Source organism: Apodemus sylvaticus, chromosome 1 (genome assembly GCF_947179515.1).
Source record: "Apodemus sylvaticus chromosome 1, mApoSyl1.1, whole genome shotgun sequence".
In the NCBI taxonomy this organism is placed as follows: Eukaryota; Metazoa; Chordata; class Mammalia; order Rodentia; family Muridae; genus Apodemus; species Apodemus sylvaticus.
In genome coordinates, this window is record NC_067472.1 from 188959456 (window position 1) to 189096495 (window position 137040).

At 55.2% G+C, this 137040-nt stretch overlaps 7 protein-coding genes across 20 annotated transcripts; 3 read left to right on the plus strand and 4 right to left on the minus strand.

Moving 5' to 3' along the window:
* The first annotated feature begins 9834 nt into the window (after positions 1-9834).
* Cnfn (cornifelin) lies at positions 9835-11011 on the plus strand. Its single transcript, XM_052179974.1, has 4 exons — positions 9835-9871; positions 10308-10418; positions 10679-10815; positions 10922-11011. Exons 1-4 carry the CDS (start codon positions 9835-9837, stop codon positions 11009-11011), a joined length of 375 nt encoding a protein of 124 aa, XP_052035934.1.
* A 1827-nt stretch (positions 11012-12838) lies between these two features.
* On the minus strand, positions 12839-63116 carry Megf8 (multiple EGF like domains 8). The gene is made up of 41 exons (XM_052168841.1): positions 62235-63116; positions 54005-54168; positions 53025-53231; positions 51936-52116; positions 51760-51848; positions 50434-50849; positions 49861-50006; positions 49567-49689; positions 46696-46850; positions 46351-46470; positions 45917-46061; positions 45672-45835; positions 42835-43035; positions 42288-42488; positions 41257-41493; positions 40525-40643; positions 40314-40445; positions 40115-40228; positions 39653-39901; positions 38977-39176; positions 38428-38638; positions 38084-38333; positions 37293-37425; positions 34280-34527; positions 34091-34201; positions 33858-33976; positions 32868-33075; positions 31529-31709; positions 30906-31069; positions 30253-30397; positions 26192-26423; positions 24804-24927; positions 24463-24676; positions 24070-24284; positions 19610-19817; positions 19288-19447; positions 18777-18969; positions 18137-18307; positions 17615-17745; positions 17094-17226; positions 12839-15489 (listed from the first exon to the last, which is right to left on the minus strand). The coding sequence occupies exons 1-41, from the start codon at positions 62419-62421 to the stop codon at positions 14221-14223; spliced, it is 8370 nt and encodes a 2789-aa protein (XP_052024801.1). The 5' UTR covers positions 62422-63116; the 3' UTR covers positions 12839-14220.
* Positions 63117-64004: 888 nt separating this feature from the next.
* Tmem145 (transmembrane protein 145) lies at positions 64005-74515 on the minus strand. Of its 3 annotated transcripts, none has more exons than XM_052180008.1 (15): positions 74396-74515; positions 73459-73533; positions 73281-73358; positions 73107-73193; positions 72961-73020; positions 72734-72818; positions 72567-72638; positions 72397-72465; positions 71985-72065; positions 71815-71893; positions 71590-71683; positions 70875-71047; positions 69396-69516; positions 65041-65247; positions 64005-64085 (listed from the first exon to the last, which is right to left on the minus strand). In XM_052180008.1, the coding sequence occupies exons 1-15, from the start codon at positions 74513-74515 to the stop codon at positions 64005-64007; spliced, it is 1482 nt and encodes a 493-aa protein (XP_052035968.1). The 3 variants fall into 3 exon arrangements, with proteins under 3 accessions (XP_052035968.1, XP_052035959.1, XP_052035949.1); XM_052179999.1 differs by lacking the exon at positions 64005-64085 and adding an exon at positions 64301-64549 and having other exon boundaries at positions 72919-73020; XM_052179989.1 differs by lacking the exon at positions 64005-64085 and having other exon boundaries at positions 64669-65247; positions 72919-73020.
* Positions 74516-76581: 2066 nt separating this feature from the next.
* On the minus strand, positions 76582-77757 carry Prr19 (proline rich 19). The gene is made up of 2 exons (XM_052180019.1): positions 77139-77757; positions 76582-77057 (listed from the first exon to the last, which is right to left on the minus strand). Exons 1-2 carry the CDS (start codon positions 77755-77757, stop codon positions 76582-76584), a joined length of 1095 nt encoding a protein of 364 aa, XP_052035979.1.
* Positions 77758-83620: 5863 nt separating this feature from the next.
* Pafah1b3 (platelet activating factor acetylhydrolase 1b catalytic subunit 3) lies at positions 83621-86570 on the plus strand. Its single transcript, XM_052168845.1, has 6 exons — positions 83621-83746; positions 84134-84231; positions 84434-84523; positions 85160-85276; positions 85355-85477; positions 86239-86570. The coding sequence occupies exons 2-6, from the start codon at positions 84151-84153 to the stop codon at positions 86524-86526; spliced, it is 699 nt and encodes a 232-aa protein (XP_052024805.1). The 5' UTR covers positions 83621-83746; positions 84134-84150; the 3' UTR covers positions 86527-86570.
* Positions 86571-87289: 719 nt separating this feature from the next.
* Positions 87290-113924, minus strand: Cic (capicua transcriptional repressor). 11 transcript variants are annotated; one of them, XM_052168882.1, is made up of 21 exons: positions 113815-113924; positions 107953-110751; positions 96534-96683; positions 96218-96452; positions 95995-96124; positions 95716-95898; positions 95469-95634; positions 94532-94734; positions 94215-94440; positions 93677-93780; positions 92205-93429; positions 91928-92115; positions 90887-91008; positions 90620-90786; positions 90268-90534; positions 89843-90165; positions 89126-89382; positions 88873-89027; positions 88660-88791; positions 88341-88472; positions 87290-88264 (listed from the first exon to the last, which is right to left on the minus strand). In XM_052168882.1, exons 2-21 carry the CDS (start codon positions 110738-110740, stop codon positions 87897-87899), a joined length of 7521 nt encoding a protein of 2506 aa, XP_052024842.1. In that variant the 5' UTR covers positions 110741-110751; positions 113815-113924; the 3' UTR covers positions 87290-87896. The 11 variants fall into 11 exon arrangements, with proteins under 11 accessions (XP_052024842.1, XP_052024832.1, XP_052024824.1 ...); XM_052168872.1 differs by lacking the exon at positions 113815-113924 and adding an exon at positions 113026-113173; XM_052168864.1 differs by lacking the exon at positions 113815-113924 and adding an exon at positions 112255-112633 and having other exon boundaries at positions 88873-89024; positions 89843-90162.
* Positions 113925-127417: 13493 nt separating this feature from the next.
* Positions 127418-134205, plus strand: Erf (ETS2 repressor factor). 2 transcript variants are annotated; one of them, XM_052168943.1, is made up of 4 exons: positions 127418-127581; positions 131864-132098; positions 132452-132567; positions 132667-134205. In XM_052168943.1, exons 1-4 carry the CDS (start codon positions 127560-127562, stop codon positions 133950-133952), a joined length of 1659 nt encoding a protein of 552 aa, XP_052024903.1. In that variant the 5' UTR covers positions 127418-127559; the 3' UTR covers positions 133953-134205. The 2 variants fall into 2 exon arrangements, with proteins under 2 accessions (XP_052024903.1, XP_052024892.1); XM_052168932.1 differs by lacking the exon at positions 127418-127581 and adding an exon at positions 128611-128697.
* Positions 134206-137040: the final 2835 nt, after the last annotated feature.

Here is a 137040-nt window from a genome sequence, read left to right on the forward strand (position 1 = left end):
GTCAGGAGAGGCCAGTGCTGGGATGCTCTGAGGATCCACTGGACAGGAAGTGAGGCAGGAGAGAAGAGGCTGGGGAGGAAGTTTCCAGAAGGCGGGAGTGGTCCATGACAGATTGAAATGCTATCCTAGGGCCTCACCCATGAACATGTATGTGATGTCGTCACAGACCACGCCCAGAGCACGGGAGGTTGGCATCCAAAGGCGGTGGGCTGAGGGAGTGGGCACCACGGCTGCAGAAGGCAAAAGGACAAGGCGTGATTCACAAGATCTTGATAGGCTGGGGAGATGGGATACATTGTAATTGTGTCAGACAGGGAGAGACAGACGGAGAAGCACAACTGGTTTCCTAAAGGAGAGGGTAGCAGGGGAGCCCCTCCCTCACGGGGGCTTGCCCAGGAAACTTCTGAATCAGAACCTGACAGAGGCAGGCTCGGTGGCCCCTACCTATAGCTGGGGAGCTCAAGCAGGACTTCCATCACCTAGGCCACTCTGGGCTTCATGGTGAATAGTACGGTCTTTATGTAGTCCAGGCTGGCCCCAAACAATGGTCCAAAGTGAGACCCTGAAAAAAACACTTAACCTAGAATTCCCAAAAGGGGGCTGGAGAGATGGCTCAGCAATTGAGAGCACTAAGTGCTCTTCTGAAGGTCCTGAGTTCAAATCCCAGCAACCACGTGGTGGCTCACAACCATCTGTAATGAGATCTGATGCCCTCTTCTGTGATGTCTGAAGACAGCTACAGTGTACTTACAATAAATAAATAAATCTTAAAAAAAAATAAACAAGAATTCCCAAAAGGATTTATATCCAGGCCCTAAATACACCTCTATTCTGCTCCTAGCTCATCAAGTGTGGACGGCCCCTAGGATCAACAGCAGTCCCGAGTCTTTGTCCCCCTGGCCCGTCCACCACTCACCCTGCCTCTACCTCTTGTCTCAGCTTCTGTGGGGGTCCGGGCTCCACCCTATTCTACCTAGGCTCTGGAGAGAGCCCCCTGTTGGTCTAAGGACATCTCCAGCTCTGGTTCCTGTTGTGACCTAGACCCTGAGCTAACCAGCATCCCTGGCACTAACAGCCAATGGTTTTACACACACATGAGAGAGAGAGAGAGAGAGAGAGAGAGAGAGAGAGAGAGAGAGAGAGAGAGAGAGAAAGAGGAGGGGGTTCCGTTCCTAGCTCTGGCTGCTGCCCACCATCCTCCTCCAGCCTCGCAGCCCCCTGATGGTTATGGGGACAGGGAGAGTCTTCTGTCTGGGTTCCTAAGCATGGTCATTAATGACCCTCCAGGCCTCCCTGCCTTTGCACAGGCTGAAACCTTCTCAACCTCTGCGCCACCAGTGCTCTTCCAAGAGCCAGCTCCAGAGGCTCCTCCTCTGGAAATTCTTTCCTACCATGGCAACCCCCCCCCCAAAAAAAAGAGTCCTGTGCGCCCCACCCCTTCACACCCTAGACCACCAACGCCTGTCGTCCCCTCTGACCTGAGATCCCCGGAGGGCAGGGCCCAGGTCTGACTCATGGATCACCACGGTCCCCAGCAGCAGGCCTGGCACGCCAGAAAGCCCAGGAGATGTTTGTTTAAGTAATGAGTGGGTGAGTGAGTGAGTGAGCGAGCGAGCGCTGAATGCGTAGAAGGCTTTACGAGGGAGCCGTGCGCGAATTCATGACAGCAGGAAGTGAACGGAGGGATGCGCAGGACTGGCAGAGAAGATAGAATCAATGGGTACGGTTTTGAGGTTGCACATCCCTGAACTCAGTTTCTCCAATGGCGCCCTGACTAAGCTCCCTCACCCCTCGACTGCAAGGCCGGCTGTTCCCCAACAGGCTGTACGCAAAATCCCAATACTGGTCATCCTGGAAAGCACTTACCTGGACCAACCAGGAGAGCTGGTTTCCTCGTTAGTACCTCGGCTTTTAGCAGAACTGAACCCTATGGGGCAGGTTCCTTGTCTACTGGCAGATTGGCCGAAACTAACGGAATGACGTCTGTGGGAGCCTATCGCTGTCCTACACGGACTGCAACCCCGCCCATTCAGGAACGCACCCATAAGAACCGTCAGGTCCTCCTCCCGAGAGAGCCAGGGCGGCTGAAGGCGTGGTCGGAATGGCCAAGAATAGAGCTTTGGGCCTCTGGTACCTGAGGTGTTTGCAAGCGTTCCACTTTCTTTCCTCTCCTCCCTCTTCTTTTTTTCCAGTACCGAGGATAGAATCCAGGGCTTTTCGTATGCCAGGCAAGGTCTCTACTACCGAGCACTGAACCTCGACCCTTTTAGTTGCACAGACTGGCCTCGAACTCACTGTGTTACTCAGAGTCATCTCTGATGTGCCTTAGCCTCTGGAGTGCTTAGGATCCCAGGTCTGAGCCATGCGTGCCCAACACCCTTGGGTCTTGGGGGGAAAGACGCACTACTCAATCCCAAAGGATCGGGGCATTTAGGACCTGAGAAAGGAGAAATTAGCTGTGAGGGCTTTTTGTGTCTGAGAATAAGAAACCTAATTGTGTCCAAAGAATTAGAAATCTAAAAGATTGGGGTCTAGGAATTTGACCGCCAGGAACCTGTGAGTCACTCTGATTTACCTCCTCTGGATGACAGATCTGGGTTTCAGGATTTTATGAGGCTATTTGTGGAGTTGGTGCCATACCTTGCCCCTAGGCAAGTTTTCTGAGTCTGAGGTGGATCCCGGACTAGAAGGGAGGTGGGAGGGGAACTCTTCGTCTGGATGTCATTTCCACCTGTGTCCCTGCCAAGGAAGCAAAAGGAAACGGGATGGGGAGGAGACCTGAGAATAAATAACATGGAGACAAGGAAGAAGAAAAACAAAGACACCAAAGAGGAGATTAAAAATAATAAAACAATAATAACAGCTCTCTTGCCCTGAATTTACTGCGGCCTTGGTTCTGTTCTAAAGCATTCCACATAATTACTCCGTGTTTTCCTCATGGTTCGAAGCGACTGGAGCATCATTAGTGTCGGCATTATTGTGATTATCATCCCCATTTTACAAGTGAGAAAACTGAGATCCCGCGCAGGACAATCAAGATAGAGATGTAAGTGGGAAGAAAAGGTTACAGGTGTAAGGAGAACACAAAAGAAGACAAGATTAACAAGGCGCGGTGTGTGTGTGGGGGGGGGGGACAGGAAAAGATGGGGTGCAAACAAAGAGAGGGGGGTCTGAGAGCCAGACTCTGGAAGGTGGTAAGCAGTTGCTGGAGACTAGGACTCCCCCTCAGGGGATGAAGACTTGGGGTCTCCCCCCTGGTTTCAGCCTCCTTACTATGGGTGTTGGGCAAGTTGGGGTCAAAAACAGTGATTAGGGAGAGGCAGCTCTGCCATTAGAGCAGTAAGGGACGATAAGAAAATGATTCATGGGGGTGTCCCAGGCTGGGAGGGGCGCTTCGGCAGCCTCTGAACTTTAATCTGCTTAGATCGAGCCTCGGGGAGGACTGGGCACAGTCGTGTCCCCCTCCCCCCCTCCCCGCCCTCCCCGCTCTGTTTCTCCATCACTTAGAACTGCGGCTGCCGCACCTTCTGGACACTGGGGGGTAAGAACTTTCTGGTAGATTTCACTCCAGGACGAGACTTGGGACACTCGTCCATCTGTCCAGGAAGCTCTTCCCACCCTGCCATTACCCTCGTGCTGCCATCATGCTTAAGCCCCTCCCACCTGCCCTTTCACCCTGTCTCTCCACAAACCACCGGGCCAACCAGCTTCCCAGAGTCCTCCGGGACTGAAAGAGGTGTTCTCATGAGATGAGTCTCCAGCCTCAGACATACTCCTGCTGCCTTAGTCAGAGACGCAAGCGAGATCACACCAAAACTCGAGCCCTCAACAAGTTAGGCGTGATCTTACTAAGCTGACACCCGCAGAGCACCTGTGAACAAGCACAAACAAAAACAGCCCTACAATCACAGAATCGCCTGCACTGACAGAAATCTCCTCCCAACGCAGGGCAAACGTACAACCCGGCCGTGCAATTACGTGACCAGCCACTGATAAGCTGGAGGCAGCATGAGCAAGAGACTGGGTTTGGTGCTGTCTGGTACCCACAGCAACAAGCCGGACACATAAAGCTGTGCCATCATTACCATAAATACAGTGTGTGGGGGGGTTGTTTTGTTTTTTTGCGTGTTTCCCTGTGGAGCTCCAAACCTGGCACCCCAAACATCCTGTTTAAACCTCTTGGCAACGCTGTTTGAAACATTCTTCCAGATTGGGAAAACTGAGGCAAAGAGACACCGGGCCCAAGTTTTCATAGCCCGAGGCAATGGTGGGGTAGGGGAACCTGACAACCTGTGTTTGATCACTAGGAGCCACGGGGCAAAAGGAAAGAAGTAACTGCCCCAGGTTGTCCTCTGACCTCTGTACGTGGGCACACAAACAAACAAGAATTTAAAAAAAAAAAGTGATAAAAGAAGCAATTAGGATTAAAACCCAAGTTCCTTGCTCAAGAGTCTGTTACCTAAGGTTATCTCTCAGTAAATACAGATGGATCCTAGCTGGACACATCGGTACGCGTCGGTGCCCCAGCACCAAAGAAGACTGTCTGTTCAAGATGAACACGGACAGCCCAGCGGAATCCAGACCTCCTTTGAGCTCTCTGGCTCTGGCTGTTTGCTGTATAACTTTTCTAGGGCCAGGCAAGAAAAATATCTATTTACTCCCCCATAGAGATTGTTCACGTGGACCAAAGAAAGATTCTATCGGAACAACTTGGAAAATAATAGATTTATTGAGGTTACCTACGAGTGCACGTGCATCTGACTCATAAGCAGCTGTGCCGTGGAAGGTCCCCCTCCCTCAGTGCCTGCCTTTCCAAGGCATTCGTGTTTATAGGGTTATGTGTAGCCAGGGCAAGACAGACTGGTGGTTGGACTCTCAGGGGAGGGTCTTGGGATGATCTTGTGAAGGTTTTGTGACCTCTCTTCCAAAGGGGAAGGGAACATTAACAGCCCCTTTCCCTCAGGCCTAGCTATCTATCGTCCCTGTGTGACATCAAGGCCAAGGTTACAGGTCACCACAGCTCCTGTGCTCCACTGTGGCAGTGGACAGATCAGTGCTCAAAGAAGGGTCTGTGAGGTCGCTTGGCCCACAAAGAGCCTGGCTGAGTGACCCTGGCGACCTGAGTTGACCTCAGTTGACCCTGGTTCCATCCCCCGAAACTGACTCCATAAAGGTGCCCTGTGGTTTCTGAATGTAGTGTGTGCGTGCGTGCATGCATGTGTGTGTGCATGTGTGTGTGTGGATGTGTGTGTGCATGTGTGCGTGCGTGTATATGTGTGTATGCTTGTGTGCATATGTGTGTGCATGTGTGTGCATGCATGTATGTGTATGTGTGTGTGCACGCATGCCTGTGCATGTGTGTGTGAGTGCATGTGTGTGTGGATGTGTGTGTGCATGTGTGTGTATATGTATGTATGTGTGTGTGCATGTGTACGTGTGTGTGTGTGTGTGTGTACACATGCACATGCCATAACAAGCATGTGAGGTCAGAGAATGACTTAAGGAGTTTCTTTCCACCATGTATGTTCTGTGAATTAGGCTTGGCAGCAAACAGCCTTAAGCACCGAGCCAGTGAAATCACTGGCCCAATAATAATAATAATAATAATAATAGTTTAAAAAAGAGTTAAAAAGCTTACACTAAAGTAGTGACACTTTGTCCTAAAAACTTCAAATAAACAAGCAAACAAGCAGATAAACAGATACATAAATAAGAAAGCAGAGAGTCCTGGTATAGGTTCACAGTTCCAGCATTCAGGAGGCTGAGGCAGGAAGACAAGCTCAGGTGACCTGATGGGTTCAGGAGATGCCTGGGATGCGCAATGAAATCCTTTATAAAGGACCTCTTTATTAATGTCACATACAGTCACATAATGTCATATAACCGCACAAAGAGACACAACACACCCAAACCAGGCAGCAAGTAACACGCCCAAAGTCGCCGAGTCCCTCCTGTTCTGCTGGGTTGGCCCTTAAGGAAGCAGTAGGCTTAGGATAGAAAGGGGGGCCCCCCTTGTCCTCTCAGCCAGACTGGTTCCACCAGCGCCGTGGATGGCATAACCCGTCTTGGTTGTGAAACCCATGTTGGGCAACTGGGCTCAAATGTGGATGCCTGAATTCCGGACAGAGATGAGAAGTCCAGACTGGGGTGCACCGAGGGAGCAGGGGGCTGGGTGCCAGGCACATTCTCAGGGTGAGGAGGAGGAACCTGGGGCCTGGACACCCAGGTTCTGGGAATGCAGCACCACAACCCCACTGGTTGTTGTTGTTGAAGGAGGAGCTCTAGTTATGCTGAATAAAATACAAGAATCCCAATACGATCTGACATTCCAATAAATAATTAGATTTTGTTTTAGTAGAAGGGCATTCTCATGTAAGGATATTGACTCCGAAATTCCAGCTGGTCCCGGTGTGGTGGGACACACACAATCCCAACCCTCACGCCAGGGCAGGAAGATTCTGAGTTCAACAGCAACCTAGGCTACATTTTAATGTGTGGGTACATTTTCTGTATGCGCATGTGTACGTGCAAGTGTATTTGAGGATCCAAACTTGGGATATTCTAACACCCTCTTCTGGCCTATGTGGGCGCCAGGCACAGACATGGTGCACGGACATACATGTAGGCAAAAAAAAAAAAAAAGAAAAAATCTGTACACAGAAAAAAATTTAAATATTCAAAAGTTGAACCGGTGCATACACTGTAGGTATGCGTCTACCACTTAAGGGGGACGCGGTCAAGCACCTACTGGCTGGGTCATGAGTTCTCCCCAGCTCCGCAGACCTCATCTCTTCTGTTCTTAGATCTCTTTCCCCTCCCCCACTTCACGCCACCTCACAACTGCCCAGCCTCAGTTTCTTCATCCACACCAGTGTCTGTATCTCATCTGGAAGTCCCCCAGGCTACATCAATAAACCTAAGGACACCTCAGAGAGTCATCCGAGGAGCCCATGGTCCTCAGATGTGACTGATCCTGAGTCATTTGTGGTCTATTTTCTGGAGTGGTATGGGGAAGGAGCCGAGTCTTAGAGAACAGGCCTGGGAAAGGGCAGAGAGAGGGAGAGGACCGGTGGCGTGAGGCAGAGGCCTCAGGATGAGGGCACTCAGACCCAGGGTCTGGGAGGAGAGAGACCACGAGATGAGACCACAAACCCACACTTGTCAAAATGGGCTTGCAGTGACGAGGAAAGGAAGCGAGGGGTGTGACGGCTCGTGCTTGCAATCCAAGAACTCAGGTGGCTGAGGCAGGAGGATCACCCTAAGTTTGAGGCCAGCCTAGCTACATATAGAGTAAAACCCAGCCTCAAAATCAAAAATAAAAAGATGGGAGGAAGGAAGCTAGCTGGGGCTGCAGCTCCGTTGGCCGAGCGCTTGCCTAGCACAGACGAGGCCCCGGGCTGGATCCCCAGTGCCAGACTCTGTAGCTCTGTCTGTATGATCTCAGTCCTTGGAGATGAAGGCAAGATGTTCAGGGTTACCCTCGGCTACATGGTGAATCGGAGACCAGCCTTGGAGCCGTGAGAGCCTGTCTCAAAAACAAAACAAAAAAGGTGGTGGGGAGGAAAGATGGAGGGCTGGAGGAAGAAAAGACAGAACTAATTAATTTACAGCCAGGGAGATAAAGATGCAAAGATGGGTACAAGGGAAGTCAAAACCAAAGTGGGCAATGCCACCCATGTATGTAGACCACACCCCAAAAGACAGACACGCGCAAGCAAAATGATGCTCTCTGCCGTAAGTCTGGGGCCAAAGCCAGGCAGCCATTTGGGTGGTGCCAGGAGACAGAGGTTCCGGCCTTGAGTCTTGGTACATGGAGAAAGCTGTGGTCACAGGTCGTCAGGATCCCAGGCTGGTGGGTGATCCATTTGTCGTCCCCTCATACCCACACACTGTAGCACGGTGACACAACTTCTTCCAGCGGTGACACCCCGATTTTCTGGTGCCTCCTATATTTTGGGGGTGACACCCATGGTAGGAACCCCACCCAACCCTAATGCCGCTTCCTTACTGAGTCACCTACAACCCTGTCAGGCCTGTTGAGGGGAAACTTTGGTGAATCAAGTACCCAAGACCCAGTCCCTTGATCCCCGAGGCCCGGTCCATTGGGAATTTGGAGCTAGCTCTCTAGGAACGCACAGCTTAGACTAGGGTCACCGGAGTCTAGACCCTCTTTTATATTAGGAGGCCCAGGCCCAGCCCTCCTCCCTCAGATCCAGAAGGAGTTCAGACCCCAGCCCTCCTCCCTCAGACTCCCGTCTCAGCTTTTCCCCTTCAGACCTAGAAGTCTAGGCCCCATGCCTCCTCCCTCAGAGTGTCATTCCAGACCACCCCCTCTCTGTTCCCATGGCACTCAGGTGTTAACTTGGACCAGACACACCCCCAGGTTTCTGTCCCCAGGCCAGTCCTCTGGCCCCTCTCTTCCCATTTGAAATGGAGATGAGGTGCAATTATTTACTTTGGTCCTCACACAAATCACTCCCTAAAACACACGGCTGTCCCCCACTGACCCCATGCCTCCAGGCCTTGAACAGAACAGTGTCTCTCCTTCCCCCTCAATATAACAAAAATCCCTCAGCAAGGTGAGAAGGAACTTCAAAGGAGAAACCTGCTCCCCACTCTGTATAACACACCAGGCACTCCCCACTAACCTCCCCCCCCCTCTCTCTCCCTGCCTGTCCAGATCTTGCAGGTCTGTCTCTGGACATCTGGGTCTGCCTGTCTTCATCCTCTCAATCTCCGCTCTCCCATCATCCACCTCCCCCGCCCTGGGTCCCCACGCCCTCCTCCCCAGTGTCCTTCTCCCTGTACATTCTCCATCTCTGACTCCGTTTCTAGATCTTCTTCCCACTCCTGTTTCTGCCTCTGCCCCAGGTCTTCAGTCCTGAGGGATGAGACAAGAGGGGCAGTGGGGTGTGGGGAACAGTGAGGAGAGGGAGGATGGAAAATCCAGGCGGAAGGGAAGAGGGTCGGGCAGACCGGCTTGGCTCCCCAGTACCTGTCAGAGCTCCGCCCAGGGCTGTGTGGCCTGGCCCATATAAGCCGCTCCTGGCCTCGCACTGAGAACTTAGTGTCTGCTGGCACCAAGAGCCTCTTCTCCATCCCTCACGTGGATCTGCAGGTAGGAGCACCTTCTCTTGCCTAAGTCCCTGCTCTGCAGGCGGCAGGCGCCTCGCTCAGTTCTCTGCCTTCCTGGCTACAGCTCTGCCTCCTTCTGCCTCTGACTGACATCTGTCAGTGACTAGGGTCATCTTACTTTCTCAACACCTCATCTCCCCAGTCTCGCCTTTCCAACCTGACTGCTACAGAGTTGGATTTAGAAATTCTGGGGCCCAACACCCAGTCTCCGAGCCTATTTGGACTGGTCCATCGGGCATTTCTCTTTTGCCTCTGAGCCTATAGCCCTCTGTAAAATCAGCTCGTAGAGGTAAATACGTGCTCCACGCTTGTGGACGTCTCTAGCAGTGTCTCTGTGGGCACCTGGCTCGGAGTTCTTTCCTGACTGTCTCTGCCACACCCGGCTGGCTTTGCTAGGGCTATCCTTGTCTCTCCAACTCTGCCGCCGCTCTGAGAAGGGTCCGCTGGGGTCTGTCGGGCAGCTGTCGAAACGATGGGCGACTAGTTCGCCCACCTACCCATCCTGGCCAAAAGGCTAACCTGGCCTCTTTCTCTTCAGCTCCCTTGCCCTTCCCCCCTAGAGTCCATCTCCCCCCAGTGCCCTAGTCCCTTGCCCTCCCCTGCCCAGTATCCAGCATCCCTTGGACAGACTGCGTTGCTGTGACCGTAGCCATCCCCTGCAGCCGTTCACACAGCAGCCACCTCCTCAGGGCCAGCGAGATGCAGTTTGAGATGCACGACCACGTGAAAGGCAAAGGTGGGGGTCTCTGAATGCACCAGGAACCTTCCTGATGCCAGGAAGCTGGCTGCCTCCCTCCCCTGGGCACCCCGGCTTCGAAAACGAATGGCACCTGCTTCTACCCCGGAGGCCCCAGGAAATGTTGGAGCCCAGTCGTAGAGAAGGAGGCGGTGGTGGTGTGTGTAGCCACGTCCAGGCTCTGCCCAGCTGTGGGGCCCAGGTTTCCACCCAACTGTGGCTCAACCAGATGTGTAGACAAGAGCAGCAGAGACAGACTAGGGGTGTTGATGACAGAATGTGACAGATAGGAATGGGGAGGTGCGGTGATGTTTCCTCCAGTGGGCGGCCAGGTGGCCTGCCCAGACTGCCCGGCAGAAGGGTGGGCGGCAGGGGTGGCGCGGCTCAGAAGGCCCTGCCAGGATGCCTGTTGATGCCCCTTCTCTTCCCTCCGCAGCCATGTCCTACCCAGTGACTAGTCAGCCTCAGTGCGCCAACACCTGCTACCAGACACAGCTCAGCGACTGGCACACGGGCCTCACCGACTGTTGCAACGACATGCCCGTCTGTGAGTGTCCGGAAAGATGAGGAGGGAGGGAAACTCACTCCACACTCCTGCAGTCTTCACTCAGCCTGGGATCCCACCATCCAACTCTCACTCGGACCCGAGCCCGACTGCTTTGGGTCTTCGTTCCCTTCTCTATGATTGTCCTCCCGGAGCCCTCATTCCCCGCCCTGTGCAACCGCGCGGCCCCGTGCCACCGCGCGTGCCCTTCTCGGGGGACAAGCACAGCGGGGCCCGGGACCTGACCATTCTGCCCTGTGTAGGTCTGTGCGGCACTTTCGCTCCGCTGTGTCTCGCCTGCCGCATCTCTGACGACTTTGGGGAGTGCTGCTGTGCGCCCTACCTGCCCGGAGGACTGCACTCTCTGCGCACCGGCATGCGGGAGCGCTACCACATCCAGGTGCGCGCCAACCCCGGACCACAGGGATTGAGACTGGGACCTGCCACCTGGGACCCCAGAGCCAAGCTCCTGACCTGTCTCGATTTCTCTCTTTCCCACCCTCCAGGGCTCCGTCGGGCACGACTGGGCTGCCCTTACCTTTTGCCTGCCCTGCGCCCTCTGTCAGATGGCGCGGGAACTGAAGATCCGAGAGTAAGGCTCCTTGGTCCTGCCTGGCCTCCCTGGGAGGCCACTCCTTGGAAAGCCCGTCCCACTGCCCCTGTCCCACCGCCAAAAAAATACACCCACAATAAAAACCTGAAAACCAACCCCACCTACATGCTTTTATTGTCGCAGGGAAGGACTCTGGGTGCAGTGGGAGGTTTGCTGAGGGGGTGGGATGTGTGCAAGGCGTCTAGGTGTATCAGAGAGGACTGGGGTTTACTAGGACTGGCCGTGCAGATGGCCTCCTGGAAGCACCTCACAAAGTAGAACCATCTGCTACTTATCTGAAGTCCTGTCCACATCCTGAAAATAAGCCAAACCAGGCAGTCTCAGGATAGATGCCCGCGCCTGCTGCAACCCTGCTCTCCGGACGCTGAGGAAAGGAGTTTAAGAGGAGCCCAGGCGCAGCTGCGCGGAGCGAGGGCAGCCTGGGCCGCACACTGAGACTCCGTCTCAAGTAAAAGAAAACATTTTAAATTAAGAAAAATTAAATTAAGAAAAAATTAAACTCTTCAAGCAATGCTTTCCCCTGCTCACTCAGAATCTATAGACACTGTACAAAGAAAACTGTGCCTGAACATACCACATATGTGGAGTGCCCAAAGGGAGTTGGATTCCCTGTAACCTGTTCTCCCATCAGCCTCCAGACAGGATGGGCCTTTGGCAAAAGGCCCCCAAGGGTAGCCCCTCATCAGCCAGATCATCGCACTGAAGTTCATCACCACCTCCTCAACTCAACTCATGGCCTTCGCCTGGTGACACGGACTGCACAGGAACTAACAGGAACAGGCTCGGGTCTCCGAACTCCTGGAATCCGGTCTTTACCTTGCCATGTCTGTGTTATCGCAGTGAATTTATAAGCCTTTTCGAGCCTGTTTTCACCTCTTCTTAATATTTAATACAAACTATGATGAGCGATGGCTCAGTGGTCGGGGGCTCTGGCAACTCTTGGGAGGGGCAGTTTGGTTCTCAGAATCCACACGGCAGCTCTCTGCTTGTAACTCCAGTTCGGGAGGACCTGACGCCCCCTCCTGGACTCCAAGGGCAACTCCACCCGCATGCATGCATACATACATACATATATACACGTAATTTTTTAAAAGCCAAGTTTATGCTCACATCTCATAAGGCAGGGGCCACTGTCAGCTCATAAAAGCCAAACTCACGTGGGGCCAGAGTGCCGCCCGAAAGTGCCCTGTCACTCCCGAGCCACATGGCCGTGCGCAGAAGCAAGTGGCTTGTGCTGGGGCCAGGCACGCAGAGAACGTGCACTGCTGGGCATCTGCAGCAGAGGATCCGTGTGGCGATGAGGCCGAGGCCAGACGTCCCAGGCTGGCATCCGCCCTTGCACCCAGGCTTCGGCATCCCCGGGCTGAGGGCTAAGACCGCTAAGCATGATGCTCTTTAGGCTTTGATGCTGAGTTTACTCCGGAGAATGCGCATCCACACCCAGCTGCCTCGTCCTGCTGCTGCTGCCCTCACCAGCGCCACCAGTTCTCCATGCTCGATCCCTCAGGTTGAAACAATGGTTTCTGTGTTCTGTACCCCCGGGGCTTTCTTGTCTAGTGACAATCCCTGGGACACAGACTGTCTGATTCTCCCTGAGCCAAACTGTGGCAGGGACAAAGAAAGGGTCAAAGATGTCCTGCCCATTGCTCCCACCATCTGTGTTCTGGGGAACAGGAGACCCTGCCATTGCCAAGAAGGGGCAGAGCCAGGCTCGAGATACATGGCTTGGAGGTGGGACAAGGGCAGAGCCACGTGGTCCACTCACCCAGAGCCCCTCCCTCATTCCCTCCCCTGCACACGGACGAAGCCCAAGTCTTCCCACGCTTTATTCTTTGCCTCAGTTTCTCTCCTGTCATAGAGATGCGACCCCTGATGACATGCACACATTAGCAGGATCACATCAGACTGGGGCAGCCGCAGTAAGGGGACGAGGCTGGGTCCAACCCCCACCCCAGGGCCAAAAGAGCAGCTAGAGGTTGGGGAGTCTTGGGAAAGCACGAGTCCCAAGCTCAGGCAGCTGCCTGGACTGGGGGAAGAGAGAGCTCCTAAGTCCAAAAGGAGATCCAGGCGGGGGGATCTCTGAGGAGTCCCAAAAACTCGAGAAAAAAGAGCCAACTGATGTCCCCTCCGGGGTCTCCCACCCCACACCCTGCCCTGGTAGGTGTGGCATCTCAGGCGAAGGATTTGCCTCTGGGGCTCCCTTGAAATCGGCCTGCATCTCCAGGCCCAGCTGGTGACTCTGGTCCAGGCCAGCAGTGGCTCAGCGCTCCTGCCGGGCGGCTGCAGTGTCCCGTCCTCCCAGCAGCTGCCTGCCTTTGCCAGCGCTAGGCTAAACTCACCGCAGGGCAGTGGATCCCCCCTGCTGACACACCCAGAGTGCTCGCTCGCCCACTGTGTGGACCCGCAGTCACGCCTGGATCAAGCCCACAAGGCACAGCCTGTCCCCACTCAGTACCACCTCACTGTCCACCCATGGCCGAGGACATAGAGTGGCCTTTCTGGATGTGTCCTCTTGCCTACCCTAACGTCTGCACCACTCCACATCCTGTCACTCACCCTCCTCCTGCCCAGTCACCCCCTGCAGCCTCTCCTGTGCCCACCAGCTCACCTTTCCCCCACAGAGCCTGGGCTCCTCACTTACCGCCATAGAACTGTCCAACTGCTCCCCACTGCCCTGAGAACAAACCCAGCTCACCCCACACTTGATCTGGGTTGCTGTGGCAACCCAGTGATTCTTGTAATAAAACAATCCGCTTCCAGCCTCAGGCCCCAGCCTTATAGCTTCCTCGACTCTGGAATTGGTTTCCCAAAGGTCCTCCCTCGGTCTGTCACCTTTCTCAGCCCAGTCTCTCCAAATGCTTCATCGACTTTCCCTCAGAGCCACTGTGTGTGTGTGTGTGTGTGTGTGCACACGCGCGCATGTGTTAGTGTATGTGCGCGCATGTGTCTCCTTCCACAAGAACTCAAGTCCCGCCAGATGAGGGAACCTCCTCTCGCCTCCTGCTTTGCTCTGTACCAACAACTGTGCTAGGCACAAAGTAGCAGCTCAATAAATAGTTGCTAAATGCAGGCCAAAGGGGGAGCCCTGGGAAAAGGGAGCCAGTGGCTTCTGTGGACTGTCCGGGGATCTCTAGTCCAGAGCAGCCCCATCAGGCAACATGGAAGGCAGCTGTGGAAGAGGGCCTGGGCAGGTCAAAGGGACATGCTAGTGAGATTGTCCTGACTCAACAGTCCCTTCCTGCCCCCAGCACCCCCGTGCCCGCTGCCTCCAGCACCCCCACTGCCCCCGCAGTACTCATGCAGCCTGTGACGCAGAGTGACAAGGGCTGACCCGAGGCAGGCCCCATTGGGAGCATGAGGCCCCCCGGGCAGCTGGAGCAGAAGAGTGGCCACGCCCGCCATGCCGTCCTCTGTGGGCTCAAGGGTGATGGGCCCAGCTCGCAGGCCAGCTGTGGTGGCAGGGAGGGCAGGTGGGCAGCACCCGCCTCCCATGGGTCCCCAGGGGCCCCCAGCTCCTGTCAGCAACAGGGGTGCTAGGAAAGGCTCGGAGCGGCGGAAGGCGGGCGGCGGGAGGCCAGCCGGCTTCCACGCGGGCGCTGGGCCCGCAGGATCTGGAGGGAAGCAGACGGTGACCTTGGCAAAGGGGCGGCTGGCCATCTTGGTCATCTCCTGCAGGTGCCGGCGCTGCTCTTGCCGCTGGTCCAGAGCCTGCTTGGCCTTCCAGAGGAGCACACAGAGTGAGAGGAAGAGGAAGAAGCAGGAAAAGAAGACAGAGAAGAAGACGAACAAGTCAATGTGGGCCTGGTCCTGCCGGAAGAACAGCAGGCCCTGAGAGTCGGCCGAGCCGTTGGCGCCGGGCCCGTTGGGATCGCCCACACCCAGCAGCAGCAGGTAGAAGCGGCTCGATTTGAGGGCGTGGTGCTCGTGGGGATAGGTGATCACCAGCCTGTCCCGCACACTGCGGACCACCAGCACGGCCGAGGGTTCCGTCACTGTCACGTAGGTGATCAGGCCCCGCGGCCACACCTCCCGGACTCGTGGCTCCACGGGAGAACCTGGTCCACTTCCAGTCCCCAATCCTCCTAGGTCAGCGGCCACCCGAGGTACGCCATCAGCAGGAGGCGGGGGAGGGGGCGGGGGCGGGGGCGGCTGGATGTGCACAGTGTGGACGCCCGTGTCAGGGGCCACTCGGACCACGAAAGTGTCATAGGAGGTGGAGACATAGAGGTCCACGGCCCCGAAGGTCACGTCCAGTGTCAGGCGAATGTCCACGTTGGTGAACTTGGGTTGGACGCCGAACAGCACGGTGCGGCCAGGACCCAGGGCCCGGCGCTTGGGCTCATGGAAGCAGTTGGTCTGGGAGGTGGGGTCCAGGCAGCACTCCTGTTCCACAGAGATGAGTCGGTAACACTGCTGGCCACCCAGAGGGCTCCCGTGGAACGACTCCCGGCACTTAGCACACTGTGACAGGGCGGGAATAGAGTTGGGCATCAGGGCTGCGCTCAGCCCTGGGACCCGCAATGCCCCCGCGAGGGCTCTCAGCCATCAGACGTCCATGGGCTTCTGGCTGTACGGCCTTACTAGCGACGTGTGGCCCCTGCCAGTGACCTGGCCCCGCTGCGCAGCAGCCGTACTGACAGCAACCCGGGCTTGCTCGGGAGAACAGCCTGCGGCTCAGAGCCTGGCCAGCATTTGCTGCCCACCTGGCTTCTTCCTGGGGCCTCTAGGCAGCTGATCCTCTCTGCCTAGACGGCGCCCACAGGTCCACTTGCCTGACACCGTCACTTCCACCCGAAGTGTCGCCTTTTTACAGGGGCCCTCCTCAGTCACGGTCACCATTGCTACCACGTAGTCATGGTGGTTATTACACAGCTCGCCATTAAAGTGACGATTATTAGAACCAAATAAACACCACTCGGGGCAGCCGACAGCGTGGCTAGCGGAGGCCTGCACTGACCTCAGCCCACACTAGCAAAGGCAGTGGCTGTGTCTGACAGTATTGAGGGTGTTTCGTTTTGTTTCATTTTCTGCTGGGCACAGTGACACCCATCAGTAATCCTAATATAGGGGGGTTTATGGCTCTACCACTGAGCCACGCCCCCCAGACCCTCACTGGGGGATTTGGGGCAGGTACCATAGAGGCAGGCTTTCAGACCCTCAACGAGCTTTGTATGTATGCATGCATGTGTATCTGTGAGCTGGGTAGGAGGAGTGAGGCAGAGCAGTCAGCCAGCCTCTCTGCTTCAGAAACGAGAAATGGGCCTAAGGGGGGTTGGGTTTAGGTTAGGTTTCATTAGATTAAGTCTTGCACCATGTAGGCCTAGTACTGACTGAATCCTCCTGCCTCAGCCTCCTAAGAACTAGGATCACAGGCTGGAGCCACAGACCTGGCTCCTAAGGGGATTTAAATCTAACTTTAGAATTGATGAAAACCCTCATCAGCCAGATTTCACCTGGTGGGGACAGGCCCTCCTCAGTAGCAAAGCTGGCTGGGAGGAGGGGCAGAGTCGAGTCACAGTGACATTGGTACTGAGATAGGATCTCATTCAGCACAGGCTGGGATCACCATCTCCATGTAGCCTCTGGTCCTCCTGCTTCTGCCTCCCAAGGGCTGGGTCGCATAACTGCCACCCCACTCGGCTTCTGCAGTGTAGGAGAGAAAGCCAGGGCCGCACACGCACACCAGGTAAACGCTCCAGCGGCTGAGCCACACCCTCAGACTACTGTTTTTGAAACCGTATCCCGCTATTGTCCAGGCTGGCCTTGAACTCGGGGTCCTCCTCCGCCCCTGGTTCAGCTGGCGCGTGCCACTGCATCCACGCAGACCTGTTTTCAGAGTCAAATCATTGGCTTTTCCCCTAAGCTACTCTGAGGTGGGTGACCAGCACGGAGCCCCTGAGGTCCTGCATCTGGACTCTGGGCCACTGCCCGGGGCTCAGCAAGTACACAAGATGATGTCCATCCCAAACCAGGTTCACAGCCCCGACCCTGGACCCACACCCCTCATCCCAGCTCTGCCCTTGCTCCCGGGGCACCAAGTCCAGGAGCTGGCTTTGCAGACACACCTGGTACTTGTAGCAGTCCCTGCGGTCACTGGGAGAGCTGCCCTGGCAGGTGCCAGTCTCTGTGTTGTTCTGACATGGGCATCCTGTGCCGTCCTGCTCGTTACAGGTGTCCGCGTGGCCATTGCACTGGCACCTGAGGGGGAGGGTGGGGTGAGTGCCCTGGCTGGGACTCTCAGAGGTCAAACCCCGCCCCAGGGCCCCTGAGTAACAATCTGCTCGGACTGTCTCCAGTTTGCTGAAGTTTCAGAAGGGCAGGCACAAAATGGGGGTGATCTTGAGGCCCCCCTCCTCAGCAGCCTTCTGTGGACTCAGGAGCCCCGTCGCCCTCAGGTCTTTCTGCAGACCTCTGAGGTGGGGACCTCTCTCAGCTGGGTTCCGCCCACGGTCCTCACCCACGGATGGCCTCCAGCTCTCTTAAACATCATCCACCCGCTTCTGGTTGACAATAGAGGGCTAGGCAAGGGAGGTCTAGTTCTGGGTGACTCTGGTGAGAAGGGTGGGGCCAGGCTCCGTCCTCTTACTTGGTGCATTTCCCGTCCAGGAGGAAGTAGCCGTGAAGGCAGCTCTCACATCTGTCCCCGTAGCTGTTGTTCTGACAGTTCACACACACGGCCTCCTCTTCATTAGGACCTTCTGCCACCCAGCTTTCGATCTGGCAGACAAGGGCGTACAAAGACATGGACCAGCCCTCCTCCCTCAGACACAGGGTCTAGGCCTAGCCTCCTCCCTCAGACACAAGGATCCAGGCCCAGCCTCCTCCCTCAGACATAGGGATCCAGGGCCCAGCCTCCTCCCTCAGACTTAGGGATCCAGGGCCCAGCCTCTTCTATCAGGCCCAGCCTTTTTCACAGACACAGGGTCAAGGCCTCACTCTTCTCCCTCAGACCCAGGGGTCTGGACCTAGCGTCTTCCCTCAGACACAGAGGTCCAGCCTCAGCCTCCTCCCTCAGACACAGGAGTCGAAGACCCACCCTCTTCCCTCAGACACAAGGGAAGGCTCAGCCTCCTCCTCAGACTCATGAGTGCAGACTTCATTCCCTCACCTCCTCTGGATCCAGTGAGTACTTCTCTGGCTCCTTTCTGGCCATTTCCAGCTCTTTCCTGGAGACGCACACATGGCTGTTTCCTCGACAGAAGGCATGGCAGGGCCGGCAGGTCCCACCACCCAAAGCTGAGCCGACAAACAGTGGGAGACACTGCTCACAGTGGCTACCCTGGTAACAAAGGACAGCACCGTCAAAAGAGCTGGGGAACACGGGGCCGGGCACCCGCTCTGGCCCTCCCGGCTGGGCTACGATTTAGTCCCTTCCTTCACACGCCCGTCCCTAGCCCTTCAGGCCTGAGTAACGAAGTCTTCCACACACCCAGGCTCCCCGGCCATTCTGTCCACCACTACGCAGCCCCAAGGTCTTTTCACATCTCCCCAGAATATGGTCCTCCAAACCCTTCCCTGTTCACGGCTTCTCGGGACTGCGAATTAACCTTAAGATGCCTCAGCATGAGGGCTGGCAACCTGGGATCCACCACTTAGGGCTGGGGTGTGACTCAGTGGCACAGCGCTTGCCTAGCATGTCAAACACCTGGGTTCCATCCCCAGTACCACCAAAATATACTTTAAAACAAACAAAACCAATAAAAAGGCACTTCTGAGCAGCCTGAGGGCCTGGGTGGCAGGTCCCGTACCTTGGTGTGGTTCCGGCACAGCAGGCAGTGATCCCGCGCTCCAACGCCAGCACACTCGCTGTGGCGGTTGCAGCGACACTCTGTGGAGCAGTTGCGGCCAACAAAGCCAAAGTGACAGCGGCAGTGATCTGGCTCCACACAGGAGCCATTCACACAGCCCTGGGCACACACGGGGCGGCAGACTCCAGTCACACTGCAGGGACACGCAGTGATGAGGGCGGGGCCCAGCCTTCGCCACAGCCCCACCCTCTTCCAGGAGGCCTGCTCGTCTGGAGTCTGCCCGGCCCTGCCCCCACTCTGCTCTTCTAGAACCTCATTCTTTCCTGGCTTCTCTAGCTATCTCGTCCCCTGCACACTGGGTCAGCCAGCTGTCCTCCTGTCTCACAGATTGGCTCCCTGAGCCGTGAGCCTGGGCTGCTTCCGTCCACACGATGTGTGTCACCCCGTCCTCGCTGCCCTGTCTGTCTGTCTGTCTGCCCAGCCCGCTCCTGTCACCCCGCCTGAGCCTCACTTGTCCATGGTGTAGCCTGTCTTGCAGCTGCACTCATAGCCGTGGGGCTGGTCATGGCAGTTCTGGGTCTCATTGCAGTCATGGTGGCCGTTTGCACACTCGTCCTCAGGGGGGCAAGACAGGAAGGCCCAGGATGCCCCAGGACGTCCACACGTTAGCCCTGACCCCAGAGGACACAGGGCTTTACCTGGGAGATCTCTTTACCACTCTCCCAGGCACCCGAGCCCTTCCCACCACCTCTGAATCCCACCTCAGAACAGCCCCCCATTTTGCTCTCTGTGCCCCTGACCAACCACCTGCCCAGCCCTGGAACCTCTCTCACCGTCTCGGGGACCACTGAGACCACCTTCCATGCAGTGACCACCGCCATCCTGGCCCCCCAAGGCACACCAACCACAGTGCGGTCGTCGCAGGCACAGGGCACACTGCGTAGCCTGAGCGCAGCCCAGGGAGCAGCTCTCTGGCCCCCTAAGCAGCCGCCCGCAGCCTCCAGCCATGCAGCGCAAGGGCAGGTAGGAGGGGCTCAGACACTGTCCAGGGAGATGAGGAGAGAGAGACAGGGAAAGACAGTTACATACATGTCTCAGACCGCACCCTTTTCTCCCAGGCCCCACCCTCCCTGGTTCTAGCTAACTCAGGGCACAAGCGGGGCTGTCACAAGCCTTTGCAACCAGACATCAAGACTAGAAGTGGATGAACCCAGCACGGTAGCCCATGCTTGCACTCACACAAGACGGGGGTGGAGGTACAAGGATCAAGAGTTCAGGTTACCCTTAGCTACAAAGGGCAACCTGGGCTACATGAGCCCTGGTATTTAAGAACAATGGACTAGGGTCAGGGACCTGTGGAGCCCTGGGCTGAGAGGACATTGGAATGAGATGATGAACAGATGAAGATCCAGGGAGTGTGGGAGGAGAACAGGCAGGCCGCAGCCATCAAGAGTCCCAAGGAAGGTCAGACGCAGACATGGCAGCCAGGGCTCAGTGGTCAGCCCCTAGGAAGCCTGTTCAACTTTCTACCTGTGACCCAAAGGGAACTGAGCAATCCCAGTACTTTGGAGGCAGAAACAGAAGAAACAAGAGGTTCCAGACTAGGGCAGGTAAGAAAGCTCGAAGGGGAAATGCTAAGTTGCTAAACTTTGATGACATGAGTTTGATCCCTGGGACCAGATGGGGAGAAATTGAACTCACTCCTACAAGTTTCTTCTAACCTCTAAACACACGCATCCCTCCTAAGAGGAATAAATGAGCATATGTAATGGAGGAGAAGGAGGAGGAGGAGGAGGGAGAACAGGAAGGAGGAAGAGGAGGAAGGAGGAGGAGGAGGAGGAGGGAGGACAGGAAGAAGGAGGAAGAGGAGGAAGGAGGAGGAGGAGGAGGAGGAGGAGGGAGGACAGGAAGGAGGAGGAAGAAGGAAGAGGAGGAAGGAGGAGGAGGAGGGAGGAGGGGAAGGAGGAGGAAAGGGAGGAGGAGAAGCAGAAAAGTCATCAAGAGCAGCCTAGGTTATATTAGATGCAGGCTAGCTTGAGCTACAGAGGAAGAACATATTTTTAAAAGTGCTGGGCAGTGCTGCCGCACACCGCTAATCCCAGCACCTGGGAGACAGAGGCAGGAGGATCTCTGTGAGTTCGAGGACAGCCAGGGCTACACAGACAGAGAAACTGTCTTGAAAAAATAATTCGTGTGTGTGTGTGTGTGTGTGTAATAAAAATAAATATACTTTAAAGAATAAAAGACACCCCCATGCCCCATAAGTCCCAATTACATGGACACGAAGTCTCCCTTCCCTGCCCAGTTCCTGCACCTGAGAGAAGGCGGTGGAGACAGAGTGAGGGTCACAAGCCACAGCTTGCTCTTCTTTTTAAAAATTATGTATTTATCTTTATTTTATGGCTTCGGATTTTACCTACATACATGTCTATATGAGGGTATTGAACCCCCGATTTACAGACAGCTGTGGGCCATCCCTCCAGCCCACAAGCCACAACTTCTTACAACAAACTTAGGCCTGGTTTTGGGGCAAACAGGCTACTTCCAACCCAGCCAAGTGATGGAGGCGTCCTGGATGGGAAGCCGGCCTACAGCTGTCACCGGCGGGTTGGGACTCAGACTGCTTACAGTATGAGGTCAGGACCCTTGGGAACACGCCACGGGGCGTAAGAGCATTCTATCTAGTGTTTGGCCTTGTGTGAAATATAAGAGGGGCACAGTTAATCTGGGCTGGCTGCCCAAGGGTGGTTAGGAAGAATAAAGCAATTATTCGGCCCTGAAATAGAAACCCTCCTGGCTGCGGCCAGGCCAGCATCTGAGCCTGCAGAGCGCTGGGCAGGAGTTCCGAGCGTGGCTGTGGGCGGAGCCCAGGGAGCAGAGCCCCAGCCATGGGAACAAGTTCTCACAATTCTGCTCTTCCCCCCTGCCCGCCCACATCCCAACAGGGACTCAATGCTTCCAGGCTGCCCTCCTGCCTCAGCCACCTAGAGTTACAAGGCAGGCCACAGCTGTCTGCGGTATCTTCTTCCTGCACTGCACGACTGCAGGGCTGGAGAGCCAGCTTAGAGATGAGCTGCCCACTGCTCTCCGCAGGGCTCAGGTGTGGATACCAGCACCCGTCTAGATCCAAACCCAGCTGGGTTTTTGAGTGTATGTGCACACGTGGAGGTCAGTGAACCATCTGAGGTGCTGGCCACCTTGTCTTTGAATCAGTCCCTCATTGGTCTGGAGGTCACTGAGTAGGCTAGACCGGCCATTGAGTTCCAGGGCCCTGCCTATGTCTACCTCCTTAGCACTGGGGTTATAAGTGAGTCCCACATGCCTGACTTTTTGATCATGGGCTGTGAGGATAAAATTCAGGTCTTCCTGCTTCTCGGGCAGCTGCTTCACTGAGTGAGCTATCTTCTCAGGCCCGGGGCCTGAGAGTTTGATTACAAGGTGCATAAGCTAACACGCCACTCCGAGGTAAGGCTTCCAGCTGTAGAAGCTGGCAGCCCTCGATGCTGGGGCGTGCAGGAAGCACTGCTGTGTTCTCTCTAATGTCACCTTTAGAATGAAAGTCCCAAAGGCAAGGGCCCCCACCCTGCCCTGCAGTCCACTGGGTGAAGGGTGAGGGGGTGGCTGGCCCAGTCAGTTCCCAGTGGTTTGGGGGGCTGGCACGCTGCCACTGGGTCCTGGCTATCAGCCTAAGCATGAGGAATAGGTTTCAGTGGCAATTAGAAATCCCTTGCTAGATATGACAGTGGAGGATGGATCTGACTTGCTTCCACAGGGGCAGGCCAAGGCAAATGCAGCTGGGACAACTAAATTACGCTAGATGAACAGATGACAGGCAGTTAAGTCCTAGCCACCTTGCCGGTCAAGCACATCCACCGCCACCAGTCACATCTCCAGTCCACGGGTAAGCAAGGGCCTGGCCCACCCTGTGTGAACTGGGCCTTCCCAGCCCTCCCTGGCAGTGTCTCACTGGGCCCTGGAAAGGCCCTGATATCCAGCTAGGGGTACAAAGCCGTGATCCTAATGGCAGGAGGCATGGAAGACGCGGAAAGGAAGAGAGGACAAGGGGGAGGGACAAGGATGACGGGCGGGGAAGGACGGCAGCAGAGGATGCTGGCTGGGCAGCAGGACGGGGCATTGCTGCCACACCGACCCCAGTAGCATCCTTGTGACAAGTCCCACAGCCTGAGGCGTTAGACTTCAAAAGGAGGAGGTCTCCTGGAATGGGTTGTGGAACTCTCGGCCAGAAAACATATTGAGCCATAGTTCTCATGGCAATTTTTCTGTTTTGTTTTCTTTTCTTAGTTACAGGTCCCTAGCAGCCTAGACAATGATCTTAAACAAGAATAATGGGTATGAAACCATCCCTTGAGATAGATCACTAGCCGGGCGGTGGTGGCACACACCTTTAGTCCCAGCACTTGGGAGGCAGAGGCAGGCGGATTTCTAAGTTCGAGGCCAACCTGGTCTACAGAGTGAGTTCCAGGATAGCCAGGGCTACACAGAGAAACCCTGTCTCCACAAACCAGAGAGAGAGAGAGAGAGAGAGAGAGAGAGAGAGAGAGAGAGAGAGAGAGAGAGAGAGAGAGAGAGAGAGAGAAACAGGTCACTAACATGACCTTATCTCTGAAGAAACCAACACTTTACTTTTAAAATCATTTACAAAATTATTATGATAGATAAAAATTTCCCAACAATAAAATTTCATATGGCTTACACGTGTGTCATTGGAGGTGGGTTTCGGTATATGGTAAAGAAAGCCTTAATTAGAAAGAATTAAAATAGTTTAAATTTATGCCTTTAAGATGTATAAAAAAAACAGGCATTAGATATTTAACAATAACTGACCGTATGGGACTGGAGAGTTAGCTCAGCGGTTAAGAGCACTGGCCAGAAAGATTTATTAATCTGCTCTTGGATATACACCACTAGCCTTGGATGACTAGAATTGTTATATTTTTGATGATTTATATTAATAATAATGAGGTTGCCTGTTCTGTTTGTGATTCACTAATTACATAGTTTCAAAGTTGTAATGCTTGGATGATTTTTGTACTTTACTGTGTCAAATGATTTTTGTTAGTATTTATGATTGTTTTGCTAGATAGAGTTTGTAAGAGTTACAATGTTTGGTTTTATGTATAAAATCCCCTGCTTGAGAGCTGCAAAATACACTCAGATTCAAACCGCCTCTGTGCTTGTTTCTGTCTGTCACCACCAAATCCTCACCCACCTGGACTTCGAGGGCCCTCATCCCAGGGACCCCGTACCCGACTGGGGTGCTCTGTGACATTACCTGCTGAAGGCTGCTGCTCCACACGCAGTGCTGCCAGCCCCCGTCGGCGCCCTTGGAGGCCAGGCAGGATGTGCAGTTGGGCAGGAGGTGACAGGGCGTGGGGCAGGGCAGTGGGGGCGAGGACTCCACCGGCATAGGTGACACGTTCAGCAGAGAGTGGCTGAAGCAAGTCCAGTCGTAGGTGGGCTGCACGGACAGGATGCGCCGAGTCTCCCCTGTGGGGCACAGGGTCAGGAGCCAGTCGGCCTCCCAGACGAGCCTGGATGCCAGCCTCTTCTCCACACCCAGTTTAAGCCTAGCGCTGCCAGCTCAGACTCAGCGTCCAGCCCCGAGCTTCCCTCTGGCACGCAGGCACCCAGGCCTCTAACTCCCAGCCCCGAGGGCGAGGCTCACCGGTCCTCTTGAACTGCCGTGTCCACATGCACTTGCCCTCCCGTGTGCACTGCTCACAGTCAGCAGCTCCACACGCGGCCTCCGAGCAGTTCCCAGCCCAGAAGACCTCTCTCTGGTTGATGCGACAGTCGTTCTCCGAGGTGCAGGACCCATTGCGCCCAATGCAGGCACCCTCTGGGCAGTTGGTGCACCACTTACAACGGGGAATGGATGCCTGGGGCGGGGGAGATGGACGTGGTGGGCTCTGTGGGGCTCAGTGTCCCGTGGTTCCCGAGATGCAGGGATGGGTGGGGCAGTAAAGCTGAGTGGAGACCATCCCCGCCCCTCTACCCACCCCTCACCTCTCCATCTCCGGGCTGCAGGGTCCGAGGATGGCGGGCCAGGCACTCACTACAGGTCCGCAGCCTCCGACATTCCTCAGGCGAACGAGGCATTGGGGAGCAAGGGGGTACCCCACAACCCAGCCTAGAGAACATGACGTTAGGTCACTCCTTGCATCTAGCTTTGTCTCTTGTACATGGTCCTATAGAAGGCTACACCATGTCCCTAGCTGTGCCCCAGGATCCTGGGTAGCCCCACCCCTCTGTGACACATGTCCTCCGGCCACTGAACCTGAGGCATCACCAACTGTCTCCTCCTCCCTTCCCTTACCCAGAACAGCATTCTTCCTCTCACACAGCCAGAGGTCAAGGTCTCTCTGTGCGGCTTCCTCCTGCCATTCTGCCCCCCACAAGCACTCCAGGAATCTCTCTGCTCAGACCCCCAACTTCCATTCCTCCCTGCCCCCGAGCTCCCCAATGCACGGCATAGGTCCATAATTCCTTGGAAATGCGCGAGCTTTTAGCATTTTCCAGATTTTAGAAAAACAGTGAGTATTTCTGCTATGACACACAGGCGTTGTGTGTGTGTGTGTGTGTGTGTGTGTGTATGTGTGTGTGCGTGTGTGGTGTGTGTGTAGTGTGTGTGTGTGTGTGTGGTATGTGTGTGTGTGTGGTGTGTGTGTGTGGTGTGTGTGTGTGTAGTGTGTGTGTGTATGTGTATGCGTGTGTGCGTGTGAGTGTGTGGTATGTGTGTGTGTAGTATGTGTGTGTGTATGTGTGTGTGGTGTGTGTGTGTGTGTATGTGTGTGTATGTGGGGGGTCAGCATCCCATAATGAAATCCGTTAACAATGCATGCAGGATGCAGGATGACATGCTCCGCTGCTTGTCTCGGGACAGACAAACCCTAAGCAGGCTTGCTTCACAGCACCCACCGGGGCAGGCAGACGGATGGGCTAACCAAGGGTCGAGCTGGTCCCCAGAGCCTCGGTGCTCCTGCAGTTGAGGAGGCTGCAGGCTGGGTCTGACCTAGGCCCAGCCAGGTTCTGGAAGCCTTTGCTGAGCCGACCCCACCTGCCCTTCTGCTCTCAGTGTCTCCCGGTGCAGCCAGCACTGCAAACATCCTGGGTGCAGCACTGCTTTCCATCTTGGCTGGTCTAACCCAGACTATACATGGAGAAGCAAGTTCTAATCCCATTCCTCCAAAAGGGGAGATGTCGAGGTACAAGCAGGGTCCAGACTGGAGCACCCCAACCAACCCACTTCTGGTGATCATTCGCTTCCCCGTGTGCAAAGCGGAACTTGACAGCTGAACTTCAAGACCCGCCCCCCCCCAATCCAGCTCACTCCCTAACGCCCTCAGAGGACACCAGTGTGTGCTGGGCCACAGACTCTCAGTCGCTATGGTTACCTGTGGGCCTGGTCCCCAGACAGGCAAGCACCACGGCACCAGGTGCAGGCCCCAGACTGGTTGCAAGCTTCAGTTGAAGGCAGCAGACGGCAGGGGTCAGGGGGCAGAGTCAATGCCAGCAGGCGGCCCAAGGCTACTCCCCCGAATCCTCCAGAAATGTACAGGCGGCTACCCACAGCTGCCACCGCATGGGCCACAGACTCCTCCATCGGGGACCCCACAAAGGCTGGACCTGAAGAGAGATGGGGTGTTCTGAGAGGCAGAAAGCAGGAAGCACAAAGAAGAGACCCACTCAAAGATTGGTTGGGAGGGACATCCAGAGAGGACAGTGTGAAAGGGAGCAGATAAAGACAAAGAGACAGACAGACGGACAGGCAGACAGACAGACAGACAGACAGGAGAATCAGACAGCAAAGACAGGGACAGAAATGCAGACAAACAGAAAAGAAAAACAGGAAGAGAGATGGGGGCTGGAGAGATGACTCAGTGGTTAAGAACATTTCTTGCTCTTGGAGAGGAGCGGGATTTGGTTTTCTAGCACCCACAGCTATCTGTAACTCCGAGTCTAGGGGATGTGATGCCTCCTTCTGACCCCGGAGGGCACATGTGCACATACACAGACACAAACACTCATACATGGAAAACAGAATACGCATGTCTAAAAAGGTTAGGAGGAGGAGGAAGAGGAGGAGGAAGAGGAGGAGAGGGGGACTGGGCATGTGGCTGACTGACAGAGCGCTGCCCTAACACGCACAGGCTGCACCTTGGGCTCCACCCCTAACATCCTGAATAACAAATAAGCCACAAAGAAATGAAAAAGCAGAGACAAAGATTCTGGAACTGGATGGAGGTGGTGGTCACACAGCACCAAAAGCCACGTGACAGTAAAAGCTCTAAATGCCACCAGAATAATCATTTACTTGTATGTGTGTGAAGTGGAAACTTAAGGGTTCTTTGGAGTCAATTGTGTTGGAAGGTGCTTTGCTGGGCAAACACGTGAAGGAACATTTTCCTGAAGTGCACACAGGTCAAAGGCTAAGGCAGACTTGCGAAGGGACGTTTCGCTGAAGCAGACACAGGAGAGAGGATGTTCTGCTAAAGCAAGCAGGGGAAAGGACGTGAGAAGAAGGATTCTTTGTTGATGACTTGCATTGGTCCACTGTACACTGTGTCATTGAGCTCCATTTGCTGGGACTCCATAGAGAGAAACAAACCAAAAAACTTCTGCTGGTGTGCTGCTGTTTCTCGCCAAATGTGCAGACTCAGGCTGATTGGCAGTGATGTCAGCTGAGACAGATGCACATGCTGAGGCGAGCCGTGGAGGGCACGTGGTGCTCGCAGGGCGTGAAAAAGGGCGAGCGAGCTTGGCTTGCTTATGTGGTGCGCTCTCTCTCTCTCTCTCTCTCTCTCTCTCTCTCTCTCGTCTTCACTGATCTTCGCTTCCCTGAGAGAGGCACACCCGAGAGCTTCTCCTGATCCCTTCTGCTGACTCGAGCGGAGGCTGGGGCCTGGCTGTCTCTGCTCGGTCGTGCCACCACTGCTGACTTGTGTTTGCTATCCCACCTCTACAGAACTGGCCTGCTGGTGTATCTGTGAGGTGTTTGCCAGTGGACCGAGCTGCTGCTGCTGCTGACCCGGGAACTGAGCAGCTGATTTCCAGACAACACAGATGGGAGTTGCTCCAAACAACCTTCCTAAACAGGTCCACTTCCTTACCCCACCCAACTCCCGTATCCTTTCTTTCCCACCACCTCTGGTGGGTGGCAGGCTACAGGGAGGTTAAGGTGTTTAAGAACCATCATTAAGAATAGGACTTGAGGGCTGGAGAGATGGCTCAGCAGTTAAGAGCACTGACTGCTCTTCCAAAGGTCCCGAGTTCAGTTCCCAGCAACCACACACGGTGGCTCGAGATCCAGTGCCCTCTTCTGGTGTGTCTGAAGACAGCTACAGTGTATGCATATACATAAATAAATAAATCTTTCAAAAAATATGATTTGAAAACATTAGAGTTGCATGTGCATGCGTGTGTGGGGGCTGCTAGGCGCTGAAGCCAGGGCGTGGCACACGCCAAGCACAGGTGCTGCCACCTGGCTGCCCACACTTGGCTTTTAATTTTTAAAAAACTAACTTCATATGGCATAAGTTAATGTTTATTTTTAATCCACAACAGAATGAATATTAAAAAGGTTGAGTCAGAGTAGAGGGGAATTAGGAAGGGTGAGAGAGAAAGGGGAAGGGGAAGAGAAAACACAGAACACAGGTCCTGGACACTCAGTGCTCGATGAAATGAAAAGGCTAGACAGGGCCTGAGGTCATGGCTTAGTGTTACAGCTCACATCGGGGGCCACCAGGGAGGGCTGGGGCCCTGCTCAGCAGTTGAACCCCTATTGCAAATCTACCAGTGAGGGACCAATAGATCCCCTGCCTAGAATCCCCATGAGGTGATTCTAGGCAGGAGCTCTACCACTGAGCCACGCCCCCAGCCCCTCACTGGGGGATTCTAGGCAGGAGCTCTACCACTGAGCCACGCCCCCAGCCCCTCACTGGGGGATTCTAGGCAGGGGCGGGGGAGGGCTCTACCACCCTTGGGGCTGTTTAAAATCATCACCACCAATTCCACTAGCTGGTGTCTGTTAGCTCCCTCCATCTTGACCTTGAATACGTGCTCATCCTTCAGGCTCCTCCCCGGTCCCTCGCTGGGGGCATGTCTCAGTGATAGAGCCCCTGCCTAGAATGCCCCAGTGAGGGGCTGGGGGCGTGGCTCAGTGGTAGAGCCCCTGCCTAGAATGCCCCAGTGAGAGGCTGGGGGCGTGGCTCAGTGGTAGAGCCCCGCCTAGAATCCCCCAGTGAGGGGCTGGGGGCGTGGCTCAGTGGTAGAGCCCCTGCCTAGAATCCCCCAGTGAGGGACTGGGGGCGTGGCTCAGTGGTAGAGCCCCTGCCTAGGATCCCCCAGGGAGGGGCTGGGGGCGTGGCTCAGTGGTAGAGCCCCCATAAGGTGTCATCTATCCTTTAAGCCTCTCTAACTATTCGTTTGAGGCAAGGTCTCTCCTGAAATTGGAACTTGAGTTTTCTTAGCCGTGCGAGCTCCAATGGCTCCCATCTCTGCCGGCCTCAGAGCAGGGGTTCCACACACATGGGACACTCGACTTGTTACGTGTGTGCTGGGATTAAACTCTAGTCTTCACGAATGCACAGACAGCATTCTGAAGTGCTGAGCTATCTCTCCAACTCTCTAAGCCTATCCCTAACCTGGCAGAGAACCTGGACTCTTCCCACTTTCTTCTTTTTTTTTTTTTTTTCTTTTTTTGGTTTTTTTGGATTTGTTTTTTTCGAGACAGGGTTTCTCTGTGTAGCCCTGGCTGCCCTGGAACTCACTCTGTAGAGCAGGCTGGCCTCGAACTCTGAGATCCGCCTGCCTCTGCCTCCCAGAGTGCTGGGATTACAGGCGTGCGCCACCACCGCCTGGCTCTTCCCACTTTCAAAGTGGTTTTTGCCTCAGATATTTTGGGGTTTTTTTTTTTTTCCTATTTTATAAACTATGTACGATGATTACTTTTACTTTTATAACTAGAATAAAAAGATATTTCTGTAGTGGCACGGGCCTTTAATCCCAGCACTCAGGATTCAGATGCAGGTGGATCTCTCTGAGTTCAAGGCCAGCCTGGTCTACAGAGTGAGTTTGAAGCAAGCCAAGCTGACATAATGATACTATGTCTCAAAATAACAAAGCAATAAGTAAATAAAAACAGACGCTTCTAAGAAAAGAGGAAAGCGGCTATGAGACAGCTCAGAGAGCCGCCATCTGCCACTGAGTCTGAGAAGCTAAGTGAATCCTCAACCCACGCGTGGAAGGACAGACCCGACTCCTTCAAGTTGACCTTCAAGAGAAACTGTCTTGAAAAACCAAAGAAAAAGAAACTCCGTGGTCTATAGTTATGAAGAGAGGAAAGAATTTTGCTGATGGGTCCTAAGAGACCCAAGTGACTTTCAGTGAGGGTCAGGGTCCCCAGACAGAGCCAGGGCTGCAGATGGACGTCAGCCTCCTGGGGAGAGGGACTCACGGGTCAGGTCAGGCAGGAGCCACGTGTTGCAGTTGACCTGGTAGAGCAGAACATCACTGCTGAATTCATCAGGGTCCGATCGCCCCCCAAGGACCACCATGGTATCTCCGAGCAGAGCTGAGGCATGGAAAAGCCGGGGCCGGGGCTGTTGGGAGACACGTAGGGAGAGCCTAGTCAGACCCCAGCCTCGGTTCCACATACTTCTTCCCAACTCGCCTGCCACCCGCAAACTCCCCTCCCAGCCTTTCCCAGCCTCGCCCAGCCCAGCCCCTCCTCAGCCGGTCCCGCAGGGCAGCCCACAGAACCGTCCACTTCCGGGAAGCCTGCTCTCTTCTGCCCCTCCCTCAGAGGGGCTTGGGGATGTGCGTGGACATCCCACACAACTGTCCCTACCAGATCCCTGCTCTCCCACACCTATGTCCTTGGCCCTAAAAGGCCAGAGTTACAGGAAAGCATAGATGGGGGTCCAGGAAGGGGAGGGGTCTGTCAAGGTGCCTCTGATTTTCTTGCCAAGAATTCTTTTCTCCAAACCAGCAATGGAAAAAGAAACAATTGGTATTTTTCATGGTTCATTTACAGGGACTGAAAGGAGGGGACAGGGGACAGGAATCTGGGTGGGTGGACCCCCTCCGGGGCCAGCCAACTGTCCTAACCTTTGCCCCCTGAGAAGGCGCCAGCAAGCTCCAGGTGCGGTCAGGGCAGTGCAGGGAATAGAGCTCTGGAGAAGGCGCCGCCAGCTCCACGTGGAAGCGGAAACCCCCAAACACATAGAGGGAGTCGGTGGCCTCATGGTAGACCGCAGAATGACCGTAGAGACCTAGAGGGGCAGAAGGACCACAGAGGTGGCAGCAAAGGGCTGGCGGCCAGCTGTCCCCTCACATCCTGGGCTCCTCTTCTTAATGACCACAGCCCTTGCCCAAAAGGCTCTGTGGCCGGAGGCATGAGGAGCCCTTCAGTCCTCCCCTCTCCTCAGGGTCTACAAGACAACCACAGAGAGGGCAGCCACTGGTTGGGAAGGTGTGACAGCAGCCAGGAAAGGGACAGGCATGTAGGGGAGACACAGAGGAGAGGACAGAAGAGGACGAAGAGCCCCCGGGAGGCGGGATCTTAGAAGCTGGGGACGGGGAGGGGCTACACCAAGGGAGGGAATCAGCAGAGCTTCTCTGCAAAGCTAGCTGCAGCCTGTGACAACAAGGAGACTGTTTGAAAGGACAGCGGGCAGTGGGAGAACACGGGAGGCTTAGGACAGCCCAGACAGCTCCCGCTGAGGCCTCACCGGTTGGGGGTGTCCCGCTCTGGGCTCCAGACACCCAGGTGCCCGTTGCCAGCTGGTACTCCAACAGCTGCTGGTTGAAGCCATTTTCAGGGGAGTAGCCACCCACCAAGAGCAGAGATAGGCCGCGACGGGCAGTAAGGGTGTGACCAGCAACGGCCGGTAGTTCCATGTTCTGGGGGGCCTGTAAGATGGGGAGCTACTGTTACCCAAGGCGGCAGAGGAAGACTCAGTCCATAGCTGCTTAGACCCTGCCTGCCAGGCCCAGTCAGGCTCTTGCACACCTGCTTACTCAGGAATATCAGAAGTCTTTATTCCTCTGTTCGCTCTGTGCTGGGTGGGACTGCATCCCATCCAGACCAATGACTGTCACAGGCCCTTGTACAGGGGTCAGCTTACAGATACAAATGTATAATCCATGGCTGGTCAAATTCAACTTTGCAATTCCCTGTCCTACTGTGGTGCTGAGTATTGACCCCAGGACATGGTATAAGCTAGGCAGGGCTCTACCACTGAGCCACGCCCCCAGCCCCTCACTGGGGGATTCTAGGCAGGGGCTCTACCACTGAGCCACGCCCCCAGCCCCTCACTGGGGGATTCTAGGCAGGGGTTCTACCACTGAGCCACGCCCCCAGCCCCTCACTGGGGGATTCTAGTCAGGGGCTCTACCACTGAGCCACGCCCCCAGCCCCTCACTGGGGGATTCTAGGCAGGGGCTCTACCACTGAGCCACGCCCCCAGCCTCTCACTGGAGGATTCTAGGCAGGGCTCTACCACTGAGCCACGCCCCCAGCCCCTCACTGGGGGACTCTAGGCAGGGGCTCTACCACTGAGCCACGCCCCCAGCCCCTCCCTGGGGATTCTAGGCAGGGGCTCTACCACTGAGCCACGCCCCCAGCCCCTCACTGGGGGATTCTAGGCAGGGGCTCTACCACTGAGCCACGCCCCCAGCCCTTCACTGGGGGATTCTAGGCAGGGGCTCTACCACTGAGCCACGCCCCCAGCCCCTCACTGGGGATTCTAGGCAGGGGCTCTACCACTGAGCCACACCCCCAGCCCCTCACTGGGGGATTCTAGGCAGGGGATCTACCACTGAGCCACGCCCCCAGCCTCTCACTGGGGGATTCTAGGCAGAGGCTCTACCACTGAATCATGCCCCAGCCCCTCACTGGGGGAGTCTAGGCAAGCTTTCTATAGCTAAAATACACCAACAGGTCATATTCCTGAGCTTCTGTTGGCGCCCTGAGGATAGATTCCTCTAGTGGTGGAACTCAAAGGAATTGCGATGGCCATCTCTTGGCGCTGCTGTGAGGAACAGGGCTAGGACGGAGACAGAGCTCACCTTCTCCTGTCTCCACTGCAGGGTAGTGAGGTTAAGGACCCAGAAGTCACGGGTGACGCCCCCAGCTGTGAGGCCCCCCAGCAGGTACATGGCACCGCGGCCAGCGGGCACATAGGCAGCTGCATGGAAGGAGCGGGGTGATGGGCCTGGGCCCCCATCCTCAGCACCTGCCAACATCTGTGTCCACCTGCGCTCACTGACTGAGTACCTGCAGTCAAAACACAAGTTACCAGCCTCATTAAGCAGTCACCCCGCATCTTCAGAGATGTCCTAGAAGCCCTCAGGTATTTTCCTAGGAAAATCCTCTTAACATGTCCTTCACCTGAGTGGCTTTCTGCGATACCTGGTATAAGAGGTAACTCAGCAGTCCCTAAAATACGCTTCTCTTACAGAAGTATCTCATCTCCCTAGAGTAGCCTGCATAGAGAATCTCTTATAAGCATCATCTGTCAATAAAAAAGCCAATGGCCAGCTGGGCAGTGGTGGCACACGCCTGTAATCCCAGCACTTGGGAGGCAGAGGAAGGCGGATTTCTGAGCTCGAGGCCAGCCTGGTCTACAGAGTGAGTTCCAGGACAGCCAGGGTTACACAGAGAAACCCTGTCTCGGAAAAAATAATAACAAAAACAAAAAAACAAACAACAATAACAACAACAAAGCCAATGGCCAATAAGCTGAGGCAGGAAATAGGAGGTGGGACACTGGCAGGAAGAGAGGATTCTGGGAAGTAGTGAGAGAATCAAAGGAGATGCGGGAGAGACGCTGGGGGGACGCTGAGGAAGAAGCAGGTAGACTGGAGGAGAGGTAACTAACCACATGGAAGAAAGACACAGAACAGTTGGAATGGATTAAATAAGTTACGAGCTAGTCAGGAAATGAGCAAAAGCTTGCGGCCAAGGCATTTATTCATAAATAATTCGTCTCAGAGTCATCACTGACAGGGGAACAGAAGCAAACAAAAGGTAAAATAATTTTTAATAGTAGCTCTTACCTGTACAGGTTTCCCAGCAGGCCTTGTGGCAGACCCAGGCCCCCAAACATCCACAAAGTGGCATCAGGCCCCTCCACCATGGTATGTCCCAGGCGGTGAAGGAAGCGACTCGCCGTGTCCTGGAGTGGAAACGAGGGGTCAGAGGTCAGGCCGAGGTCAGAGGTCACGGCAAAGCGCCAGGCCCGGGTGGAGTTTTACGGTAGTCCCATGGACAAGCTGCTGCCCGAACTCACGGCAGAGAGGCGACTGTCCATGAGCGTTTCCCAGACCAGCTGTCCACCATCCAGCTTCGTGGCGCAGTCCGGGCCGCCAAAGCCTTCAGTACAGATGCACACACCAAGGCTCTGAGGACATCGGAAGCAGCTCAGAGGAGCCCTGAACACCACTCCCACCCTACCTGGCAGTGCCTGCCCCACCTGTACCTGGTTACAGATCCCTGCCCCGGTGTGGGCGTTGCAGTTGTCGGGACACAGAGCCATGCGACAGTGAGGGCCAGCCCAGCCCTGAGGACATCGGCAGAGGCCAGCCCCCGCAGCCCCGTCCTGGGGCACACATTCCTGAGGGACAGGGCAACTGCCAGGGCCTCCGGATCCACATCGGGCAGAGCCCACAGAAGCATTGAATCCCCAGGAGGAGGAGCCGTTGGCTTCCCAGTGCAGCACAAGTAACCCTAAGGAGAAAGAGCAGGGAGGTGGGCAGAGTCCTCTCCTACGCTTGTGGAGAAAAGCCATGAAAACCAGTCACTCACAACGCACCCTCCCCTTACCCAGCCCATCAGGCGCCACACATTTTAGTTTTGAGTGGGGAGGTTGTTTTGTTTTTTAGACAGTCGCTCAGGCTGGCCTCGAACTCACTATATAACTGAGGAAGACCTTGAACCCCTATCCTCCTGTTTCTTCCCAAGTGCTAGGATCACAGGAGCATACCACCACAGCTGGTTCTAAAATTCCAGCAGTTTTCTAACTAAATCTTAGTTAGGCTAGGGCCCTAGATCTATGGTAGGATGTGCGCCTACCACAGTTAAGGCCGTGGGTTCCAGCCCTGCGTTGCGAAGGACGTCAAACAGCACCGTGCCCTGCTACCTTTCTTTTTTTTTTTCTTTTTCTTTCTTTCTTTCTTTCTTTTTTTTTTTTTTTTTTTTTGAGACAGGGTTTCTCTGTGTAGCCCTGGCTTCCTGGAACTCACTCTATAGACCAGGCTGGCCTCGAACTCAGAAATCTGCCTGCCTCTGCCTCCCAAGTGCTGGGATCAAAGGCGTGCGCCACCACTGCCCGGCCGCCCGCTACCTTTCAGACTGCTGTGCAAAACAGTCTCATCCTGGGCACTAGCACCATCCCCCTGCCCCGTCTCCTGGCTGCCCTCCAGCAGCCTCTGTGATCGGGTCAGGAGCGACTCTGACCCGACTGTGGGCAACCGCAGACCTTTCACAGCTCCACGCACTCCCGTGTGAGAGCAGTGTGCCCGAGAAAGAGTCCACGCTAGCTCTCGGGAGAGATGGCCACAGAATCAGGAGTGTGAGGACAGTTCGGACAAGCGCAGACAGCGCCAGTTGCTAGGATACGGTTCAATCAGCAGAGGGCATGCCTAGCACAGGCAAAGCCACACTTCGGTCCCCAATGTGACATAAAACTTAGGACCCCAACGCTGGGGAGTTGATAGCACAAGGATCGGGGTTTCAAGGTCGTCCTCACTACACTGTCCAAGGCTGGACTGGGCCGTGAGAGCCTGGCTCAAGATGGAAGGGATGGAAGGAGGGAGGGAGGGAGGGAGGGAGGGAGGGAGAGAGGGAGGGAGGGAGGGTGGGCAGAGCAGACACGAGGCTCAGCCCTGTCATAATTCCATCACTAGGGAGAAGGAGGAAGCAGGACTGTGTGAGGTCAGGGGAATCCTGGGCCTCCCAGGGAGGCCGGCTTTCAAAGAAAAACAACCTCTCTTTCTGGTTCCCACAGAGCCCTACAGACTCCTCTGAACTCAAGATCTCCCACTTTTGCCATCTGTGCACCACAGTGCTGACCCTTCCAGCCTGCTCTCAGGGCCTGGTACCTGCTCCTCTTCTGCCTGGAGAAGCTGCCCTCCCGTCCCCTGACCTAGCTGTTTTTAGCTGATTCCCCTCCGTAAGGAAGGCTTGCCTGGCTGCAGCTCCCAAGGCAAGGGCGGACCATTCCTTCCCGCTGCCTCAGTACAGAGGCAGTCTGTCTCTCCCCAGCCCGGGAGGGCACCACACGCATCCCGGCTCGGTGCTGTGCCCATGTCTGACTCTCTGAGCCCCTCGGCTTTGGTGGCTGCCTCACAACCGGCTTTGGTGGCTGCCTCACAACCGGCTTTGGTGGCTGCCTCACAACCTGGGCTTCCCCACAAGCGAACACTTTGCCTCTAGCGTCAGAACTGCTCTGGGTCACATGCACAGAAGCACCACGCGCAGCCAGTCCTTCCTTGGTATTCCGTGCCACGCCACCATGTCCTAAGTGTGTCCCCCCACCCCAGCCAGGTGGATGCTGCCGGGTGGACAACTCTGGTGTGAACACTCCTGTGTACACTACAGACAGCCCCGTCTCCAACTCTGGTGTGAACACTCCTGTGTACACTACAGACAGCCCTGTCTCCAACTCTGGTGTGAACACTCCTGTGTACACTACAGACAGCCCCATCTCTCTGTCTACCTGCCAGAGGACAGAGGAATCTCTACTTGTCGTTCAAAATGTCTTTAGACATTGGCCAAGGTCCCCATGGAACAAAACTCCCTGGTTGAGAAGTGTAAAGATAAGGAAATGGCTCAGGGTCCCCACGCCAGTGCCTCAGACACTGGTTTCTCCAAAACCAACCCATGCAGCCCAAATCCTGTTTCTCTCAACTCAAGTCCAGAGGTGGAGAGAAGCCGTGTCACCCAGGAAAAGCACTGGCTCACCTGAAACCCGTGTCACTCCCTGAGCTGGAACCTGGGTCCTAAATCCCGTCAATGTCAGGCGCAGAAGCTCGGCATACAAAGCCCAGGGGATTTTTTGTTTGTTTGTTTGTTTGGTTTTTGGTTTGGGTTTTTTTTTTTTTTTTTTTTTTTTTTTTGAGACAGGGTTTCTCTGTGTAGCCCTGGCTGTCCTGGAACTCACTCTGTAGACCAGGCTGGCCTCGAACTCAGAAATCCGCCTGCCTCTGCCTCCCAGAGTGCTGGGATTACAGGCGTGCGCCACCACCGCCCGGCCAAAGCCCAGTTTTAAAAACATATTTTTTAAGTTTAAAAAAGCTCAGAACAGGGCTGGAATGCAGCTTGAGGGGGGAGGGTGCTTGTCTGGAATCGAGCAGTGAGGGCTAGAGGTGTGGATCAGCAGGGAGAACCTGCCTAGCACCCACCCACGGGAGCCTGGACCGGATTCCACCCCAACCCCGAAGGATGAGGGGAAGTCGGAGACTGACCAGTCTCACCCCCTCAAGCTCCCATACCGGACAAAGCCTGCACAGTGAGAGGTCTGTCCCGCCGCTGGCCACAGAAGGCCGCTATGAGGCTCCGGTCCGACTGGACGACACCCGTATCCAGGAAGCGTGGGAACCCATCAAAGGCCAGGACGTAGCTCAGCTGAAACGGAGCAGAGTTAAGAGTGTGGGAACTGCTTGGGGTCCGGGAGACCAGGGCTTCAAAGGGAGAGAACAGAGTGTGGGGGATGTCCCTCAGATCTCAACAACATGGGACGGTGAGGCAGGACTGTGATCACTGTGAGTCCAGGCTACATGGTAGGAGTCTATACCAAAGAGAGACAGAGACAGACAGACGGACACACGATGGGGAGGGGGGGTGGACAACCGAGCCCAGAGCAGGCTTTCTCAACACCATGTGCACCATTAAGTTCCAAGCACGGAGGCTTCCTCCTGCCCTGCATCCAAAGCAGACACAGATGAAGACCAGGCACTCTGGCACCAAAGCTCTTTCTAAATGCACAGTAGTAATTTAGTAGTGAGACCCACTACTAATGAATCAGAGCGTGCACACGAGGACTAAGAAGCGGCCATGCCTGGTCTGGGAGGAGGCGCCTGAGGATCAGAAGAATGAGGAGCTCAGGACACAGGAAAAGCGCCCAGAACAAAGGCCTGGATGACTGACCGAGGTTTTAGAAACAAACAAACAAACAAATAAACAAACCAGTGGCATGCGGGTCGGGACCTATTTAGGAGACCCAGGTTGGGAAGGGGACATGGTTCTGGCTTATACACCGAGTCCTAGACCCCTGGGTACTCACTGTGCACGGAGTGCTGCTGTCTGGAGAGAAGGTGAGGGTGAGTGGGGGACAGAGGGTCCCAGGAGCACAGGGCTGCAGCGCTTCTGTGGCCGAGACAACCCACACACAGTAGGACAGGCCGGGCCCAGCTCTTGCTGCCCCACCACCTGGAGGGAGAAGTCCCCCAAAGCGGCGGGAGCCCAGAGCCACCGAGGACACGTTGGTGAGGAGGGCACGACCCCCACACTCCCGGAAGCAGGAGCCCCCGGCTCTGCAGAAAGAAATGAAAGTCAGCGTCAAACCCCTGTCCTACCCATGGGGCCCCGAAACCCCTCTCTGCCAAGCCCCACATGGTCTTTACTTACCGGGGGTCCCCATAGTATCCTGGGGAGCAGATCTGACAGTGGGCACCCTCGGTATGGTCCTGGCAGAAGCAGAGCCCACTGAGGTTGTCACAGTGGCCACGGCGTGGGTCTCCATGCCCGTTACACTGGCAGGGTCGGCAGCCACCAGAGCCGGTTGCATTGCCAAAGCTGCCAGGCCGGCACCGTTCACAGTGTTCCCCCCACGTCCAGTCTGTGGAGGTCCCAGCAGGCAGGAAACAAAGAAAGTCAGGAGCGAGGACAGACAGGGTCCCAGACCACCTGACTCAGGTGATCGCAGACCCCCTCCCAAGCTGCTTCAAAGAGTCAAACAAGCCCTAGGCCAGGAAAGAGAGAGCGAGCCCCGACAGAGCGGCCAAGGGGGCGTGAGGTCAAGATAGAGAGAAGGGACAGGAGCGGGGACTGGGGCACGGGGTCGCGGGCACAGGGTCGCAGCACGACCGAGGGGAGCCTCAGAGAGGAAGAAGCTGGCGTCCTGGGAAAGCAAGGGGTCCCTACAAGGCTGGCCGTGAGGCTCAGCACGCGGCTTACCCTGGCACTCGTCGCAGTAGCCGGGTCCCCGCCTGCGGCAATGGCTATGAAAGCTGCAGCCACAGTCCCGGGAGCAACGAGGGGCAGGGGGCCCTGGAGCAGGCGTGGGCGGGGGCAGATCTGAGGTCCAGCCCAGGTCACACACACACGTGAAGTCCGGGGGACCGCTACACACCCCGTGGCCACAGTCTTCCAGGCACCTGAGGAACCATGTGGAGGCAGGGGGAAAGGGCTGGGTGGACCCAGAGTTGTCAGAGAACCCCAGCCTCTCCACCCGCTGCAACGCTCTCACAACTGCCTGCCTCTCTCAATGGTCCTGTGCTGTGCAAGTAAACGCGTTTCCAAGGCAACCCTCTCACACGTGGTGATACCTGTCTCCATAGAAACCACACAACAGCACTATGAAAACCCCCTTCCAACTAGGTCCTCTTCCATCTGTCTCCATGGTAATTCTGAAGGCTACGGCCCACCACCCAGGAGTATCCTGCTTCTATGGTTACTAGAGTTTCCTCAGGTACCCTGCCCTTCCACTGAGGTCCTCGTCTGCAAGGTGGGAACCCCACGCTAACTGGGGACATTGGTTCAGGTGAGAGCCCACTACCAGGGTCACGTCCTCCCTCTGGCTTGAGCTCCAGGCCGGAGGCAACGTTTCCATGGCAACCTGCGCGTCACTCACGTGCGGTTACAGTGTGTGATGCCATCGCCCTGGTAGCCGCGCTGGCAGTGACACTCGTAGCTGAGAGGCGTGTTCAGGCAGGTTGCCCGCGGGTGACACCTCGCCAGGCCCAGGCGACATTCATCCACATCGGGACAGCGGGCGTAAGCCCAGCGGGCAGGGAGAGCCACAGGCAGCCCCAGGCCCTCTCCCACCCAGAGGGAGCAGTTCCCCCCACCCAGGGGTCCAGAGAAGTCCCCCTGCAGGCACCTGTGGAGTAAGAGATCAAAGCATATCTCAGGACATAGGAAAAAAGAGAGAGACAGAGCTGGAGACCGGCAGAAGAAGACAGCCAGGGAAGCTAGATGGCTGACAGGAGACAGCAGTGTGGACGCAGAAGGCAGTCACAGAGGGAGGACAGGGCAGCAGGGCAGAGAAACAGCGGGAGAGCCAGGAGGCCCACCCAACCAGCCAAGTCCTCACCGGCCCAGAGTGGGGTTGTCTTCGTTGCCACACCAACCACACTCGTGGCTCTGTAGACACTCGTGACAAGTCGAAAAGCCACCGCAGCTCCTGCACCGCGGCTCTGAGTGCACACTGTAGAGTGATAAGCGCTGGGGTCAGCGCCCAGGCCACGCCCCTAGCCGGGGACCCCCTGTCGCCACCCAGCACTGGAGGGTACCTGTCGTCCCAACCACGGCAGCCCCCGTGTGGGTACCGGGCCAGGTAGGCGGCGAACAGAAAACAGGTGTGTGTTGACTGACACCAGGCACACTGGCTGGAGTTGGCCAGGCAGTCCTCACAGGTCAGGCGTCTGGGGGGTGAGAGCAGGGCCAGGTCACGCCAGCCCACCCCACGCATACCCACCCCACCCTGGACCTAGCCGGGCTCACTGGCTGCAGAGTGGGGGGCATTCCTCTGGGTTCTTCAGAGCGCCCCGGCCACGGCCTCGCCGGCTGCATGCGGCGTCCCCTTTGCGGTTGGTGCTCTGATGCCACTCACAGAAGGGGTCCTGGGGTAGAGGGACGCGGTGAGAACTCAGCCCGTCACCCACCCAAACCCAGCTGCCTCTCCCTCCTGCCCCTGAGCTACCGCAACCAGCGCTGGCTGCCCTGCAGCCACCTCCAGTCACAGCCGCTGCCTGTCTACCTAGCTCCCGCCCTGTGGACAACAGTACTTCTGTCAGGAGGGAGGGGCAGGTAGATGGAAAATCCTTTGGATCCAGAGAAGGGCAAACAGGCATTTAATTTCCCAGCCTCAGGCACCAGACCAGGAGCTTACGCAAAGCCCGCCGGAAGCCCGACCTCGTGCCACGTGGCGTTGGTCCCAGCATCGGGAGGCTGAGGCAGAAGTAGCCCACGAGTTGGAGGCCAGCCCAGTCTATGCAGCAAGCAAGACTGAGCATCAGAGAGAAGAGGGATGTATCGGACGCCAGTGAAACTCGGCTGTGCGTGGGCTGAAGGACGGCGGGTCGGGGCCATGGCTCCCTGAGGCCACTGGAATTAACTCTACCCCAAAACAGGCATCGAGCAGAGGAAGAGGGGTGGCACCAGGGGGAGCTGGCAGGCCTGACCATCTGCCTCCTTTACGAAATACCCCACTCCCTCCAGTGGCCCAGTAGACACCTGGGTGCAGGCGTGGCAGTCACGATGCTCCTCACAGAGTGGACAGAGGGCAGGCACCAGCACCAGCAGGGACTCGCCGCTCCCGTCATCCTCACAGTGGGCCCCGCCCTGACGCAGGTGACAGGTGGCGCTGTTGAGGCACCAGCCACAGCCCTGATCGGCCAGGCATCCCAGACAGGAGGAGTAGGAGGTGCAGGCGGACGAGCGGTAGGGTTCCAGGAAGAAGAAGGAGATCTCCTAGGGCGGGCATGTGGGCAGGGTTAGGTCTCGGGCAGAGTCCACAGGAAATGAGGACTGCAGTTAAAGGTTCGGAGACAGCATGAAGCTACAGCAGGGACTCAGGAAACCAGCAGAGGAAAGGGGCCACAGTCCGAAGGACTCAGAGACTAGAGACCAAAGCATGCAGAACAGGAGCCAAGGGCAGAGAAGTAAGATAGGGACAGAAGACAGAATAAGGGTAGGGGTTAGGTATAGCTCAGGGTAAAGCACTTGCCTAGGATCCACAAGTGAGGGGCTGGGGGCGTGGCTCAGTGGTAGAGCCCCTGCCTAGCATCCCCCAGTGAGGGGCTGGGGGCGTGGCTCAGGGGTAGAGCCCCTGCCTAGCATCCCCCAGTGAGGGGCTGGGGGCGTGGCTCAGGGGTAGAGCCCCTGCCTAGGATCCCCCAGGGAGGGGCTGGGGGCGTGGCTCAGGGATAGAGCCCCTGCCTAGAATCCCCCAATGAGGGGCTGGGGCGTGGCTCAGGGATAGAGCCCCTGCCTAGAATCCCCCAGTGAGGGGCTGGGGGCGTGGCTCAGGGATAGAGCTCCTGCTAGCACATACAAGGCCCTGGGTTCCATCCTAGCATGTTCCAGAAAAGAACATGGAAATCCTATGAGGGCCTGGCGTCGAATGTTAGAGTTTGGTGGGCTCAAGGTGAGGTTGGAAGCAGAAGTCAGAATCAAGTGACTTGAAATCCTGTCGCGCTTGGAACTTGGGAAGCCTAGAGGATGTTCTGCTAAAGCCTAGGAATAGAGCTAGAGGCGAGACTCACGCTGCCGCCCGGCACTCCGGTGCGATCCCACAGGAGGGTGAGCTCGCTGTGCCCGGGGCCTGCCGAGCCGTTGAGCTGGCCTCGGATCTCCACGGCGTACTTGTTGCCTCGCCCCGGCAGTGGGAAGAGGCGATCGGAGCCGGGGCGCTGCAGTCGCCGCGTCTCCTTCTCCTGCTGAGCCACCCAGCGTCCCACCTCCTCCTGCCGCGGGGTGAGAAAGAAACAAGACCTCACAACTCTCTGCGGTCCTTCTTTAGACACCCAATCCCTCCGAGAACCCCAGTTCCTCCCCGGAGGAAGAGGACTTCAGGGGTCCTTGGACTTTGGGAAGCTGCCACCCACCCCTCCCCATGACCCGTCTCCTCAGGGAAATCTCGCTTGTCACTCAAACCTTTCTCACCCTACCCACAATTCCTCCAACGTCTGCTCATAGGTGAAACCCCACAGCCCCTTCTTAAGGATAGAGTCTACCGAACCCTGACGTCACCACAGAGTCACACTCACTTCCATATTTACCAAAAATCACCCCAGAACGCTCTAGCCTCACCATGTTCTCAGTGTCGGGGCCTCTGGCCATCCGGGCCAGAACGTGGAGGCGCTGGGCCCGAGCCCACACTGCCACATCTTCAGCCCCAGGGCCACCTGGCCCTCCCGGCAGCAGGGGGTGGATGAAGCCTCGGTAGACTAGGGACACATCTGTCTCTGGGCTGGGTGTCAGGGTGATAGTTGTACTGCGGACAATGGAGACCTGTACCATGCGGAGATGGGATAGATGTGTCAGTCCCTCTCTGCCGTGGATGGACTGTCCCCGAGAACACACCCCTCAGGCCACGCCAGAACCAGAGGAGACAGGACGGCCAAACCACCTTTGCCGACTGAGACAGAGACAGGACTGAATTAGAGCGACTTGCCCATCGTCCCTCTAGGGGCCAAATTCAGAGAATATGAACAGGTTCCACCTTGGGCCCAACCCAGCCTCATCTTCAGGTCATAGTAAAACTCAAAAGACTGAGGGGCTGGCAAGATGCCTCAGGGGCAGAGAGATCTGAGCGCAGGCCCAGAGCCTCCACAAACCAGGAGAAGACAGTCAGCTCCATGTGCTGTCCTCTGACCTACATGTACACACTCACTAGTCATACATGTCAATCTTCAAAACTAGCCAGGTAAGGTAGCACACACCCTTAATACTGGTATGTGAGAGGCAGAAGGAGGCTGTGAGTTCAAGGCCAGACTGGTCTACAGAGTGAGTTCCAGGACAGCCAGGGCTACACAGAGAAACCGTCTCGAAAAAAAAGCAAACAAAACAAAACATGTCTTTTAGGCTTAAAGACTGGCGCCTTTGGCACCTTTGTCCTCAGATTCCTTCTTTCCCAGCATGCCCATGCCCTTCCAAATGATCACACAGCACAAGATTTATTTGCTTGCTAGAGTGTGCCTCTGTAATAACAAACAGAACAACCCAAGGATTCATCACTGGACCCCATTTATGTAACTTACAGGACCTAGACTTGTTGACCCTTAGGAGGCCAGCCTGGGCTACACAGCCAAACCTTATCTCCAAAAACAAGTAACTAAATAAATGCACATCGGCATACCATTGAAATGTAAAGTATTATAATATTATAATATTATATAACTTTATACATATTTATATATAATATTATATATGGAAGTATTATATAACTGTCCAAAATAAGAAGGGCAGGACGGCACAGTGGCTGAGGCTTGTAACTTGGGTACTTAGGAGATAGCAGAAGGCACGTCAGGAATCTAAGGCCAGTCTCAGCTGCATAGCAAATTTGAGGCCCGCCTCGACTCCAAGAGAGCCTGTTTCAGAGAGGGAGGGGGGCACAGAGGAATGTGTGCTTTACAGTGTCAGCCACCCAGGAGGCAGACAAGGGAGGTCACTTGAGCCTAGGCTATGGGCACCAGCCTGGATATTACGTCTCAAAAACAAGACCAACTAACAAAAAGAGTGAAAGCATTTCCTACATTCTGTCACTCAACAGCATGCCTGGATATACTGAGAAAAGGCAGGCTGAGTGTGGTACACATGCCTTTAATACAGTACTGGCGGGGGGGGGGGGAGAGTGCGCAGAGGCAGGAGGATTGCCACGTTTACTGTGCGGGGTTAACTCGACTGTCAACCTGAAGAGACTCCGAGTCACTAGGAGGGAAACCTATGAGCATGGATGTGAGGGAATCGCTCAACTGAGTGAACTGAGGTGGAAAACCCCTGCAAAATGTGAGCGGTACCAGAATTAGCCAGGTAAGCAGGCTCAGCACCAGGGCCGCCTCTCTGCCTCCGGGCTGCCTGGCACGCTGGCCACCACGCCTTCTCCGCCATGGGGCAATGAAGCTCTTTGGATTTTTCGTTTTGTCTCTGAGATGGAGTCTCACTACAGTACAGGGTGACTTGAATTTCAAGATTCTCCTCTCTTGCCTTAGCCAGCCTCCCGAGCGCTGGGACCACAGCGATGTCCTAGCACATCCAGCCGGAAATCCATTTCCAAGTGTCCTTACAGCACAGAGAAGCCCTGAAGACCCTGTGCTCAGTGAAAGAACCTGCACAGAGCAGGCATGTTACGTGCACGGAGTAGGCACTTTACCTGTACAGAGTAGGCACGTTACGTGCACGGAGTAGGCACTTTACCTGCACAGAGTAGGCACACTGCCTGACTCCATTGGATGCCCACAGGTGGTAAATCTATGGCCAAGGGTTCAGGGAAGAGGAAGACAGGGGGCAATTGGTAAATAAATCTAGACTTGAGTTAGGAATGGCAAAAAATAAATTGTCCTACAATCTTTTTTGTTTTGTTTTGTTTTGCTTGTTTTGAGAAAAAGGTTTGTCTATATAGCTCTGGGTGTCTTGGAAGTCACTGTGTAGACCAGGCTGGTCTCGAACCCACAGAGATCCACCTGCCCTGACTGCCAAGGGCTGTGAGTAAAGGCGTGTGCCACAGTGCCCAGCTTGTTCTACAATCTTTTGCTTTTATTTGCTATTTCTCCCAGATTTTTTTTTTAAATGTAGGCCCTCAAGGCACGGGATTACTATTTTGCCTTTGGGGAGGCTAAGAAGAAAGGTGAATGTGAGGTCTGTTTGGAACAGACTGGGTTCTAGACAAACTTGGGCAACCTTAGAAGGCCCTGCCTCAAAATAAGAAGTAAAAGAACCCTGTTACTCTAGCTCAGCAGTTGGGCGCCTTCCTGCAGATTCCCAGTGAGGGCTAGGGTGGGGCTCGGCCTGAGGGTGGGGAGCATGGACACTTACTATGTGCAAAGCCCCAAGCTCCATCCCAGTATTGTCCCCAAGAAGGACTCATTTGAACAGAAGCGACCCTAGGTCTGTAAGCCCCACCCCACCCCAGGCCCACCGGCCCCCACCTTGTCAGGCTGAGAGGCGTTGGGGGGCTGCTGGAAGGTGAGCAGGTGCAGGCCAGGGAGGAAGCTCTGGGTGACACACGCCTCCAGGGACGTGACGAAGACGGGTGCCGGCCCCCACCAGCCCACGGTGCCTGAGATCTGCTCCCCTCGGCAGCGGGCCTGCTCTGAGAGGACAGGGGTACGGGAGGCTGCAGGGTCAGTATGAGGTGTTCCCAGCCCCTCCCCCACAGCCGCTGGCCACTCACCCGGCCGAGGGAGGCAGCTCTCGTTGTGCACACACCAACCTAGGGCGCCAGGCCCCCGGGGAGGGGCTGTGGTGCTGCTGAAGGCCAGGCAGGCTTGGCAGTCACTCAGCAGGCGGCCCAGGCCCAGGCAGCTGGCCGCTGGACACTGCAAGGAAGAGTCAATCTACACTGTCCTCTGGGTCTCAGGAGATCTGACAAGAGCTGTGGATTCGGTCTGGGGAGGGGCGGCCTGGCGGCCATCAGGAAATAGCAGGGTTGGTCTACAGGAACTCAAGAGCCAGGGACAGGGTCTTAAACTCAGAGAGAGGTGCAGGCTCTGGGTGGGCGGCAGTCAGGAGGCAGGGATGAGGGCCTTGGATGGCTGACCACTTAGGCAGGGGGAGTTAAAGGCAGGTCTCGTGCCAGTGGCCGGCCAGCTTGGGGTAGTCACTCACAGCTCCTGAGGGAGTCCCAGGAGGAGGCGCGGCTTGGCAAGCGCCCTGACACCAGCTACATTCCGGGTCCCGGGAGCAGACGCTGTGGTCGGTGTACATGGAGCAATAGTCCAGGTGGTACTGCAGACACGGAACGCAGGAAGGGACACTGCTCAAGACCGGGAGCATCTGCCAAGGCTCGCTCCCTGGGACTGCCCCAGTTAACCCAAAATGCTCAGAACCTTGAGGGTCCCACCCCACTCCTCCCTCAGCCCTCAGAAACCCCGTACTCTGCCCACGTCTCTCCAATCACTCCTCATTGCAGAGACCCACAGCCACCCCCTTCCCCGTCACCCCAGTGCTCACATCCAGGGCAGGTGCCTGAAACACGAAGGGGGGCACCTTGTAGGCCATCAAGTCCCCACGAGGCCGGCCACTATAGCCCCCGGCCACCAGCAGGACGCTGCCACCAAGAACAGCCGCCACATGTGAGTAACGACCACTAGGTGGCGCTGCTCGGCCTAGAACACAGTCACAGCATCAGACCTTCCCGGCTCCTGCCCTCCCAGCTCGCGCCCCTCACCCAGTCCAGCCCGCTTACTGCAGCTTTAGCCTCTACCTAGGCACGGAAATCCTCCCAGCCTGCCTGGCTCTGCATTGCTTATTTTCTTCAGAGGCCCAGTACGCCTGCTTAAACCACCTCAAACAATGTATGATCTTTGTTACAGACATGGATTCAAGTCATACATCAGTCATGAGCTGTATGGCTCTGGGCAGGAGACTCAACTTTTGCCAAGTCTTGGTTTCTTTGCCTTCAACTGAACCACCCCAGAGGGAGGTGGGGGGGGGGGGGAAGGGAGGGAGGGGGTAAGGAAGAGAGAGGATCTCAATCTGCAGGCACAGGGTGGTCTCAGATTCAGCCGCTCTGAGAATGTGAAGTGAGTAGATACAGTTCAACGGTAGTTGGTGACATCTACAAAAGGCCAGCAAGAGGCCAGCGCGCTGGTCCATCATGTAAAAGTGCCTGCCACCAAGTGTGACAACGGAGTTCAATCCCTGGGACCCACATGGGGGACAGAGAACTGACCCCTGCAGGCTATCGGGCTCTCCACGCACTCTGGCTTGGGAACATGTGCTTGGACACACACACTCCGGCTTGGGAACATGTGCACGGGCACACACACTCTGGCTTGACATGTGCACGGCACACACACTCTCACGGGCACATGCACTCTGGCTTGGGAACATGTGCGCGGGCACACACACACACACACACACACAAAAGACAAACAAGCAGTAGGAGGGGCCTAGCTGGGACCTGGGAGCCAAGTGGCCAAGGCCATCCACACCGAGCACTTAGATCCAGAGCAGCCTGGTGCTTTCACCAAAAGCAAACCAAGAAAACCCCTTTCTGCTCATAGAAAGTGAATCACGGCTTCCCTGATGTCCTACTGACCTATCCTTTGTAAGCGCCTGGGTCTAAGTCCGAGAAATAGGAAATTTGTACATGTGTATGTACACATGCATTTTTTTTTCAAGGCTAAAGATCTTATCCAAGGCCTTGCACAGGCCAGGCAAGCGCCACCAGTGAGCCACACCCAGCCCCTCTCTGGCAGTCTAAGCCAGGGCTGTACCACTAAGCCACGCTCCTCCCTCGGGCTGGACTTTGAGAGAGAGCCACTGCATAGAGCCCTGTCTAGATGCAGACTCCATATCCTGCTTCCTTCCGCCTACCAAGCCTCGGGAATAGAGTGTGTATACCGTGCCTGCCAAGATATTGCAGCCTTCTCTAATTTACTATTTTATGTGTGTGGTGTGTGGTGTGTGGTGTGCGTTGTACACAGTCGTGTGTGCACATGCAGAGGCAAGGAGAAGGCTCTCCTCCCTCCCTAAGCCGGAAGCTCCCTGCTCAGAGAGCACAGCCAGCCAGCAAGCCCCACACATGTCTGTCTGTCCCCCCGCCACACACACACACACACACACACTGGAGTTACATACATGTGTGGCTATGTCCGGCATTTACATGGGTACTTGGGATCTGAGCTTAAGTCCTCATGTTACATAGCAAGTACTTAACCACTGAGCAATCTTTGCAGCCTATGGTGGGGAAATCACTTTTTTTGGGGGGGGGGGTTGTTTTTTGTTTTTCAAGCCGGAGTTTCTCTGTATAACCCTAGCTGTTCTGAAACTCACTCTAGATAAAGCTAGTCTAAGACTCAGAAATCTGCCTGCCTCTGCCTCCCGAGGACCAGGATTAAAGGTGTGTGCCACCACCTCCCAGAAAAAAAAATTTTTTAAAAATTTAAAAGAACAATCCTGAAGGAAGACTGTGTTGAAGTAAAGTCTCCACTGTACTATTTACCCATCATGTATCCATTCAACTTCTTTCACAACAGCCCAGGCGACAGCCACATCTGAACCCAGCCCCATGGATGCGAAGGTGCGGCTCTGAGTAGACGCCTGTTTGAAGGTAGCCATCTTGTGTCTACCACTTTTTTTTCCAATAATTGTATTTGTATGAGCACACTATAGACGCACCAGAAGAGGGCGTCAGATCCCATTACAGATGGTTGTGAGCCACCGTGCAGTGGCTGGAAATTGATCTCAGGACCCTGGAGAGCAGTCAGTGCTCTTCACCTCCAGCCCTTGGCTCTACCTCTTGTCCACTACTACCATTAAGTCCCTGCTTCTCAGGGCAGCTGCAAACCAGCAAACTTCCAAGGAGAACCAAAGTTCGTTCTGGGGCCGGGAAGGCGGCTCAGTTGGTGAACTGCTTACCTCACAGCATCAGGGCTGGCGCTAGACACCCAGTAGGGCCACAGAAAGGCCAGGCATGGCGGCACATCTGTAAACCCAGCACTGCAGAGGCCTAGGATCACTGGGCAGCCAGACTAGCCTAGCGGGTGACAGACCCTGACTCAAAGAAGGTGGACAGTGTTCCTGAGGCGAATACCTGAGGTTGTCTTCTGGCTTCCACATGTGCACACTGCACACGTGCGCACGTGTACACACACACACACACATTTAAAAATAAAAAGTAGAACCCAGGTTCAGTGCCGCACATCTGCTTCCTGGTCCCCACCCTGTCCCCTGTCCTTGCCCAGGCTCGGCTCGCCTCCAGAAGCTATTCCATTCCCACAGGATGCCTCACCCGCCAAGGTAATGACTGAGGCGTCTCCTCCTAGAACTCAGAGATCTTCAAAAGCCCTTAGGAAAACAGTGGAGACAGAGACTCACCCTCAGGGGTTCCTGGCGGAGCCAGCTCGGCCCCTGACACCCACTGGTGGCAGCCAAGGTGGTAGAAGAAGATGCCGTCTTCATAACACTTTTCCTCCTGGTAATGGGTATGCACGTTGCCCCCTGGGAAGAGAAGAAAGGGCACCGCTGGCAAGCCTCGGGAGAGGGAGGGGGCCCAGGCTGAGTGGCATCTGCAGGTGGGCTCGGGCAAGCCTTGGGGGAGGGAGGGAGGTTTCAGCTCAGGGTGGGCTCAGGCCCCTGGAAGGCAGACAGGATCTAGGGAAATCACCTCACCATAGACCACCATGTAGTTTCCTAGAACACTGGCAGTGTGGAAGGCTCTCTCCCGTGGACCCTGGAGCCCATCCCGGCCCTTCAGCGTGGTCCACACACGCCGATCCACATGGAAGAGGTCAGTGGAATTCACCCGCACAGAAAACCTACAGGGAAGAGACAGGCCGGGGCCCGGGACAAGGAGGGCTTCCTTCTCTCCTCTAGCGTCACCCAGCACTGAGGCTGGCCATGACCATGTCTGTATCCCATCCTCCCATCCTGACTAGACATCCACTGTGGGCAGGACCCAGGTCTGAGCAGGGTCTGGCATCTTGCATAATCTGATAGGAGCTGGAGGAGGAGCGGAAGCGTGGGGAGAGTGACTAGTCAGCCTGAGGAAAGGATCAGAGCGCCATCCCAGGGCGAGCGAGGGAACAGACGCAAATCAGATAAAGAGAAGAGACAGACAAATGGTCCACGACAGAGGTAACGCCTGAATCCAGGAGTCTGTCAATGAGCAGACTTCTAAAGATTAAGGTCATGGAGTCCTGGGCTGCTGTGGCCAACGAACAGGGTATAGGACACGTTACTCACCGGGCAGTGGAAGGCCGGTGTCCACCATGGACCAGCAGAGTACGGGATGGGGCATGGAACACCATAGAGTGGCCAGTGGCAGCAGGGGGCCGCCCACCTGCCGGGATCACCTGCTCCCAAAAGCCCCTGCCGCTGTGGTCCAGGCGGAAACGGAAGAGGCCGGAAGAAAAGAGGTCATGCTGAGTGCGGCCACCAGACACATACAGCCAGTTGTCATCTACCAGAGCAGCTGCGTGGCCGGCCAGCCCCGGGGGCGCAGAGGGACCGGAAGCAGGTGGTGCCAGGAGCTCCCAGTGGCCTCCGCCCAGGGGGCTAAAGGCCCACACATCATTGGTTAGCAAGCCATTGGCCAGCTCACCACCCATCAGCACCAGGAAGCCAGCCCAGGCCACGGCCACATGGGAATGACGGGCAGCCTGTGGGGAAGAGACAAGGGGACAGAGGGTGACACACCGGAGAGGGCCAGATCAGAGAGATGCAGACAGGGAACAGCAGACAAGCCAACTGGGGGGGTGCTGACTGGAGGTCCAGGACTTGAGAGGCAGAGACAGAGACAGAGGCAGGAGGAGAGGGAGCTCAAGGCCAGCCTGGGCCATGTAGTGAACTTGAGACCAGATCAGGCTATGGCCTGCCGTTCTAATCTCAACACTCGGGAGGCTGAGGCAGGAGGACTGCCATGAATTCAAGCCAGCCTGGGCTACAGACTGAGATTCATATCAGCCTAAGTCCTTAATTCAAAATAAAGGAAGGGAGGGAAGGAGGGAGGGAGGGAGAGAGAGGGAGGAAAGGAGGGAGAGAGACAGAGGGAGGGAGGAAAGGAGGGAGAGAGAGAAGGAGGGAGGGAGGAGGGAGGGAGAGAGAGAGGGAGGGAGGGAAGGAGGGAGAGAGAGAAGAAGGGAGGGAAGGAGGGAGAGAGACAGAGGGAGGGAGGAAAGGAGGGAGAGAGAGAGGGAGGGAAGGAAGGAGGGAGAGAGGGGGAGGGAGGGAAGGAAGGAGGGGGAGAGAGGGAGGGAGGGAAGGAAGGAGGGGGAGAGAGGGAGGGAGGGAAGGAGGGAGAGAGAGAAGGAGGGAGGGAGGAGGGAGAGAGAGAGGGAGGGAGTCTGGCTGAGGAAAGGCAGAGGCGAAGGAAAGAGAACAGGGGACAGATGGGGAGAGGGAGGGAGGACGAGAGCACCCAGAAAGATGGGGGGCAAGAAAAAAAATCTCAGAATGTGCAGTGACAGAGACAGAGAGAAGCAGGCATCCAGATGCAGTGTCCAGTCCGCGGTGGCAGAGTGATGGGTCATGAGTGGGCAGGCCCCAGCCAGGGCAGAGGATGGTCCATACCGGGGCAGGCGCCAGATCCCAGGACTCCCAGGTGTTCGTGGAGAAGTTGTACAAGACAAGATCACCCAGGGCCTTGTTGAGGTCCTGGCCTGCGGAGGAGGTGGGCGCTCTCAAAGCCTGGCCACAGGCTGACAGGCTCCAGACCCTCCAATCTCACCCTCTCCCCATCTGCTCACCTCCAAAGACAGCCAGCAGCCCTGGTGGGGACAGGAAGGCACCAGCTGCCCCAATTCGGGCAGAGAAGGCGGGGTCCCCGGCACTCACACTGTGCCACCAACCAGCCCCCTGGTTCTCCCACAAGTGCAGGTCACAGGCTCGTCCCAGGAAGCCAGGCTCACAGCGGCATGGTCCCAGGGTCTGGGAGGAACGGGACAAAAGGGCAGAGAGAGAAAAAGACAGAGATATGGGCCACAGGACACACAGAAAGAAACAGCCAAGACAGACAGGGTAGAAAAAGAAAGACAGGAAGGGAATGGTCAAAGAAACAGAGAAAAAACAGGGGACACGGGAGAGGGACAGGAGACACAAAGGGACAACTCAAAGGAGAAAGAAGTGGGGCAGAGCAGACAGACCCACAGAAAAGGCAAGGACAGACAGAAGGGGACATGTTAGTGAGGCCCATGGTCCACCTGGGCTGGGTGAGCTCCGACTGGGGAGACTGAGGAAAAGGGGGTTCCAAATATAATACAGATCCCAAGTTGGGGGTGCAGAGCTGAGGAATCAGGTGAGAGGTGAAAGGACAGAAGTCGTGGCAGGGATCCAGGCGTGGTGACATGTCAGTAACCCCAGCACTCAGGAGGCTGAGGGAGGAGGAGGCCGCCATGGTTACAAAATGAGACCCTGCCTCAAAAACCACCACGGCAGGGACCAAAGGCCAAACAAACTGCCAGGGGGGAGTATCCTGAAGGAGGTGGGACCCCAGCCTGAAGGAGGTGGGACCCCAGCCTGAGGGAGGTGGGACCCCAGCCTGAGGGAGGTGGGACCCCAGCCTGAAGGAGCACGGGGCCATTACCCCCGGGGGGAAATTGGCTGGACGTGAGGACAGAGCTAGAAGTGAGGTCCAAAGGGACAGGAGCAGGTGGAGGTGGGGTTGGGATGAAGTCACGGGCTTTGGCGTGGGGGGACCTGGAAGGAGAGGGCACTGGCTCCCACAGCTGCAGGGAGGGGAGGGAGGGTCAGGATGGAACAAGGCTCTGTTTAAGCCAGATTTGGCAGGTCTGGTCACAGAGTAGGATCCCAGGGAGACTCGGTGGGAGGCAGCTCACCGAGGCACAGGTGCCGTGGCTGCCACAGTAGGCTGAGCACTCCTGTAGGCCACAGTCCGGACCGCCCCAGCCCGGCTCGCAGACGCACACTCCGGGGGCCTTGCACTGCCCGTGGTTCTGGCAGCCTCCAGGGCACAGGGAGAAGCGGAAGGAGGCGTTAAAGCCCAACAGGTTGTAGTTGGCATCGCTGAAGAGGTGGAGTAGCATCTGCGCGACAAGAGGCTGGGTAAACCCGGCAGGCTGCATCTGGCTGGGGCGGACGCACCGCCCCTGGACAACTCACTGCCTTCCTTCTGTTGTTTAAGAAAAGATGCCATGGGGGCCGGAGAGATGGCTCAGCAGTCAAGAGCGCTGGCTGATCTTCCAGAGGTCCCGAGTTCAAGTCCCAGCAACCACATGGTGGCTCATAACCATTTACATTTGGCTCTGATGCCCTCTTCTGGCACGCACGCGTACATGCAGATGGACCACTCATAAATCTCTTTTTAAAAAAGGATCTCATCTAGCCCAGGCTGGCCTCAAACCCACTAGCTGAAAATGACACCAAATTGCTGAGGTGTGTAGAACCACCCTTATTTTATAGGGTGCCGGTAACTGAACCCCCGGGAAGGGGGTTGTGAATGCTAGGCAGACACTCTGCCATCCGAGGGGCATCCCCAGCCCCGCCCTGCCTTCCATTGCCTGTTTTCTGTGTGTTTCTGGAACTGGCTGTTGCTGCTGCTGGGGACAGGGTTTCCGTATGGGGCCCAGGCTGGTCTCAAATCAACCCTTACAGTCTCCTAAGGGCAGGGATCACAGCTATTGGCAGCCAGGCCCAGCACTCTGCCTCTCCTCCGCCTTCCACTGCCTTCTCTGATCCCCTCAGACCGGCTTTTTCCGTCCCTTCCAATCTTTTTCATTTCTTCCTAGGCGTGTGCTCCTAGGACCCCCTCACTCCCAAGAGACTCGGAGACCATGGTCCCACACCCGTCACCACGAACCTTGCCTGAGGAGGCCTCGATGGGTGGGGGCCGGGTGCTCCCACTCAGACTAGCGAGCAGCGGGCCTTGGGGCGAATCACCATCATACACAAAGAGGTAGTCGTAAGTGCACTCCGTGTCCAGGAAAAGGAAGTCCAGCAGGATCCGGTGCCGAGGGCTCGGGGCTGGGAAGTGAGCACAGGGGCCGGGTTCTCACACGCACCTTCTCGGAGGATCCACAAAGCCCTCCCTCAGAAATCACCACACCTTGAGGGAGCCTCCGCACTGCAGGGCCCCCAGAGCACTGCGGGGGGTGGGGGGTGTGCCTGGAGCACTGCGTGGCCCCTGGAGCACTGTGGGGGGTGCCTGGAGCACTGTGCGGCCCTGTCCCGCACAGAGTCTCCTGTGGCCGCTGACTTTGCTGCTACATTCACACATGAAAACTATGTGATCAGTCTCAGCTCCGCTCCTGAACTACCACTGGCTGGAGGACAAGCTACTGTCCTCTCAGGCGGTCTTCCCAGCTGTGGGATACTGACCTACTGAAACTGTGACGGAGCTCAGCCAACAGCCTTTTCCTTTTCCTTTTGTTTTTTTCTGTTTTGTTTTGTTTGTTTGTTTTTGTTTGTCTCACTTTGTATCCCTGGCTGTCATGGAACTCACTCTGTAGACCAGACTGGCCTCAAACTCAGAGATCTGCTGCCTCTGCCTCCAGAGTACTGGGGTTAAATGAGCAAAATCTTTAGGCCAGGGGCTGGGGGCGTGGCTCAGTGGTAGAGCCCCTGCCTAGAATCCCCCAGTGAGGGGCTGGGGGCGTGGCTCAGTGGGAGAGCCCCTGCCTAGAATCCCCCAGTGAGGGGCTGGGGGCGTGGCTCAGTGGTAGAACCCCTGCCTAGAATCCCCCAGTGAGGGGCTGGGGGCGTGGCTCAGTGGTAGAGCCCCCGCCTAGAATCCCCCAGTGAGGGGCTGGGGGCGTGGCTCAGTGGGAGAGCCCCTGCCTAGAATCCCCCAGTGAGGGGCTGGGGGCGTGGCTCAGTGGGAGAGCCCCTGCCTAGAATCCCCCAGTGAGGGGCTGGGGGCGTGGCTCAGTGGTAAAGTGATTGCCTAGCAAGCCCAAAGTCCTGGGTTTTATCTCAAACCCAAGGGCCTCAAATGCAGCAGAGAGAGAAGAAAGACTGATTCCCACCTGGGCATTAATAATGAAATGGGCTAACCATTTGCATGTATGTAATTTGAAAGTAAATTTTATATATGTAATTTTTAAACATTTTTTTATTCACTTATGAGTGCACACCAGAAGAGGCACCAGATCCCATTACAGACGATTGTGAGCCACCATGTGATTGCTGGGAATTGAACTCATGACTCCTGGAAGAACATCCAGTGCTCTTAACCACTGAGCCATCTCTCCAGTCCCGCTGAATTATTTTTTATTTGTGAGAGGTTGATCTCTCTCTCTCTCTCTCTCTCTCTCTCTCTCTGTGTGTGTGTGTGTGTGTGTGTGTTTCTGGTCATTTGTGTTGAAGTTTATAGGAATCAAGCAGCAAAACATAGAAATCAGAAGCAGAAGTAGGGCCAAGCATGGCTGATTGCACCTCTAGTTCAGTTTTGAGGAAGGGCAGGCGGGAGGACCTGCATGTTCACCACCAGCCTAGGCACCCTGGTGAGGTCAACGAGATCAGAAAAAGAAAAAAAAATTTTGGTCACTTCTCCCCCACCCCCCAGACAGGGTTTCTCCGTGTAGCCCTGGCTGTCCTGGAACTCAATCTGTAGACCAGGTTGGCTGCGAATCCACAGAAATGCGCCTGCCTCTGCCTCTGGAGCACTTGGAAGAAGGGCCTCGAATGTAGCGTCACGCACAGGGTGTTCTACCAGAAACAGCATCACCAGGGACCAGGCGGCCCGAAAGCTCCCACTCTTAGGGGAGCTGAGGTCGGGAGCTGGAGATGTGACTCAGTGGGCAGAGAGCCTGTCTGGTGTGCACAGAGCCCTGGGCTCCCAGCTACACAGAACCAGGCTTAGCTGCCCACACCTGCAGCTCCGGACTGAGGAGGTGCGGGCGGGCAGGAGGATCTCGAGTTTAGGGGTCGTCTTTTAGAATATCCCAGCACTCTGGAGCCTGAGGTAAGAGAATCGAAGGTCCAGGCCGGCTGAGCTGCACAACCAGATATCTCAAAAGCAACAGCGAACCCGGGGGGGGGGGGGGGGCTGGTGAGGGGGAATGGCGGGGTGCTCTCTTTTCTCAGTTCCTCTCTTTCTTATCTACCTACCCTGCCTTGGTTGTGTGGTCTTGTAAGCCTTAGCAAGGGAATAATTCTCCTTACCCACCAAGGCTGGTGTAAATGGTCAACAAGGTGACTATAATTCGCTAGCCCAGAGGCAGGGTGCTCAGTGCTAAGACTGGCCCAGCCATTGTCCCTGTGACTGTTCTTCTAACAGGGCCACTGACACAGACTCCTTCCACGCGTGACAAGAGGTCTCTCTAGTGCTTCATCCCAATCTGACAGGGGCCCCGGTGTTCCTCCTCTAAAAGGCCTTCTCGCGGGCTGGAGAGATGGCTTAGTGGTTCAGAGCACTGACTGCTCTTCCAAAGGTCCTGAGTTCAAACCCCAGCAACCACATGGTGGCTCACAACCATCCATAATGAAATCTGATATAAGGAAGTCTTCTGGTGTGTCTGAAGACAGCTACAGTGTACTTATTTATAATAAGTCTTTGGGCTGCAGCAAGCAAGAACTGAGCAAGGAAGATTGACCGGAGCCAGCGGGGTTGACCAGAGTGAGCAGAGGTCCTAAATTCAATTCCCAGCAACCACCTGAAGGCTCACAACCCTCAGTACAGCTACAATGTACTCATATACATAAAATAAACAAATCAAAAAAAAAAAAAAAAGGCCTTCTCGGCTCTCTCAGCCTAGGAGAAACGCTTGCCCCCTGACCTGGCATGTGGAACGTGATCCCATCTCTTACTGCCCTTAGAGCAGTGGATCAAGCCTGGAATCCTGGCTCCGTGGGGAGCCAGGCCTCTGCACAGCTGCTCTATGTGTGGGGGCCTCCTCCAGGAAGCCCACCCCCATGGATCAGGGCTGAGTTAGGAGCCTCTCTTTGGGATTCGCACGTCCCAGCATAACTTTAAATCTCTGTGCCAGGACTGTGTGGCCAGGGTTACCCTCCTGCAGTCTAGGAGGATCACAGGACCCAGGACCTGGGCATAATTTCTTCTCAAACACCGCCTTGGCACAAGGCCTAGGGTTATGCAAGACCTGAGCAGTTGCTGGATGACAGGATGAAGACACTCCCAAAAAGCATGATGACACATGTAATTAAATCACAGGTGTGGCAGGACCAGTAAGACTGTGTTCAGGGCCATCCTGGGCAACAGAGCACGAGCTTGCTCATAAGCAAAAACAAAACAAGAAACTGTACTGAGCAATATAGATTTATATACATATATATATATATGCATACACACACACACACATCAGCAATTAATTTTTAAATGGGGCCATAGATTTGGAAGACAGACAGGAGGGATATATCGAAGGAGGAAAGGAAGCAGGGAGATGATGTAATTATACTATAATCTCAAAAAACATAAGAATTTTGTTTTTAAAAAGGTCTGGGCTAGCTGGGCGGTGGTGGCGCACGCCTGTAATCCCAGCACTCTGGGAGGCAGAGGCAGGCGGATTTCTGAGTTTGAGGCCAGCCTGGTCTACAGAGTGAGTTCCAGGACAGCCAGGGCTACACAGAGAAACCCTGTCTCAAAAAAACCAAATCCAAAAAACAAAAAAAAAAAAAATTAAAAAATTAAAAAAGGTCTGGGCTAGAGAGATGGCTCACCATCTTAGACAGCATGTTGCTCCTGCAGATGACCCAAGTTCAATACCCAGGACCCACACAGGAGCTCATGACCATCAGCTTCAGAGATCTGACACCCTCTTCTGACCTCAGGCACCAGGCACACACACTTCCAGGCAAAACACTCACATGCATACAATAAGTCTAAAAACAAACAAACAAACAAATAAAATGACACCACAAAGCCTGGCATAGTGAGGCACTCCTATAATCCCGATATTTTGGAAACAGTCAGAAGAGTCATCTTTGGTATGTTCCAGACCAGCCTGGGCTATGTGAGATTCTATCTCAAAAAACAAAAGAACAAAAGCAAAGAGGAGGAGGAGGAGGAAGAGGAGGAGGAGGAGGAAGAGGAGGAGGAGGAGGAGGAGGAGGAGGAGGAAGAGGAGGAGGAGGAGGCTGCAGCACAGACAGACAGACAGAGCAGCTGACTACTTTGCCTTTGATTCCACTGACCAGAACCCAGGGATATAACATACAGACCCCGACCCACAGTTGATCACACAAGAACCATTCAGCAGAACCAGAATCCAGATCTTCCAGAATCTCACCAGCCTTCACCAAACACCCAGGTCTGATCAAGGACTTAAAACAAGGGCAAAAGCCGGTCGGCAGCCTCCCTCCCAAAGCTCAAGGTTTCTGCTTTCTTCTATGCCACACCATTCCAGAAAGAAATCTGACCCTAAGCCCCGCCTCCTGCCCTGCCCCTGGAGGAAGCCGGGGTACTCTTACTCCCGGAGGAGTCTGGGAAGTCTGATACCAGAAGAAACACAATCATCTATAAGAAGTGGGTCCCCAGGCAGGCACAGTGCGCAGTCCTGCAATCCCGGCCCCAAGGAGGCTGAGGTAGGAGAAGTATGAGTTCACGGCCAGCCAGGGCTATAAACAGTAACAAAAGCATACAACCCACTTAGACTTTTGGGTACTTTTGAAACAGGGTTCACTATAGCGCAGGGTAACCTCTAAATCAGGATCCCCTGGCCTCAGCCTCTCAAGTACTCAGATTACAAGCCTGGACCAACACTCAAGCTAAGATGCTAGTTCTTGGGGTAACAGATGCCACACCCCACCATTAATCAGTTTGCTCCCATCCTACAGAGAGAAATCCACCATCATCTCCCCGCAGGGCTCACACCTCCACCCCTTTGACCTCTGCCCCTATCAGAACTCAGTTTCCACATGCCACGCCTCTAGCCTGTCACCCTCCCCCCAGGCTCAAGCAAACAACAATACCCACTCTTAAACCATTGGGTAGCTTCCTGGCACCCCCAAGGAAATGACATTCGAGGGCCAGCTCTGGCTCCTCACCTCCCAGTCTACTGAATGGACTTCCTAGATAAACAGACACAGATCCTAAGGCATGCTAACCTCCCTAGTGTCTTCATAGAGGCTGGCCACTTTTATACCCCAGGAAACTCCCACACCACACGAGCTTGAAAGTCTGTCCCTCTGAACCTTCCAGCTGATTTCTGTCCTTCCCCTAGGCGAGCCACAGAACTCCCATTTCCAGCCTCTACTTCAGCCCTGAACACTGCACACTGGGGACTGGCAGGCCACCATCCAACTACACCCTGGCCTGAGCTATCCAGGAAGGGCCTGTCAAAAACAAACCAAAATAAAACCTTCAAGGCTAAGGAGATAGCTCAGGGGATAAAGAAGCAAAGTTCAGATCCCCCTGAATCTACATAGATAGGGTGGTGGAAGGCAGCAACACCAGCTTACTTACATTGAAACGGGGAGCAGAAACAAGGGAATACACGGACGCCCCTGGGCCAGGCAGGCGACGACGGTGAACAAGAAACTCTGCCTCAGACAAGGTGGGAGGTAAGGACTGATGCGAGACGTTGCCCTCTGACCCCTACATGTTGTTATTTGTGTGTGCACGCGTGTGCGCGCGCGCGTGCACACACACACACACAAATCCTACAAGGAGGAGAAACAGGAAAAGGGGGGAATGACAGGGCCTTGCGCTGGTGGAGTACCTCAGTTGGTAAAGAGCTGACTTGAATGCACGAAGCCCTGGGTTCAAGGCCCAAGTAACACAAGAAGCATGGTAGTTAACACCTATAATCCCAGAATTAGAGAGATAGAGGCAGGAGGATGCATATCCATCCAGTTCAAGCCACCAGGGATACATAAGATTCTGTCAGAAAGACAGACAGACAGACAGACAAAGCAAGCAAGCAAAAACCAAACAAACAAAGAAAAAAAATCTACAAGCAGAAGAGATGACTCAGAGGTTAAGAGCAGTTACAGCTCTTTCAAAGGATAAGGGTTCAATTCCCAGCACCAACCCAGCAGCTTACAACCATCCACACCTCCGGTACCAGAGGTTTGATGCCCTCTTCTGGCCTCCTTTAGCACCAGGCACACACCGTGCACACATGTACGTGCAGGCAAAACACTCAACCACAGAAAAATAAAAGTAAATAAATCTTTTAAAAAAAAAAAATTGTAGCCCAGGCTACAAATTCACAAACCTCCCGCTCCTGCGTCTGGCTTCTCCCCGTAACTGTTCTAGCATACTAAATTTTAGCCCATGTGCTTGCTCAAAAGCATCTCACATTTCCTGTTCCCTCCCATCGATGCCTCGTGTTAATCAGACTCCTGAGACGAGTCTTCCCTGGGCTTCACCGATCTCTCTAGGCCCATAAGAAAAGGGCACAGGTTGTTCCTTATTTCTAGAATGTCCTTCCTCTCGCTTCCTGGCTGACAGACATAGCTCCCCGGGGTCTCAGTTCTGACATCTCTTCCAGAATGTTTCTCTGCTCTCCTCTCTCCCAGATCGTGCGCTTCCTCTGGGCTCTCCCAGGGGACCACTTTGGTATGTGACTGTTAGTATGTCGGTCTCCCCCACAAGCACTGCTGGGAAGAAGGTCCCTGGTCTTCTGCTATGTCATGGTGGCATATATAATTTCTGGCACATGAATGACTAAAAACGATGGTTTTATTGAAGTATTTAAGTAGAACAATAGCCCTAAGGGCACTTCATGGGCACTTACTGTATGTGATGGGTCTTCTCAGGTGACTACATCTGGAACTAACTAAAAGCTAAATGGCTGGGGACACTCGTAAGGGTTTTGTTTGTTTGCTTGCTTGCTTGCTTGCTTGTTTTTTCGAGACAGGGTTTCTCTCAGTAGCCCTGGCTGTCCTAGAACTCACTCTGTAGACCAGGCTGGCCTCACAAACCTGCCTGCCTCTGCCTCCCAAGCGCTGGGATTGAAGGTGTGCGCCACCACTGCCTAGCGACTATTTTTCTTCTTAATTAAATCACTTAAAGTGGGAAGACCCCACTTCTAATCCAGATCATTTGAAGTGAGAGGCTCCACCTTTAATCTGGACCACACCTTCTACTGACAGCCTGAATTTTATACATGCTTGCTCTCACTCTAACTAGCAAGTCCAGTTCTTCACTTTAAGGTAGCCTAGGCTGGCCTCAAACTCGCAAGCCTCCCCCTTCCTGCCTCTGGTACCAGTCCTGGCTTCTTCTATTATCTGTTCTAGCATACTAGATCTTTGCACACAGGCGTGCTCAAAAGCGTCCTCTAACTCCTGTCTGCCTTAGAGGTGACTTCTCCAGCATTCTGGCACATACTGAAGACCAGATGAGACACACAGTGTGTGGACTGGACAACTACTACTGGACTGTTTTGGTCAACAGTCATTATTGGACTTGCTGGACCACAGCCTAAAAGCCATTCTTTTTACTTGGGGGGAGGGGGAGGGATGAGGTGTCAAAACAGGGTTTCCCTGGCTGTCTTGGAACTCACTATGTAGACCAGGCTGGCCTCAAACTCAGAAATCTGCCTGCCTCTGCCTTGGGAGTGCTGGGATAAAAGGCCTGCACCACCACTGTACAGTGACTAGAAGCCCTTCTGATCTCATTTCTATAAAGACTCATTCTATAAGTTATGTTTCCCTAGGGAACCCGGACTAATAGACTATAGCAGACATCAAGTGTGTTAAACTTCTGACTCCTTTCCTTTTAACTAAGCACTACTGTTATGACCATTTGGAGTAAAAGAAACTGTGCCTTCGAAATTAATCCCTCCAAAGCCACGAAACTCGTGAACTAGAGACTAGATCCTAAGCCAAGTAAGTGGTAAGCAAGAGGGAAGGAGCGGCGGAAAGCTGTGCTAGGTTATTTTCTGTATGCTACATTCAGGATCAAGTGAGGAAAAACACCCCTCACGACTACTCCTAGTTTGTTGCTGTGACTCTCGGCACAGTCCCTCACATCAGAGTTAGGACCCAGGCTGGCTGCAACACTGGGTGTTCAACATTTTACAGAAAAAGTCCTGGAATGGAGCCGGGCTCTGGGAACGTGCTGCGTGAATGAACGCACAAATGAATGGACTAGCAACCGAGTGGGTGACCCACGCGGCCCCACTCACCCTCGATAAGCCACTCGCAGTTGCCATTGACGCTGTAGTTGCCCGCACCATCGGTCACGAAGCCTGGCGCCTCCCGGAGCACCTGCCGCTGCCCCTTGCAGTCACCAGCCAGAACCCTGAGGGACAGCGGCCCCAGCACTGCCGAAGCCAGGGCAAGGGCCGCGGCCAGAGCTCTGCCCAAGGCCATCGCTGCCTTCGGCACTGGCCCTAAGAGACAGAAGGGGCCGTGAAGACCTGGAGGGTACCTCCGGGAGTGAGGCCCTGCAGATGCAACCTTTACAGGCGTAGCATGGCCTTGTAGTCCAAGGATGTACCAGCGACGCAGTCCGAGCCACGGAAAGGGCCGCTGTTGATGTGCTCTTGAAACCGAGAGGCCGGCCCTACAGACCCATGGAAGGCCCTGGACGAGAAGTCGTCATGGATAGGGCTGACCCCTAGGGACCGTAAGGGTCCCCTATAGACACGAGCCCCCATAGGGGCGCCGACTCCATAAACGCTGTCCAATGATTACATTCAGGCTGCTGCAAGGCCAAAACAGACCCAGACAGTCTTCCAGGGGCGCTGTGCTCTACAGCCCAGCCGGGCGGTGCATGGAGCGTGCGGGCTGGAATCCGCCTGGCCGGGAGACTCCTGGGGAGACCCCCCCAGACGGGGGCGGCGCCTGCCTTCAGGGTCCCGGCCGGGATCCCCAGGGCTCACTCTAATGCTTACCCACCCGCTCCTCCCACTGGAGGCCGATGGGCTAGATCAGAGAGACCCGGGGACTCCCGGGCCAGAGCGGCCCGAGGAAGACCCGCTGAGAGAGCGAGGGGGCGGGAGCCGCGCAGCCTCTAAGGGGAGGACGGGCTGGGAGGAGGCGAGAGGTGGGCGAGCGGCGGGTTAGAGAGGCCCTGGGAGGACTTAGGAGCGCCTGGCTCCACCCCTTCTCGAGGAAGACTTCCGGAAACTTTCCCTCCCATCTGTTCCCAGCCTCTTGCGCTGCGTGAATACGAATCCAGCTCAGAGAATTACGCATGCGTATTGCTAAGATTGTAACCCAAAATCGCTTTAAAAGAAAGTATGCGCCAGTCATTGACTGAGCAAAGCTTTTGCCACTGGAGGGCGCCTCTATCTCTGCTAGCGAAAGGAAAGGGAAAAATAGATGAGCGATTAAAAAAAAAAAGCTGTGCTAGATGGTTATTTTCTGTGCTCTACATTCGGGAACAACATGAATATCAAGTTATGAAGACACGGGACTCCAGACCCAAAATAGTATTTCCTAGATGGACATAGTGAGACCCGTGTGACTTAAAGCATCATCAGTACATAAAAGAAGCTGGAGAGGCGACTTAGTGGTTCAGAACATGTTGCTCTTGCAGAAGACCCTGGTTCGAGTCGCAGAACCCATATAGTGGGAATCCAACGCCTTCTTCTTGCCTTCTTCTACACGATGTACGCGCACAGTACGCTGACATACATTCAGGAAACATATTCATATGTCTTTTCTTTTTTTCAATTAAGGTGGAAAAGAAACCATGTTATAGATAAAAACCCAACGAATCCTCTTTATTTTGGCAAGAAGAGAAAACGTCTTTCTGCCAGAGACCATTTGAAGGTCCTTGGCATGCAGATGGACGGACAAAGCACAGGTCCGAGGTCACAAACCCCAGGGAGGGTTTCAAAGTAGAGACCGACTTCACACTATCCGTCCCTGAACGGGGGTCGCAGGGTCCTGGAGGGTCACGGGCAGGGTCCAGGCGGTCGTCACGGGTGTTCCGGAGTCCAGCAGGGTCAGAGGTCTCGGAGGGGGTCAGGGGGGCGGAGATCACGGAACAGCGGGAGTCCAGATTCCGGAGCCATTCGGGGCAGGGGCTGAGGGAGGGGACGCGGAGAACGGCTCCCGCGGGACCGTTTGGCACAAGAGGGAAGGGGGCAGGACGCAGCGCACCCAGCCAGCGTGGGCGCGGGGTGTGGGGGGGCGGGGATGCCTGGCGTGGCCGAGCCCTTGGGCCGGGAGAGAAACGGGGTTCCGGAGCCCAGCCGGGGCCCGGTGCGCCGCCCGTGGGGCAGAGGCGGGGAAGGGATGCTCAGACCGGGGGTGCAGGGCCCCCGGCTGTGTGCATGCTGAAGTATTCGGTGAAGCCGGTGTGCGGCGCCGCCGTCTGGGGCACAAGCGGCTGGTAGGACGGCGTCGGGCCATCCCAGCCCGAGTCGACCGCCTTGGAGAACCGAGCGGGTGGGGGCGGGGAGGCTGCGCCCGGCTCGGCCATGGTCACCACACGGCCCCTCGGGGCCACCGCCGCCGCCACCGCTGTCTCCTCCACCTGCTTCCCGGCCTGGGATGGGGGGTCAGGGTCAGAAGCTTCCCAGAACCCTCGGGGGAGCAAATGCGGCCCCGAAGGCCCGTCCCCCTCCCCCTAGAGGACTCCCACCACCCCAAATATGGACGCACGTGTCAGTCAGGGAAGGAGTGGGTGACAGGGCGCCTGGGCAGCGGGGCCAGGTACTCAAGGGGTGGCGTCGGGGTGCGCCGGGCAAACTCTGGAGGCGGTGGGGGAGATGGGGACCAGCCTCGGAAGGCAGGCGGCGGGGGCACAGCGCGGGGTGTCCTCGGGGGCGTGCGCAACAGCGCCAGGACCCAGTCTGGCAGGGTGGGCGCGGGCGCCGGGGGACGGTCGAGGCGGGGCGTTGGGGCACGGGGAGTACGGAAGGCCAGGGGTGGGCTCAGACGCCAGGGAGCAGGGGGTGGCGGCGGGGCGGGGAGCGGGGTCAGGTACTCCAGGGGCGGCGCCAGCAGCTCCTCGGGCGCCGGGGCTGCGGAGCTTACAGAGGAGGTAGGCGGGGGGATGGAGAAGAGCTCCGTGAAGTTGGGCACCGAGTCGCTGATGAACGTCACGTTTCCATAGACGTGCTGCGGGAAGGCCTTATCTGCTGATTGGCTCCCTCCGGGTCCAGGGACCCCAGCGGAGGCGATCTGCGAAGTTCGCACGTGGTACGGGAAGTTCTTGTTGGCCGCCGATGGGCGGGTCATGATCTGAGAAAAGTCAAGGCACAGGTTAGAGAAGCAGTGTCCACGCTGCAGACTGTCCCTATAAAGTGTAGAGACAGACCTAGATGATTGCCCGCCACTTGACGTCTCTACGTTGCCTTTGAACCATTCAGACTGCCTTAGACACCGGGAGTAGACACGGTGTCTCCCAGCATTCTGACCTTTTCCCTCAACATGCTTCTTCTAATTACTGTGCTTAGTGGTGTTTCCAATATCACAATCCTGACTACTGGGTGTCATAACTGGTTGGTTATGGGCAGTGTCCTGGGCTGCCCAGTATGAGAACCACTAGTGTGGAGAGCCTTATTGGGGTGCTGTGCCTCCAGGAAGGAGTCTGACATTGGCCCACTGACCAATGACAAGGGCTTCCGGCAGCAATCTGACATTAGGGCACAATAGGAAAGTAGATTACTGCAGGAATTTTAATCTTAGGGTGGAAGGAGAGAAGCAGGCTTCAGGCAAGAGTTTGGGCTAGGACAAGGAAGTAGGCTCCGGTATTTTGGTCATTCTTACAAGCCCTTGGAAAACCATCACAGGACTTTGCTTATTGCCTAGACAATTTTGTGTTTACTGTCTTGCTGATTCCTCTTTGTACTACTGTTGATCTTAATACGACATGTAATTAAGTTGGTATAAAAGAGGGTTGGAAATTATTAAACCCGCCTTCAGTCTCAGAATTGACTGGGGTCATGCTACAGTGTTGTCTAATCATCTTTTCTCTTTTTAATCCTTGCTCCTGTGCTGGAGAAGCAGCTGACTGACTGATCGGGCTTGGTCACACTAGCCACATATGGCTTAAATTGAATCAAAATTAAATGTAAAATTGTTTCTCAGTTACACACTGCCTTACCAAAGGTCACTGGGCACTTTCTTAGCACAGATTAAAGATTAAAATTGTTTTACTGCTCTTTCCTTTTTTTGCGTTGTTTTCTTTTTGAGAGGGTCTGTGCAGTCCAAGCTGCCTTCAGTCTTGCTATGTAGCTAGGAGTGACCTTGAACTCCCGACTGCTCCCAAACTCCAGACTTCCCACTTCCGCTTCCTAGAGCTGGATTGAAGGTGTTCAGCACCTTGCCCAACCTTAGAACCGGTCCATAAACACACAGAGTTCAGCTAAACATCAGTTAACAGGCTCTTTAGAATGTCAACTCCTTAAAGGCAGGAACTCAGCTTTGTTTCCTTTTCTGAGTCTGTCAGTGCCGCATCCTCCTGCCTCAGGCACCAAGTGCTTGGATTATAAACTTTTACCAACAGAGTTAGAACTTGACTATTGGTTTGGTTTGTTTTTCATTTTTCAAGACAGTGTTTCCCTCTGTAACAGCCCTATCTGTCTTGGAACCCACTCTGTAACCCAGGCTGGCCTCAAACTCAGAGATCCACCTGCCTCTCCCTCCTGAGTACCGGGATTAAAGACATTCGCCACCACTGCCCAGCAGAACTTGACTTTTCTATTCCCCGTTAAGTCCCAAGCCGAGGGCTGGAGTGGCTCAGAGATTAAGAGCACTGACTACTCTTCCGAAGGTCCTGAGTTCAAATCCCAGCAATCAAATGGTGGCTCACAACCATCTGTAACAAGATCTGACCTCCTCTTCTGGTATGTTTAAAGACAGCTACAGTATACTTATATATAATAAATAAATAAATCTTAAAAAAAAAAAAACACACAAGCTGTTTTTTTTTTTTTTTGCACTGCCTGGCTGTCAATAAATACATGTTGAACATTTCCAGAATGCAGGAGATGTTTTTAGAGCCCACTCTGCTGCCGTACTCCACGCTCAGTGTAACCTCACTAAGGTTGTGCTGGATGCAGTGAGCCTGGTATGTCTCCGAGAGAAGCTGGCTGAAGGAAAGCAGCAAGGACACTTGTCTCGCAGTCTGAGCCGGCCTCACCGCTCTTGGCTCCATCCCTCGCTAAGTGCTGCATCTGGGGCAAGTTGATTAAACAACCTGAGCCTCGCCAGCCAAAAAGGATTACAGTGCCTATCTGGAAAGATGAGAGGGTGGAAATGAAAGCCAGGGGCAGAGCCTCATGCATGGTGGGTTCTCAGGGTTTCTTCTCTGTCTGCCCCTTCTGACTCCTTGCTGAGCTTCTGATCTACCACCCCAGGTCTATACTTAAGCTAGGTCCTGAGGTGGTGGACAGAAGACCTGGACCCTTCCCTGGGGGCTGGCTAGGTTGCAGATCGTAGGTCCCCAGGGTTGAAAAGCTAAAACCTCCAATGGTACTTATTTTTGTTTTCTTTTCTGAGACAAGGGCTCATGTTGCCCAAACTGACCTCAAAAATTATATTTTCCTGTATAATTTTTCCTGCAATATTTCTGTGGGAGCATGACTTGGACTGCTGATCTTCTTGTCTCTACCTGTGAAGTAAAGAGATTACAGGCATTCGGGCCAAATTTACCAAGGCCTGTTTCCTTGGCGTGCCATCCCCCGTGTGGGCCCTGACTATCTGCCAGAGAACAGCAGGATTCAGAGTGCATGGGCTGCCACGGAAGGCCATGGATCCCTGGAGACTCCGCATCTACTCTCTGTATAGCATGTACATCGACTCCTGGGCAGGCTGGCAACTGAGCGAGGAACCCAGGGGGGGAAATGTGTCTGGATATTTCTAGCAAGAGTCAGGCTAAAGCCTGGAGTACTGGTGAATCCCAGAACTTGGAAGGCTGAGACGGGAAGATTGTTGTGATATCAAGGGCAGTCAGGGCTGTATAACAAGATTCTTTCTCAAGAAGGGGATGGGGTGGGGTGGGTGCTGGAGAGATGACTCAGTGGTTAAGAGCTCTGACTGCTCATCCAGAGGTCCTGAGTTCAATTCCCAGCAACCACATGGTGGCTCACAGCCATTTATTACAGGATCTGATGCCCTCTTCTGGTGTGTCTGAAGACAGCAACAGTGTACTCATATGAATAAAATAAATCTTAAAAAATAAAAAAAAAATTAAAACTTTTTTTAAAAGGGGGGGATGGGGATTGGAGGAGTGGGAGAAGGGAGGAAGCAAGGAAAGAAAGAAGGAAGGAAGGAAAAAGAAGCAGGAGGCTGGTAGGAGACAGGTGTTAAGGGGATAGCTGATGGATGGATGGTAACATTGTAAGCCAGGTACAATGATGCACATCTTTAACCCCAAATACAGCACTCAAAAAAGGCCAGGCAGGGTGGGTGGGAGAACAGGGGGAGAGAAGGGGGCTTACAGGACTTTCGGGGAGTGGGGGTCTAGAAAAGGGGAAATCATTTGGAATGTAAATAAAAAATATATCAAATAAAAAAATACTAAAAAAAAAATACTAAAAAAAAAAAAAAAAAAGGCCAGGCAGGGGAAACATGGTAAATTTGAGGCCAGCCTGATCGACATAGTGAGACTGTCTTAAAAAACAAACCTCCAAGTGGGTGTAGTGGCACAAACCTTTGATTCTAGCACTCAGTAGTCAGAAGGAGGTAAATCTCTGATCTATAGAGTTCCAGGTAAGCCAGGGCAACCTAGAGGGTACTTATGTTAAAAAAAAAAAAAAAAAAAGAATTCCCCTCCACACACACACATATACACACAAACTGCTAAGTAAGTGTATATGAGAACTGTCACCAGGACAAAAGGACAGGATGTGAGCCAGGACAAATAATAACAACTAAACTAAAAAATAACAGGAAAGAGCTAAGCTCTTCCTCAAGTCTGCCTAGGTCTGGTGTGAACTGCACTCAGAGCTCGGCTCCCAAGAGCCCCACTCTGTCCCATTTACCTGATGCTTAGACAATAGTTCTCAGTGGGAGAATGGGGACACAGGGTGAGCAAGGCTCTGGGTGGGTAGTGATGGTGCCAACAAATGTGAGGGGGGGGGCGTGGTAGAGTACCCAGCAGGCTTTCAGGCAATGCCTTCCAGTGACCACAGAGTAGATGCAGGGAAGATGGGGACCATGATGAGTGTGGTGTCATGGGCCCCAGCATTTGAGAAACTGAGGCAGCATGTCACAAACTGCAAGTCAGACTGAACTGCACAGCAAGCCCATCTCAAAAACATAACTAAAAACAAAGGAGTGGTAGGTCAGGCGCTCTAGAGAGGACAGCACACTCAGACACAGAACAGCAGGGCCCACCCTCCCACCACCATCTCTTCGCTCCCCCCACCCCCTGCCATTCTCACCAGAAACACGCCATGGGCGTACAGGTGGATGCCCAGCTGGATGCCGTTCACGATCTTCTCTCGGGCCCACTTGGGGATCCCAAAATTGGCGATCAGAGCCATGACAGGAACGGCGAAGAACCTGCGGGGAGGTTCAGAGTGGGTCTCCACCTCCGCTCTCCACCCTGTCTTGTGTCCCCACGCCCCTGATGACACTCACAGGCCCCAAGCAGGTCCCAAACTGCAGAATGGCCACAGTAGCCTTTGAAAGCCAGATGTTGACAGAGCACCCGAACCCCACTGGCCTGGGCGCTTCCAGTGGACAAAGACTCGGCCGGATTTCACTCTGCTCCACACCAGCCCAACCCTGGCGACTTATCAGCTACCCGGACCTCGGTGGAGACCCCATGGTCAGAGCAACGAGTAACAAGGACTTGGCTGGGTGTGTCCAAACCATCTCACATCTATGCGCTCACTCAACTCTCACAGAGTCCAGGAAATGAATTCGGTTTCCATTCCTTTAATAGGTGACAAAGCATCAGGTGGGTCTGAGACTGGACAGTTTGGAAGCTTCAGAACTGGCATCTACACCCCAGCAGTCTGGCTCGGAGTCTGCCCACTTTACCCAAACATTGTTGAACAATAATGACTGAGGCTTTTCTGACTGGTTGGTTGGTTGTTTGTTTGGTTGGTTGGTTGGTTGGTAGGTTTTGGAGTTTTATTTGAAAAATTTATTTTATGACTATGAATGTGTATGCCTCTACTTCCAAACCCTGACAATACAGACATTCAGTAGCATGCCTAGCTATTAACTGAGTTTTTATTAAACATTTATTGTGTGACAGACACTAAACCTTCCTATCATTTTGTTTTGTTTTTTTTTATCAAGACAGGGTCCGCGTAGTCCTGACCGTCCTGGAACTCACTATAAACCAGACTGACCGCAAACTTAGAGAGTCGCCTGCCTCTGCCTCCCAAGTGCTGGGATTAGAAGCCTGCGACATCACCGTCTGCCCTTCCTGTCTCACGCATGCTCAAGGTAATCTCTGAAGGAGAACCTTAATGAACCTATCCTGTGAAGCAATATGACTGTAAATACTTCTGCTTTGCTTTAGTTTGGTTTGGTTTTCGAGACGGTTCTCATGTAGCTCAGGCTGGCCTTGAACTCCTGGTCTTCCTGTCTCCACCTCCAGAACAGTATGATGACAGGCATGAGCCACCGTGCCGAGCTCCGAGAAAGACGCTGTTTCTTTGGACCTTGCTCCTGTTGCTGCTGCAGTTTTTGTTTTGAGATGAGATGCCTGGCAGTCCTCACTACTTAACCTCCCACATTCGGGGACTTCTTCCCACCATTTTACTTTGAGAGGGTAATTTTTTTTTCTAGATCATAAAACTAGACAGTGGCAGATTTCAGGTAACAACCACTTGTCTTGAAAGCTCACTCCCTATGAATGATCCAGTTTGTGGGGTAAGGCAGGCTGGGACCACACCATGTCTCACCAGAGGGTATAGGCAGCAAAGAACGGCACGTAAAAGGGCTGCTTCTCCGGATAGTGCCGCAGGGAGACCAGCACGGCATAGCAGAACCACACGTAGGCCGCCACCTGCAGCCCGATGAGCCCGTAGCCAGCCGGAGACTCGTACGTGTAGAGTACCTGGCCTGGGTCAAAGAACTGGACCACAAGACAAAGGTGGTCACAGCTCTGGCCTCCGACCCTGGATCCCACCCTTGGGCACCCGGGCTGGAACAGAGGAAAGGGTCGGGCCAGAAGTAGTGGGGCCGCTAGGAATGGGGCTAGAATTGCATGTGGGTATGCAAGGAGCTTACGACAACTACCGTGTGCCCACCGTGGGACTAAATGCCATCACTCACGCCTTGTGTGACTCATCCGTCCACACTGGCACAGTGAGAGGCCCGACTGTCACCCCATACAAGCGATGGAACAAGGCCGGGGTCCTCCTAACTTCTCACAGGCAGAAACAAGCCCGGAGTAAGGGTGGGGATGGCCCTCTAGGAAGGGGGCGGGGCTTAAACAGAACTAGGTCTCCGACTCTGGGACATGGGGAGAGTGAGAGACAAGGAGGAATAAGGAAGCTACTCAGAAATCCTGAAGAGAGAGGAGTCATTGAGAGACAGATGGGAAGAGGATGCTCTGTGGGGAGGGGCAGCAGGCGGGGCAGGAAGGAGAGGGGCTGGCAGGAGCAGGACACTCACTTCTGCCTCGTAGATGAGCAACACCACGTGGGTGAGGGTGTACAGGGTCATGTACACAGACAACTTCACGGAGCCTGAGTGGCTGATGCGGCCTCTGGCAAGCAGGCCGTGGGGGAGACAGCAGGGTGGATGCTGTCAGGGAGGAGGGAGCTGCCACACCCCCACCCCACCTCCCTGCCCTATTCCCCAGCCCAGCCACCCCGATGCGCAACCCTGCCCGGGCACCGTGTCACCGTGAATCCCTTCCCGAGGAGGATGAGCGTGAGCAGGAAGATGAGGGAGCTGGAGGAGAAGAGCAGCTTGGCTGGGAAGGGACGAGAAGATGGCTCAGGCACAGGCTGCGGCCACCAGGCCCCTGGGGAGGCCAGGACCCTCTGTGTTTCATCTGTTCTCACCCAGGATCTTTATGCTGCCATTACCGATGCCGTCCGTGGCATACTGGCCCCAGTAGATGCAGAAAAACAGGAGGCTCAGCACTGGGGGGACGAGAGACCGGAAAAAGACAGAAACCTGCTTTGGGACACCACTGTCACCTAGCAAACCCTCTGCCACCCCCATCAGAAGCCCAGAGTATCTGCTAGGGTCACCCGCTAGGAAAACTCTAGAGGTCATATCCCCAGCCCTTCTCCCTCAGACCCATCGGGCCAGATCACAGCCTTACTTTCCTCAGACCTGGGAGTGTAGATGGAAGTCCTCCTCCCTCAGATCCAGGAGTCCATGCCCAGCCCTCCTCCCTCAGACCCTGGGGTCAGAACCACAAGGCCCTCTTCTGAGAGAACTCAGAGTCTGGGAGATTCTAAACTTTACCCTCCACTCCTGCTGCAGCCATGAACATTTTATACGTCGTGTGGAGTAACTGACGGCCTTTCAGCAGATCTGAGGAGGAGACGGGGACGCTTTACACGGGTGGGGGAGGGGCATTCCCTATCTCCGCTCTCCCACTTGTCCCAACCCTCTCCCACATGTGCAGTACTCACATCCAAAGTAACAAGAGAGGACAAAGATGAGGGTGAAGATGAGGAGAAAGGTCACATCTGTCTCCAGGATCCCTAGGATTCAATGGAAGGGGTGGGTGGGAGAAGGCTTTTGGAGCGGGCATCTCTACCTGCTGGGGCTTCTGTCCTACACTCCAATATCTGCTCACCAAATTCATCAGCTGAGAAGTGCCGGGTCCAGAAAGACTTGCCGTTGGTAAGGACCATCTCATACTCCAACTGCAGCCCATCTCCCTGTGGGGGGTGAGGAGGCCTAAGGGGGCCTGGGCAGGTAGGGGGAAGTCGACAGGAAGGGAGAGAGGAGAAAAGCCAGGCAGCCGCCCCAGGCCCTTACCCCACACTTGCTGAGCGCGATATACCACCATCTCTCACGCACAGAGCGGAAGCTGCGGCCGCTGGAGCAGCTCAGGTAGCGGGTTCCCCCCTCTGACACCACCTGGGGAGAAGCCAAAAGGCTGAGGCCCCATCCGCAATGCCACCAGGCCCTAGACCGTTAGCCCCCACACACTGCCTCGCTCGCACCTGACAGCCCGACCAGGCGTACTGGGTGGTGAGATTGATGACCTGGTTGTTCTCTGGCCTGATCACCGACTCCTTGGCCAAACAGTCCTAGGACAAGGCAGAGGCATGGTCGCCCTCTGAATGGCTGTGGCTTCCTTCCGCCCCTGGACACCCCTCACTCTTCACAGCCCTTACCTTGTCCCTGGCCTTGTACACCGCTGGCCACTGGGACGGGTCGTCAAAGTACAGGAGGATGTTCTGACAGCACTTCGCCTGAAGAGATTTGGTGGCCGGGATGTTTACAGAAGTTGGACAGCTTCCCGTGGACCAGCAAGGGAGCTCTCAGCTGAGGAGAGCGGCTAGGGAGACTCACCTCAGGGTACCGGAATCGGAAGTCCAGTCGGCCATAATCCGAAAGGAAACAAAATCTTGTCAGGAACACCCAGTCCTGGTAAAAGAATCCAGTGAGATCTGAGTCCTTCAAGAGCTCAGCTTGACCCTCAACTTTTCTTCTCTACCCAAAGCCACTTGGCTTCCCGCACACCACAAAGCAGCTAAGTCACCTCCAGAATTCTTTCCGGATCCTTTTGCTGTGTGTCCAATTTTCTACTGCCCTGGTTTTCTCCCTCAGATGTCCCTCAAGTTTCTTTCCCTCCTCCTTCTCCTCCCCATCTTCCAGACACACTGAAAAGACCGTGGATGGCCAGGTGCACATCCCCACCACCATCTGTCCTGGACTCTCTCAGCTGCATTCCCCCAGTTACACACACATGCACACACACACACACACACACACACACACACACACACACACAGACACAGACAGAGACACACACAGACACACACACATAGACACACACAGACACACACACTCTCACAGACACACACAGACACACACACATACACACTCACACAGACACAGACACAGACACACACACACACACACACACACACACAGCAGCCCCAAGGTGGTCCCACAAACCATGGCCATCCTGGGGAATCTTCCAAACCTTCCTTGCTGGTCCTGAGCAGGCCAGGCGACCTCCACTTGGTGGAGTGAGGGGTGCTGTCCCTTCAGCACCACCATGGTGCCGCTCTAGTCTTTGTAACTCCGACTCTGCCTACCGACCCTCCCCACCCAGGCTGGCCTCGACAGCCACCAGGCAACCCCCAACCCACAGCCTCCTCCCTGGTTCGGGCCCCCATTCCCTCACGCCCCGTCCCGGGAGGGGCGCAGGGGGCGGAGCGGCATCATCCCCTCTCGGGTCCCGAGGACCAGAGAACGCTAGGAGATGGCTCGGTGTGCTCACCTCTTTGGAGCTGAGGTTGCCCCGAACGTACTTGGCCCGGGCGCGGGGGGACAGTGGCAGCAGCAGGAGCAGCAGCGGCAGCAGCAGGCGGCGCAGCACGGGCGCGCGCGAGGGCTCCATTCCTCCCGCTCTGGCCTCGGCTCGGCTCGGCTCCGGCTCCCGCTCCGGCCCGGTGACGGAGGCGAGAGCGCGCGGGCTGGCCAGCGCGCGCCCCCGATTAAAGGGGCCGCTGGACGCAGAGGTCTCCGCCCCCTCCTCCGGGATGGACTAAACGGTCTCCTACCCTTGCCACCTGAGAGAGGGCCTTCTCTTGTCACCTCACCCCAGCTGTGATCCTCTTCTACAGGAGTCTCAAAGATACCTCAGGAAGCGTGTGTCCTAAACTGAACTCATTCCGGCAAGCAGGGCCTCCTTTGGACTGCAGACTCCGGGATGCCTATAACCAAGAAAACTGAACTCTCTCCTGACCACTGGCCCCCAGTTTTGACCCCAAATTATTCTATTATTACTCATCTCTAGATTTGGAAAACCCTGTGCCCACAGACACACAGAGGATGAGACATTGATCTGGGACACACACAGTAAAACCTTCTAACAAAACAATCCTGATTGCCTGCCCCACCCCGAGGGTATGCACCCGAGCTGCTTGAGACAAAGGTGAGGTAGGCAGGAGCCAGTGCTCCAGCTGCCGGGACTGGCTTTGCCACGTCCCCACAGAAGACCTAGGACAAGTCATTGGGCCCCCTATGCCCTAGTGTAGTTTCACGTCCCCCACCCATGAGGCTGTTAATTCTATCATTTCTCATAGGGCAACAGAGTCCTGGGAGGGTCTTCCAGCATCAGCCTCCAACAAACATTCCTAGCTTCACCCTTTACCCTCCACTGCAGAAAATTCACTGCTGCTCAAAATGCCATTTCAAAAGCTTTCTGGCCAGACACTCTCCTGCAGTTGGGGGGTGGGGGGGGGGGGAAGGGAGGAGGGAGCAGGCGGTTCTTTGTGAATTCAAGGCCAGACTGGTCTCTGCATTAAATTCCAGAACAGCCAGGACCACATAAGTGAGAATCTGTTTTAAAAAATGAAAAAAAAAAAAAAAAAGAACAAAAGGCTTTCTGGCTGGGGTTGTATCTCAGTGGTAGTATGTTTGCCTAGCATGGGCAAGGTCCTGAATTACATTCCCAAAATAGCAAATAAAGAAAATTCCTGGAGTGAGACATGGTACAAGCAATCAATCCCAGGACTTGGGAGACAGAGACTGGTGGATTGCCCCAAATGCCAAGCCAGTCTGGTCTACATAGCAAGTTTCAGGTCAGCCAGGACTGAAATAGGGGGGACTGTCTTAAGAAAGAGAGAGAGAGAGAGAGAGAGAGAGAGAGAGAGAGAGAGAGAGAGAGAGAGATGGGGGGAAGGGAGAGGGAAGAAGGATGAAAAGAAAGAAAAATCCAAAACAAATTAAACCATGCAAACTGAGAAGAAAAAAAACAAATGCATGGACTTTGAGCATGAACTCTTTACCATGTGACCAGTTGTTACCAAGAGGGATGATGAAATTTTTACTCTATATGTGTGTGTAGGGGAAGTACTACAGAGTTGTTATACTCTGTATTGTTGGGGTTTATTGGGCTCATATAGTCCAGGACTATAAGTTTTTTTTTTGTTTGTTTGTTTTTGTTTTTTGGTTTTTCGAGACAGGGTTTCTCTGTGTAGCCCTGTCTGTCCTAGAACTCACTCTGTAGACCAGGCTGGCCTCAAACTCAGAAATCCACCTGCCTCTGCCTCCCAAGTGCTGGGATTACAGGCGTGCGCCACCACTGCCGGCAACTATAAACTCTTACTCCTGTCTCCAGCACCGCACACAGACACTGTGAAGCATGTACCCGATGCTATTGGCTCCTGGGGCTCCAACAAGGACACAGGTGATATATCCATCGTGGCCTTAGAGTTTAGAGCTAAAGAAAGCCCTCCCACTCGGGAGGGTCTCTGAGTTCAAGCTCAGCCTGGTCTACAGAGCAAGTCCTAGGACAGCCAAGGCTACACTGAGAAACATCTCCAACAAACAACAAAAACAAAAGAAAGGAAGCTGCTCTCCTGAGACAGCCGCTCACTGAAAACCAAGAGGACCAAGAAGGTGTTTTATTGAGGTGACTGGGAGTGTGGGATACCTGCCCCCCAGCCCTACCTAGTCTCCTCAGTATAGTCTCATTGGGGGGAAGGACCAAGCCTCTGGACTGCTCTGAGTCACTACCCAGGAGAGACTGGGCAGTGGGGCAGGAGGGTTGGGGCTCCAGTCCAAGGCAGATGCTCTGGGTAACAAGGGTGATGGTGGCTGAGGTAGGGGCTGAGGTGGGCAGACATCCCAGGGCTGGGGAGGGGGTGGTGTGGCTATGAGCCAGATGCTTTTCAGCATATCAAAAGCTGTTGGGGGACCCCAAGCTGCTCCAGATGGTGATGATGTGGACGACAGGAATGGCAGTTGGCGATCTGGAGGGTGCACCTGGCCGGCCCTGTGTGCAGCGGCGGTGCTGCTGCAAGGGTGAGGCATGGCGGAGCTGCACCCCTTTGCTGCCGGCTGAGTCCTTGGCCTTCCCTCCCGTGCAGCATGGTCAGGAACGCTGAGACAAGAAGGTGCCATCCTCTGTCTCTCAGGGACCCTCGGCTTGGCCTCTGGGGCAGAAGAAAGAATGAGGAGATCATTTGAACTGCAACACAGTGGTGGAAGGGGAGGAGGGGAGGAGGGGGACTCACCAGGCAAGGGTTGCTGGCACCCTCGGAGCACCAGGGCAAGATCAGGCACACAGCCATGGCAGCCCTGTAAGGTTCTTATGATGGTGTCTCTGGCCTCCTGCACTAGGTTCCTCCTGGGAAAGGCTTGTGGCACGATCAGCTGACACTGTAGCTCCTCCAGCAGTTCCCCCAACACAGGCGGATCTGGGGAATTTGGTGGACCTGGGCCTGAGCCTCCTGGAACCTTGTTCTCTTTGCCTTTTGACTGAAGGTCTGGTTCTTGGACTCTGGCTGGGCTGCAGGAGGACTTGGTTGGTAGCAGAGGGGTACATGATTCCAAGGAGCCTCTGTTAAGCAGCCGGGTCACATCCAGGGATTTCACCTCGTGGTTGAAAAGACCCCGGTGCTCCCGACTCAATCTGCCTTGAGTTATCACAACAAGCTTGGGGGCAACAGAAGCCACAGGATCCTGGAGGATTACGCAAGGATCCCGACTGGATATGGGGGGATCCTGGCGGGCCAAGGGCCTGTGGCTGCTCACTAGGGCCTTATTTCGCTCCCTCCTGGTCTTGCGACGGCGAATTCGGCCAGGTTTCTCAAGCTGCTGGAAAGACTGAGGGACTGGTCCCCGAGGGTCCATGATATCCTAGAAGACAGAGTGGTCATCAGATGCAAATAAACCAAGGACAGTAGCTGAGAGGGAAAAGATGGTCAGGGAAAAGGCAGCCACTGGAAAAGGCCTGGCGACACAAGAGATACAAAATGAAGTTCAGGTAGTTAATTGGAAAAAAAAAATGTCAGGAAATGGAGGACAAGGTGACAGAGAATAAGAACATAGAAAAATAGTTAAAAGACAATAGCCAGGCCTTGTGGTACAGGCCTCTTCCTCTAACCCCCTCTGCTCAACAAGGTTGAAGCAGACAAAAGTTTAAAGCGGGGGGGGGGGGGGGGGGGGGCGCGGCGGCGTGCACGCCTTTAATTCCAGCACTTGGGAGGCAGAGGCAGGTGGATTTCTGAGTTCGAGGCCAGCCTGGTCTACAGAGTGAGTTCCAGGACAGCCAAGGCTACACTGAGAAACCCTGTATCGAAACAAAACAAAACAAAACAAAACAAAAAATGTAAAGAGGCCTACCTAGGCTACAGAGTGAATTCAAAAAAACAAGCAAGGTAACACAGTGAGATCCTATATAAAAATAAAATTCCATTCTTGGGAGTCTAAAGAGCTGGCTCAGCAGGCCCGGAGAGAGTTCAGCAGCAGCAGCTCTTCCAGATGACCAAGGTTCAATTCCCAGCACCCACATGGCAGCTCAATCAAAGGATTGACTGAGCTCAGTTGCCAGCACCCATCTCAGATGTGACATACAGTCTAACTCTAGGTCCAGGGGATCTGCTGTGTTCTGGCTTCTATGGCCATCTCTACACACACACACACACACACACATACACACATACACACACACATACAATTTAAAATAAATCTTAAAAAGAAAAAAGTCTTGGGCTAGGCGGTGGTGGCGCATGCCTGTAATCCCAGCACTCTGGGAGGCAAAGGCAGGTGGATTTCTGAGTTCGAGGCCAGCCTGGTCTACAGAGTGAGTTCCGGGATAGCCAGGGCTACACAGAGAAACCCTGTCTCAAAAAAACAAAAACCAACCAACCAAACAAACAAACAAACAAACAAACCAACCAAAAAAAAGAGTCTTCTTGCACACGGGTACCCTGAGCACTAAGAATATAAAAACTGGGGATATAGTTCAGTGATAGAATACTTGCGTAACAGTTACATGGACATGTGTTCCTATGCTCAAAGGTCAGTATATACATGTTTTTATACATATAAATTAAAATAAAAACAGATGGAAGATGAACCAGGCAGAATGGTACCTGCCTATATCCATCCCTCTTTGGAAGACTGAGGCAGGAGGATTATGAATTTGAAGCCAGCTTAGAATATAAAAGACTCAAAAAGAACAAAACAACAGAAAATGCAAGTTGGGAGCAAACATGTGAGTTGGGAACAAGGGTATGAGCACCTGGCGAGCTCTGAGGAACCAGAAAGAGCAGGTGGGCAATCCAGGGCTGGGGAGGTATAGAAAACGGAAATAGTAAATGAAGGCGGAGAGAGGAGCATGCATGGTGGCAAAGGTGTGTGGAGGGAACAAGATCAGGAGCTCAAGGTCATCCTCAGCTTCAGAAGGAGGCTGCAGCCAGCCCGAGTCTTTAAGACTAGGTCTAAAAATATTAAAAAATAAAAAGACAGCCGGGCGGTGGTGGCGCACGCCTGTAATCCCAGCACTCTGGGAGGCAGAGGCAGGTGGATTTCTGAGTTCGAGGCCAGCCTAGTCTACTAAGTGAGTTCCAGGACAGCCAGGGCTACACAGAGAAACCCTGTCTCGGGAAAACCAAATCCAAAAAAAAAAACAAAAACAAAAACAAAATAAATAATAAAAAATTAAAAAATAAAAAGACGTGAGGCAGGAGACAGGGCACGCAGACAAGTGGAAGGGCTTGCTGCGGGTGGGACATAATTCACAGGAGCGTCAGAGGGCGGGCCACTCCTGAGGGGAGGCGTAAGGCAGGGGTACAGCTCAGACAGTTGAGGTGGCCCCAGGAGGCTGAACCAAGAGGTCGGTGGGTGGGGGCGGGGTGGGGGAGGGGGCCTCACCCTCTTCTCTCCCAACGGACCCCCGCCCTGGACTCCACGTGGCTGTGGAGGGCTGTGGCTCCTTTTCTGTAGAGACCCAAGCCTCGAAGTTGTTCGCGCACTTCCGGGCCTCGAGTGCGAGTGCGTGTTAAGCCAGTAAGGCTTGCCTCACGCATGCGCCCCCCCTTGCCACGCCCCTTGCCTAGGAAAAAGCACGAGGTCCCAAGATTGACAGTTCTGGCCCCGCCCAACCCTGCCTAGAGTCCGCCCCTCTCCTCGCTGGATTGGCTTCGAGGGTTTCTAGGCCCGCCCGCCTGACTCAATGCTGATTGGCTAAGACTGGCTGACCACTTGACTCGTCCCAGTGGAAGGCGCTGGGTTACACGCGCACGAAGACGGCCCTTGGAGGCAAGCCTGAGCTAGCAGCTTTTGAGCCCTGTGACTTTAGGAAACTTTGTTAACTGTCCAGGGCCTATTTCCTAATCTGCGAAATCAGTTGGAAGTAGTACCGCCCCCTGTATGGTTTGTAGAAGTATGGAAAGAACCAACACACGTGTGAATGAATGCTAGCGGGGTTTGACTCTTTGGCTTGCTTCAATTGCACTAGGAAAAGGTTTCTGAAAGCACAACAGAATCAAACTAATAAATCTAAGGTGCCCACCAATTTTGCATCTCAAAATTTGTTTGTGCCAAGGGCCTTGAATGCCAGCAATCCCGAGGTAGAATTCTGTGAGTTCAAGGCCAGCCTGATCTACAGAGCAGACTTAATATCCAGAACAGGCAGGACTAACTCCATAGACCTTGTCTCAAAAGATAAAACCAAAGCAAATGAAATAACTTCATGGCAGCTTTGGTTAGGAACAGATAGTGTGTCGTTTGCAGTGAACATGTCATCATGCTATGCAATGTCAGTGAGCGCTGCCCCAGAGTCTATTCAGAGGCAATACATTATGAATTCCAAGATTTTGGCTGTATATAAAAAGCTTCTCCTGCCAGACAGTGGTGGCACATTCCTTAAATCTCAGCATCCAAGAGGCAGAGGCAGAGGCAGAGGCAGAGGAAGAGGCAGAGGCAGAGGCAGAGGCAGAGGCAGAGGCAGAGACAGAGGCAGAGACAGGTGGTTGGTTCTCTGTGAGTTCAAGGCCAGCCTGATCTACAGAGTAAACTCCAGGACAGCCAGCGCCACACAAAGAAAAAGACAAAAATCAAATAACAACAACAAAACAAGTATACCCAGCTTATTAATATGCAAATGTGTTTTTAATAAACAATAAAATTATATATTTACAAAAGTATAGTTTAAAGTTCTTTTCTTTATATTATCAGGAAATATTATTATTATTATTATTTAATTTTTTTTTTTTTTTGCTTTTTTCGAGACAGGGTTTCTCTGTATATCCCTGGCTGTCCTGGAACTCACTCTGTAGACCAGGCTGGCCTTGAACTCAGAGATCCACCTGCCTATGCCTCCCAGAGTGCTGGGATTACAGGTGTGCGCCACCACCGCCCAGCAAGAAATATTATTTATATATCCATATTATATACTCATTAGCACAAGGTCATATAAAAATTTTTCAGACTAGGGTCTGGAGAGACAGCTCACTGGTTAAGGGACTGAATTCAGTTCCTTGCATCCACCCAGGGCAGCTCACACTTGCCTGTGACTCCAGCTTTAGGAGATCTGACACCCTCTTCTGTTTTTGCAGTCACCTGCATTCAATTGCACATAACCACACATAGATATAAACACACACACTCATACACTCAAACTCACACACACAACCACACACACACACACACATACTCACATACACATACACATATACACACAGCTTTCTGGGGCTAAGGATGTTTAGGCACACCTTTATTGCGATCACTAGGGCAGATTTGGCTAGCCTGGTCTACATAGTGAGTCCTATGTCAGGCTAAGCTACACAGTAAGATCTCGTATTTTAAAAAAAAATCAAAACAAAACAAAAATCTTTCTTAGGCAAAAGTGGGGCTCAAATAGAAAACGTTTAAGACTCCTGCTCACCATGGCAGAGGCTTGAGGATGGTAGCTCATCCTGAGCTACGTGAGACCAGACCTCCAAAAGAACACACAGGAAAGAAGGTCCTGTTCTAGAAAAGCACAAAGCCTCAGAGTCCCGGGCCTTTCTCAATCACGTCTGAATCTGTCTCTTCAACACATGGATATAGCCAGGATCTGACCCATTGATGTAATTAATATTCGTTCCATAAGCACTGTAGTTTTTCAGCGATAGCTTCATGCCAGGTCCAGATTTAGGGACGTAGACGGAGACAGAATGCGAACACAATAAATAAAACTCTTCACTGCTTTAGTGTCAACCCAGCCAGAAGGAATGGATAGATTTGAGAGTTCGGCCTATAGACAGGACTGCGGGAAAACAACTAGGCCATTCCTGGGTGAGGCCCTGAGCGTCTGAGTATACACTGGGATTTCGTCTTAGTTTGAGCTGGGGAAAGAAAGAACTTGACAGTAAATGGCCTTGGCTACGGACATGGGACTTGGAGTCCAGAGCCACCTACCTGAAGTTGACGATGGAACTTTGTATCTAGAGAGAGGAGCAGAGGCCAAGTGCAAGGTGATCTGCAGAAGGGATGCCAAGTTGGCCCTGGGCTGGGCCCTGCCGCCGTCTCCAATTTCTGATCTTTCTGCACCTCTTCCACATAGATCCGATGGTGCCTCGGAGGCATGAAGGTATGCATTTGAGTTGTTTTTTTTTTTTTAAAGATTTCTTTATTTACTATATGTAAGTACTCTGTGGCTGTCTTCAGACACCCCAGTAGAGGGCATCAGATCTCATTACGATGATTGTGAGCCACCGCGTGGTTGCTGGGATTTGATTGAACTTAGGACCTTCAGAACAGCAGTCAGTGCTCTTAATGACTGAGCCATCTTTCCAGCCCTGCATTTGAAATTTTATACCATTAAAAACCTAATGTTGAATCTGGGTCTAGTGGCACACATCTGTAATACCAACACTCCGGAGGCAGATATCTGAATTTGACGACAGTTTGGTCTACAAAGCAAGTCCAGGACAGCCAGGACTCTACCATACAGAAAAACACTGCCTTAAAAAAGAGGAAAAGCCGGGCAGTGGTGGAGCACGCCTGTAATCCCAGCACTCCGGGAGGCAGCGGCAGGTGGATTTCTTGATTTCGAGGCCAGCCTGGTCTACAGAGTGAGTTCCAGGACAGCCAGGGCTACACAGAGAAACCCTGTCTCGGAAAAAACCAAATCCAAAAAAACAAAAAACAAAAACCAAAAAGGAAAAAAATACACACACACACACACACACACACACACACACGTATATACATAACAAATAAATAATAAATATGAATAACAAAACCCTAGTGTTGGGTCTGGCACGGTGGTGCAGAGCTTTAATCATAGCACTCAGGGTGGGTAGATTTCTGTGAATGCAAGTTCCAGTAGAGCTAAAGTTACACAGTGAAATCTCATCTGGAAACAAAACATAAAGTTTTAATAAATAGGGAAGTCCCCTCAAAGCCACGCTCTGGGGCCGCCTCTAATCTCCAGCCTCACTTCTTTTTTGTTTTGTTTTTTTCTTGTTGTTGTTGTTTGTTTTCGAGACAGGGTTTCCCTGCGCGTAGCCCTGGCTGTCCCGGAACTCACTCCGTTGACCAGGCTGGCCTCGACCTAGCCGATCCACCCGCCTCTGGCTCCCCCCAGTGCTGGGATTAAAGGACCAGCACCCAGCGTCCTTTCAAACCCCTACACCAGTGAGAGATGGGAGCGTCCCTTCCCAGTGCCTGCGAGCCGAGCCACCCCTCCGCGGATCCGGAATGAGCCGGTCCACTCCGGCTCCCACGTGAATGGGTCCCACACACACCCCCCCGTAGGTGGTCTCTTCCGGAGTTTTCTGGCCCTGCAGCAAATGATTTCCTCCTCGGGCGGAGGGCGCTAGATTGTCCCTGGTCCCGGTCGGCTTCTCAGGTACTCAGCCCCTTCCCGTCCACTCCGGGTTGTGTCTCGCGCGCGCGCGCGTCTCCCCCCGCCCCTGCCACGCGTGCCGCTTGGTCTCGCCTGCCCCTCCCCCCGCATTGGGTCGCTGTGGCCGCAGGGGGTCCCGGCGGGGAGCGACCGACGCGCCCACTGTGCGGCCGCCGTCGCGGGAGGGGAGCGAGGATTCCTTCCTACGTGACGGTTTCTAGTCTGCGAAGGGAGGCGGCGTCCGGGCTCGGCCTTCGCCCTGCGAGCGAGCGAGCGAGCGAGCGAGCGCGGCGGGACGGTCCATTGTGTTGGCCGGAGAGGTAGGGATGGGCGTGGCGGATCCGCGTCCTCGCGGAGCCTAACCCGGGCGGACTCCACTCTCCTCCGCAGGGGGCTGCGGTGCTAGGATGAGCGGGGAAGGGGAGAACCCGGCCAGCAAGCCCACGCCCGTGCAGGACGTGCAGGGCGACGGGCGCTGGATGTCTCTGGTGAGTGACCGCGCGCGGTCCCCAGGGTTAGGGGCTTGGGGAACGGGTGTCTCTAGAGAACCCCTGCTGCGTGACATCCTCCTCCTCCTCACCTAGACGGGTAGCCGGGTTTGGGTTGTTTGGGGTTGTTCAGCCTGAGGAAGCAGGGTGGGGCGGGGCCCGGAGCATGCGTGCCTTTGACTCTTTCTGGCTTTCCCTGCAGCACCATCGATTTGTAGCGGACAGCAAAGACAAGGAACCTGAAGTAGTCTTTATCGGGGACTCCTTGGTTCAGTTAATGCACCAGTGTGAGGTGAGGGTCCACTCATTTCCTCCTTCCTCATCCAGGCTTGTACCCCCCACTGGCACTTCAGGCCAAACCTAAACCAGACAAGATAAGGGGGTACAGAAATGCCCGTGGTTGCAGGAATCTGAGAACCCCGTGTACATGCTGAGAATAAAGTGTGTGCCCTGAATTTGTAGGGCTGGGGTTGTCTGTATCAACTTAAATCGAGGCCTTCCTTAAAGATTGCCTAAGGTGAGGCTTTTATTGTTTGTTTAAAGTGGAGCACAGTCCCCTATTGGGTTTACCGAAGCTGTAATAGCTTTACAGAAAGTGAAGGTTGGTTGTAATGGTGTTCTGCAAAGACTATCAGGAATAAAGTCTCTCCTTAAGAAGTGTAGCTACAGTGACTTTTTTTTTCCACAGTGAGGTTCAGTTGTATTGCCGCCAGCACTGCATATAGTTCAGACAAACAGGATCTTCATCAGATGAATGTAACTTCTGTGGGGTTTTGGTTAAAGTGAGGCAGTAATAAGTTCCATGATTTGGGATGTGGTCAAGATGAGACTTAACTAGACCTTGCTCATAAAGTAAGGCTAATCCATAATGGAGTTACTGCCTGGACAGCGGGTGGTGGTTAGTGCCTGTGTCATTTCTTGACCCCAGATCTGGCGGGAGCTCTTCTCACCGCTGCATGCACTTAACTTTGGCATTGGTGGTGACAGCACACAGCATGTTCTCTGGCGGCTTGAGAATGGGGAGCTGGAACACATCCGGCCCAAGGTAAGCAAGGCCTGGGTGGTAGGCTAACCCTCATTTTGCCTGCCTCTTTACTGTTGCTTTGTGTCACTCTTTCCACAGATTGTGGTGGTCTGGGTGGGCACCAACAACCACGGTCACACGGCAGAACAAGTGACAGGTGGCATCAAAGCCATCGTACAACTGGTGAACAAGCTACAGCCCCAGGCACGGGTGGTCGTGCTGGTGAGAGCTTTGGAAGGGTGGCAGAGGAAAAGGGGCGACGGTCATGGCGACACATGCCTATAGCCCTGGCACTCTAAGGGCTGAGGCAGGAGGATAATTGAGATAAGGGTCATTCTGGGCAACATAGCGAGACCATCTTTAAAAAGTTAAAACAAAAAAAAATTGTGGTTGTGGTGTAGGACCCTCAAGAAGTAACCTGCTGTGCTTGACACAGTTACAGACACCTTGGCACAGTGTTCTCCCACAAAGTGTCTGGTAAAAGATTTGCGTACTTTAAGAGTGGCTCTGGGCTAGTCGTGGTGGTGCATGCCTTAAATCCCAGTGCTCAGAGGCAGAGGCAGGCAGACCTCTGTGAGTTCAAAGCCAGCCTGCTCTATACAGTGGAGATAACCATGGCTACTTAGAGACCCTGTTTACAAACAGTGGCTGGGGCAGTTAGCCTCTTGCCAAGGGAATGCTGGGTAATTTGAGTGTTGACAATCCCCGAAAATTGTCAGGTGTTCCTGTGTTAAGGTTTATCACTTCTAGCTAAGACACGTCCATCTCTGAAGAGAGACCACTGGCCCACTGGCATTATGTCTTTAATGAGGATCTCTGCAAACAGGCTGCTGCCTGGAAGATTCTTAACGAATGTCCTCCCTCGTGTCACCTCCCTAAACTGCTTCACAGCTGAGAATTTCCCGGTGGGGTGGTGGTGGTGGAGGTGGAGAGTCTGGTCCAGAGATGCTCACCTGACAACTGACTGCTGTGTGCCTCCTCAGGGCCTGCTTCCGAGGGGCCAGCACCCCAACCCACTTCGGGAGAAGAACCAACGGGTGAACGAGCTGGTCCGGGCGGCACTGGCTGGCTGCCCCCGAGCCCACTTCTTAGATGCAGACCCTGGCTTTGTGCACTCCGACGGCACCATAAGCCACCATGACATGTATGACTACCTGCACCTGAGTCGCCTGGGGTACACGCCCGTCTGCCGGGCTCTGCACTCCTTGCTCCTTCGCCTGCTGGCCCAGGATCAGGGCCAAGGCACCCCCCTGCCAGAGACGGCTCCCTGAGCTTCTTCCCTTCCCTTGACATTAAATGCTCCTCCGTCTCCTGATTTATGGTTAGGCTTGTCTGATTACCACCCCCAGCCAGATCTTTGACCCGTTGTTACTCAAGGCATTTCTGTTTGTACCTACAACAGACATTTTGGTTCTTAAAGTCAGTTGAATTAGTATGCTTTTAGTCTTTTAGTCATTAGTTAGTCAAATTAGTCAGTTGAAGTAGTATGCTTTGGGCAAATTCTGGTTGAACCCAGTTTGCCATTATTACCTAGTTGGGACCAAGGTCAATCAGTAATCTCTGGAACAGTATCCAAATGGTATCAAATCTCTCACGCCACAAGCCGTCCCTTCAGGACGTGGTCCTAGCTGACCATGCTATCGTCTTGGTGCTCTGGCTTCTTACCTTTTAACACTCTCTAGAACTTTGCACAGGAGGATGTTTACGTCTCAGGTGGACTCCTCCCCTGGTGGTCAGGAGGGTCAGTCACTGAGCAGAGCCCAGGGTCCTGAACTGGCTCATAAATGCTGCCTCTTGGAATGTTTTGAGTAAAACTGATTCTACAGCCAGTAGCCGTGACCGGCCCTTCTCACAGTTCAAGGTCTCAGTCTGAACTCGAGCTGCTGCCTACTGTATAGGCACACAGCCCCCAGACTGTCCCCACGGCCTCACTCAGGCAGGGCAGCAGCCCAAGTGTTGAGCTGCCCCATGCCCACTGGGGCATAGATAGGAGTGTCAAAGTAGTACTTGAGAGACAAGCCATCAGCCCCCACATGTGTTAAACAGCTTTAATCTCGGTCATTGCGGCTTCTCGGCACAGTAAGAAATATTGCACATGATCAACATGTTTTGTTCTGGGAATGGGGTCAATGGTAGGGGAATCACCTTCTTAGAAAGTACAACCCAAGTTGGGAGGGCAGAGGGTGGGGAGAATCTTCCCCATGCCTGTAGCAAAGTGTAGGAGCCCCCCCACCCCAAACTAACCTGAGTCCAGCCCCTCTGGGGGAAAAGGGGGGTGCATGAACTCCCCACTACTCCACAGGTACCTTCTCCCTGTGGCCAAGGCTCATATCACCCTCCAGCTTGCGGCCCTCACAGGAGCCATTCTGCATAAAGTACAAGTGAAAAGCTCTGAAGGTCACACACTCCAGGTTATATACAAGAGCTCAGTGGAGGGAGGGTGTCCGCCTGCCCCTGCTGCTCCCCAGCACGGAGGGAATATATACAAGGAACAGGCCGCATTCCGCGCCGGACTGGAAAGGACGAAATGGCTTTCTGGGGAGGCGTAACTATCCCACTGTCTGGCCCCCAATTCCTGCCATCTATGTACTGTCCATATCCTGAGGGGGGACTGTGGGTCCTGGGGTCTTCTCATGGGCCCTCACCTGCCTGTGGCAGCTGTGGAAGGGCCAGAGGGAGGAGGTGAGGGTTGGGGAGCCCCCTCCCAGCCAGGCTGTCCAGGCCCAGGCTCTGGGGGTGGAGGCAGTGGCGGGGCAACTTGGGCAGTGCCAGAGTCCGAGCCTGGAGAGGTGGGGTCAGGACCCCCAGCAGGGCTGGGAGTGGGGACAGGAGTAGCAGCCATGCCAGCAGGTGGTGGTCCAGGGAGGGGGGCTTCGGCTCCAGGGGGCTGCTCTGTGGGCGTGGCTGCCTGCATGATCTTCTGGCGGACCTCTCGGATCTTTAATTGCAGACACACCTTGGATGGGAAGATGTCTGCATAGCGAGCCTGGAAGGCTGCTGTGGCCTGGGCTGGGGACAGAAAGACAGTGAGCTGTGTGTGAGCAAGTCCCCACATGAGTGATTCCCAACAGTCCCACTTACTGACCCGACGGAAAGAAGCCATGGTCCTGGAAGAGCTGCATGACCAGGGCGCGCCGCTGGTCCAGGGTGCGCCGCAGGGATGAGTAGGGCACCTTCTCATACTCCAGCTCCCCAAGCACATCCTCTGTCTCAGCCCCTGTCCAGGCACAGGGTTCAGTTAAGGCTGCAGCAGAGACCCCACGCATACTTCCTGCCACCATCCAGGTGCCCACCAAGTCTTGCCACCTCTGTGCAATGGGGGTCAGCCTTGACTGAACCTTCCCCCCCCCCCCACACTCCTGACATCACCACTCCTAAAAGCCCAGTCTCTGCAACACTGGCACCTGTGCGGTCAAAGGTGAAGATGTCCCCCTCGCACTTGGCACTCTTCGGGGTGTTGGGCTCTGAGCTGCAGCTCGACCGTCTCCTCATCTTGCGCTTGGGTGAGGTAGGGTCCTCAGGTGCTGAGTCCAGGTCTAGTCAAACAAGCAGGCTCAGATTTAGCAGAGGTGGCCTCAGGTCTGCCCCCTCCCTATTTAGGAGCCAGAGCTGCCTACCCGTGGAATTCTTCCTCTTCTTGCGATAAGAGCCAAGGATAGCCCGGGGCGAGGTGGCCAGAGACTGCAGGGTGGGTGAGGGCAGCACCTCCTCTGGTCTAAACTCGGGCAGCTCAGCAAACCTCTCTTCAAAGTCCACTTCTGACAGGACCCTGCTGGGGGGCCAGCAGGGTCACCTCGTTTGTCTCTGTCTGTAGCTGCCCCTTCTCCCACCAGCCCTCGGCACCCCGCCAAGACCCCAGCCCCTGCTCACTTGTCCACAGAGTCAAAGGTCTTCTTCAGGGGCGGGGGCCGCACCTTCAGCTTCTTGCCAGAACTAGTCACTTCCTTGCGCTCGGGTGTGTCCCCAGCTGCCCTCCCACTGCTGCCCTCGCTGGTGCCACTGCTGCTTCCACTGGGGCCTGTGGCTGTGGCTGGAGCTGGGCTGGGAGGAGTGGGGGGCTCCCCACGGCTCTCCAGGCCCAGCCCAGGAACTCGCCAGTCTGAAGATGAGCTGGGGAATTTGCTGGCCTGAGGACAGGCAAGAACACTGAGCTTAGGTGTGCTGGGGTTAAAAGAGACTCAGAGTGGGGTAGGGGAGATCAGGAGCCCATAGTCAGGAACAAGACAAAGAACGATCAAAGAGGAGACCAACCATTGGCCTCTGAGGGCCAGGACACCTAGAATACAGATCTCGAATAGAATGGGATGGGTACTGCAGACGGCAAGAGACACAGATACGGTAGAAGGAAAAGAATAGTCCAAAAGGGACAAGAGGGCCGGGTGGGGGTGGGGCACGCCTTTAATCCCGGCAGGCGGATTTCTGAGTTCAAGGCCAGCCTGGTCTACAGAGTGAGTTACAAGACAGCCAGAGCTACACAGAGAAACCCTGTCTCAAAAAACCGGAAAGGAAAAAAAAAGTGACAAGAGAGTGCAGCAGAGGAGGCACACAGGTGACACCAGAGGAGTCACACAGCAGCTAGGTACTTACAGTCTCAGGGCCTTTAGTGCCAGGTCTCTCCTCAGCAGGCAAAGGGGGTGGGGGGCTGCTCCTGGCAGTGGGAGGCCAGGTCTCTGTGGAGGGGGGTGGGGCTGGAGGAGTGGGCTGCCCCTCAAGCTCCGGTTCTGGGGCAGCTGGCTCTCGGGCTACGCCAGAGTCTGAAGACTGTCGGGGTGTAGGTGCAGGCCGCCCAGCAGAACCGGACTCAAAAGATCCCACAGGAATGCTGGCAATGGCTGCCTTTACTTTCTGGGGAGCTTTTGGGCTAGGTCGCTGAGCCTTGGGAGCCACTAAGCTGTAGGTCATGGAGCCTGCTGGTGGAGGAAAAGAGCATCTACTGAGCTAGGCCTCACTGAAGCCCATCCCTGGATCCCCAGCTTGCAGAAACCCTGCCCTTGAGCGGCCCTGACACCTACCTGTGGCACTAGGGAAAGGACTAGTAGGGGCTGGAGTGGCAGTGGCAGAGGCTGGTGGGCCCTTGGGCAGAATGGTAGCAGCAGGTGGGGTGGTGCTGGTGGCTACAGTGTAGACCAGGCTTGGCGGAGCTTGGGAAGGTGGGCCCAGGGGTGCTGAAGTGGGTGCAGGGCTGCCAGGGTAAAATGCTGTTATGACAGGACCTCCAGGGGCTGTACAGGCAGGAGGCAACTGGGGGCTGGGCACAGGTGACACGCCCACCTGGCCTGCTGGAAGGAAGACAGAGGGGGCAGGAACCAAGTTAGGACCTGGAGCAGTCTCAACCCCGCCCCAAATCCCAAGGCTGCCTCTCACCTGAGAGCAGAGGCTGTACAAAGGCAGGACCACTGGGCCCCAACGACGTGAAGCCCAGAGCTACAGAGCTGGTGGGCCCATATGAGGTCACTGTTCCAGTCTGACTACATGCAGAACTGGTGCCTAGAGGCAGAGTGTGCCCACCTGCTGACTGTACATAGGTGATTCTGCCACAGGAGAGGAAAGGGGAGGAGTGAAGTGAGGTGGGCTGGCCCTACCCCACCCCCGCTCTGGCCTGGAGTGAGAGAGGGGCTTAACTGGACTCACCTTGTAGAAGAGGGCAACAGGACCTTCTGAGGCTGTGATGCGGGTCCTGGCATTGTAGCTGGGCTCAGGGGTGGTACCAGGCCAGCAGGTGTGCTCACAGGCACAGGGGCCAGTTGGATAACCTGTGGTGAGAGCACCACAGGTTAGGGTAAGATAGGGTCCAGAGGGCGGGGAGGGCCGAGGCCAAGATTATAGGCCAGGCGAGAGCAGAGATCTCAGCCTGAGATACGCAGAGATTTGAGAGGAGGAGAATCTAGATGACCAGGTAGAGACACTCATCCCAGACGACAGTGGGGGTACTGAACCATTGGGAGGAAGAGGCAGTTGCTCTGAGCATTGCTGAGCCTACCTGTTCTTCCAAGTTCTAACTTAAATGTTAATGTTTCCTTTTCACATCTCTCACTCGCTCAAAATGGTAGCCCAGCTCCTAAGCATGTCCCTAAGAAAGCCCTGGCACTGGGCTATGAGCATGCCCAATGTGTGCTTTCTTGTATTTTTGAACCGTTTTTAAAAATGTGTGGGTGTTTTACCTGCACATGTGTATGTGCACTGTGTGTACGCAGTGCCTGCAGAGGCCAGAAGAGGTCCTCTGACCCCTGACTGGATAAGAGATGGCTGTGTTCCTCCAGCAAGCGTCCTTTTTCAAAGTGTCTTCCCTGGTGCACCTTGTTATGTAGAAGCCCTTAAACTCACTCAGGAATCTGCTGGCTGGCTGTCCCCTGAGTGCTAAGTGGGTATGCCACCATGCCCAGCCCCCACTCATTCTCTACAGCAGCTCGCTGGCATCCACTGCTAACCCTCACTCTCTCCCATCCTGCCCAGCAACCACCAGGATTTTCAACTTGTTTGCTCTATTGCTTTTCTCTTAAATTCTAATAAATATTGATTCTCCAAGCTTCAGATAAGTACATATAAATGGAAAAAAAAATTCACCAGGTCCCAGGGGAAAAAAATGGAAAAGCAAACGAGGAAGGCAGACGGCGACAGAGGCGGGATACAAGGACAACACCCATCAGTGCTGAGAAGACTGGAGTGCCTTACCTTGCTAGGTTGTTGGGCACCATTTTGGACAGGTACTGAGAAAGGCGAGCTAACCAGGGGCAGTGGCTGAGCAGCCCCTCCACCTCGAACTGACATGCTAGGGGCAGCCAGGGGGACTAGCACCTTCCCAGGCAGCAGCTGGGCTGAGCCACCTGAAGGTGTGGCCTGGACAGGAGAAACTGACTGGGCTAGAAGAGGCAACAAAAAAAAAAAAGGTTACAAGACAGCAAAACAGGCTTGTGACCCAAATCCCTACAATACCCAGCTCAGGCCTCACCTTTAGGGGGTGGGGCTGAGGGTACGGACTGCAGGATAGGGATGCCAGCAGTGGGTGCAGTGGCAGCCAGGACCTTGCCGTTGGTCGAGGGGCCCGGAGGGAGGGTGAAACGGATGCTGGTGGTGGGTGCAGGGCCACTGGGGGCTGCTGCCTTGGTCCCAGGGGCTGGTGCTGGGGCAGGTGCTACTTGAAGCTGCTGGGGCAGTGTGGGCAGGATGTACTGCACCTGTGTGATTCCCCCGGCCTTGCCTATGGCACCTGGCTGCAGGATGCCCAGGGGTACTGGCCCATTGGGGCCACTCCCAGTACTTGCTCCTGAGCCTGCAGGGGTTGCACTGCCTGGGGCTCCCTGGGCAATAAACTGAACAGCAGGCGATGCAGGAGCCCCGTAGCCTGGGGTGCCCACCAGCAAGTTGGTGACAGTAGCAGGTGCCTTCCCCACAGTGCCCAATAGGGGTCCAGCTACCAAATGTGGAGCTGGTGAGGTGGCTGCTGCTGACTTCTTATCTGAATACACTAAACTGACACCCAATGGGGAGCCCCCAGGCACCCTGGATCCTGTGCCCATTTCAGTCCTGGCACCTACTGTGTCATTTGAAGATGCCTCAGCCCGGCCAGAGGTAGGGAAGGGCTTAGAGGCTATGGGCACAGGAGTGCTGCTGACAGGCCGTACCACATTGGTGACCATGGTGGCAGCAGGGCGGCACAGAGGGGCTGCCGGAGCCCCATAGGCCAGTGATGGGGCTGGGGCTGAGGGCACTCGTGTACCCTCCCGATCGTCCTTGCTCGGGGGCAGAACCAGTGTCTGTAGAATGTTCCCTCCCCCACTGGGAGGCGCTGCAATGACTGAGGGGCCTGGGGCCTCCAGGCTACCAACACTTTCAGGTCTCTTGCGACGAAAGGTGGCAGAGTCCGTAGGAAGAAACCGAGTGGCCTTGGAAGGTGTTGCTGGACCCCCAGCCCCAGGGGGTGGGGGCCGTAGTGGCACTGCTGTGCTGCCCTGACCAGACTCCTGGGTCTTAAAGGTTCCAGAGCCCAGTGAAAAGGAGGTGGAGCCTGAGACTGTGGTGGAAGCAGGTGAAGAGGAAGAGGGTGGGGTGGGGCCGTAGCCTTTGCTGAAGGCTGCAGATGGATCCGGGGGCCCTGGAGGCTCAGGATCCAGGGGTGGACGGCAATGGGTAAAGGAGGAGCGGATGACAGGTGAGAACACCTTACGGCCAAAGCCCTGGGTTAAGGAAAGAGAAGTCCAAGTCAGAGAGTGTAGACAGCTGGGCCCCAGCCCAGGGACCCTGCCTCCTCCTGAGCCTTGTAAACGGCTGGGCCCCAGCCCAGGAACCCTGCATCCTTGTAAGCAGGCCAGCCAAAAGCACCCCTGCCAGCTGAGGGCCAATTCATCCTGGAGTCAGTGATGCAGGAGCATTCTCCTCTAAGGGGACAGACAGCAGCACGTCCCAGCTCCCCACAGGCCTCACCTTGTTGCCCTCTGGGTCCTCCCCAGAGCTGTCTCCACTCTCACTGTCTGTCACCCGTTCCTTGCACTTGAGATCAATGTCAGTAGTGCCAAAGCTGTCGTCGGCTGGCGGAGCAGAGGGACAGTGTGAGGAAGGCACTGAGCACAGAGCTGGACACCCAGGAGGAGACAGTCTAAACCACTCTGAGCTCTCACTCTCACGTCAGCTCTGTGTCACCAGACAAGTGGCTGGTGACCATGGCGGCAGCAGAGCGGGGCATAGGGAGCACTGCAGCTTAGTCCTGGGCTCAAGGATATGTGCTCCGACCAACCCAGAACCTGAACCGTGCACTAGGAAGAGCATCTAGTGCTCTGCTAATGACAGCCATCTCCTTAGTTTCCTGCATGGCTGGGAGCTTCCTTGGCTGAAGTATAACTGACAATATACAGTCACAAACATGGGGAAAAAACAACTCCAGGAGCCCAGGGCCCTGGAGGCCAGCTACCCTGAGCCTTTGCTTACAGGCCCCGCCCCCAGAACTGTAAGACACCCAACTCACCGATCACATCATCATCCCCTTCCTCCTCACAGATGACCATCCGCTCCTCATCACTGGTCATGTCCTCACTGGCTGCACGCTGGGAACGAGCAGCTCGGGAGGGCAGCAGTGGAGGCCGCCCACTGGTGGCCAAGGTACCTCCTTCACCAGGAGCTGCAAAAGATCCTGGAGCACCATACTGGGGGGAAGGCTTTGGGCCAGAGTATGACGTGGGGCCAGAAACCATCTGTGGGACAGGTGGCGGGGAGAGTTTAGGTGGGTCTGCCGCCCTAGGCGGCCCTCCCTGCCCCACCTCCCTGGTGACCTGAGCCTCGAACCTGAGTCAGCTCTTGCAGTGCTTGGCTGTCTACTTCCCCTCCATCAAGACTGTGCACCCCACTGTGGGAGAAGGCTCTCGGTCGGGCTGAGCCAGGTCCCCCAACTGTGTGTAGCCGTTCTGCTCCACAGGGGCCACTCCCTGGAGCCTTGGTGTCCGAGCTCAAGAGCGTCTGGGCGGCAACGGACAGGAGCTCAGAAGACACTGTAAAGCAGAAGGTGCCCAAGCTGTAACTGGCAGGAAGCCTCCAGCAAGCGCCTGGACTGGCACAGCCTTCCACAAGTGTCTCTAGGTCTGAGCACGATAGGCTGGACTGCCTCAGACACCATGTCCTTCCCACAAGCTCTGTTCTGTGGGCCTGCAGGGAGCAAGGCCATTCCTGAAGCAGACATTCTGAGTATGCAAGCCCGGACACTGGCCCATGAGGCTGGTCAGTTAACCGCTGGCCTGTCTGAGCCTTAGTTCCTACATGAGAGAACAGTAAGATCCCCTCCTTTGTAGAAAGCCATATCCACAGTACTATACCCCAAAGTACCCCGAAACGCCTAGAGGCAGCCAATCCAGGGCACAGAGAAAGGCGCTGCTCTGTGACCTTGGGGAGCTGACCAAGGTAAAGTTTAAATCATGGCTACAGTGTTTATTGGCCAATGACTTTAATCAAGTAACATGGCCTCTCTGAGGCTACTTCCTCACTGGAAAAGGGATCTGATTTCTGAGTATGGAGTAAATGCTCCGTAAATGGCAGTAGGTAACAGCGTGTATTTGGGTCTCTTATCTGCACCTGCCTGGCTCACTCACACATATCAACTGCCAGTTCTTTGTGGACTGGTCCTCAAAAGCAACAAGAAGGGAAGCTGCTGAGGCAGGGGTTGAGGGAGCAAGGGGAAGGCTGGCAGCCCTCAGGGGAGGCGGCAGGGGAGAACAAGCAGCTGACTAACCCCCAGGGGCAGCAGCAGTTCCCGTCTCCGACATGCTCCGTTCCCGCGGCTCCTTGTGCCCTCCTGCCAGACCCAGGCTCGCAGGCTTGGCCTCTGAGCTGGACTTCTTTCGGTCCTTGTTGCACCATTTCCAATCTGGGTGGGCCTTGAAGTGGGCCTCTTTCACCTGGCAGGAAAGGGCAGGGCAACCCTTCACTCACCGCCCCACCAGAGAACACTGGGAAGAACCAAGGAGAGGAAAAATTACCTGGAAGGCCAGATCGTGGTATTTCTGCTTCTCCTTGGGCCCCAGGGCATACCACCACTCTCCCAGGATTTTGCTGACAGTCCGGTTGTCCTGGTTGGGGTGCCGCTGGTGAACCAAGGCCCGGTGCCGCTTGCTGAAGATCATGAAGGCATTCATGGGCCGACGGATGTGGTCCTTCTCCCGCTGCAGGTAACACAGCCCGGAGAACAGTTAGGCCGGGGTTTGGGGCTGGCTTGGGGGCCACAGGAGGACAGGACTTATTAGATATAAAGACAGCACCTTGTTAGGACTTCGTCCATCCTTTTCAGAAGATGAGTCTCGTTCCTTGGGCAAGGCACTCAGAGACTGGGTGCGGCGCTTTCCAGGTGGCAGAGGCAGCTGAATCTCAGGAGACATGATGGAGAGGAAGCTGTGGGGACCGTCAGGAACAATGAAGAGCAGGAGTCTGATTCTGCACCCTGCCCCAGCTCCCCCAGCCCACGGCAGGCCCTGGAGGACTCACGCATCATCATGATCACTCTCGGTCTCACTGTCCAGCCGGGGCTCTCCTGGAGGGCCGGGAGCCTCCTCCTCAGTGCTCGGAGGGAGACTTTTACCAGGATCCACGCCACCCAAAGTGAGTGGAGGGCCAGGCCCTGGGCTCTCAGGGCATGCTGCTCCAGGGGGGCGTCCAGGGTCGGCACCCCCTGTCCCTCCTGGTGGCTGCTCATGAGCAACAGCAGCTGACTCAGCAGGTTCTAGGATCAGGGCAGCCAATCAGAGGGCTGGCTCCTGGGCTACCCGACCCCCGCCTCACATTCCCAGTCCCTACCCCTTACCTTTGCTCTGGGTGGAGGCCACAGGGTGGCTGGCAGGTTGCTGGGCCTCACTGGGCTGCACAGAGGGGTCGGGCTGGCTGGGTGCCAGGAAGGGGACTAAGGAGTGCCAGGGGAACACAGCCACAGAACGAGGCTCGACATTTGTCCACACTGTAGGAAGGAGCTAGGTCAGCGAGCTTGGCCCTGACCTCCACGAATCAAGCCCCTCCCCCCACCTGTGACAAGGGGCTCCGCCCGAGCTTTAGAACCACCTCCCAAGCCTTGACCCTTTTCAGGAAAGGAAAAGAAAAACAAAACCAAACAAAAAACCCTAAAAGACCTCCAGATTTATTTAAAGCAAGCAAGCAGTGCAGGCAAGAGAGCTAGTACTCACGTCCCGCGCCTCCCTCCCAGCCTCCGCCAGCCCCGCCACCAGGGACCAAGCCAGAGGAACTGGCTCCTGCCACAAACCAGGTCACTCTCAGCTGCCATTCCCCACTCTCATGTCCTGAGACCTTTGCGAGGCTGGACACTCCTCCCCACAGCCATGTCACCACATTCTCAGCACTTACTCTGCCACCTGACCCAGCCTCACGCCCCCCTTTCCTCCCCTCGAGGTTAAGGGCTCTCTCCTCTCCCTGTCTCTACACATTTCCAGGCCTGGGATCTCAGCCCCACAGTGAGTAACAAGCTCCTTGCCTTTTTCCCCAACAACCAGTCTCCAGAGAGCCAGAGCTGCCCCCTCCTGGGTGGGGTCTAGGTGGCTCTCCTCTGTCTCCTACACACAAAACACCCAGTAAGAAGCTTGCCACCCTGTAAACCACTGGGCTCATCTCATGCCCAGTGTCCGGTTTTCTTCCCAGAGAGATGGGAGGGTGTGGTAAACTCCTCAGAAGAAAGAGAGGAGGGACAATGGGACAGAACTGTCATAAGCTGCCCAGAGAAAGCTAAAGCACCGGGTGTTTTCCTTGAGGTGATGGGCTGGAAGATAATTCCCTCACCAGTGGACTTTTGGAAGGTTAACCATTCAGGCCCAGCTGCACCTGAGAACTGGTTTGGAAAGTTGGTAATCCCTGAGCTGGGACCACGCCTGCTGGAACTGAGGAGCAAACCCAGGCTAGGAGTGAGCTTCCCCACATGGGCAGGCCGCAGGCTTCAGGGGAAGTGGAACCAGCAGAGGAGAGAGGCCCCTGCTCAGGGGGGAAGAGGGAAAGAGGGAACCGCCCTATGTCTGATATCCATCATCCCCTGCCTCCCCCTGCTCCAGAGCATCCTGACCCGAGGTGACCTCACCCCACTATTTTCTGAACTATCTAGTCTGGGGGAGCACCGTATGAAGAACTGGCCTCAAGACCTGATTGTGAGGGACTGACAAAGAAAAGGAGCCCTAAAGGAAAGAGAGAAGAGGGAAGCAGGGAAACAAAACTGGAAGGCACTCACGATTCCTCACAGCCCTGGCCCCACCCCCAGGGCCCCCAACGCCAGCTAGAGACTCTAACCCCAAGACAGCCTAAGGCCCTGGATGTGTTTCTACCTCCACAAAGATCTTTCTCATCAAGGCTTCCTAGCCTTCTTGAAAATGGGGAGTGGGGGAAGAGGCCAAGCAGACAATGGGGTAAAGTTCTACCCTCATCCCAGGTGTTCCTCTCTCCCACCCTCCCAGAAAACTACTCCATAAATACTGCTGCCCACAGTCCGTTCTGAGCCAACAGTCCTCCCCCCCCCCGCCCCCCCCCCCCCGTACCTGTCCCTAGACCACTACTGTAAGTCCCTTCCCTGTCCTCATTCTACACCTTCCACCAGCAGGTCTCAGTCTACTCCTCCAAAGCCTGTTACTCTGTAGCCCTTACCACCAATCAGAATGGATCTATCCCACCCCGTCACTTAAGCACCACACCTGACTCCATGTACGCCCCACTCCTCACTCCCACCGCTTGGCTACACTCACACCTGCCATCACTAACCACTTGGCCCCGCTAGACTCTAAACTTTCTCAGCTATCCCTTTACTCTTCTCTACCGTGCAGGTGCTATATCCCATCACAGATACTCCGCTCTTAGCACCCCGACACCTTGACCCCTGCAGTCCCAGCGCCACACGCTACTGACCGAACATGCCGAGGCCACGAGAGGCCGCGCCAGACGCGGGTATCAGGGGCCTGTGGGCCGAGTACATGGTCCGGAGCAGCGGGAACCGGACAGGGGATCGCACCTCCTTGGCGGCGGACACCGCTCCGCCTGTAACCCGCTCCTTGGCCGTCGCCGCTCCGGCCCGGGGGGAGCGGGAGGCCGTCGCCGCATGCCCCCCCCCCCCCGCAGCCCCCTCCGGCCACCCCACGCGGGGGTCTCCGCCGGGCGCGCCTGCGCAAAGCGCAGCCTGCCTCCCGCCGCCCAGGGGGCGGGGGAGGTCAGCGAGAGCCGTCCCCGCCCCGCCCCCCGGCGCGCGCGGGGGCCGTCACGGGGCGCGCGGCTCGGGGGCCATCGGCGCCGCCCCCTCCCTTTCCCTCCTCCCTCGCAGAGTCCGGCAGGCGGGGCAGGCGGGGCGGGGCGCGGCGCGCGTGCGCGGGGGCGGCCCCCTCCCTTCTCCGCTGGCTCGCTTGCTCCCTCCCTCCCTCCCTCGAAGCTCCGGCGGGTAACGGCTCAGGCCCCGCGCGCCCGGCAGTCAGAGCCGCCGCCCCGCCTTTCCAGGCCCTGGGCCGGCGGCTGGACACCAGGTCGACCTCGGGTCCCCGGCGGATAGACGGGACTAGCGTGCTAGCGTCCGTGCGCTCCAAGCGAGCCCCGCGCCGAACCACCGCCGCCTCCCCGCCCCGCCACTACTACGCGCTCCCCTCCCCCCGCAGCGCTCCCCCCGCCCCTTCCCCGCTTCCCCCGCGGCCTTCCGCGCAAGCCCTGCCCCCTGCGCTTAAGCCTATTGGCTGCTGCCGCCGCGCGCGGGTCAGGCCCCGCCGCGCCCGCCCCCATTGGCCGCCCCGAGGGAACGTCAGTCATATGCAAATAAGGACGGGGCGGGGCAGACTACGGTTGGCTCCAAGCCGGCCGGGGGCGGGCCCGCAGTAGGGTGGCAGGGAGGGCGCACTGCAGCAAAGGCAGAAAGCCAGGGGGGCGGTTCAGGTGCTGCGCTGCAGAGGCCCGAAGTTGAGAGTCGTGCTTGTCCAGTGCGCGCGAGGAACACGCTCACTCGTGGTGTGGCCGGCCTGGCGCGCAGGGTCTTGCCGGGAGCACCAACGGTGAAGGATTGGGCAAATCATCCCTGAGCCCTAACTCAAGTACACAAGCGCGCGCAGACTCCTCACAGATCTATTTCCATGCCACACCCATTGTCGCTTACACATCGCTACGGGCACTGCACGCCCTCTGTCTTACACTCATACTGTCACACGCGAAGTCATACTTCACACACCTGATAGCATAAATCTGTGTACCTCAAAGTATACACGATCTGTAACTCCCTACCCGCCATCGCTTTACATTCCTCATCAAAATGTGCATGCCTTAGAAACACTCATCAAACTTCCACCAGCCCACATGAATTAGGCCAGCCTCAGCAGACACTGTTTGTCCACAAGGCCCACACTCACTCTCACACGGCCTTCCGAAGCACCCACTCAAAACTCCCACACCAGGACACAACTCACAGACACCATCACACTGACCCACACACCAGGGCGCCACCATCTTCCACACCCAGGCCCATCAGGGACCCACCAGCCACTGTAAAGCTGCCAGGCACTCTGGGCCTTCTATTCTGCAGTGTAAGGCAGTGAGTACTGCCACGACTCACCCTCTATTGCCCCCAGGAGAAAAGGACCAGGAGAAGGGAAGGGAGCTGCTGCTGGGGCATCCCTGTGGTGGAAGCTGGCATATGTTCTCCTGTTCACTGAGGTTTCACACCACCTAGGGAGGGGGATCAGCCTCTGCCCGGTGTTTAAGTGAGAAGATGAAGTTCAAAGAGAATGAATAAATTATGCATGATCACACGGCCAGGGCTTTAAGGACTCAAGACTCCAATTCAAGTGCTCATCATTACTCAAGGTGGACACAGGCGGGAATCCCAAAAGGCCCAGAAACAAGATCGAACAATGGTAATATCGTACAGAAAGCAAGCAGCACCCAGGACAGGGTCTGGGGCCTCGCCCAGCAGGAGCAGAGGCCTGGGTTCACAGCTGGACAGGTAATAGTCACACAAGGGTCCCTGGATCAAGAGCAGGCAACGCTCCTTTTCAACTTGCCCTGTTTCTTGACAAAGCTGAAAGCAGGAGATGGAAAAAAAAAAACAAAAAACAAAAAACAAAAAAACTAAATAAAAAAACCTGGGTAACTAGATCCCAAGGGGACAGGAAGGTCTGTAACCCTCTGACCTCCAAAGGGCCAGTCACTTGGCTGACAGCCCAGAGGGGCTACCAAAGGGACTATTAGGTGACTGCCCCCTCCTCTTTATGCAGCCCCAGACTCAGACCCTCCATTACCTCACTGCCCTAGGGACTGCAATATGAGGCTGAAATCAATGTGACCCACTATCTCCCCACTGCTGCCCCCTCGGCTCCCCAACGGAGAGTCTTAGTGAGTCACCTACTGGCAGGTTAACCCCTTCCCCACTGCACTGTAGGCCAGGGACACAGCTCAGAGGCGGCTGACGTCCCCAGCTAATGCTGGGAGAGAAAAAGCCAAGCACTGCACCGCACAGCACAGCAGGAAAGGAGGGCCTCACATCTGGGAAGGCTGCACATCTGGTGGAACACACAGTACCCAGGGAAAAAGGATAGGAAGAGGCCCTTTTCAGGGCAGGGTACAAGCGAGTGGGGGCCCTGCCTGGCAGGGAGGGGCTGGAATCCGGGCGGGAAGGGCCCCCCTGCCCTGGGCACTAGGCCAACCCTATACTTAGCTTCTATTGTTCAGGGTGGAAGAACCCTGGGTGGGGGTGGATTACGAGTGAAAGGGAAAGAGCAGATCCTACCCCCAAACAGCTCCCCTCTCCAGTCACACCAACCCTAACTGGGGCCTCCCAAGTTGGAAAGGGTGGAGGGTTTCCCTAAACCGGGGCCCCAGCCCTGTATAAAAGGAGGCACACAGCCATCCTTCACTCACAGGTACTGGGGCGGGGCTGGGATGGGACCCACCCTCTGCACCAGCCCTCATCAACTCTACAAAAGCTAAATAGCTCCCAACAAAACACCATCCTGACCTGGGGACAGAGAGCCCAGACACATCAATCGCCACCTGGGGTGGTGCAGGCCAAGACCTGCCCTGACGCCTGGGGCAAGCTGCCAGGGATGCTGACAGACCTAGGGGCAGGCCGACTCACTCCGAACTCACGGCCCCAATTATTGAGCCCGCGAGGCACCGCGCCCTCGCCAGCCGCCCTTGGCTGCTCCCCACCCCGGTCCGGGCTCGGCTCACCACCCCGGTGTCCCCAGCTCCCCTCACCCGCTCTCAACATACACACCCACCTACCCACCCACCCATCCCGGGAGGCGTCGGCGACCGCCAGGGTTGCCTGGGGAACAAGCCTAGGATTGGGCTGGCAAGGCTCCACAGAGATGGGGGGGCTAAAAATAGCGTCAGGGTGAGTCAGTGTGCGCCAAGCTAGGGTAGGCAGGGAGAGAAAGGGGAAACAGAAAGGGGAGAAGTTGGGGGGGGGGGCGTCTCTAGGGATTGGGAGAAGAGCAGGTTGCAGGTGGAGAGTGGGATGGGGGCTTGGGGGCGGAAAGGTGCGAGAGCGGGGAGTGGTTGTGTGCAGGCTCCCGGGCTGGGAAGGCCGGTCGGCGCGAACAGATGAGGCGCCACCGCCCGGCGGAGGAGGGGGCGCCGCCCTGCGTTCTCCTCCTCTCTGAGCGCTCACGAGATTTTCCACTAGCCGCCTGGCCCCCAGCCAGTCCCCGGCAGGCCCTACAAAGCCGCTTTGTGCTTGGAAGGCGGGCGAGTGCCCGGCCATCCTGACACCCACGCGGGCCGCGACGGGGCACGGGCCAGCTGGCACCCAGTCTGTCTGGGATGGGGGTGGGGGGAGCACCCAGCCGGAGGACCTGGCCACGTAGGGGTTAACTATGCAGAGGGGCGGGGGTGGGGTGGGGAGGGGAGCCTCTGCCAATCGGTGGTCGGAAGGTGCGACAGTAACCAATAGAAAGGATCGAGACCCGCCGCGGGGTGTGGAGGTGGTAATCTACCCCCAAGGGTGCGCGGGAATCCGCACCCATAGGTGCAGACGGGTTTGGGCGCGGCCTGTCTGTGTCCACAAAGCCCCAGGTGCACCGTTTTCCTGTCTTGCGAGGGAACATCTTGCTTTTAGGAGATGCCGCAACCGACATCTGACCCCAAGCCTGTCAGACTCGAGTTTTTCAGTCGAAATAGAGACTGGGGTTTCCTACCCGCGCCCTCGTGCGGAGCGGGAACCAGGGACGAAGTGCGGGCGGAGGAGGCGGCGCGCCGGGCTAGGGTCCAGCCGCCTGCGGTGCAGCCGCTGCCGCCGGTGGTAATGGGAGCCAGACGCCGTCGCCGCCGCTAATGCGCCTCCCTCCCGGCCACTAATGGAGCCATTAATGCCCGGGCGCCAGGGTCTCCGGGATGCACGCCTCCCCCTCGCTGCGCATGCGTGCGTCTACTGCCCCACCGCCAGCTGCCACGAGGAGGCAGCCTGACCCCTCTCAGTTGTCGGGTGCTAGAGACTGTTGAGCTTGGAGAGTTTGGGGTCTCTTACCAAGACTCCTACAGGCTCAGGAAAGTTCCTTATCATCTCCCCCAAGTAACGCTCTCACCATGATTCTTCCGGTGTCAGATAATCTACTGAGATCTGATCCTGAAGAGCCAACCTTCCCTTCACCCTCCCTAAACCGAGTCTAAGCTTTACAATTGCTCCAGCTTTTCAGCCTCGCTCTCACGCCGGACCAGGCTAGGTTTCTCCACTGCCCCCATCCTCTAAGGCTGGAGTCTAGTGGCCCACAGCTTCAGCTCTAGCTCCCTCCAGAGCTCATGCGCGTTCATCCTTTCATTTACCACCCTGAGCTGTTTATTCCTCATCCTTAGCTCTATGAAAACCCTACCTGGGCTTTCCTCTCACGTCTACAAGAACCAGAGTTCTCCGACCTCCAGCTTCCTCAGACACAGTAACTCCTGGCTCGCCCCTTCCCACCCTGTATCTGCCTTTCCACTCACTTGCCTCAGGACTGCCCAGCCCTGCAGCTGGCACAAAGATAAACTGGAATCGATAGCAGTTCATTGTTGGAGAGAAAGCAGGCATTCTAGTGGGGAGAACCTGAGTTCCACAGGGAGTCGGCCCACACATGTTCAACCCCTTCAGCCCTCTCTAGGACCCATTTTCCCTCCACTGATCATGCCATAGTGAAACACCTGGTCTTTTGAGCTAAAGCCAAATATGTTCCCTGCAAGACAGGGGTCAGGGTGTTTGGGTCACGCCCTCTAGCAGGTAGGTGGGTTAGCATGAGGCCTGCTTTCCTGACACCCACTCTAACCGGATCTAGCTTTGCCCAGAGAGCCCCCGTCTTCCTGCCAGTGGGGAACAGGTGTATGGTGGGTGGATGTACAAGTTAGACCCACAGACATTTCTAAGCAGGTTACAGGGACAATAACAAACTGCTCATTTGTAAAGGACCAGGAGAGAACTCCCAGGCCTGGACAACCTCCCTACACTCTGAGAAAGACATGGGGAAGTGGGTGGGAGTGCTTCAGCAGGTAAAGGCGTTTGCTGTACAAACAACCAAAATGAAATTTCTAGAACCTACATAAATGTGCAAGGAGAAAACTGACTCCACAAAACCGTCTTCTGCCTCCCTCACACACTAAAAAGTTAAAAAAGAAAAGGAGGGGAAGGAGGCTTAATGTTGGCCACTGCCCTCTATTTTAAGAAGATTAAAGAACCTGGACCAGTGAGGTGACTCAGTGGGTAAAGGAGCTTGCTGCCAAGCCTTGCTACCTGAGTTCAAATCCCACAGCCCACATGATAAAGATAAAAGGACTGAACTGACTCCAACAAGCTGTCCTCCAACTTTCACAAATTCACCATGGCACGCACTGGCACACACACATGCACGTCCTCTCACACTTCTCAAATGCTAAGCATTGAGAGAGTTGAGAGAGAGCGAGAGAGAGAGAGAGAGAGAGAGAGAGAGATGCACAGAATAGGGTTATGAGGCCGAGACCGAGACAGCAAGAATATCTAATGTGAGAGAACTGAACACGGTAGCACGCATCTGTGACCCCAGCACTTGACAGGCTGAGACAGGAGGACTACCCTAAGATCAAGATCGGTCTGGCCTATAAACGAGACCTGGTCTCAAAAAGGGAAAATATGGAAAAGCCCTGGGTTCAGTCCCCAGTACCGTGTAAAGTGGACATGCTCAGAATCCCAGCCCGGTGTACAGAGAGAGTTCAGAGACAGACAAGGATAATCAAAGAAATCCTGTCTCAAAAAAACAAAAACAACAACAAAAGACCTCAAAGGCCACCAAAGGCTATATGAAACCTTGCCTCAGAAGCAACAACAAAAATAACAAAGGCAAAGTTAAATGAAAAACCAGGAAAGGGAGGAGCAGGGGAAGCCGCAGCAGACACAGGCCCCTCGACTGGGAGCCGAGACAGAAGCAGCTAGTCGGGAAGCCTGACAAGGCCTGCAGCCCAAGGAAGGACAGAGCCACAAAGGTGTTATATGTGCACAGTCAGTCCTGAGGCAGAAGCCTAGACAATGATCCAAAGACCCAGAGCCCAGGGAAAGAGGGATGGATACCCAGTGGTTGGAAGAGAGCCAGAGAGGACAACTGGACAGAGGCCCAGGAGGGGCCGTGAGTGTCAACACTGCAAAGCCTGCAGGGAGGTGGCAGGAAGCTGGCAGGGAGGTCTTGCCAGCCATGGGACTGAGACACCTGGCCTCCCGGGTGGGGACTACAGATTGGTATTGGAGGGGTGTTCCTTTCCTGGGGAACGGGCGGGAAGACTCAAAGGGAGGTGGCAATGGCAGCTGGCTGGCCACGCCACGATCAGAATGCAGAGAATGCCGGCAGCCTGCCCCAACATGTCCCCCAGAGGAAGCAAATGCCGAAGGGAGGGTGGGGGTGGGGGGAGCAGGAGCAGGCAGGCTGTCCTGGCCCACCCCCTCACACCTGCTGCCCTCTGACAGAAGGTCAGGCCCTGACATGGAAGGGTAAAAGGGGCCAGGACTGTGACCCTTTCATGCCACTAGACAGTCAGCCCTACTTGAACTTTGAAGGCAGTAGGCCTCCAGGCACCTGCCTCCCAGAGGCTAGGGAGGCCTTTGGGAGGAAAATGAAAGGCTGCCTGCCTACAACCCTGAGGGCAGCCCAGATGCCTCAGTATGGGCGTAGTCAGGGAGTCACTGCTCAGAACCGCCAGGACAGGCGCTGGACAAGTTCTAACAACCAGGTGGCCTCCAGCAAAGGCCTCCCTTTCCTGAACCTTAGTTCTACATCTGGACAGCAGGGCTAGGAATTCTTGTTGTACAGCATGAGGTGGATTGGATGAGATGGCCCTTAGCCCGGGGCTAGGCACATAGTATGTGATCAGTAAAGGGTTATTTTAATCCCAGCAATCATCATCATCATCACACTGATAGTACGTAAATGCCTGGTATGTGGAACCACATAGTGTGTTCAAATCCTGGCTCTCTCTCCTTGCCTAGGTAACCTTCGGTAAGTGGCTGATAACTCCCTGAGCTGCAGGCTCCTCCAGTATATAATGGGACTTATCATCGTGCTGATGTCCCAGAGCACTGTGAGGGTTCTGAGGGAACACTCAGGGGGGCTCACAGACATGGCATGCCAAGGATAGCACTGCCGGCGCCCCGGAAGATGTTCCAACTGGAACTCTTGGTAGTGAGTCTTATGACCTAGAAGCTGGAGGACCTGGTAAGGCAGATGTGTGCCTTCCCTGCTGGGTGACAGCAGCACCTTCCTCTGGTCAAGGCTTCAGTTTTCCTCATCTGCACAGGAGAGAGCCCCTCCTGGGCCTGGCCTTGCAGGCTGCAGCATTGCCTACAAATGGGAACAACGCTGCAGTCCGCCCAGCCAGCGGCGTGTGTCAAGAGGTGCATGGGTAAGCCGTGGTGGTGGAGGCTGGGGCATGTAAGAAATAGGTACTCAGGGTAGCTAGAGACCTTCCCCTGCAGGTTACAGATCTGCCTAAACGGAGACTCCTGCTATGCATACTTCAGAAATGGTCTGGGTCAACGACAGTGACCAATGTAAACTGTGCTGGGGAGAAGGATGAGGCACACGGCTCACAACCTCAGTAGCGAGTGCAGGGAACAGACACAGCCCGTGTCCCTCTGCCCTGGCTCTGGAGACAGGCCTACTAGGATGGTGCTTTGCTAAGGGCAAGGCCTAGCTCCTCTGTCAAGTGGCTCCACCCTGAGCCTAAGCCACAGCAACTCCCACCGACATCCACAAACCAGACTCCCTCCTTCCCATCCCCTGTCGTGTCAGGGCTTAAACCTCCCTCCATAGTGCTAAGTCGCATCTCAAAACCTTCCGCGACTCCCCACTCTCCTCAGGTAATGTTCCCAAAGTCCTCTGAGGTCTAACTCTTGCTCCCCAGTTCCGCCGCACACCCCAACACCCCCCTACTTTCCAGGGGCCGCCTCTAGTCTTCCAATTCTCTGCCTCTATACCGAGATGACTCTGCACCCCCCACCCCTCCACCCCCCACCCACCCCCACCTGCAGGCCTTGCCTCACTGGCCAGTGAGCAGCAGCCCATAACCCCGCCCTCTCTCCAAGCCCGTCCTGACTCGGCTGTCTGGATCAGCATCTTCCCAGGATCACTGACGTCACCCAGTCACCCAAGCACTCTGCACTGCCACTGCTCACACAGCTGTCCGCTGCACCCTGTCCTGAGGAAGCCAAGCTAGTCACAGCAGGAGGAGCGCCCAGCACCCACCCTCCACATGAGAAAAGGGTCCGTCAAGCGTCTTAGTCTCTGTCTTTTACTAAGCACCAGAGTCAGCATGCCTTCCTGTGAAGTCACTAACCTGGCCTCAGTTTCTTCCAAGCAAACACATTCCTGGCACCCACCTATCAGTGATGTAAAGACAAAATGAGCTACCATTTGAAAGCGTTAGCTTGGGGTGTGTAGTTGATTGCTGGGTTGTGGGCTGGGTGTGAAATGTGGTAAGATAACCCTGAGCCATGCTTATCTTCTTGGAGGCCCAGTTCTTCAAGGCCCAGGAGATGTCATCCTGACTACCACTCTATGCCACCATCTGCCCCACGGGGGCCTGTCTTTGGGAGTGTGTTCTCAGAAGAGCCTCGCTGACAATCCCCAACAAGCGCCTGTCATAATGCCACGCCGAGCCTCAAGAGTCCCTTGCCTGGCATGCGGGGCTCTACGGAATCTCCCCATAGCCCTCCTAGGACAGGCAGCTCATCACCCTAGAAAGCCTGGCTCGGATGGCAGCCCCGCTACCTGCCCTCTTACCTGTTCCGGGCCTGCCCATGATGACTTCTTTCTTGGGAGCAGGGTGGCTGGGATAGCTGCTCGGCACTAGAACTGGCAACAGGGCAGCAGGTGAAGGGTGAAAGGCCACGGGCTGAAAGGGTGAAGAAGCCAGGCCCAAGGTGGGCATCGGCTGGGCCACAGCAGTCGGTGCGGCTGGAGGCACAGTGATGGGCACGGGGGCAGGCAGAGGTGGAGGCAGGCCAGGCTTCCCGCTGGCCACCCCAGGGGGCACTGGGGTCTCACGGCAGCTCCGTCCAGGGACCCCTGCCCGTGCCTCACCCGCAGCGCCCACCTCTCCAGGGAATTTGGAGGGCAGTGGCACATCGGGGTTGCGGACAATGACGGGTGAGTCGCGCTGCACCGCAGGTACCCTTCGCACAGAGGGCCCTGGATCTGACGTGAGTCCAGCAGGTGGGGGCAACAGCAGCAATGGTGAAGGCTGGCGGGAGCGAGGGAAGGGCACGGCGGGTGACACAGCTCGGAAGCCAGCCGGTGTGGAGGGGGTAGGTGTGTGGGACACCGAGTCTACTCCGGAGTCTAAGCTGTCACTCTTGGGGAAGTCTGGGCCAGCTCCCCCACCTCCTGCTCCAGAGGCCCCCAATGTCCCCGGATGGGGCAGCAGGTCTGTCTTCCTCCGCCCAGGGCTAATGGGCACAGTGAAGGTTAGGTTGGTCTGGAAGGAGGGCAGGATGCCAGAGGAATGGCGCTCACGAGGGGCAGGTGGCGGCGGATGGGGGCCCAGGTCTGGTGGTGTCAGCACGCCTGCCTTAGGGGTGCTGGCGCTCAGGTGGCGGCTGCGAACGGCAGTGCGTTGGATGACAGGTGAGGCGTTTATGGGGCTGAAGTTGGCAGGGCGGAAGCCGAAGAGCGGCGAGGGTGAGGGCGAGGGCGCCGGGGAGAAGGGCGACTGTGTGGAGACTGGAGAGAAGGAGGGCGTGCCTGAGCGGGAGCTGCCCAGGGACACCAACATCACGGCCGCCTCACACTCGTCAAACTCGAAGCGTGACAGGTCGGCAGGCGCCACCAAGCGTGGGCGGGAGTCTCCCCGGGCCGCCACACTGCTGGCCTCGCTGTCCCTCGAGGTCTCATCGCCCCAGTCGAACTCGGTGCTTCCTTCGCGGGCGGCCACCCCGGCGGGCCGCCCAGTGCCTCCGGGCCCGCTGTCGGCCAGGCCCTCCATCTCTTTGGTTCTCATGGACAGGTGGCGGGAGCAGTACCCCCGCCGCTGGGACTCCTTCATGCAGCCGTCGCGAGAGCACAGCCGGCGCCACTGCTTGCCGTTGAACTTCTTCCGGATGCCATTGGGCGTGCAGACCACGTCGCCCTTCTTGTACTTCTGCTGGGCGGCGGTCAGGGGCGTGCGAGCACGGGCCGCGGGGGCAGCTCCCTTCTCCAGCGAGGCCACACTGCTACTGCGGCTGCCACCCTGGCTCCCTTCCTGGCAAGGCGAAGGCTGCTCGCTGGGGCGGCCAGGGCCACCGAAGGCTGGGGACTTCGGGGGCGGTGACAGCAGCTGGGGCGGCGGCAGTGGGAGCAGCACCGGTGTGCCCAGGGATGCAGGGTGCTTCTCTTCACCCTCCTCACGGGGGGTCCCCAAGTTGCTACCAAAGCTGATGTTGGAGACCTCGGCATCCTCAGGCTGCTTGGGCTCCAAGGAAGAAGGGCAAGGAGGCAAAGCCCCAGGCTCGGCCTGCTCTTCCTCAGGGCCTGCAGGGTGCTTCCTCAGCAAGGCCTCAGGCTCCCAGGGGGGCCGAAGCAGGCGCAGGCTAGAGCGGGTGACCCAGACAGTCTCCTCGGGCTCCCGGTGCAGCGGCTGTTGGGCTTGTGACAGAGTGCCTGGTGGGCCTGCATGGGAGCTGGGGCCAGGGCCGAGGCGGACCTTATAGGCAGCTGGTTTGGTGGCCACCTCCACCACCACACCCTCTCGGTAGGCAGCCACCCCAGGTTCCACACAAATGCAGACAGCGGTGCCCACCATCAGTGCACCTGGCGGTGGCGTGGCATCCAAAACGACATCCACACCACCCCCGGGTACTCCTTCATAGAAAGTCAAGGCTCGGTCCCCAGGGAACTGCACGCCCAGGTCCTGGCTCCGGCGCACCTGGCGCACGACAGCAGGCAGGAAGAGGCCATCGCCACGCCGGGCCAGCACCCGCTGAGATCGTAGCTGCCGCAGGTCATAGCCTCCACCGGGGCCCGTCGAGGGCCAGGGGCCTGGCCCGCAAGCCTCAGGAGGCTCGTCCTCCAGGTCCGCTGAGTGCTCACTGGCCGTGTCAGTGGAGGAGGACCGAGTGGAGGTGGGTGGCCGTGGAGGGACACCCAGGGCACCGGCGTCCTCAGGCGTCCGCTCCCGCTCTTCGGGGGCTCCGGCCACACCGCCACTCCCAGCGCCCTGCTCCTCCACGTACTTCTTCTTGGGGGCTCGAGACTTGAACGTGGCTGTCTTGCGACTGAGTGAGGGCTCCCAGCGGCCTGCCTCCCCATCCCCCTTAGGGTCCTCAGCTAGGCCTGGAGGAGGGTCACTGGGCTGCAGCTCGGGATGCGGTCCCTCAGTTCCAGGGTCCCGCTCTGCCTCCTCTTCCTCACCCTCTTCAGCCTCTGGCGGCCCTGTCTGCTCCTGTGGCTGTACTTCCTCCTCCTCTTCCTCCGGCTTGTCACCCTCCCCGGCCCCGCGCCGCCTCAAAGCCTTGGCCCTGGTAGCTGGTGGGGACTTGCTGCCACTGGCGGAACCTGCAAGGCCAGGGCATGCCTTCTTCATTGGCTTCATCGTCTGTCCACCTGCGAGACAGGAGAGCAGCAGAGATCATCGGAAGCGACCGTGAATACCCGCAGACCCAGGGTCCCTCGGGGCTTTCCACCTGCTGGGTGGGCCGCCTCAGTTCCATGACCCACAACACTACCTCTAGCTCGTGTGAGCTCTGGCAAGCATTCAGACACAGCCTGGCACCTGGCTGGCTCTCCTCCTAACCATGCACAACCCTGGCTTTCTGCAGGGGACATGCAGTGTGTGCACACCGGCTCCAGGTGGCCCCCCAAGGACTGTGAGGACTATGGAGCGATCACACTGCCCTGAGCCCTCTGCCAAGCTGCCTAGCTTCCCTGCCCAACAGCCCTAAGAGGTGAATGCTGCTATGAAGCAAGGTGCAGAGAGACTGATGTGCTTGGATTAAGATCATCCACCTACAAAGCAGCGCAGGGTGGGGGGTAGGGGGTGGGGGAAGGGCTCTGAACCCAGGTGCTCTAGGGCCACAGCACTGAGCTGGTAACCACTGCCGTGTGTGTGCTGCCCGTCATGTGACCCACACATCATGCTTGTTCTCACTGTCATCAGCCAGAGAGCACACAAAGGCACACAGAGATGCACAGAAGCACCAAAAGCCACAAAAGGGAGGTGACACAGCTGAGATGCAAGCCTCTCTCCTCCCTCTCCTCTTCCTCCGCCCCTCCAGGCAGTCATGCATGGCCAGGTACTGTGGGAAGGGGTAGGCAGCTGAGTCCCTAGGGATGCCTGCCCGCTCTGCTCAGGACCCCAGGTCTGCCAGGTACAAGCATCTTCCCCAGGTCCTGGCATGGAGCAGGCAGGGGCACGTTTGGGGCAAGAGCTCATACCGGCACTGCCTCAGGACTGTACATGAGCACACGCACGCGCACAAAGGCAGCACACGTCATCACACAGTGGGACACAGAACTGCACACCCCAGGCTTGCTCTGTCCCACTACACGGGAGCCTTCCCCTTTCCACAACAGCACCCAGCGTGATGCCTGCAAGCCCAGCCCCCACTTCTGGCCTGCATGTATCCTTACCCAGACTGGGCAGGCTGGGTAGTGTCTGAAATGGTCAGCACCCTCAGATACCCAAATATGCTCAACAGCTCCAGGTGGGGAGAAGGAGGCTGGGGTCAGAGACAGCAGGGCAAGCCCAACAAGCCAACCTCACCCACTTCCTGAACAGTCACTCTGCCCGCCCCCTTTCAGCTGCCCTGAGAAAAGAATAAGAAAAAAAAAAAAAGGCAAAACAAAACCCCTAAAACTTTACTCCAAAGTGACTTGGAAAACTTGAGAAGCCAAGCATGAGTTGTCCTAGATTCCCCCAAACACAATCAGAGACCCCTCTGACAGTCTTCAGGCTGACTGGAATCCCAGATCTCATGCTCTCCAACTTGGGGCCTTCTCCTGCTGTGGGACAATTCTGGGGTTCTCATCGGCAGACCCTGAAGGGCCTGGGATCAGCACCAAAGTGCTGTACAGTTAAGCAGACTCTGCCGCCCTCTCCCCACTGACCTGCTAGGGCACCATCCTGGAGTCTGAGATCTGGTACAAACACTGTCCAAACACAAGCCTTTGCACCCCACCCAGGGCCTAGAAGCACACCAACCGACATCCCTTATCCCTGGTCCCTGGTCCCTGGACTGGTCTCTTTACCCCAGAGCCAAACCTCTGTTTCTTGGGGCCTACTCTCTTCCTGTGCACCACAGCTAACTACTACCCAGGGTCCTGTGGGCCCTCACCTCCCTTTCGGAATGTGAAACTCCTGCAGCTGAGGCCACCCCATGCCCTTCAGGGTCTCACCCCTCTATTTGCACCCACCCTCCTGACACCATCTTCTCTGCCACTCTCTCCCATCTTGTCACCACCTCTACCTAATTTCCTCAGATACTAGGCCCCCTCCTGTTACCCCCTGCTGGTCACCCCATTTATTTCTATCACCCATTCCCCCTAGTCACTCTTCTGTCGGCCATCTCTAGACCTCCAAATCTGACACCTCTGCCCATCGCCTCTCTTCATCACCCCCTCCAACTCGGTCCCTTCCTCTCCCTGTCACCCTGATCTAGTCCTGTTACCCCTCCATTCCTGTTATCAGTACTCTCCCCCAGTTACTCCTTTTCTGTCACTCCCCACTTCCTACCACTTCTTCCACTCTGTCACCCCTTCCCACACCATTCCGCCCACCTCTTTTGCCCTGTACCCCTTCCCGTCCCTGCCACCTGTCCCCTCTCGGCCTCCAGCTCCCCTCCACCCCCACGCAGTGTCAGCCCTAGTCCCGCCCTTCACCTCGGGCTCCGCAGGGTTTCGGGGCGGGGGGCCGTGGCCCCGGCTCAGTCCGGTCCGGTCCCTCCCCGCCCCCCCTCCGGCTCTCCCTCTCGATTCTCCCTTTTTTTTTTACTCCAACACACAAAATGGTGAATGGACCTGCAACAGCTGGAGCAACCAGCCAATAAACGGCCACAACCCCGGTGACCGGCGCCAACCTAGACCAATAGATATTCTCCGTCTAGTCGGCTCCGCCTATCGTCCGCAAGCGACACTCGCTACCACCAATTGCGCTCTTCCGGCAGCGCCAGGGGGCGGGGCCAAATTTCAAGACCGGCCTCCCTCCGGGACCGACACCAACCTAAGCCTACGACTGCCTGATCTGCCTAGAACTCTACCTTACAACAAGTAATGGACACCTCCTTTAACCAATTAACAGAGTATTTATATGACAAATGACAATTACAGTACCCAATCACCATGCATCTTAAGCAAGAAACCGGCCCCTGCGAGGGACAGTAGCCAATGAAATGAAGGGAGGCGGGGCTAAAGGATATGCCCTCCAATGAACACGCTTGGGAGGCGTGGCCCGAGGGTTTGTTGACCAGCTGATCGCAATGCCTGCTGGGAATAGTAGTCGTCTTCTGTATCCGGCCCGTAGTCAAAAGCATAAGGCAGACTACAACTCCCATGTGACAGAGTGCATGGCGCTCCAAAGAACCCGGGCGAAGAGGAAAAAGTCGGAAAGGGCAGCTCCTCCTGAGTCTCGCTGGACACTGGGAACATCTTAGACCTGGGGCCCCGACTCACCCGGATTCCTGGCTCTGGCGTCGCCAGTGGCTCCTCGCAGTGGCGGCTGTAGCGGCACGAGGGGGAGGTGCAAAGAGCAGCCAACCGACACCGGCGAGCCCCGCAGCCAATCAGCAACGGCTGGGGCGGCGCAATGACCTCACCGGTTCTACTCTCTTACCCCTCCCCCACGTGGTTGTTGGTGCTGGTAAACCAGAGTAGAGAAGTTTGGGCTAGGGGGATGGGAGGAGAACTAGTGATGTCACCTTTCCTCTGCATGATTGGCTGTCGGGTGACCGGACTACGGCCAATCAACAGTCTCAAAAAGTCTGGCGCGGCCCCGCGGAAAGCCCTGTTGCCACCAGAAGGAGAGAGGACCTGCGGTTGTAGGGTAGCGCGCGCTCTGCAGTACTGGCAACCCGAGTGGCCTGTGGCCATGGTGTCAACTCCAAGACTTTTTGATTTTAGGACGGCGCACTTTTCTGATCGCACCCTCCCATCTCCAGAAAACCTTTCTTTTGGGGCATAAGATAGGGAAATGAGGCACTTCCTGGGGTTTCACACTTCATTCCGTAGGCGAACAGCCCTATGGTTGTTCACACCTGAGGAAAGATGTGGAAAAAATCTTGGGGTGGGTGTCACACCGGAGGAGAGGAGAAGAGCATGTGCCACATACTCTCTCAGCCATAGACGGCTGTTGGCCCGATGCCGAGTTTACACCAGGTATGACTATCCTTAGCTTCACTCTCCCCATCAGGTCCCCCACCCCCACCCCGGGATACCAGCTCTAAGGAAGCTTTCCCTTGCATATGATGGACACCCAAGACAGCAACAGTGAAAGAACACATCTGGTCTATTGTAGTGCATCTTGTCGGGGCTGGTTAGTTTTTAAGTTGACATAAGTACCAAGTCCTGACATAGAGTGACCCCGATTGCCTCCAAAAGATTGCCTAAGTACTATCTTAATTAGTGATTGGTATAGGAAGGTCCTACCCAATGTGGTGGGTACCATTCCTGACAAGGTGGTGTATAAGGAAGCAGACTAAACAATCCACAGAGAGCAAACGATTACGGAGGGCTCTTCCATGGCTTCTGCTTGAGTTCCTGCCCTGAGTTCTGCCCCGGCTTCCCCTCAGATGGGCTTAATGAAATATAAGGTAAAATAAACCCTCCCCATTGAGTTGCTTGGGGTCATGGTGCTTTACCATGTACTAAGACATTGTCCTTACCCTTGCACTATCTGTAAAAGAATGTGCTGTGGTATATGGCTGCTTCACACAGGGCATGCACAAAGCACCCAGTTATCTATGGCACTTAAAGTGAGGCAATTCTCGAGATCTATAGGAAGTTCCCACCTTCCTTGGGGATTCAGGGAAATCTGACTGTCCTTACAAGTTGACAGAGACCCCATACTATTGTAGAACTCCGTTCTCTGTAGTTCAAGCTGGCCACAAACTGGAATTAAATCTTCCTCAGTCTACCAAATGCTAGAAACACAACCATTAATACCGTGTTTGGGCTGGTGAAGAGCACTGGCTGCTCTTCGAAAAGACCAAGATTTGAGGCCAAGCATCCACATGGTGGCTCATAAGCACTGGGTAACTCCAGTTCTAGGGATCCAACACCTTTTTCTGGCCTGGCCTCTGCAGACACAATAAGGCATACAAGTTGTTCACAGCCATACATACAGGCCAACAGTATGCATATTTAAAACAAAACACATAATAGCTGGTCGGTGGTGGCACACGCCTTTAATTCTAGTATTCTAGGCAGAGGCAGGTGGACCCTCTGAGTTCAAGGCTAGCCTGGTCTACAGTAAACGAGGTCCAGGACAGCCAGGGCTATATATAGTAAGACTCGGTTGCCCAAACAAAGCATTTGGATAGCTGATGGCAGTCACCAAGTAAGGGGTGGTAGGGTCCACAACAGTTACAGGGAACAAGACAGGTATAGCCCTGGCTATCCTGGAACTCACTCTGTAGACCAGCCTGGCCTCGAACTCAGAAATCCACCTGCCTCTGCCTCCCGAGTGCTCAGACTAAAGGCGTGAGCCCCCACTGCCTGGCAAATTTGGATACAAAGAAGATTATGCCTTCCTCAGGGAGGCTACCGCTGGGCAGTTCCCAGTTCCCACTGTCCATAGAAGCCTGTTTTATGGAAGAGGCTCAAACAGATCAGAGCGAAGGTGTGTTTCCCCCCCTGCCCCCTCCCCCCATCAGTTCACGGGAGGTGTGAGGATTGCACAAACACATCTTGCCAAGGAAATGTTCTGCTGTTAGTGCAAAGACTTTCTGGCTCTAGTGTGATTACACTGTCCCCCACAGAAGGGATTCCCTCACCTGCACTGCTTGTAAACGTTACAGCACAGGCATGCAGGGAGACCTGTCAGTGGGAGTTTACACGGGCCAAGGATTCTTGGAGGAAAGGTGTGTGTGTGTGTGTGTTTGGGGAGCTGTATCCTGCCTCTGAGAGAATTGCTTAAACTACAGTTAACTTACACACCCAGTTACACTGTCCTGTGGGGGAGGGGAGGTGTTGCTGGAGGTAAACCGGTACTGCCTTGGGTTGCCTGGGGTCAAATCTCAGTTGGGCTTCTTCCCAAACTGTGTGGTGAAGGTCACTTAATCCCCCCACCCCCCAAGGCCTTGATTTCCACCTCTTTTAAAATGGGAATAGGCCTGAGGGTGGGGCTCAGAAGTAGAGCAATTGCCAAACCCCAGATTTGAGATCCTAGGTTCTCTTCCCGGCAGGAAATATAAAAAGGAGGGGGGGAGGGGGAATAAAAGACCTTGGTGGCTTTGTCGGGAAGGCTAGTGAGTTAGAGCAGCTCAAGCTAGTGCTTTCTGAACAGTGGGATGAAGTTCCTCTGATGTGGGATGAAGTTCCGCAGATGTTAAGAAGAAAGGAGACCTAGGCCTGGGTCCGGATGGCACCACTTAGAGGTGGGAGTGGGAGCATCCGATCCGGATGGTGGTCAGGAGGTCAAGGAAAGCCTTGGCTAGAGAGGGAGCTGGAGGGCAGCCAGGCTAAAGGAGACCCTATTTCAGGAACCAACAAGGAAACCAAAAAAGAACAGCCGCATTCATCATGAGGAAATCTTAAGGCAGGAAGGAATGCCATGGGGGGGGGGGGGGGCGCCATACCGGAGGACCACTGGGACCTGGGCTGCTTGAACAGACCTGAGCTGGGAAAGCAGGAGAAAGAAAGACAGCAGATACACCATTTATTTAATCAGATTGGTACATTATGATATATATGTATGTATGTATACTAGCACTCTGATCTAGTACCAGTTATACGTTATTTTCCTTATTTAACGAGTTGGGAACGTGGCTTAGTTCAGGAGCCCATGCTTTAGCATGGACAACGCCCCGGGTTTCATAAATAAATAATAAACTTACAGCAATAAAAAGCCAGGCAGTGGTGGCGCACGCCTGTAATCCCAGCACTCTGGGAGGCAGAGGCAGGCAGATTTCTGAGTTCGAAGCCAGCCTGGTCTACAGAGTGAGCTCTAGGACAGCCAGGGCTACACAGAGAAACCCTGTCTTGAAAAAGACCAAACCCCCCCCCCCAAAAAAAAACCGAACAAACAATTACAGTTAATAGAAAAAGAGGACAAGGGAGGCAGTCTATAGGGCAGAGGTACTTGTCACCAAGCTTGGGTCCCAGAGTTCGATTCCCTGAGAGTTGTCTTCTAAACGTCACTGGGTGATGTGTGGCATACACATGTCTTGTCCCCAGCATGGATTTCTCTGAGTTCTAGGCCAGCCAGGGCTAAAAATGAGACTGGTCTCAATACCCTTCAAACATACCCCTAAAAAAAAACAAACAAACAAACAAACAGCAAACCAGAGCAGAAGCTGGGAAAATGGCATTTAAGAATGTTCACTGCTCTTCCAGGGCATGCGCAATCAGTTCCCAGAACTCTCCAGGCAGCTCACAAACACTGTAACTCCCATTCCAGGGGATCTGACAACCCCTTCTGGCCTCCATGGGCAGCAGGCACACGCATGATACATAGGTGCATACAGGCAAAAAAAAAAAACAAAACCTTGTACACACACAAAAATAATTTTGGAGGTGACAAGGATTTCTTTTATTTTTTTTCTTTTGAAACAGGGTCTCACTTTATAGCTTTGGCTATCCTGGAACTTGATATGTAGACCAGGCTGACCAGCCTCGAACTCCCAGAGCTCCACGTGCCTCTGCTTCCCAGGCGCTGGGGTTAATGACATGGGCCATGGTGCCCAATAATTTTTTTTTTAAGAATACTTTGCTTAAAGTGGTAGACTTCAAAAAATTATAACACAGGGCCGACCTGGGGACACAAGCCTTTTATCCTAGCACTCAAGACGCAGAGACAAGAGTGAGACAAGAGCGCTCTGGCAGAGTCTCAGGGAGTTTGAGGCCAGCCTGGTCTACAGTGGGAGTCAGGGATAGCCAGGGCTGGTTACACAAACCCTGACTTGAAGAACACATACGTGTGTGTGTGTGTGTGTGTGTATGTCTGTGTGTGTGTGTCTGTGTGTGTGTCTGTGTGTGTGTCTGTGTATGTCTGTGTGTGTGTCTGTGTGTGTCTGTGTGTGTGTCTGTGTGTGTATATGTCTGTGTGTGTGTCTGTGTGTGTGTGTCTGTGTGTGTGTCTGTGTGTCTGTGTATGTCTATGTGTGTGTATCACAAGAGAGAGAGAGAGAGAGAGAGAGAGAGAGGCAGAAGGAACCGCCATGAGACTGCCGAGGTTGAGGCCTGCCTGCCCTACACAGTGACAGCTTCAAACGAAACAGAGGAGTCAAAACAAACAACAATAGGACAGCGTGGCGTGAACTCATGAGTCCACTGTGCTCCACAGCTGGAGAACTAGGAGTCTGTTCAAAGTCAGCCTCAGCTACACAGGATGCTCAATGCCTTCTTGGACCACATCAAAACCAAACCAAACCAAAACAGACAAACAAACAAACAAAATCTCAGCCAAAGTAGCGGAGGAGGCCGGCCTTGTCTGGCCTCAGTGGGAGAGGGTGAGCCTCATCTGGAAGAGACTTGATGCCCCAGGGAAGGGGGAGGCCAGGTGGGGTGGGGGTGGGGGTTGTGAGCTGGGGGTGGGTGGGCAGGGGTAGGGTAGGGAGTACCCTCTCGGAGGCAAAGTGGAGGAGGGAGAGCAACATTTAGAATGTAAATAAATGGCCGGGCGGAAATAAATGGCCGGGGCGGTGGTGGCACACGCCTGTAATCCCAGCACTTGGGAGGCAGAGGCAGGCAGATTTCTGAGTTCGAGGCCAGCCTGGTCTACGGAGTGAGTTCCAGGACAGCCAGGGCTACACAGAGAAACCCTGTCTCGAAAAAAAACAAATCCAAAAAACCAAAAAAAAAAAAAAAAAAAGAATGTAAATAAATGAAACAATAAGAAATAAGAAAAAACCTAAGGGTGGAAGGAAACACCAAAATATACATTTTTTGTGTTGTTTTCCCTTTTTTTTTTTTTTTGCAGCTGAAATTTTTTTATTTTTACATCATCATCATCATCATTTCTACCTCCTGACTGTAGTTTCCCCTCCCTCGTCTCTTCGTCATTTTCTTTTTGACACAGGCTCTCCGTCTGCAGTCCTCACTGTCCTCCAACTAGCTTTGCAGGCGAGCCTGCCTGGCCTCAAACTCACGGAGACCCTCCTCCATGCGCCTTCTCGGTGCCTCCGCCAGGCTCAACTTGCTTGGTTTTGTTTTTTTGTTTTTTGTTTTTTCCTTTTAATGTTGTATCAGATATATTTATTTTATGTATCTGCATGGCAGTGAGCCATCTGTAGACGGTACCCTTCAAGGTCAGAAGAGGGCGTTGGATTCCTGGAAACGGATGGATGTGAACCCCAGCGTGAGGGTCAGGAACTGAATCTGAGTCCCCCACAGAGACCACAAGGCTCTAAACCACCCGGAAGTCTCCGCGGCCACACCTTTCCCTGGGTTCCTTTTGACAGGATTTACACTGAATCAGGCTGCCCCACCTCTCTAGGTAGTCTAGATCGACTTCACATCTGAAATCCTCCGTCTCAGCCTCTTGAGCCCTAGGATCACAGGAGGCTTGAGCCTGGGTACTTTGCATTTGCTACTCCTGCTAAGGACCCAGAGCTGGTTCCCATCTCTGGGAGAGCTAAGAGTCTGAGTCTCCAGTCCAGGGGCCCAGCGCCTCCTCTCCTGGTACTAGGTTCACACACACTTGCAAAAACCCAGGGAAAGAGTCCTACGCGTAGAAGAAAAATCAATCTTTAGAAGGTGGGATGGAGCTAGCGCACGCACCCACGTTGGGAGGAGGAGGAGGCTCCTCTCTGTCTCCAGCCCAGGTGCAGGCATCTGACCCCTCTGACCTCCAAGAGCACCGGCCTTCACCTGCATGTAAGCCCCACAGGTACACACACATACACACGTAACTTAAACTAACTTTAAAAGGAAATCTTAAGCCGGGCGGTGGTGGCGCACGCCTGTAATCCCAGCACTCTGGGAGGCAGAGGCAGGCGGATTTCTGAGTTCGAGGCCAGCCTGGTCTACAGAGTGAGTTCCAGGACAGCCAGGACCACACAGAGAAACCCTGTCTCAAAAAATAAAAACAAACAAAAAAATCAAAACAAACAAAAAAAGTAAATCTTAGGCTGAGGAGATAGATAGCTTAGGGGTTGAGAGGACTCGCTGCTCTTCCAAGAGGACCTGGGTTCTGATCTTAGCACCCACAGCAGGCAAACCGCAGTTCCAGGGGAGGATCAGACGCTGTCGTCTGGTCTCCTTTGGCACCTATACACATGTGAATATATTCACACATGCCCACCACTCATGCACACACACACTCACACACACACACACACAATACTTCTAAAAAATATTTTAAAAAAAAATTTTCAAGGGTAAGGTCATCCGTGCATTTAATTCCATCATAGGGAAGGGAGCAGCAGGCAGGCGCTCTGTAAATTTGAGGCTAGCCTGGTCTACATGATGAATTCCAGGCCAGCTAGACCCAAACGATGACACCCATTCTCAATTTTTTTCTCTTTTCTTCTCTTCTTTCTTTTTTTGTTTCTTTCTTTTTTTTCTTTTTTGTTTTGTTTTTCTTTCTTTTTTTTCTTTTTTTTTTCTTTCTTTTTTTTTTCTTTTTTTTTTCTTTCTTTCTTTTTTTTTTTTTTTTGAGACAGGGTTTCTCTGTGTAGCCCTGGCTGTCCTGGAACTCACTCTGTAGACCAGGCTGGACTTGAGGACAATTTCTTTTTTTCAAGTATGGTGCTGGGGAGGGAGCCAAGGGTCTCAAACATGCTAAGCATGCACTCTACTGCCCAACCCCACCTCTCAGCCTCACAGGTGTGATTATTTTTATTCGAAGAAGAAAGTCTGTTTTGTGAGCCAGGGTCTAACCATGTAGGACCGATAGGTCTAAAACCTACTACATAGACCAGGTTAGCCTACTACATAGACCAGGTTAGTATTGAACTCGTGACTCCTGTTTCCGGCCCGTAAGTGCTGGGATGACCAGCATGTCCCTGACTAGCCTCATTTTTTTTTCTTTTTGGTTTTTTGGAAATCTACCTGCCTCTGCCTCCCAAGTGCTGGGATTACAGGCGTGTGCCACCACCGCCCGGCAGCCTCATACTTTTTAAGGAGTCCGTACGTAGCCATGAGCCAGAAGGCACCTGTCAGCTCAGCCGTCAGGAGGCTACGGTAGGCAGATAGCTCTGCATTTGGGGTGAGGTCAGCTTGGACTATGCGGTGAGATACTGTTTCAAAGACAAATAGTATATGCTGTCACGATCTGATCTAATTGGTAATCCTGTCCATGCTTCGCCTGTGCTCTGGGCCTTGGGGAAGGAATTCTAGGGCCAAGATTATCTTTGTCATGAGTCAACTCATCCATCAGGAAGCGGTATCGGTATCGGTGGTATCGGTGGTATCGGTATCGGTATCAGTATCGGACACGGGTGCAATCACCAAGTCGAGGCAATAATAAAATGGGATATTATTTACCTCCCTTCCCCCCACGCCCTCTTTAACAACATTTTGTTGATTTTTAGTGTGCTTGACTTACAGTTATGCAAGTGCTCCATGTGTGTGCCTGGTGCATACGGAAGTAGGAAGATGACATCGGGTCGCCTGGAACTGGTGTGACATTGGTCAGCCAGCTGCCAGCTGTGCACCAGGAATCAAACCTGCATCTTCTTTGAAAACAACCAGTGAGCTTTAATCCCAGCACTCAGGAGGCAGAGGATCTCTGAGATTGAGGCCAGCCTAGCCTATAGAGTGAGTTTGAGGCCAGCCTGGTCTACAGAACGAGTTCTAGGACAACCATGGCTACACAGAGAAAAAGCATCTCAAGAAAACAAAAAAGAAAAACAATGAATGTTCTTAACCCCTGAGCTATCTCTTCAGTTTTATGAATCTATCATATCATCCTCATCACCATCATCCCCACCGTCATCACCACACCACCACCATCATCTTCATCACTATAACCACCACCATCATCTTCATCACTATCATCACCACCATCACCACTATCATTATTTTGGACATATGGTTTCTCTCTGTGTGTTAGCCCTGACTATCCTGGAATTCTCTCTGTAGCCCAGGTGTCTTAGACGGGGTTTCTATTCCTGCACAAACATCATGACCAAGAAGCAAGTTGGGGAGGAAAGGGTTTATTGAGCTTACACTTCCACGTTGCAGTTTATCACAAAAGGAAGTCAGGACTGGAACTCAAGCAGGTCAGGAAGCAGGAGCTGATGCAGAGGCCATGGTGGGATGTTTCTTACTGGCTTGCTTCCCCTGACTTGCTCAGCCTGCTCTCTTATAGAACCCAAGAGCACCAGCCCAGGGACAGCACCACCCACAAGGGCCCTCCCACCTTGATCACTAATTGAGAAAATGCTCACAGTTGGATATCATGGAGGCACTTCCCCAACTGAAGTTCCTTTCTCTGTGATAACTCCAGTCTGGGTCAAATTGACACACAAAACCAGCCAGTGCACCAGGCTACCCTGAAACTCACAGATCCCTTCTGTCTTTGCCCTCTGAGTGCTGGGATAAAAGGTGTGTGCCACCACTGCCTGGATGTCCGTGTTATTCTTGACCTCAAACTGGATCTATGAGAAAGATGACCTTCAACTCCTGATCCTCCTGCCTCCAACTCTCAAGTGTGTTGATTATTGTGTGTCACCACCACACTTCCTTCACCTGTGTGAGAGAGCTCCCTTGAAGATGGCCAGGTTCACAACTGTACTACTTTTTAGGCTGAGAACCACACAGTAGTCACACAAATTGGAGAAAGAAGTTACAGTAAGATCCATGAGTAAATTACTGCACAGGACATAAAGCCAGGGACATTTCCAGCCCCTGGCTCCATTCCCTCCACTAGGTGATGGTGGCGCGTGTGGCCTTAATCCCAGGCACTCAGAAGGGAGAGACAGACAGCTCTCTGTCCTGGCCCACAGAGCGAGCTCCAGGCCAGCCAGGCTACAAAGGAAACTCCGGATACTCAGCAGACATTGTCTATCTGCATGTCCGAATCCACGGCAACGTGTGTAGGTGCCAGAGGGAAACTTTTAGGTTTTGACTTTTTCCTTCCACTGTGTGGGACCCAGGATCAGACTCAGGTCGTCAGGCTTAGCAGCAAGCAAGAACCTTCCTTCATCCATGGAGCCATCCTACCAGCCACTATAGCATTTATTTATCTTTGAGATCTCCTGCAATTCAGGCTGGCCTTGGACAAACTCGGCTTGCTTTGTAGAAGAGGCTAGCCCTAAACTCCAGCTTTCAGCCTTCCTTGCTTACGCATTATCATCCAGCCTGACCTTTGGCTTGAGTTTTTGTCTGTATGTATATATGTGACTGTGAGATAGGCCAGGTTGGTTTCAGACCGCTTATCTAGCTGAAGGTGACCTTGAACTTCTGACCCTCCAGCCTGCACCTCCCACGTTCAGACATTCAGGGGCATGCATGTCCCGTTTCACTTGGCTCAGGAGCTGGAATGAAGGACTTAGTGCACAGGAGGCAAGCTCTAGACTGTCTGAGCTCTATCTTCAGCAGGGCCCCGACTCCTTTTCCTTTAGCAGTACCTTTTGGAGCTGGAGAGACGGCTTGGCAGTTAAGAGCAAAGGCTGCTCTTCCAGAGGACTAGGGTTCAAATCCCAGAGTCTGCGGGGCAGCTCTCAACCATCCTTCACTGGATTCAGGGTTAGGATATCTGACACCCTCTTCTGGTCGTTTTGGACACCAGACCACATGTGATACACAGACATTCATGCAGGCAATGCACACACATTCATAGAAAATAATAATAATAATAATAGTAAGTTATTTTTAAAAGGATTTAACTCAGTGAATTGCAAGAGTGCAGTGGGCATGAAGGTCAATCAGCATCCACCTTTTTGTTTGTCTGAGACAGGGAGGGTCTTGCTACGCACTCCAAAATGACTTTTTAAACTCGGGATACTCTGTCTCAACCACCCAGATACCGGGACTTCCAGCATCCATCATCAACTTCACAGTGCCCGTGACATGTGTTATTTATAGTTGGGAGTCTGGGAAGGCATAGGGCGCGCACATCAATGGTCACTCTGCATATATGTGTGTGTGTGCGTGCGCGCACGCGCGTGCATTTGCATATATAAACAGATGCATATATTTGCATATATAAACATGTATACATGTTTTTACTCTTTATATTTATTACTACTATACATTAAATTTTATTTGTACATTTATTTTGTTATTTTAAAAAATATTTTGAGCTGGGCAGTGGTAGAGAACACCTTTAATCCCAGCACTCCCGAGGCAGAGGCAGGCAGATCTCTGATTTTGAGACCAACCAGGTCTACACAGTGAGTTCCAGGATAGCCAAGGATATGCAGAGAAACCCTGTCTCGAAAACAAAAACAATAAACAAACAAACAAACAAATAAATAAAATGTTTACCGGGCGGTGGTGGCGCACGCCTGTAATCCCAGCACTTGGGAGGCAGAGGCAGGCGGATTTCTGAGTTTGAGGCCAGCCTGGTCTACAGAGTGAGTTCCAGGACAGCCAGGGCTACACAGAGAAACCCTGTCTCGATAAAACCAAATCCAAAAAAAATAAAAAAACAAAAAATAAAATAAAATAAAAAAATAAATAAAATGTTTATCTGGGTGGCACATACCTTTAATGTCAGCACTCAGGAGGCAGAGGCAGCCAGGTTGTTGGGAGTTCAAAGTCAGCTTGGTCTACATTGTGAGCTCTAAAGCAGCTAGAAGAATAAATCAAAGAGACCTGATTTAAAAAAAAATACCCAATTAACAAAGTGTGTGTGTGTGTATGTGTACGTGTGTGTATGCTCTCGCATGTGTGTGCGTGTATGTGTGTGCGTGCGTATGTGTACGTGCACGCGCGAGTGTGTGTGTATGCACGTGCATGCGTGCATGTGTGTGTGTGTGTGTGTGTGCGCGTGTATTGAATGTGCCTAGAATGGGAGGTCCAGGCAGTTGTGGGCTGCCTGACACTGTCTTGGGAACTGACTAGGGTTGTCTACAAGAGGTGTTCTTAACTGCTGAGCCACCTCTCTACCCTCCCCATTTTGGTTTCTTGAGACTGTTTCATGCTGTAGCACAGGCTAGCCTTGAACTCTCCTGTAGCCCAGGCTGGCCCTGAAATGGACCAGTCCTCTGGCTTCAGCATCAATTGTGAGTGTTGAGAGCACATGAGTGAGCTATCTTTCATGCATAGCTTTACTTAATTAATTCTCAGTGTTGGCAGTGTAACAGAGACTCCCAAGCGTGCCACAGACACTGAGCTAGTACCCCGTCCAAATAGCTCCATTTTTACAGATGAGGCGTAAAGAACTTGATCTCACTTGTTCTAGGTAAGAGAGTGGGCAGGAGAAGTAGGGTGGCCACTCAAGTCTGTTTTTGTTGTCAAGAAGTGGGGACATAGGTGTGTGTGTGTGTGAGTGTGTGTGTGTGTTGCGGATCTATTTTAAACAGTGAAGTACTATGGCAAAACTGGAATCGTACAGACCGGGCCTTGACTACTGATTCCAGCACTTCCTTGCTATAGGATTTGGGCAGATTGATTTCCCCCGTAAGAAAGAGCCTTTTATTTCTAATCTGTGGTAGGGGTTACAATAGCAGGCCCCTCACTGGGATTTTCTGAGTATGAAGATGTTACAGACAATGCTTGGCTCAAGGCCTGGCACATCGTGAACACTCACAATTGAGAGCTGTTATTGTAACAATGATGATTATTGCTGGACCACGCTGCTCCCAGAGGGTTACAATATCCGTGGGGAGCTGCACTGTCCGTAGGCGTAGGCAAGGTTACATAATTCCCCAAAGGGGTGACTCTTCCCTGGAGGCCACGGTCTCCCTAAGGAGGGGCATTCGACCGCTCTGCAGCACCCGCGAGCTGGTTTAAAGGCTGAATAGGAACCTAGCCACGGAGAAGTTTGGGTTTGAAGCCTTAAGCACCTATAGCTGGAACCAGATAGGCCTCCCCTCTTGCCCGCCGCGGCTCCCAGCCCGGATTCGTCATCTTTTCAGTCTCCTAGCCCCCTATCTCTTCCTTTGGTAACTCCGGTTTGTTTTTCATTATTTCCCTGAGACTGTTTAGACTTAGCTTATGAGAATACAGCTTCTGTTTCCCCTCTACCCAGCAGCAGGCTGCCTACCTGCATCCGATCGGTACCCCGATTTCCTGTCTCCATCCATTCCTCCCATCTGCTGTAGCGAACAGATTTAACACCTCCCCTAAGCTCGGGCCTTTGGTCTTAAGCCTCGTCTTCCTCTCTCCTGGCGACCCCCAATGCTCCTCCGGAGCACATTTGTTCAGACTTGGGTCGCCCCCAGCATCCTGGCACTATCTCCGGAACCCCCTGCTCCAGTGTGGAGGTGGGGGTACCTCCGGCCGCGTTCCTAGGACAGCTGCAGCCTAGGGACAGTGGCGATTGTGGGGGCTCCCGAATGCATTCTCTGGTCACTTCCTCCCCAGCTGGACCGGGTCTATCAGGAAGGCCAAGACCCCATCTCCACAGGAGTCGAGGGTACAGCCGCCTCCCCATTTCCGATGCTGGGAAAAGTTTCCCACCCATTCCACCCCACCCCTGGACAGCTGCCCTCTTTCAGGCTCGAGGTTGAGGGGGGTTGGGTAAACTCAGGCTGGGAAATGGCTGTGCTCTTGATCATCCTCCAAGATCCAGACTCCGCCCCCCTGCGGAGAAGATTCTGCCCCTTCCCCACAAAAATTTCTGATCGTTCCCCCTTCATAAAATTCCTGTCCTCCAAAAGGTCCCAAAAGAAACTCTGGAGCCAGGAAAGGACAGAAGAGAGGCAGCAGGTACTGAGTGCTGAAGACTTAAGTTCTTCTGACTTAGAGCCTCCAAGAAGGGTCGTGACCCCCAGGACCTCCTCGGCCCCTCCCTGCCCTCTTCTCACCCCCCCACCCCCACACTCCCCCGCCGCGCGGCCCCTTTAAGCCAAGAGCCGGCCGGTCCTCAGTGGCTGCGCGCCGGCAAGCGTGTGTGAGTGCGCGGGAGGGGGCGGGCACAGTGTCTCCATGGCGACGCGGTGGTGACGTCGCCGGCCGGGGGGCGTGGGCGTCCCGGCCCCGGAGTGCGATATTAACCCGGGAGGCGGCGGCGGGGAGGGGAGAGGCTCTGAGAGGCGAGGCCGGGTGCGGCGGCGAGGGCGTCCCAACGGGCGCGGGACGGGACGGGGCAACGCGGGCGCCAGGAGCAGCGGCCCGGAGTCGGGGCGCCTTGCCCCGGGCCCCCCAGCATGAAGACCCCGGCGGACACAGGTGGGGGCGGGGGTAGCACGTGTGGGGGAGACTTGTTGCCCTGGGAAACCGGGAGGAAAAACTTTGGGTGGGGGCTGAAGGGGTTCTGGAGAGCCCGATGGATACCCAGTTCTTGGGGACCCCCGAGCACTCGAGACCTGTTGCTTCTAAGCGGCGCGAGCTGGGGTGCTGCCTGGGAGCCCCAATTCCGTGGATCCTTTCGGAATGGTGTGGGTGCTGCGGGTGCTGGGCTTTCCCTGCCCGGACCCGGCAACCTGGGTTCTCCCGGGATCACTGGGGTGGCAGAGTCCCCTCCCTGTCGTTCTGTCACGTTGCACTCCGGGGGCCGGGACGTGTGCGGGGCGAGGTGGGGGATTCTGTACAGGGGACCCGCTATGCTCGGTTCTGCGCTGCGCGGTCCGGCCCGTGACCTTCACGGCGGCGCGTGCCCAGCACCGGGTGAGCGGGATACGGGATGGCCTGGAGCTGGGCGTGAGTGGGGAACACGGGACTCGGGGTCCGGGCTGCACCGCCCCTCCCCCGTCCGTCTCCTCGCTCCCCCGCCCGGACTGAGTCGCAAAGTTCCAAAGCGCAGCCCGAACGTTCGAAAAAGGAACTTTTTGTTTCCGACCTTAGAACGCGCGGCTTTAAGGTGGCTCAGGGGAGACTTGGGTACCCTCCTCCGGCGCGGGCGGAGGCTGGGAGTTGAGGGTGGGAAAGATGGGGGGGGGGGAAATGCAGAGACTCCCTCTTCGTCCTTTCCCCTCCCCGATCCTGCGCCTCTTTCAGCCGGCCGTCTTTTCCCTCCGCCCCTCTCTTCCCCGCCAAGTTGCTCCTCCTTAAGGGGCCAGGGTTCCCCTCCCCCCCCCCCCGTTCGCGGGGCGGGGGGCAGCAGGATTAACCCCCCCTCCCACTCGGACTTTCCCCCCTTCCCCTCCCCCGCCGCCCCCGGGCTCGCACCGGCTGGACTTTGCGCCCGGGCGCGCGGGGGGAGGGGGCCTCGCCGCCCCCTGCCCGTCTGCCCCGTCGGAATCCGGCCCGGGGCGGGGACGAGGGAGGGGGAAGGGGGCCGGGCGCCGCTGTTCAAACTTGTTTCCTTCCCCCGGCGGCGGCCGCGGCTCCGGCTCCTATGTGCGGGTGTGTGCCCCGACCGGCCCACCCACCCCACCTCCCTGCTCGGCGGGTGGGGGCGGCTCTTAAAGGGCTCGGAGCAGGGCTCGGGCGCCAGGGGATTGGGGCCAAGGAGGGGGTCGGGAGTGGGGTAGGGGTGCGCAGTGCCGTAGGGTCAGTCACGTGCGTCCCACTTACTCCCCACTCCCGGACTCCCACAGGCTCCCGGGCTGCCGGGCCCTGGGGGCAGCAGGAGCCTCGCCTCACTCGGGGAGGGGACCAAGGCGCCCAGACAACCCCGCCTTGTCTTCCCTCTGTGTTACGGGCCTTGGCTTGACGGGACCTGTAGGGCCACTGCAGCCCTGTCTGGGGTCCCGGGCATGTGTAAGATTCTCATGGGAAGGCGGGGGGACCGGAACGGCCTCGAGGGCGGTCTGTTTCTCCGACTGCCGGCCACTGTTCGCCCTTCCATCCGATCCTCCATCCCAGCGTTTCTCTGCTCCGCCGTGGCTGTTTCCCACTTCCTGTTTTCTTCCCGGCTCTGGCGCCATCGAGGTCTGCCTGGAGTGGGGGAGGTGTTGAGGCCCCCCGGGAGACAGACGTATTTTTCCTCAATCACCACCCCCCCCATCAGACCCCTATATTCGCATAAAAAAAAAAGTTTAGGCAGTCATGTTAAGTTGGGGATTGTTTCCCAGAACTTATGCCCCGACCCAGGCAGGCTTGCACAGTCTGGGATATCCAGGTGAGCCTTCTGGGACCCAGCCATCACTGCCCTTCCTGTCTGCAGCTATCTCTACACCCTGTCTGCGTGTGTGGAGCCTTTCCCTCAGTGCAGCTGCTTCCTTACAGCCTCACTGGACCCCCATGCTCGAGAGGTCTTGCACCCTCCAGCTTTCTTGCTGCAGAGCTGGTGTTTCCGTGATTTAAGCACGTGGACCCGTATACAACACACACATGGTCTCCTTGCCCGTGCCTGGCTCCTGGCTCCAAGGCCTGGGGAACAGAGCCCCATTGAGACACCCTGACGTCACCCCCACTCCGTCCCCTCCCCAAAGCTGGGAACAGGCCCTCGTGTATGCTGTGTCCGATGAGGAAAGCCGGTACTAGGGTGGTGCTGGGGTGGGCCTGGGCATGAGGAGGGGTCTCTGCCAGAAGTAGCAGCCAGGGTCCAGGCCCTGGGGGTGGTGGTTCTCAGGGAAGGAGGTTAGCAAGGGGGCCTGGGACAGCTCCCAGAATGCGGGCTTGAGGCCTTTCCAGAGCCCCCCCACCTCCTTTCCGAGTTCCCTTTGTGTTGCATGTAGTCTCTCTCACTCCCTCTCTTCTGCAAAGTTTATTTTTAGCCTCCTGCTCCCCCGCTCCCAGGACTGTCGCTGCACACACGTTGCCTGGTTACCGGGACACGGAGGCTGGGGCTGGTGGGCTGGGAAGGGTGGCTTTAATTTTGGGGGGGGGAGGGTGGAAGTCAGTACACCCCTCCACCTCCGGATTGATGTCTTAGGGGCCTTAGCCCCCCTCTTGGGACAGGGAGCCAGATTGGAACTGAGATAGGAGAACTGGGGAGCTTCATGCCCTGAAGGGAGCCAGGAGTTTTTTTGGAGGTGGTTCCAGGATAGGTGGAGGGGTGACTTGATGACTTGGGTTCCCAAAGATCTCAGGGCCCTTAGGGATACTCCCTGACCTGCTTCCCTATATCAGGGCAAGGATAATGGGATGACCACCTGGGTTCCCAAGACAAGGATGCGCCTTTGGGTGCTGGGTCCTTGGAAGGGGTCATCAGGGGCTGTCACTGCTAGGCTGACGGGGACTGCTGGGGTGGGACGCTGGGCCCAACATCCCACACAGCTGGAAGCCCTGTTCTGCAACCTGGCAGCCGCTGGCTGGCTTGAGGTGGGGATTTCTGAATGGGGCATGTGGCCTAGGTAGGAGTGTTGACCAGGCCTTCCCTGTCCCCTTTCACCTAGGCCCAGGGTTCGCCTGACCGCCTGTTCAGGGAACACTGAGTTATGATGCATTGGGAAAAGGTAGTCTCCAAAGGAAGGACGGGAACCACTTTTGGATTTCAGATTAGGGAGGCTGAATCTTGCACAGTCTTGCTTGCTTACTGTTTGAATTGGACCCCGCCCATTTTTAAGCATACACCTTGGTCCTCCTTCTCCAGTGGCTCCAGGGCCCCTGATCTGCCTCCCCCCACCCCTCCGTGTCTTCCTCCCTTTCCCTCCTCCCACCCCTCCATTACCGGCTGCCTAGTGCTGAATTATTGATGGCCCCTGATTACCCGGGGGTTTGGGAAATGACAACAACCGCAGCCCCCCCACCCCAGGCTGCCCACCCCCCTCCAGGGACCAAGTCAGCCCGCCACCAACCTCCACCCAAGGTTAATGCTGGGGGCGGGCCAGCAGGTGGGCTGGGAGTCAGCGGAGGATGAGAAGGCAGAAGAGGCAAGGAGAAGACAGTTCTGAGCCTGCTTGGGCTCCATCTGGGCCAGGTCCCCGCCATCCAGGTCCTAAGGGTGGACCTGGGAAGGGCATTGTGGCTCAGAGGGTCCAGTGCTGTGGGGGTTGGGGGGGCTCTCAGACAGTCTGGGTTTCACTCTCAAGGGAAGACAGAAGCCTCTGTGTGTGCAAGCGCTGACCTCATCGACAGCCAGCCACCCCACCCGGCCTGGTCCTTTTAAGAAAAAAAAAATCCTCTCCAGTCCTGGGTGGGAGTTTGAGCTTCTATAACCTGAGAGGAAAGATCAGATGTTTCTGAGGGGAAACCACAGAAGCTGAGGGGCACTGTTAGCTGTGAATGGAAGATGGGGTACACATAGGGGGCCGTGTCCCCATCCTGCTGGCCACGTGTACCCTTTCCTGCCCCTCACCCTCCCTCCCTGGCAGCCCTGCCCGCCATCCTGGCTTGGTGCCTGGGCCCCTGGCACTAGCCCCGGGACCCGCCGCCGTTGGTTTCCTGTTTCTCCCGGTGTCGCTGGAGCAGACTCCGGCTTCCCCTCCTCCCAACCCCTGTCTAGCCCCCTCACGCAGATGCACACACTGTTACTCTCTGATTTGGGTCTTCGTCTGGCTGAGGGAAGAGGGCTTTCCTGATGTGGAAGACTGAGGGGTGGGGCGGGACCTAAACTCCAGGGTGGGAGTCAGAGCCCCTACCTTGGCATCTTGACCCCAGGAAACTCCCTGTCTCCTGTCCCTAGGGTTTGCCTTCCCAGATTGGGCCTACAAGCCCGAGTCATCCCCTGGCTCGAGGCAGATCCAGCTGTGGCACTTCATCCTGGAGCTGCTTCGGAAAGAGGAGTACCAGGGTGTCATCGCCTGGCAGGGGGACTACGGGGAATTCGTCATCAAGGACCCCGATGAGGTGGCCCGCCTCTGGGGCGTCCGCAAGTGCAAGCCCCAGATGAACTATGACAAACTGAGCCGGGCCCTGCGGTGAGGAGGGGCTGTGGGCCCCAGAGGACATGTGGCGGGTCCCTATGGCTGGAAATTCCTGCTGCATGAGGACAGGTTTTGGGTTTGATGGCTAGCTAACGCTGGTAGATCCTCTAGCTGTGTAAACTTGGGCCTTGGGCAAGTCCTGTCAGTCTTGTGAACTTGTAGGTCATACAGAGGAGTCCCAGGCAAAGAAATGTAGTCACCACTGGAGCCTCTAGTGCTCCTCACTCTCTGGGTACCTGATTTCTAGGCCATTGGGTACCCTTTATGCATGGTGGCCAGCCGCACGTTGCGGCGCCTGGGTCCTGTGGAGGGTGGTCTGATGGCCCGGTGGTGTTTTATGCCCACAGCTATTATTATAACAAGCGCATTCTGCACAAGACCAAGGGGAAACGGTTCACCTACAAGTTCAACTTCAACAAACTGGTGCTGGTTAATTACCCTTTCATCGACGTGGGGTTGGCTGGTGAGTGTCTGTGGCAGGCCTTGAAGGGTGAAGAGGTGGGTCTTTCTGTGTTCCGAGGAGGCCAGAGATCCTGATGCCAACTCTCCCTTCTTTTGTCAGGGGGTGCGGTTCCCCAAAGCGCCCCTCCAGTGCCATCAGGTGGCAGCCATTTCCGCTTCCCTCCGTCCACGCCCTCCGAGGTGCTGTCCCCCACCGAGGACCCCCGATCTCCACCGGCCTGCTCCTCCTCATCCTCTTCTCTCTTCTCTGCTGTGGTTGCCCGCCGCCTGGGCCGAGGCTCAGTCAGTGACTGTAGTGACGGCACGTCGGAGCTGGAGGAGCCTCTGGGAGAGGACCCCAGGGCACGACCACCTGGCCCTCCAGAGCTGGGTGCCTTCCGAGGGCCCCCCCTGGCCCGCCTCCCGCATGACCCTGGTGTCTTCCGAGTCTATCCTCGGCCCCGGGGTGGTCCTGAGCCCCTAAGTCCCTTCCCTGTGTCACCTTTGGCTGGGCCTGGCTCCCTTCTGCCCCCTCAGCTCTCCCCAGCTCTGCCCATGACTCCCACCCACCTTGCCTACACGCCCTCGCCCACGCTGAGTCCTATGTACCCTAGTGGTGGCGGCGGCCCTAGTGGCTCAGGGGGAGGCTCCCACTTCTCCTTCAGTCCCGAGGACATGAAACGGTACCTGCAGGCCCACACCCAAAGCGTCTACAACTACCACCTCAGTCCCCGCGCCTTCCTGCACTATCCAGGGCTGGTGGTGCCCCAGCCTCAGCGCCCTGACAAGTGCCCGCTGCCGCCCATGGCACCGGAGACCCCGCCGGTCCCCTCCTCAGCCTCGTCTTCCTCTTCCTCCTCTTCATCCCCGTTCAAGTTTAAGCTTCAGCCACCCCCGCTCGGACGCCGGCAGCGGGCAGCCGGAGAGAAAGCTCCCGGAGGCACTGACAAGAGCAGTGGCGGCGGCAGTGGCTCCGGTGGGCTGGCCGAGGGGGCAGGCGCACTGGCCCCCCCACCGCCACCACCCCAGATTAAGGTGGAGCCCATCTCAGAAGGCGAGTCGGAGGAGGTGGAGGTGACTGACATCAGTGACGAAGATGAGGAAGACGGGGAGGTGTTCAAGACCCCCCGTGCCCCGCCCGCTCCCCCAAAGCCAGAGCCCGGAGAGGCACCCGGGGCAGCCCAGTGTATGCCCCTTAAACTGCGTTTTAAGCGGCGCTGGAGTGAAGACTGTCGTCTGGAGGGGGGCGGGTGCCTCTCTGGGGGCCCTGAGGATGAGGGTGAGGACAAGAAGGTGCGTGGGGACACGGGCCCTGGGGAGCCTGGGGGACCCCTCACCCCACGACGGGTGAGCTCCGACCTCCAGCACGCCACGGCCCAGCTCTCCCTGGAGCACCGAGATTCCTGAGAGCTGTGGGCCAGGGTCCCATGCGCCACCCCCGCCCACCCCACTCCCTGAGCTTTTGCTGCCTTAACCCCCCACCCCCCAGCCCTGGAGGTGAAGGCAGCTCTCTTGGTCTCCTTCCTGACTCCTCCCCTTCTCCCCCACATTTTGTATAAAACTTTGAATTTTTTTTTTTTAATGGTAGGGTGGGTGGGTGCCCAGAGCTGGGGGTTAATCTCCTCCTCATCTCTGGGTTTCTAAGTTCTGGGCAAAGTGGTGGTGGGGGTGGGTGGGAGGGGGGGTCTTAAGGGGGGGCACCTCCATTCTGGGGATTTCTATTTGAACAGAGGCTTTGGCCTTAAAACCCAGGAACTTTTTTTATTACAATCGTAGGAAGTAAAGCCTGTCTCCCTCCCTCTTCTCTGCCTCTTACCTCGTCCTCCTCCCCCTTTGTGCCCCTCCCCCAGCCCTAACCCTGCCTTCCTTGCCCCTCCAGGGGGCTGTGAGTGCCTGGGTTTCTTATACCCTGTAAGGTTGCAGCAGGGGCAGGAGGGACAAATTTTATAAACCAAAAATTCTGTGGGGGGGTGGTGGGGTGGGAGGCAGAGGAAGGTGAGGGTGCCGCCGATGGGCCACAAATCTCTACAAGTGCCTGTTCCCTACACCACCCCAGTGCTGTCCCTTCACGCCCACCCCCCAGCTGCTCCTAGGTCTGGCCCATGGGCAGGTGGGTCAGGGGACAGGAAGGGGGGGGGCATCTCTCAAAACCAAACTGGAAGCCCCCCTCTGCCTCCCAGCTGGGGCCCCGGGGCTGGGCTGGAGGGCTGTGGTCAGGTCAAGCCTTATTCTGTATTGGGGATGGAGGGTGGGCGGGGCATTAAGGGGCTGCTGGAGAATGTATTCAAAACAATAAAACTTTGGACCTTGGCATGTGGTAATCTGTCCTAGGTGCTGGGTGCAGCCACAGTATCCACACAGACTTGGCTTAGTTCTGGACAGGTCCAGACACCTGCTTCCATCTGTGGCCAGAGGCCTGACTCCGCCTGAACAGGTCAGCTAGGCCTGGGGAGTTACGATGGGCCTGCTTTCAGAAGTCACAAACCTCAGAGCTGATGATTAAGGTTTCTGGCTTTCTCTAGTCTTGTCTTTCCTTGACTGCCTCCTTATCATCCATCCCATCTGCCTCTTGGGCCCTAACACGACCCTGCTCTTCCTGGTTCTCCTACCTGACCTGAACTGCCTTTGCCCTGTGGGCTGATTGCTAAGCCACACCCCCTGTCGGGTCCCCAGGGAAGGAAGGCTCACACAGTGTGAATCAAGGCTAGCACCCTCCTCCTCGTCTCCCTCAAATGTACTGGGGGAAGCTTTAGTGGTCCACACCTGTAATCCCACCAGCGCTTGAGGTAGGAAGTTCAAACTTAAGGCCTGGACCAAGTGAAAGGGAAGTGTGATGTTATCCTTCTGCGTGGGACCCTTTGACCATGAGGCCTGTAGTGTCTTGAAATGCAGCCCTTGGGCTGGAAAGACGCTCAGCTCTGTTCAAGAGTGCTTCTGCTCTTCAGAGAACCTCAGTTTCGTTTGAGAGTACCTTATGTGGGGTGGCTCACAACAGTTGTCGATATCGCAAGACCCAGGGGCTGCAGCTCCTGGTGCCCACACAGAACTGACAGTCATTCAGATAGACATGAGAGCAAAAGTCTTTTTTTTTTTTCCTCGAGACAGGGTTTCTCTGTGTAGCCCTGGCTGTCCTGAAACTCACTCTGTAGACCAGGCTGGCCTCAAACTCAGAAATCCGCCTGCTTCTGCCTCCCAAGTGCTGGGATTAAAGGCGTGTACCACCTCTGCCCAGCCAGCAAAAATCTTTTTAAGAAATTTATACTTAATGAATATGAATGTTTGGTCTATATGCCTATCCACCTACTGAGGATGTGTGCTGTGTCCGAGATGGTCAGAAAAGGGCGTCGGATGCCCTGGAAGGACAGAAAGATGGTTGTGAGATGCTGTGTGGGTGCTGGGAACCGACCCTGGGTCATCTCATCGACAAGAGCCATCTTTGCAGCCAGAATAAAACCAAATCTTAAAGAAACCTTGGAAAGTAGTCAGCAATCTTTGTCCCACCAGCCCACCTCCCACCCCACCCTACCAGCCCACCTCCCACACCGCCCCACCTTACCAGCCCACCTCTCACACCACCCCACCCTACCAGCCCACCTCTCACAGTGCCCCACACCAGCAGCTTCTGAGAGGGATTTGTTGCATTAAGATCTTGATTGACCCGCTCTGTGCCAAGAATTTAAGCATTTCAGTCTCTTTTTTTTTTTCTTTTCTTTCTGAGATGGTTTCTTTGTGTAGCCCTGGCTGTTCTATAACTCTCTGACCAGGTTCCTCAAACTCAGATCCACCTGCCTCTGCCTCCTGGGATTAAAAGGCCTGCACACACACACACACCCTGCCCCAGCACGCTTTTAGTTCTTTAAGTATTCAACTACAAAGGGCTTCATTAAACTTGCCTATGGACCTAGAGTTGAGCTATTCAACCAAGTCTTAATCTAATCTCTAACAACAACTGGATTGTCCAGTGGAAAGCCAAGATCCAAGAGTCCAGATCAAGGGATCTGGGAATCTTAGAATTTGGTTGATGATGAGTTTATAGAGCTAAGAAACCAGGAGTTTGGAGAGTCTTTGAGGAGATAAGACAGTCGGGAAGAATCCAGGCTCTGGTTGCTTCAGGCTGCAGGCCCCACCTGGGCAGTGCAGGTGTGATGCCCCAGGCCCCGAAAGGGGAGAGGGGTTCCCGCAAGCATAAGAGATAAGAGTGGGAATTGAGAACTCTGGGCCTGTTGGCCTGGCTTCACTATACAACTCCAGCTCGTGCAGCCCTGAGAGAGAAGGATCCCTGAACTGGCTACGGCTACCCAGCCTTTCACTTCCACTTCAGCGTGTGTTAGCTATGGAGGGGGTGCTCCAGGTCCATGCCGACCAGGCCCGGGAGGCTGACAGGAAAGCGGCTCGTGTGGCGGCTTGTGGGCAACTGCTCCCTCTCCTGGATGATGTAAGCCATTCCCTGGGGTGGGAACCACTGGGTTATTTCTGGAAGTTGGGATGAGACATA

Coding starts and splice junctions, on each gene's coding strand:
- Cnfn (XM_052179974.1), top strand. CDS start 9,835: ATGCAGTTTGAGATGCACGACCACGTGAAAGGCAAAG. Junction 9,872..10,307: donor CGACCACGTGAAAGGCAAAG/GTGGGGGTCTCT, acceptor TTCCCTCCGCAG/CCATGTCCTACCCAGTGACT. Junction 10,816..10,921: donor GGGAGCGCTACCACATCCAG/GTGCGCGCCAAC, acceptor CCCACCCTCCAG/GGCTCCGTCGGGCACGACTG.
- Erf (XM_052168943.1), top strand. CDS start 127,560: ATGAAGACCCCGGCGGACACAG. Junction 132,099..132,451: donor AAACTGAGCCGGGCCCTGCG/GTGAGGAGGGGC, acceptor TTATGCCCACAG/CTATTATTATAACAAGCGCA. Junction 132,568..132,666: donor CATCGACGTGGGGTTGGCTG/GTGAGTGTCTGT, acceptor TTCTTTTGTCAG/GGGGTGCGGTTCCCCAAAGC.
- Pafah1b3 (XM_052168845.1), top strand. CDS start 84,151: ATGAGCGGGGAAGGGGAGAACCCGGCCAGCAAGCCCACGCCCGTGCAG. Junction 84,524..85,159: donor AGTTAATGCACCAGTGTGAG/GTGAGGGTCCAC, acceptor TCTTGACCCCAG/ATCTGGCGGGAGCTCTTCTC. Junction 85,478..86,238: donor AGGCACGGGTGGTCGTGCTG/GTGAGAGCTTTG, acceptor GTGCCTCCTCAG/GGCCTGCTTCCGAGGGGCCA.
- Tmem145 (XM_052179989.1), bottom strand. CDS start 74,515: ATGGAGCCCTCGCGCGCGCCCGTGCTGCGCCGCCTGCTGCTGCCGCTG. Junction 73,534..74,395: donor GCAACCTCAGCTCCAAAGAG/GTGAGCACACCG, acceptor TTCTTTTACCAG/GACTGGGTGTTCCTGACAAG. Junction 72,819..72,918: donor TCGCGCTCAGCAAGTGTGGG/GTAAGGGCCTGG, acceptor CACCCCCCACAG/GGAGATGGGCTGCAGTTGGA.
- Megf8 (XM_052168841.1), bottom strand. CDS start 62,421: ATGGCCTTGGGCAGAGCTCTGGCCGCGGCCCTTGCCCTGGCTTCGGCA. Junction 43,036..45,671: donor ACGCCTCTCAGCCTGACAAG/GTGGGGGCCGGT, acceptor CGCATGGTACAG/GTCTCCATTGTCCGCAGTAC. Junction 31,710..32,867: donor TGCAGTGGAGACAGGAGAAG/GTGAGCTCTGTC, acceptor CCCATCTTACAG/GCCCCCCAGAACATGGAACT.
- Prr19 (XM_052180019.1), bottom strand. CDS start 77,757: ATGGACCCTCGGGGACCAGTCCCTCAGTCTTTCCAGCAGCTTGAGAAA. Junction 77,058..77,138: donor GTGCCAGCAACCCTTGCCTG/GTGAGTCCCCCT, acceptor CTTCTGCCCCAG/AGGCCAAGCCGAGGGTCCCT.
- Cic (XM_052168848.1), bottom strand. CDS start 112,354: ATGTCGGTTGGTGTGCTTCTAGGCCCTGGGTGGGGTGCAAAGGCTTGT. Junction 95,899..95,994: donor ATGGACGAAGTCCTAACAAG/GTGCTGTCTTTA, acceptor TGTTACCTGCAG/CGGGAGAAGGACCACATCCG. Junction 93,430..93,676: donor AGGACCCAGAGGGCAACAAG/GTGAGGCCTGTG, acceptor TCCTTAACCCAG/GGCTTTGGCCGTAAGGTGTT.